This window comes from Crinia signifera, chromosome 12 (genome assembly GCF_055691185.1).
Source record: "Crinia signifera chromosome 12, ASM5569118v1, whole genome shotgun sequence".
NCBI classification, from domain to species: domain Eukaryota; kingdom Metazoa; phylum Chordata; class Amphibia; order Anura; family Myobatrachidae; genus Crinia; species Crinia signifera.
In genome coordinates this window covers 48965321-49109499 of record NC_139228.1, presented here as the reverse complement: position 1 = coordinate 49109499, position 144179 = coordinate 48965321, and positions in this window count along the sequence as shown.

Below are 144179 nucleotides of genomic sequence, written 5' to 3'. Positions count from 1 at the left end.
GTGTATAAGGGAGCGGTTTCAAAGTGGGCGAAACTGGGCGTAAATCTGGGTGTATACGTGGGAGTGCACGAACAGTGGTAGGCGTGCATTCGGACCAGACACCGAGTGCAAGCGAACCAACACAGAAGAAATCTTCGGATAAAACAAGCAGCTTTCACATCTCGGAGGGCAATGGTTCATGCGCTACACATTCGGATCGCCCAATTAGTGTGCCTGCACCTAAAATACTCCCAGCTGAGCACAATACAATCCAGTCCTCTGGTAATTTGTTATTAATTAAACACATTCCACAGGTTCAATTGGAAGCAGTAAGTCATTGCAGGGTAAATGGGTGAAAAAAAAATAGATGTAAAAATGGTGCAAAGAACTCTATTTTATTGTTGGTATCTGGCTCACATTTACACTGCACTAAATGGACATAGGCCTTTATTCAGATCTAAATTTGTTTGGAAAATGGGCAAAACCATGTGCACTGCAGGTGGGGCAGATGTAACATGAGCAGAAAGAGTTAGATTTGTGTGAGTTATTTTGTTTCTGTGCAGGGTAAATACTGGCTGCATTATTTTTACACTGCAATTTAGATTTCAGTTTCAACACACCCCACCCAAATTTAACTCTCTCTGCGCATGTTACATCTACCCCACCTGCAGTGCACATGGTTTTGCCCATTTTGCAAACAAATTTGCACTGCAATCAGATCTGAATAAGGGCAATACTGTAACTGTGTTAGACAAATCTATGCTAAAATCTGCATTGAAAATTAATTTGAAACAGCACACACTTTGGAAAATAATATCTTTTATTTTGAAAAAAATTTGTCCATGTTATTTTGCACATGAAAACATATGTAAAACAAAACATAAAATGCAAAGGAACAAATAAATACAGCCAAAGCAGAATTATTAGGAACACAACAGATTTTTCACACCATCAGCCAGTATTTCAACCAGACAGGGACAACAGGGGAACAAAACAAAATATTCCAAGAGAAGGGACCTGAAATGTGGGGACCCTTTGCACGGAATTGGATCTACATTGCACACCCGAAGCTGACACACACAACAAAAGAAAAAACGTGGGATTACATAATGGCGGAGAATAATACGGATGCCACAAGTGCATTATTTTCGGCCATGTTTGACCTTGGTAGGGGCCTTGCCACCTGCAGCAGCTCTTCTGGCACGTTGTGCTGGTGGGTTGGGGGGATCAGCTGCTGTGGAAGGGGGTGTGGCTTTTCCCCTTCCGGCAGCAGAGAGTGCTGATGTTGGGTTAGCAGCAGAAGCCACAGACATTAGGGCCCTATTGCTGGAAATTAGCTCCACCACAAGCACATTGTGGCGGAGGAGGAGGTCATTCTGCCGGGCCAACAGGTCATTTTGCCGAACAGCTTGCTCAGCTATGACCTGCTAACTGGCAGCTATTGCCTGCTGACTGGCGACAATAGCTTTAATGACCTGCTTGGTCCTAGTCTGCCGGCTCTACTGCTGCCTCTCCCTGCTGCAGCATGGCATTCAGCAGAATCCCCCCCACAGCATCATGAATGTGTGCATGAGACTGCTGCACTGGTGGCCTGGATGATGGCTCCTCTGCTTGTGGCGAAGTCTCGCACGGTGGACATGCATCATCTTCTAAAAAATCAAAATAGCAATTAAATCACATTCAAGGACAAGTAAAAATATCTTGTTATGTCACGCAAACAATTTACCTTTAAGTTCAGCCGCAAACACATCCACTGGGGCCTCACTTTCCATATTACTCACTCTCCGGATCTCCTCGATAGCCACACAATCCTCTGCAAGGAGTTCCAGGGAGGACAGTGCAAGATTTCTTGGCATCCTGCCAGACCCAGTGGTCTGGTGTGCTTCCACCGTGCAGTAAGTTTTTATTTAAGGTTACATTTAAAATCATGCCACCTGTAAAAAACAAACAGCAATTATTACATAATATAGCACGTGATGAGATGTGGTTGATCCATTGTTATATGCTAGTTATTTTTGATTAATCATTAAACATAACTCCCATTTTTATTTTTTTGTCCTATGTTGACATGTTTTACACGTGCAATGTTGCTATTGTTCAACATTCACAGTTCCCCTCCTATGTATTGGAAGATGATACATGACAATCATGTTGGTTGCCCATAGCAACCTGACATGTCCTTTTTAGATAACATCTACCTTTCTAGCAACACATTACCATTATTGCACAAGTGATGTTGTTTGGTTTAGACAATAGCAGACTGGAATACATTACAGAGTATAAGTAACAACAATATTAATTTTGGACACGTAAAATGGTGCAATGTCCAAACCACCCAACGATAAGACTTCTGAACGATGCTCATAACATCCAAATATGCACTTCTCACCTTCATTGATTTTATTTAGTTTGAAATGTTGGTCATTGTGTGGATCCCACAACAAACTGTTTTAGTACACTGGATTGCTAATTCTCACCTTGCATATTGACCCTCATAGAAAAGTGGTATGCTTCTTTAAAGGAATCTGCACTAAAATCAACTATTCCACCACATATACATTTGTCTGCTATCACATTTTGATGTATTTGTTATATGTACACCTAACAGTGTTAAATAAATTTAACTTGCCTTTTCTTTACATGATCCACCTCACTCACTTGTGGTGCAACCGCATTAATCTCCGCTGTTATGTCATCCCAAATCTTCTGCTTCATTGTGGGTGTCAACCAGGGCATAAAATGGTCATGCAGAGGTGGGGGAACTCATTTCCCTATGCCACCTAATTACACCCCTCACCGCCCCCCAATAGGCAGAGACAGGTCTAGTTGTAGGGTTTTTGGCTTCCCCTTGCAAACTAGAATGCTTTTCTGTGAGAATTACTGTGCAGGGTCAATGTTGAGGTTAAAATGTTCCACCTAACCATTAGAGGTGGTGGAACTCAGTTCCACCCAGTTCCCCCTCACTTTAACCCCTGGTGTCAACCTCTTGTGTGTCAACTCGATCCAATCCCGTGCTCGGGGTACCAATATTTCAAGTTCCTCCTCTTGGAATGCTTTGTTCTTTTTGGACAATTCTCCTGTTGTCCTCCTCCCGCCACGCTTACTAGTTGATGACCTTGCAGTGCTGGCCTGGCTTATCTCTTGGGAAGCCACCTGCTGTGTTCCCAATGATTCTGCTGAAGCTGTAGATGGTCCTGCCTCAGCGGTGCTCATTTGTTGCCCATTTCTGAGTGAGACATTGGGCCTCTGCCTCACATTGGCAGTAATAGACGTCAGTTTTGCCTGGATAAGAGCAGGGTCTGAAATCCCAGTGTCTGACTCTGACCCAGACATGTTAGCAGCAAGTATCCTTACGGTACCACCTCTATAAATACCCATGTTCCTAATTTGCCGACATCCCCCCACGCAGCAACCAGTACGGCAATGTATTGTACGGCAGCGTTCCGTACGGCAGCGTTAAGCATTTGGAGTTTGCGGCGCAAAGGCCACACACATAAAAAAAATTTAAATAAAAAACGGTGTAAATTCCTAAGTATATTTTCCATAAGTATCCTATGAATGTACGCACGCATACAATTTATTCATTGCACACTTGCACATTTCACCGTTACTACATACAATATGTGAATGCCGAAATGTATTTCCCCATTGTGCAACCCTTGTATTATAGTAACCATTCCAGATTATTACTCATTTCACACCACATCACATACTATTTACTAATTTGATCCAAATCACATGTGATTGCCCTATATATAGTGGCTTGGTGCTATGTAGTTGTGAAGCTATATCTGCAGTGTCTAGTGGTGCAAAGTAAGGTTATACATGATTTCTTTGGATACCTGTACAAAGTTTACTTTATGATTCAGAATTTGTGCTAAAGGTGTTTACATAATTACACACATTTTTTGTGTTAACACATTTTTGGCATAAATCAACCATGTTACCTGCCCACCCTTTAGCATATTTAATGTGTTATATTGTTAAATCACCCTCCTCCATGTGAATGAATATATTGTTGTAGTAACTACATCTTTACACTATATTAGCTAAATAGTGGCAATGTATTACATGTGTCTTAGAAATATATATAGCACTTGTGTGTGAGGTGCAATGTTGTTTCCATATTTTCAGAACATTATGGATATTCTTGAGCTAACCGGACGACCCTCACCTGTACGTATGGTTTCATATGTATTTTGTAAAGTTTATTGCGTACCTTTCTTTGCTTTGGTGTAGCAGGTTTTTTTAATTTGATTTAGGTTGCGGAAGCAGCAATGGTGTATGTGGTCCATGGGCAGAGGGCACTTGCGGCTCCACCCACTCAGTGCCCAAGGAGGTCAGGACGTGCAAGAATCTTTCGCTCATGGGTGACACTCTTTGGGATGCCCGATGATGAGGTACTTACTAGGTACATTCTATAAACACTCTCTTTAATCGAGAGTGATCTGGAACCTCATCATCGTCTCAAGATGGCAATACCGCCTCTCACCCAGCTGTTGGTGGTGTTGTATTTCTGAGCCTCAGGATCGTACGCCTAAACATGGCAGACATCACACGCCTCAGGTTTCTGCAGAAAGCAGGCTGGGATATCCCAGCAAGTACTGCCACTACTTGTTGGGATATCCCAGCCTGCTTTCTGCAGAATCCTGAGGTGTGTGATGTCTGCCATGTTTAGGCATAAGGGGCACTTTATGTCTTCTGCCCAAGAGACCCTTCACAGGAGCCAGCAGGCATTCCATCTACTTGCTGGCTTTCCTAATGTGATAGGGGCTGTGGATGGGACCCATGTACCATTCGTGCTGAAATCACGGAGCGAGAAAATCTACCGGAACCGCAAAATGTTCCACTCGCTCAACGTGATGGGGGTATGTGGCCCATCCATGGAAATTCTCGCCTTCAACTCGAAGTTTCCCAGAAGTGCCCATGACTCTTATGTTATCCGACAAACCGGGAATTGGCAAAGACTCCAAGAGCTTAAAGGCCGTGATGCGTGGGTTCTGGGTGACTCCGGTTACCCATGCATGCCCTAGCTGCTTACGCTGTACAGCTCCCCAACATCGGGTCCACAGGAGGCATACAATAGGGCACATGTTGCCACCAGGCAAGTGGTGAAGCGCACAATTGGCATATTAAAGGCCTGTTTTCAAGTGCTCCACCAGACTTGCAGTACTCCTCCGAATCGGTGTTGAGGATTGTGGGGGTGTGTTGCTTTTGGCACAATATAGCTGTGCTGTGTAATGTACCTTTTAAAGAGTGGGAAGGAAGTAACAACATCTGAGCCGCACGAGGGTGCCCTGCCCCCATCCCGCAGCCCGGAAAACATCAGGGGATACGAAGTGCGGGACTCTGTGGTTACACGTTTCTTCAGGTATATGTTTGAATGTTGCAAAGACAATGCACTATTTAGTCAGAGTAAAAGCATTTAAAATGACATATGCCAAAAAAATGTGGGTTCACAAGGTCACAAAATGCACAATGACATATTTTTCCCCAATACAAGTGCACTGTCTTTAATGTTTGTGGTGTATTGTTGTGGGTGACCAATGTTGTTGGCACAATGCATACATTTTTTTTTGTTTTTTTACTTGATGTTTTGACTGATGTTAGGTGAGTATATTATTATGTTATTTGTTTGGGCCTGTAAGCTTTTTATGTGTTGGTTATGGTGGTTTATTTAGCAATGATCCATTACATTTTTTTAAATATATATTGGAAGTAATAGGTGATTAAGGCAGGCAGTTAAGGTCAGGAATGTGACAGAAATAATTGTGTAGGCAGGAGAGCTGCACATATGTTTATATGTATATTTTTTTAAATATACGCATATACATAAATGCATACAGTAAGTAATGCGCAGCCTAGCTATGCGATGCCAAGCGATGGCATGCATTGCTCGGCGATGCGATGGTTTAGGCGAACATTTTGGCGCATACATACTGTTCATATAAATATTATAAATAAAGTTAATACCAAATAACACTTTTAACAACCAATCACAGGACATGATTTGTTTAATGCGCCATAGCAAAGATGGCTTCGCAGAGGGCAGCACCATTCACCACAGCGGAGCTGCTGGCCCTTGTCTCCATGATGGAGCGGAGGCTGGGCCGTGCGGGGTCCTTTATAACAAATAGGGAGAAGCGTTGGGCGTATGTTGCTGCCCAACGCAGAATATTCACCCGCATCCACGTGCGGAGGACCGTCGCCCAGCTGGAGAGGCGATGGTCTGACCTGAGGAGGCGGCAGCCAGAGCTCCTCCAGCATCTGAGGCGCCGTATTCAAAGATGTGAGTATTTCAGCATTAAACACATAATCACCTGCGTATGCACTTAATTGTCCATGATAGACAAAACTACAAGTGAAAGTATAAGTGGGTGTCAATGAGTGTAAGTTGGTGTCAATGAGTATAAGTGGGTGTCAATGTTTTTTTGAATTTAATATAACATCTGTGTGATACAGTCATGTGTATATAATACAAATTAGTATTTGGATACAAATGTTGTCCCTTTTTCCCCCCCTCATCCATTGCTCAATTGGATCATATATACACAGAACGTGAAAGAGCAGCACAGGCCTGTGAAAAAGGGGCCATTACAGAAGAGGCCCAGTCCCATACCCACCCCCAACCCCCTACCCCCTACCCACTCCCAACCCCCTACCCACTCCCAATCCCTGACCCACTCCTAGTCCCGGACCAAATCCCATACCCACTCCCAAACCTTTTTTTTTTTCATCTTTTTTTAAAAGTTTATAGAGCAACACATATCACATTTAGACAAAGACAGATACATATAATTCATACATTACATACATACATATATAAGTACATTTCATTTAGTGTATTTACCCAGCGTACATATTTAAGGCAATTCACGCTTCAAAAAAGAATAGCAGCCTGGACCAACCGCTGGCCAAGCACTTCTATCAAGAGAAACATAAACCATCTGACTTATGCCACATGGCCATCGACCACATCCCTCCATCCCTAAGGAAAGGGGATCGAGAGGGCAAACTGTTGAGACTAAATGGATCCATTGATTGCAATCCACGAAACCCAATGGACTAAATGATCGATTAGCCCTGGGGATATTCTTATAACTTGCTGGCCTATCAAAAATTGTCTGATTACATTTTTCAAACATCCATCCCAAGTCCTTACACTGAGCTCCCCATGGGGTAAAACAGTTACATCTCTGTTAGCCCCAGCAAAAAGTATATTAGTGAGCCCACCAGTTTATGTTGGCCTCTGACTACAGTTCTGGTCCCCCTTTCTTAGATAAAGAATTGTAGCATTTTTTTAGTGGTACACAGTAGATACAGTCCATTAACAGCCCTCTGTTACTGTCAATGATGTCACCAACCCTTCTCCATCCACTTTCTTCCCATCCTTCTACTCCCCCCCCCCCCCCCCCTCCCTCAGCACTGATGATAAAACTTAGGACTTGACCGTGCTACACTTAATGTGTGCATAATGACACCCATTTTTTTGATCAGAACATCTAGGAACACCCTTAAGATCCTTAGCAGTCATCTTTAGCCTGCCAACTGACATACAGGAGTTTCATGTTGGATGCCTTGCTTATACTGCTTTGATCACATTTTTATTAATTGTTTTACCATTCTTCATTATTAGATATATGCCCCTTTACTAAACTTGTTTACTATGGTTATGGTATCACTCCAGGGACACGCAAGACTCACCTTCACTAACCTGACTGTATAGGTAAGAATCATCGACCACTTTCACCTGCACCCTTATATCTAGTGTCCTGTGCAACGAGCATCATTTGAATGTGTCACATCACCATGCTCATAATTTACTACCACCATTATCAACATAGATGTGTTGCTGTAAAACAGTATTTTCTCATTAATGTATTGTTTGCACTTGTTATTGCATATTTACAACTGTCCACCATAATGTAAACACTTTCCATCCCCTCAGCCAATCACGCAGGTCCCGGGACCAGCGTCACCACCTGACAGATCAGGGTCACCCAGACGACTGTCCGGCTTGCATTTCAGATGCGTTCCATCAATAAGAACCAGCCGACAGTGACCACTTCCGCCCGTGGGTAGTTCCGGTTTTCAAGCAGGATGGCGTCCCAGGCAGCGTGCGCAGAGGGGATGATGGTGAGTGTACAGCCACCCAGTGCCAGACTAATAGAACAAAAAACAACAGCATGCAGCGCTCCAATTATGATGTTGAAAAAGTATTTCAATAAAAAAGCATTTAATTAAATACACAAAACACACATAAAAAACAATAATATAGATATAGCATAGGGACCTGAATAATGGGGCATGAATTGGGGTATAACCTGCTCAGGACAGTCAGATTCCCATATGGAGTCCAATTTGTAATCCTGAATGAGCCCGGATGGGCTGAATAGTTTTTTGTTCTATTGTTCAAGGGGTCTGACTAATCCCTACAGCAGCTGCTCATCTTGAGGAATCAGCTCTGACAAGCGCTCTGTACAGATTTGTCTGTTTTTCTCTTCAGTGCCAGATTAAGCCTTCGGGGGGCCGGGGCACTTTAGACAGGGGGGGCCCTTGCACTTGTCATTACTGGCCGCAAACTGCATGGGAGAATACATGTCAAAACACAGAGTAAAGGCAGGATAAACTTGGTCAATGGGTAACATACATACCGCATGAAAAGCCAGTGTTTGTCCCTCTGCACCTTACTCTGTAGGAGACCTCACAGTCCCAGTGCCGCCTCTGATTAAAAACCCTCCCATGACTAGGCTGCTTTTGCTGCTGTTGTTCTCCATGGGCCTGAGAAGCATGTAATGAGCAGAGCCAGATTAAGGTGTAAATGGGCCTGGAGCTGAAAATTATCAAGGGCCTATTATGCGCAATAATAGGGGTTGTGGCCAGCACTTAATAATGTGGGGGGCTTGACCAGTGTTCTGGTTGGGCGGTCTGCTCATGGGTCTCTATTTGTGTAAATACTTTCAACTAATTATATATGCCTGGAAAAGGCAGGGGGCTGGCATAAGAAAAATGTAGGAAGATATATTGGCGGGTGCCCTCCAAAAGGTGCACCCGCAGGATGCCGATGTCCTAAAATCCTAAGATACTTGCGGGGTGAGGCGGCACTCCAGTCATAAAAAGAATACTGAAAGACAAAACTTGATAGACAACATTTCAGCACCTTTTATGTGGTCACCTAAGTTTACCACACCATATAACGGGATGCGGTCAACATGCTGGTAGTCGGAATCCCAGCGGTCAAAATACCGATGCCAGAATCCCGACCACTGCAATGCACTTTGTCCCTTTATGGGTGTCCCCCGCAAGGAGGAGCGATCCACAGCCCCACTTGTCGGCATTGCAGAGGTCGGGATTCCGGCGTCGGTATTTTGACCGCCGGGATTCCGACCACCAACATATCATACAAATCATGCAACAAAAGAGTAACCCCTTTATATTGTACTTGCCTCTTAGACATTATGCCACACCGACTGAGCCAAAATTCACGTTATGCCACACAGATTAAGGCAAAATTTTGCCACATGGATTGAGCCAAAATACACACTATACCAAGCAGATTAAGCAATAATGCTTCATAAACGGGTATTGCGCGCCAAAGGTGCGCATTAAAAATTACACCATAATGCCCATTACATGTTAAGCCACACACCATAATGTCCATTAAGTATTATGCCAAACACCATAATGATTATTAAAAAATATGCTACATGAGTGCTGCTTACCTATATGCTCATTGCCAGGGGTTACATGCTCATTACCATGTGGGATTGCATGCTCATTGCCAAGGGGGAATACATGCTTGCGGTAACTGGGGGACAGCCGCCGCCGGGTAGAAATGACAGCCATTGACAGCCGGGCAGAGAGCAGGGGGCTGCCCCGCTGTATTCAGAGCAATGCAGGTCCCGGCTATTTGAAATAATCCCCCTTTCACACCAGAAAATGCAGGGATTTACCCGGGCTGGCCCCTATTACACCAGCCTAGTTCCTGCATTTTCTGGTGTGAGGAGAGAAAACTACCCCCCCCTTTAAACTTTAGGGGTAGTTAACCAGCATTATCTTCGGAACCAACTGACCCATTTACATGTGGGTTTCGAATGATTTTCAAATGATTTTGGTCCTGTGAAACTGGGCCATTTGGTTCCAGAGAAATCTGTCCTCAAACAACATGAACAGCCATGAAAGGACATTTCAAACATGAAAAAATCGGTTTACCCACAATATCTCTAGAACCAATGAACCCATATGGACCAACCTGGTATCAGATTGAAGGCCCAGCAATTTGAGTTAGACTGAGATCAACCTCGAGCTTTTGTGATGCCGTTGGAACCAGGTGGGGGTCGGAATTAGCAGGTCTCATGTTTTCCTATGGGGAAAACGTTCCAGTTTTGCCTGGCGGTATCTCCGGTTCCCGGGGGGCTAGCAACGCGGGGCCAGGCTTGTTGGAAAGCCTTGACCCTCAGCTATAAAATGGGCCTATTTAGAGAGTGGGCCTGGAGCTGTAGCTCCATCAGCCCCATTGTTAATCCGGCTCTGGTAATGAGCTCCACCAATCAGAGCTCAGCACAAACGTCTCAGCCTCTGCCCTCTAGTGCAAAGTGTCATGTGACTTAGTCAACTCCCAGTAATGCACTGCACACCTGTGCAATCAGTGTGCCTTGGCTCCCGATGCTCAGCACCATTAACCATTGTCACATTGGCAGATAGGTGAAGCTGCAGTACTACCCCACTCCCATGCACAAAATCTTTAGCTTAAAAACACAGGCTTTTCATGTGGTGTGTATATATGTGTATATATATATAATAAATATATATATATATATATATATACAGTGCTATTTTTGTAGGAAAATAGGTTCAGGAACTGTGGGCGGGGGCAGAAAGTGGGCAGCGATGTGGGAGGAGCTACAAAAGGGGCGGGGTATTACATTAAAAAATGAAAAAGAAAAACATAATTCCTCACTCCGTCACGCTTATAATACATATGCCACACACAGAGATTCGCATTATACATATGACACACACCGTGATGCCCATTATACATATGCCCCACACCGTGATGCCCATTATACATATGCCCCACACCGTGATGCCCATTATACATATGCCCCCCACTGTAACGCTTATTATACATATGCAGCACACAGAGATGCCCATTATACATATGCCGCACAGAGATGCCTGTTATACATAAGGCCCACACAGAGATGCCCATTATACATAAGGCCCACACAGAGATGCCTGTTATACATAAGGCCCACACAGAGATGCCCATTATACATAAGGCCCACAAAGAGATGCCCGATATACATAAGCCCCACACAGAGATGCCCGTTATACATAAGCCCCACACAGAGATGCCCATTATACATAAGCCCCACACAGAGATGCCCGTTATACATAAGCCCCACACAGAGATGCCCATTATACATATGCCGCACAGAGATGCCTGTTATACATAAGGCCCACACAGAGATGCCCGTTATACATAAGCCCCACACAGAGATGCCCATTATACATATGCCGCACAGAGATGCCTGTTATACATAAGGCCCACACAGAGATGCCCGTTATACATAAGCCCCACACAGAGATGCCCATTATACATATGCCGCACAGAGATGCCTGTTATACATAAGGCCCACACAGAGATGCCCGTTATACATAAGCCCCACACAGAGATGCCCATTATACATATGCCGCACAGAGATGCCTGTTATACATAAGGCCCACACAGAGATGCCCATTATACATATGCCGCACAGAGATGCCTGTTATACATAAGGCCCACACAGAGATGCCCGTTATACATAAGGCCCACACAGAGATGCCCGTTATACATAAGGCCCACACAGAGATGCCCGTTATACATAAGGCCCACACAGAGATTCCCGTTATACATAAGACCCACACAGAGATGCCCGTTATACATAAGGCCCACACAGAGATGCCCGTTATACATAAGGCCCACACAGAGATGCCCGTTATACATAAGGCCCACACAGAGATGCCTGTTATACATAAGGCCCACACAGAGATGCCCGTTATACATAAGGCCCACACAGAGATGCCCGTTATACATAAGGCCCACACAGAGATGCCCGTTATACATAAGGCCCACACAGAGATGCCCGTTATACATAAGACCCACACAGAGATGCCCGTTATACATAAGACCCACACAGAGATGCCCGTTATGCATAAGGCCCACACAGAGATGCCCGTTATACATAAGGCCCACACAGAGATGCCCGTTATACATAAGACCCACACAGAGATGCCCGTTATACATAAGGCCCACACAGAGATGCCCGTTATACATAAGGCCCACACAGAGATGCCCATTATACATAAGACCCACACAGAGATGCCCGTTATGCATAAGGCCCACACAGAGATGCCCGTTATACATAAGGCCCACACAGAGATGCCCGTTATACATAAGACCCACACAGAGATGCCCGTTATACATAAGGCCCACACAGAGATGCCCGTTATACATAAGGCCCACACAGAGATGCCCGTTATACATAAGACCCACACAGAGATGCCCGTTATGCATAAGGCCCACACAGAGATGCCCTTTATACATAAAGCCCACACAGAGATGCCCATTTAACATAAGGCCCACACAGAGATGCCCATCAAACATATGGCCCACACCAAGATGCCCATGCCGCACTGAGATATTTCAGACAGCAGTGATAAATATAAAATTGCATTAATGAGTGTTCAATAAATTACCAGACAATTGAGGCTGCTGCTCGGCTTGAGGGATCAGATGGGAGAGTAAGCACACTCAGGCAGGCAGGCAGAGGGAGAGTGAATCCTCAGGGTGCTCCAGACAGGCGGGTGGGAGAGAGCAGCAAGAGCGCCGGGCGGGCGGGCGGGACAGGGTGTCTCGGCGGGTGGCGGGCGCGGGAGTCACTTGGATGCGCAGTGACACTGACGTCAGGCCCATCCATGGAGTAGGAGGCCAAGGGGTGGTCGCAGGAAGTACATCTTCCCAGTGGTGTAGCTAGGTGCCACGATGCCCGGAGCAAGGGCATGTTTTGCACCCACTGATTTGTAGTAGACGGGCTCTTGCGCGGCCTAACATTAAACCACACACCATAATGGCCATTTCACGTTTTTGGGAACTTTGTAATACACATTATGTAGTGTTCATTCTAGCACCCCGCTATCTTTGAAAACCCATGCAGTTCCTCTTCCCTGACTGGGGTGTCGCTGTCTGCTGTGGTGTTTCTAGCACTGGTCTGGTTTGCATATCAGTGCTGATATACAGACCACACTGGGCTTGATGCACAACAGCAGAAAGCGACACCCCAGGCAAGGAAGAGGAACTGCATGGGTTTTCAAAGATAGCGGGTGCTAGAATGAACACTATTATACATAAGGCCACACATGATGCCCATTACATACTATATAACAAACTATAATGCCCATTACACATTTGACACATAAGTGCCACTTATCTACATGCTCGATGCAAAGGGTCTTCATGCTCGACGCCAAGGGGGACTGAAATTGCTCATTGCCAAGGGGGACTGAAATTGCTCGTTTGCCAGTGGGGACTTAAATTGCCTGTTACCAAGGGGGACTTTAATTGCTCGTTGCCAAGGGGAGAGTGAAATCCTACTGCCGGGCAGGCTGTCCACCGCTATTTTCAAGTCTCCAGCTACACCTCTAGCCAATAGGCGCTCGCAGTCCAGCAGCCACTAATGCTGCTCCTGATTGGCTGCTGGACCGCAAGTGCCTATTGGCTAGCAGTCCAACGGGAGACTTGAATTTGTGTCCTGATTTCTCCACCATCTGGCCGTTGCTCACCCAGCTGATATTGTGAGCCATGGCCGGGCGGCGCAGGAGTCCCTGATTGGGACCAATGTTATCTGTTCATTTGCTGCTAGGGGTGGGTAGGGTTAATACAGGTCTGTCCTGTATCAGCATGTTCTAGGAAGAGGTCAATAACATCTCAAGAATAGAGGTAGTTTATTTACATACTCCAGTAGTTATGTGTACTGCTTTATTGGGTCTGCCTTATTATACTGTATGCGGTTTGTGGAGGATTGGTGCCGCTTTGTGGGTTAATAAGGCTAATCAGCTCCACTGTTGATTATATTTTATGATGTTACTCCACACTGCTCAAGTAAATCTATTACGCACAGAAAGCTAGTGCCTTTATTACGAGGATCCTATATGCAGTATATTGTGTACTGCAGATAGTAGTGAGTGGCTTATATTGCGCTCTCTGTTTGATAGGGTTAATCAAATTGCTCTACTATTAATTGGGTTTTGTATTGTTATTGGACACCCTTAAAGCATGTATTATACACACAGAAGGCTAGTATCAACAGTATGCACCAGATAAAGCACACATTGACTGGTTGCTGAATCAGCCGGGTGAAGGTCTTAAAGTCACTGCACTCTGAGCTGTGCTCTGGTCATATAGCTCCGCTATCACTTAACCTTTATGGGGTCACTTCACATTTACTAGAGAGTATAAATCACGTACAGGAGGTTAGTATCATTTGCATAGGAATCCTCTATATAATATACTATGTATTGCGTGTATTGCTATCTAGCTAATGCTGTCTCACATAGCAATCGGAAAAAGTCACATTGTCAGTCTGCACTTTTACAGCATGCACAGTAGATCACACATAGGAGAAGCTGGTACCGGCGTCAGTATGAGACTTCTATATACAATAGTATATTGCAAGTGTTGGTAGATAGCATTTAGTAAATGCTATCTACCAACACTTGCAATATACTATTGTATATAGAAGCCGGTACCAGCTTCTCCTATGTGTGATTTGCCATTTACTGTTGTATACAGCCACTGACACCTTCTCCTCGGGTTACTTACTGCACCCGACGGCTGTCAGCATCTCCCGGCGTCTCCTGCTGCTGGCACCTTCTCCTGGGGTTACTGCACCCGGCGGCTGTCAGCTTCTCCCAGCGGCTCCTGCTGCTGGTACCTGCCCCTGCCGCTGTCACCTTCTCCTGGGCCTGTGCTGCGGCACGTGTGCAGCGGGATGGAGACCGGGTACATGATGGACCATGGAGGGAGTGTGTCCTGAGTCCTGACTGCTGCGGCACCCGGCCGTGACTCACACAGCCGATATTGTATGAGCCACGGCCGGGCGGCGCAGTAGTCAGGACACAGAACACAATGCAGCGGGCGGGCGGAGGCAGACAAGGCAGGGATGATCTTCCTTGCCGCCGCGGAAACAGAGATTGGAGATCTCTGTGCTGCAGCCTGCACCCGGCGTTGAACTTCCGGAACGCCGTTCCTGGTGAGGTAATTTTTCAACTGAACTTCAGGAACGGCGTTCCGGACCTTTCCGCCACAAATATAGCCCTGTATATATATATATATATATATATACAAGTATATATAATCTCCCCTGTAGTTACCCATTGACCAAGTTTATACTGCCTTTACTCTGTGTTTTGACAGTTTAATATTCTCCCATGCAGTTTGCGGGCAGTAGTGACAAGTGGAAGGGGCCCCCCTGTCTAAAGTGCTTCGGGCCTCCCGAAGGCTTTATCTGGCACTGAATGTACTAGTGATATATCGCATTTTTAGTTTAGGACTTGCAGTGAAATGGGGTCCCTTGGCGATGGGCTGCAAGCTTAAATGCATTGATCAATTCATGAACTAAAACCCCATTATTTATTTATTGATTATTTGAATGTTAAGGTGAGTTAGTTTGTTGTAGTGAGTGCTGGGCCCCCAGTGTTTGTATTTACTAGAGTGTGTGGTCACAGGCCACCGCACCCCACCCTGGGATGTGGGTGCTGTTTGCACCCCATTCCTAGGAATGGCGAGTGTGTTGGTACTTCTGTATCTATATATTTGGGTTGATTTTTAATTAACCTCTGTTACTGTGATCATAGCTTTCTCATGCACCCTAGATAAGCTCATTTACCTGAAACCTGTGACAGCTGCCCCTTTAATACTAATTCAGGTGCTGTGTTTGGGATTGTCTCACCTTATAAAAGCCATTAGTTACTTGGCAGTTGAGCATTAACCCAGGAAAAAAACACATGTTCATTTTAGCTATGATGTGTAAGCAGGTGCCAGGTTCCCAAGAAAACCAGTTTTTAGTGTAGGACTTGCAGTGAAATGGGGTCCCTTGGCGATGGGCTGCAAGCTTAAATGCATTGATCAATTCATGAACTAAAACCCCATTATTTATTTATTGATTATTTGAATGTTAAGGTGAGTTAGTTTGTTGTAGTGAGTGCTGGGCCCCCAGTGTTTGTATTTACTAGAGTGTGTGGTCACAGGCCACCGCACCCCACCCTGGGATGTGGGTGCTGTTTGCACCCCATTCCTAGGAATGGCGAGTGTGTTGGTACTTCTGTATCTATATATTTGGGTTGATTTTTAATTAACCTCTGTTACTGTGATCATAGCTTTCTCATGCACCCTAGATAAGCTCATTTACCTGAAACCTGTGACAGCTGCCCCTTTAATACTAATTCAGGTGCTGTGTTTGGGATTGTCTCACCTTATAAAAGCCATTAGTTACTTGGCAGTTGAGCATTAACCCAGGAAAAAAACACATGTTCATTTTAGCTATGATGTGTAAGCAGGTGCCAGGTTCCCAAGAAAACCAGTTTTTAGTGTAGGACTTGCAGTGGAATGGGGTCCCTTGGCGATGGGCTGCAAGCTTAACCCCTTCATGACAGAGCCAGTTTGTGCCTTCATGACAGAGCCCTTTTTTTCAAATCTGACATGTCTCACTTAAGTGGGGATAACTTTTTTTTGCTTTTACTTATCCCAGTGATTTTGAGATTGTTTTCTCGTGACACATTGTACTTCAAGTTAGTGGTAAATTTGGGTCGATACAGTCTGTGTTTTTTTTGTGAAAAATACCAAAATATCGTGAAAAAATGGAAAATTTAGCAATATGCAAAATGTCACATTTTCTGCTTGTGAGACAAATAATCATACCACTCAAAATAGTTAATAACTAACAAAGACCATATGTCTACTTTATGTTGCAATCATTATTTCAACTTCCTTTTAATTTTTTTGGACACTAGGAGGCTTCAAATATGACTAGCAAATTCTCAAATTTTCAAGAAAATTTCAAACACTGATTTTTTTAGGGACCAGTTCAGTTCTGATGTGACTTTGAGGGACTTGTATGTGAGACACCCCCATAAATGATGCCATTTCAAAAACTGCACCCCTCACAGTATTCAAAACAGCATTTTGGAAGTTTGTTAACCCTTTAGGTGTTTCACAGGAATTAAAACAAAGTGTAGGTGAAATTTCAAAATTTCATTTTTTTTTCGGATTTTCAATTTTAATACATTTTTCTAAGGAACACAGTACATTTTACTAGAGAAATGTGACTAAAAATTGATTCCCCCAATTCTTTGGTTTTCATAAATATCCTATATGTGGCCCTAGTGTGCACGGTGACCAAACCACAGGCTTCATAATAGAAGGAGCACCTACTTGATTTTGGAGACTCCTTTTTATGAGATTATTTTTTAGGCACCATGTAGGTTTCTAGGCACCATAAGATGCTAAAAGTTAGGAACCCCCCCACAAGTGACCCCATTTTGCAAACTACACCCCTCAGGGAATTCATCTAGGGGTATAGAGTACATTTCAAACCCCCAGGGGTTTCACCAATTGTGGTACAACTGGGCAGTGAAAATGAAAAAAAATAATTTTTCATTTTCACAGCTCAGTTGTATCAAAATTGGTGAAACCCCGGGGGGTTTGAAATGTACTCTATACCCCTAGATGAATTCCCTGAGGGGTGTAGTTTGCAAAATGGGGTCACTTGTGGGGGGGTTCCACTGTATGGGTGTTTCGGGGGTCATTCAACCAGAATCTGTGCTGCAAAATCCAAAAATCACTCCTTCCCTTCTGAGTCCTGCCATGCACCCAACTGGTATTTTTTGGTCACATGTGAGGCATTGCCGTACCCGGGAGAAATTGGGGCACAGATTTTGGGGTGCTTTGTCTCCTTCATTCCTTGTGAAAATGAAACATTTTGAGCCAGATCTGCATTTTTGTGTAAAAAAATTTAATTTTTTACACAAAAATGCAGTTCTGGCTCAAAATTTTTAATTTTCACAAGGAATGAAGGAGACAAAGCACCCCAAAATCTGTGCCCCAATTTCTCCCGGGTACGGCAATGCCTCACATGTGACCAAAAAATACCAGTTGGGTGCATGGCAGGACTCAGAAGGGAAGGAGTGATTTTTGGTGGTGGAATGAATGGCGGGTGCTATGTCGCATTAGCAAGACCCCCGAAGCACCAATACAGTGGAACCCCCCCACAAGTGACCCCATTTTGGTCACCAGCTTTGGGAGGGGGGCTGGCGCTGCGGCTGGCGGGGGGGTGGGAGGGGTGCTGGCGCTGCGGCAGCCGGGTGGGTGGGAGGGAGGGGGGCTGCCGGGTGGGAGGGGGGGGGGCTGGCGATCGGTGCGGTATACGCACACACACACACACACACACACACACACACACACACACACATATATATATATATATATATATATATATATATATATATATATATATATATATATATATATATATATATATATATATATATATGTGTGTGTATATATATATATATATATATATATATATATATATATATACATATATATACATATATATACACACACACACATATATATATATATATATATATATATATATATATATATATATATATATATATATATATATATGTGTGTGTGTGTATATATATATATATATATATATATATATATATATATATATATACACACATTTGCACATTATTTTTTATTTTATTTTATTTTTAACTTTTCCAGCAGCAGCATGATGCTGCTGCTGCTGCTGCTGCTGCTGCGGGGGGGAGGGGGGAGGAGGGGAGCGCAGCGTGCGCTCCGGACGTAGCGGTGGAGCCGGGGGAGCTGCTGCTGCTGCCGGGTGAGTGCCCGGCGGGTGGGAGGGGGGTGCTGCCGCTCGGTGGTGATCGGTGCTGCACCGATCACCACCGTTTTCTGTGTTACCGAGCGGCTTAGCCGCCGGTAACACAGGAAACGCTGTGATTGACTGTTCAGATTTGAACAGCCAATCACAGCGATCGCCGACCGGGGGGGGCACCCCTGCCCCCCCTGGGCGACGAGGGGGGATGTCTGCTGTCAGGGACAGCAGACATCTCCTAACTGTCACCGCGTCTATAGACGCAGTGACAGTTAGAATCCATGACGTACATGTACGTCAAATGTCGGGAAGTACTTCCCGACCATGACGTACATGTACGTCAAATGTCGTGAAGGGGTTAAATGCATTGATCAATTCATGAACTAAAACCCCATTATTTATTTATTGATTATTTGAATGTTAAGGTGAGTTAGTTTGTTGTAGTGAGTGCTGGGCCCCCAGTGTTTGTATTTACTAGAGTGTGTGGTCACAGGCCACCGCACCCCACCCTGGGATGTGGGTGCTGTTTGCACCCCATTCCTAGGAATGGCGAGTGTGTTGGTACTTCTGTATCTATATATTTGGGTTGATTTTTAATTAACCTCTGTTACTGTGATGATAGCTTTCTCATGCACCCTAGATAAGCTCATTTACCTGAAACCTGTGACAGCTGCCCCTTTAATACAAATTCAGGTGCTGTGTATGGGATTGTCTCACCTTATAAAAGCCATTAGTTACTTGGCAGTTGAGCATTAACCCAGGAAAAAAACACATGTTCATTTTAGCTATGATGTGTAAGCAGGTGCCAGGTTCCCAAGAAAACCAGTTTTTAGTGTAGGACTTGCAGTGAAATGGGGTCCCTTGGCGATGGGCTGCAAGCTTAAATGCATTGATCAATTCATGAACTAAAACCCCATTATTTATTTATTGATTATTTGAATGTTAAGGTGAGTTAGTTTGTTGTAGTGAGTGCTGGGCCCCCAGTGTTTGTATTTACTAGAGTGTGTGGTCACAGGCCACCGCACCCCACCCTGGGATGTGGGTGCTGTTTGCACCCCATTCCTAGGAATGGCGAGTGTGTTGGTACTTCTGTATCTATATATATATATATATATATATATATATATATATATATATATATATATATATATATACAAGTATATATAATCTCCCCTGTAGTTACCCATTGACCAAGTTTATACTGCCTTTACTCTGTGTTTTGACAGTTTAATATTCTCCCATGCAGTTTGCGGGCAGTAGTGACAAGTGGAAGGGGCCCCCCTGTCTAAAGTGCTTCGGGCCTCCCGAAGGCTTTATCTGGCACTGAATGTACTAGTGATATATCGCATTTTTAACCAATAAATATATTGTTGATTTGACAATACTACACTATTGGGCACCCCTTTTTCATCTTGTTTGTTGTAGATTGCAGTGGCGTTGTCTCACGGGGACGGAGACTGAAAAAGAGAGCTGCGGTTCAAAGATTTTTGGAACAAGTGTCTTTTTGGACTCAAATCCCCAGTATTTGGGGTATTCTAATTAACAGGTGTCAGCGCACCTTTTCCTGCCTGTGTTAGTTATATATATATATATATATATATTCTCTCCAAAAAAGCAGGCGTCACTCCAGGTCTTTAGGTGCAATAATCAGGTGAAGTTTATTACTTCCATGGAAGTAATAAACTTCACCTGATTATTGCACCTAAAGACCTGGAGTGACGCCTGCTTTTTTGGAGAATATATTTGTGGTCCCCATACCACTAGGAAGGCACCCGGGCAGCATTATTGTACCACCAGAGCGGGGAGTGCCGGACACCGACACGCAATATATATATATATAAATATATATATATATATATATATATATATACACACATTGGTGCCGATTCTGTGGGTGCTCAAGGGCCTGAGCACCCATGGAAATTGATGAGCACCCACAGGCCCGAGTCCCGCTGCTGGGCCACCATATTAACTTGCTAATTTGCGGCTGCAGCACCCACATCACCGGACCCGCCACCTGGGAAATAGTATGTATTCTGTCCACAGAGTACCTGCACTGTGGGGACATTTATGTACCTGCACTGTGGGGGCATTTATGTATGTAATTTGAATATTGGAGATAACTGTGCTCCATAATATAAATTGGTATTATTTTGTGTCCACACCCCTTTCCCATGAAGCCACTCCTCTATATTTTTGACTTGAGCACCCACCAGCAAAAACATAAATCGGCACCTATGTATATATATATATATATTTCGTCATGAAAACCGGGAGGAAAGAGGGGTCTTGGGGGGCAGTGGGAGGCTCCTGTAAAAACCGTGAGCCTCCCGCTAAAAGCGGGAGGGTAGGCAAGCCTGGTATAGTCTGCTGGTTCCACTTCCCAATGCCTGCCTCTGCTGTATATTCTGCTGGTGCCAGTCGTGCCACACACTGCACTCAGTACATAATCAAATTAATCATATTAATTATTAATCAGTAACACAGTCACTTGCAGTCTGCTGGGGCCTACCTGTGCTGTATAGTCCACTGGTGCCCACTGCCTACCTCTGCTGTATATTCAGCTGGTGCCAGTCATGCCACACACTGCACTCAGTGCATACTCAAATTAATCATATTATTATTAATCAGTAACACAGTCACTTGCAGTCTGCTGGGGCCTACCTGTGCTGTATAAACGGCTGGTGTCCACTGCCTTCCTCTGCTGTATAGTCCGCTGGTGCCCACTGTCTACCTCTGCTGTACATTCTGCTGGTGCCAGTCATGCCACACACTGCACTTAGTGCATAATCAAATGAATCATATTAAATATTAATCAGTAACACTTGCTGTCTGCTGGTGCCTACCTACTCTAACCAGGTTGAACCAGATGGACGCAAGTCTTTTTTCAGCCTTACCTACTATGTAACTATGTACTGATGTGTATAATACCAGTCTGCTAACGCCTACCTAGCCTACCGACGTATAATTCCTGTCTGCTGGGGCCTACCTTCCAATATATATAATTGCACTCCAGTGGTGCTGTCCTGTGGCATAACTGCACAAATATAAAGGATATCCAAAATATGGAGGATAAAAAATAGAGAAAGACGAGGAACTGTTTCCTCCTAGTTGTGAAGCTGCAGCCACTAGTCATGATGACATAGACAATGAAATGCCACCATGTCGTCTGCCAAGGCCAATGCCCAGGGTCAAAGTAGAGGGTATGTTATATCCAAAAAGCCAAAGTTCAATAAAAGAACTATAAAAAAATAAATGGAAATTGTTGGAGGAGAAACGTCAAGGAATGGTTAAGTTCAAGGCAAGGAGAGTCCAAGTGTTGGTGGTTGAGATGCCTGACCTTCCCATCACTGTATGGGAAGAGGTGGATCTTTCCATCATTTGCAGTATGCCCTCTGCATATGCTGGAAGGATCACTGACAGTCCAGTTCAAGATTTTTATAATGAAGGTGTCAATGTTGTACACCAGGAGGAGGATATTGATGTAGCTGGCGCTGAGGAGGAAGTTGACGAGGAGCATGCTGATGTGGTTTGCTTAAATGAGACACCAGGGGAGAAACAGTTGTTAACTGACCACAAGGAAAGAACAGTGTGTCAGGGTGTGGTGCACCTCTAGACAATTAATTGCGACAATAAGAAATAACCTTTATTATATATCTCTAAAACTGCAAAATATTAAAAACATACATATAATGACAAAACAAGTGAAAGTAGTCCGTGTTTAAAAACAGCACGTGCTATGGTATGGAAGTCCACCTCTGTAATTTATAATATTTCAAGTAGGTAAGTCAATTGGCAGCTATATGTAAGCCATCTGCTTAATCTATAAGTGGGAGACTGAGGGGTAGATTTATCAATTGTGCCCTAACGTTCCTTATGGGCGCAGGTTCGCTTCACCACTTTATCGTGGTGAAGCTCCCCTGCAATTCGCCCAAATTTATCATTAGAGTGAACTTCGTTATGGGAGTGCGTTATCGGGGATACGCTGCCTCCCATAACGTTTCCTGCGCTGCCGTCCGCCTGTTATCTGCGCATGCGCAGGATACTTTTTCTCACAAAACGTACCCGGCGCATGCGCAGATTTCCATGTTAGGTGCCGCTTGTTGGTCTCCGGCGGCTTCAAATTAAAATTGCGCATGCGCAGGGTAATGTTCCCAGGGGATGCTGGGATGCTGTGTATACCCAGCGCATGCGCAGTTTTAATTTGAAGCCGCCGGAGACCAACAAGCGGCACCTAACTTCTTACAGGAGATCCACAGCGCCAGAAAAACAAAGAAGACGGCCAGCTTCATAAATAAGGTATGAGCCTGGAGCTCAATGCACAGACGTTAGCCCTCCACCCCCATATGCCACACGATAATCACCCGCTTAACGGGTTTCATACATCAGGGGAAGCGCTATCCCCTGCTTTAGCGCAGGCGGATAGCGCATATGCCCCACTTCACCACATCATAAATCTACCCCTGAGGCTGTTAGTGTTTCAGCTGTCCATGTGGATACAAATGTTGCCAGAAGTGTGTTACTTAAGCCCACTGGTACCAACTCATTGATACTGTGCTAGGATAAATGTAACACCTATTTCAATATAACAGTATGGTAGAGGAAATGGGGGTGTTCTTTTATTAACTGGCAGTTAAAGGGTCACGTGTGTATCAACCGATCACTGTATTACAATAATATCGGTCAATGTCAGAATATACACACTAGTGCCGGGTATAAAACCTCTGACAGTAGTGGTTGTAGCTGGAATACCCACTTGGTGGTGCGGTATAACAGCTGATCGGAGGGACCCGTGGCGTGACAGTGCAACCCGTTGAGGAACGGCGAGAACACTGTCACGTCATAAGACAACAGACAAACAAAATACAATTGTAATCTATAACATTAGAGCTCTTAGAAGGGCTAGGTTTTATAGGCACTGAGGCTAATAGTGTAGCTGAAGGAGAAAGCACATACAGGAATGTACCCGCACGGCCGTGCTGCTGGCGCGCTCTTCGCTTCCTGCTTTTTCAAGGGAAGCCGCTCTGTCGTTTCAGAAGGATTTAAATAGCGTCATCTGAATACTGTGTCCAATCGTCTTTGCAGACTTTTTATTCGACCCACCCCCAGGCGGGCAGTGGGCGGACTAATTGAGGTGCAAGACTTACGTCTCTGGTTATGATTACATCAATAGTGAGTCCGATTATGTATATGTAGTCATTTCTGTGCTATCATGTACATGATTGACTAAAAGTGCGTATCTAATGCAATTGTGCTCATCATGGCAAGTGATGATATATTAAAGCTTGCATAACCACTGCTGTGTTGACATGATGTCGATCATGTGACATCCGTGTTGGAATATGTCAACCTCATGTTTGAAATTAGTTCTAATTTGAGTTATACATCTCAGTAGGCGTTGGAAAAGTTGAGGTAATACCTTGCATGTATTTGATTGATGCCGCGGGGGGTTAACTGCAATTAATATGACATTGTCATTGTCATATTACATTTCATGGATGCATCTCGTAAGAGGATAAGGATTGTTCTTGTATCATATGTAGATATTGTGGTTATACGTCTATTATCAATAGACCTCAAAGTAGCTTATGTGCAACAAAATGTACACTGGCTTTGGTGCTTTATTGTGCACTCAAAATATGTGTCCCATGTGGCTGGACAGATATATTGATAAGGGTCATGTTTTTGCATGAACAATTATTACTGCAATGCACGAGACACAGTTATATACGCCCCACAGGGGCATCTATATTGATTGATACTCAAAAAATGGGCGATAAATTATGCGCTTCAAAGAGAGAGATGTTCATTCAATATAGCGACCTGATATATAGGGTGACATTCTATGCTTTGAGATAAATGCGCATGTTTTTTTTAGCGCACCACATCGCCGCTATTCGCACTTTTTCAAATCGCACTTTTCAGTCAAAATTCGCATATTTAATGTGATGCGCATTGGAGGCTGAAAAGTGCGAAGAGGTGCGATTTGCGGCGAAGTGGTGCGATTTTAAGTAACAAAAAAGTGTGAGTTCTTCCGCCGGTCATGTGCGAGTTTTGGACCAACCGGAGTGCGATTTACAAAACTGTCTCCGCATGACTAAGAACCCCCCAACCTATTGGCCCATCTCTGTCCCCTCCATTATGCATCACACCCCCTATATAAAGGGGCATTGGCGCCATTTCACTCTTTAAAAGGAAGTAAGGAGCATGGAGAGGAGCAGTGGCAGTGTGATTAGAGGAAGAGGTGTTGATGGCAGAGTGAGGAGTGGCAGAGGGAGCAGTGGCAGAGTGAGGAGTGGCCGAGGGAGCAGTGGCAGAGGAAGCAGTGGCAGAGGAAGCAGTGGCAGCAGCCAGCCAAGTGGGAGAGGCAGCAGTGTGGCAGGCAGCATGGCCACAGAAAGGGCAGCCCCAGGCAATGCCCTGGGCGTCCAGCCTCAGCAGGAGGAGGTGGAGGATCCGCTGTCATCCCCATCCTACAGCCAGGACCTTGACCATACCCCACACCAGCTGCAGGAGGGCCACATGTCAGAGGTGGAGGAAGATGGTGGTGAGGAGGAGGAAGACACTGGCATGGAGGAGGAGGGCTACATGGTTGGAGTTGAAAATGAGGAGGAGGAGGAGGAGGAGGAGGAGGTGGAAGCTGGCCGCACAAAAAGTGGCCGAAAGTCCGCTTTTCATATGAGGAAAATGCAGCACTTGTCCGGGCTATCCTGCCAGTGTTTGAGCGTTTGCTTGGCAAATCTCACCACAAGACCACTGCACAGCGCAAAAGGGCTATGTGGAAGGACATCACCCAGGCGGTGAACGCTGTCAGTCAGCACAAGCGCCTGGTCCGCAATGTGAAAAAGAGATTTAACGACATCAAAAGGCAGTTGAAAAATAAAATGGCCATGGAGTTGGAGGAGGCCACCAAGACTGGAGGAGGAAGCCCCACCACTGTGTGCTACAATTCATATGAGGTGAAGCTGAAGCGCATCATACCCCCTGAGGTCCTGCCTGGCATGCACGTGGCGGATACCGATAGGCCGCAAACACCATCCAGAGCTGGTAAGTGTCACTCCATGCAATGTTAAACATACATGCCAATGTATTATAACTGTAATGTTCACTTGTATTGTTATGCTAAGTAAAGTGCTGCTGTGGAAATACATAGCCCAGCAAGGCCATGCACAAGAAATTGCCTGCTCCTACTTGTAAATTGCTGATAATGCTGGGCCTTGTAGTTCCACAACTGCTCATATTGATTAACACTGTAACATTCTTTCTAGCAGCCTAACATGTATGTGGGCAAAAACCCAGAGGTGTACTGGTGGTTTAGCTGCCATGACTACATACCACAGATTATCCAATAGTTGTCATGTGTACAATAGTTTAATAATAATCTTAAAAAAAAATTTGACTTTAAACCAAAAAAAAAGGTAGTGAAGAAATAATGCAGTCCTTATCCAAAGGGTATTGTCCATTATTGTCATTTCAATGCATGTTTGCAGAAAATGCTTAGCCATAGCAAGGTCCATAAAGCCTGCCCATCTTTCCTTGCACAGATTGTCCATCCCGAAGTGCTCACTCATCCAAGACCAGAAGGCCCGTTGCTGCAGAATCTGCGGAAGCAGGTAAATGATCCAAAAACACGCCATTACACATACAGTACACACACCCATGTCACATCAACAATATCTCACACTACATTCATCTCCTGCTGCTACATTGCAACGGAAATGAATGTCAGCTGAGCTAGGCATGTGACATATTATTAATGTCAATGTTACATGCTGTATCGGGGTACATGTGTAAGTACATAACACCCCTAGGTATGTGCGTCCAGCATCTCTAGCCCTATGTAAAACAGTATACACGACAGTGTGCCCAATATACAAATCAGTACTTACCTTTTCATCTGTATCCACAGGTGCTATACAACTAGGGTCCAACCAAACAGATTCTTCAATACTGGTCTTAGACGAAATGGACATCATTTTTGATCCGGTCGACACCTTTGCGGCAGAGGAAGAAATACAGACCTTGTCACAGAGTGATCTTCCCCCAAGTGGGGTGTCTCCCAACCCACCCCCACCCACCCACACACCCCATACAGCAGCTTCTGCTTCCCAAGTAGCTAACTCCTTGGTTAATTTCAAGGACAAACAGTTAGAATTCATGGCCTCCCAAAGCCTCCAAATAGGTAACATCCAGGGGTACATGCGTGACACCTTCCTTCAGTTACGCAAAATTGCACGTAGTGTACGGGTAGGGGTAGGCACTCATGTGCGCATTGCTAACAGCATTGACACCCGTTTTGCAGAACAAACTGCTGCTGTAAGGGAACAGAATAGGCATATTGGCAGCCTGGCGCAAAGTATCACAGCACTAACCCAATCATGCACAGCGCAGACCAATGCCTTACTAGCTATGCAGGCCCAAATACAGCAGCAGGAAGCCAATGTGGGAGGTGGCGCAGCATCAACCCTCAGCAGTATATCCAGCACCCCAATAAGTGGCTCCCCCACTTCCCCACCCCGTCGGAGTGTTAGGACCCGTGGTGGCCGTGGTGGGCTTGGTGCAGGGTCTAGAAGTGGTGTAGGGGTGCCTGATGCTGGGAGAAGGTAGCTGATATATATGTTTGTTTATTTTGTCAAATCCCAAACATCTTGTAACATGCCCCCAGAGTTGTTATTTTTCACCTGCCAAAATGCAGATTGCTTCTAAAAAAGAAGACCTAAGTAAAAATATCTGACCGCATACCATTGTGTTTGTGTCTTTTTCTAAAAACCAATTAATGTGTGAATTATAACATATTGTAATGGTGTATGACAATGGGATTGCAATAAAGTAGTGTGGGGTAACTCCTTGGCTGGCAAAAGTTGTGGATCTACATATTCCAGCAGGCTCTGACACTCATGGTTTGGACTTTAATGGTTGTAGTGTGTCAGGGCATGCTGGCACATGTAGTTCCACAACACCAGTGAGCCATGTTTGACTGCAAACTTCATTCATACATGTATGAAATGTACTTACAAGCTAGATACCAGCAAGGGATAGGTCAGCACCACCATGTGCATCCGTTGGGCACTGTGTATTAGGTTAAATGTGGGTGGAAACAGATGGTATTGGTCAATAATTTGTTTATGAGTACACTTGCACCACAGGTACATTTTGGAGTACAGGGCACATGTGCTTCCCAGAAAAGTAACGGCTGCTGATGTATGTCCGCCACAACTTCTTTATAGCAAGTAACACTTGAGTAAAATGCTTAGAGAAAGTGGCCTGTGATACCCCCAAGGCCCATGAGGTCACAGACTGAGTGGAGCCTGTGGCCAAATAGTAGAGGGCACACATTAATTTGTGCTGGCCAGACACTGCATAGTTGGCTCCCCCAAAAGGGTCCAAATCATCTCTCACCTGCTCATATAAGTCCAACAGGTTAATGGGGTTCAGCCTAAACATCCCCACAACCTGTTGATCCTAGAGGGAGTCCAGGTACAGGCGAGCACGATACATACGTGGGGTACGCAGTAGTCGGGGGGCTACCAGGATCTGTTGCGCAGCTTCCTCCCTCCTGCGCAGCTCCTCCAAATGGGCCACATCACAGATAAGCAACTTCAAAATAGTCTGCAAAATCTCCATGTCTCAAACCCTCACAAGTGTCCTTAATGATGTTGGGGTTTATGTAGGGGTGTTTGTGAGTGAAAATGAGGGCACCTGTGGTGAAATTAACCATGTGTGCACTTGACCAAAATGAGTTCTGGGACAAATCGCCAAACAGAACCTGGTCTGAAATAAGTGCGATAATTAGACACCTAAAAAGTGCGATTTGCAAATGCGCATTGCATTAAATAAGCGAGTTGTATACTTTTCTATACGAAAACATCTGGATGCGATAAAAATGCGAATTAATCTTGCACTTTTGGTCCGCATACCTTAACGCACATAATATGCGATTTCATCCCCTTAGCGCATCCCATTAAATTGGCGATTTGACGGGAAAATGCAATATCGCCATTTTGTTGTCTAATTAACGCCAAAAAAACGCAAATCGCATCCCATAGAATGTCACCCATCTGGCTCATATGGCTGGACAAATATATTGATAAGGGTCATGTTTTTGCATGAACAATGAATACTGCAATACACAATACAAAGTTATGTACGCCCCACAAGGGCATCCTTATTGATTGGTACTTACAGTAATAAATGAGCGATAAATTATGCGCTTCAATGAGTGCGCATGTATCGCTACTTTCAATGTAGCGGCCTGAGTGATGGGTTGTCATTGTCATATTACATTTCGTGGATGCATCTCGTAAGAGGATAAGGATTGTTCCTGTATCATATGTAGATATCAGGGTTATACGTCTATTATCAATAGACCTCAAAGTACAGGAAATCTTGTCTAGAGACGGACAGTGCCCTTGCTGAAGAAGTCAGGCCTCTTCAGAGTAGGTGACTTGTGTGGCAATCACTCAAAAGTCGGTATGTGTCTGAGATAATCCTACATTTGGGGCATTGTACTATCCTCCTTTGCATTGTGCTGTATGTTCTGAGTACGGATGTCTGATGTTATATTCCATGGAAAGTGCTTGTGTGCTAGAGAGAGCGATGCCCTGTTTATTGGTGACAAGTCTGAGAGTGACGGAAAGATAGACTTATATGTACGCCATGTACTGTGAATCAGGTATATATGATTTGCTATACCTCATAAATATAGTTAATAGCAGTGACGGAAGGGCAGATGTGTCCAGGTACTGGTGTGAAGTGTTGTTTAGTTTGTGTGAGTAAATGAATTAGTGCTCAAGTGTATGGACATGCTTCTCCCAAAACGTATCCGGGTGCATAGCTCCAGTTGGTGACATTAAGGTTAGTGTGCACATTGTGACAGATGTACAGTAAGTGTCCAGTGGTACTCAGTGAGACCACACTCTTTTCAAAAGGAGCATGGACACTGAGTGGAATGATAAATCCAATGTTTGCTTGCGTGCTGCTCACTGAATGACGACGTGATGGTCATGGAAGTGATGACAGTGAAAGATTACTGTTAATTAGTGTGAGGGACAAACATGAAGGTGCAAAACATAAGCGCAAAAAGGGAATGGTAAAAATCTAGTGAAAAATTGAACCGTGCAGATGGGAAGGGAGCGACTATATGCAATGACAAGTTGGTACATGATGTTCGTTATTTAATATGTGCATGGGTTTTATGTTAATGCTGTATGTATAAGTGCACACATTCACAATCCTGGTTGTGTTAGTAGCTTGACAGTTTATCAGTTAGTTTTGTATTTATTTATAAAAATGCTGAGAAGCTATTTTCCTCATTAAGGCCTGCGGGGACCATGGTGTTAATAAAGAAAATGAGTCTGGTCTCCTGTCGGAGTAACTCTTTATCTTTATTCCCCTGTCTGATGCCCATGTCGACCTTAAGCATTCCGAAGGCTTGTAGGCCTCCACATTTGCTCTAATGGAATTTCAAGAAATGCTTCGAAATGGGTGTAAGTGTCTTCATGTTTTGTTTAACTCTGGAGGTATTTCTGATACTGGCAAGATGCTCCAGTATCCGTTGCTTCAGAGGTCTTTTTGTCTTCCCTATATATGACAAATTATAGGGCCATCTTAAATTGTCACATGTTATGTAATCCTTGATATTCCAATTTTTCCATACTTGTCCTGAAAAGCTGTTGTGCTGATCATAGTGGAGCATGCCTTGCAGCTGCCACACTTGAAGGACCCTTTCTTGCGAATCAAAGGAGGTTTGACTTTACCCAGATGGCTGTGCACCAGCATATCTTTTAGGTTGCTGCTTCGCCTCCAGCTAATCTGTATGTGATCCTCCAAGATGTTATTGAGATCCCTGTCAGTTTTCAGAACTCCCACATGTTCGTTGAGAATGTCTCGGATGTCCCTCCATTCCCGGCAGTAAGTGCCGATATCGCGCTGCACTTTTATCCCCTTCTGAATATTTCACACGTGGAATGAGCAGGTCTTCACGATGGTAATCTCTGGCTTCTTTGGAGGCTCTCTTGACATGTCGTTCACTGTATCCTCTGTCGATCAGTCTCTTCCCTAGTTGTTTGACCCTTAAATCATATGTGCCTGCTTGGGAGCAATTTCTTTTGATTCTGAGAAATTCTCCTATCGGCAGGCCGTTCGTGGGAAATGAGAACTGTCGTGATGTAATATACAGTTGATGGCTGTCTTCTTCCGAAAGATATCTGTTGATATGTGGCCATCATTTTCTACTGTTAATCTCAGATCCAGAAAGGTTATCGTTCCTTGGCTCATGTCTGTTATCAATTTCAGATTGAGGTGGTTGATGTTCAGTACATTGATGAATTTAGTAAATAGATTTTCTCTCCCTCCCAAATGATTAGGAGGTCATCAATGTAGCGTATCCACATCCATATGTGTTCAGTGTACTTCTCGTTCTGAGCAGAAAATACAAATTTCCTTTCCCACCACCCCAGGTACAGGTTCGCGTAGGTGGGTGCACAAATGCTACCAATCACGGTTCCCTGTACCTGGAGGTAGAATTTTTGGTGAGTACAAAGTGTAACAGTCTCACAATGAAGTCATTAAATGGATCGTTGCGTTCCATGCTGAGGAAGTAATTGGTAGCCTCTATACCATATTTGTGTATTATGCTGGTATAGAGGCTCTTCACATCACACGTTATTAACCAGCAATTATCATTCAGGATGACATCTTGGATTTTGTTTAAGACATCCATTGTATCTCGGATATAGGATGGAAGTGTGAAGACATACCCTCTCAAGAAGTGATCAACGAATTTGCTGGCATTCTCTGTCAGACTTCCCACCCCTGAGACTACCGGTCCTCCGGGGGGGGGGGGGGGGGGTTCATTCTTGTGTATTTTAGGTAAAAAATACAGAGTTGACACTCTTGGTTCCTCCACTTTCAGGAATTTATGTTGTACTTTAGTAATGTTGTTATCCCTCAGGGCTCTCTGTTAGATGTTGTTGTATAATTCCAAGAAATTGTCCATCGGATTAAAGAGCAGTTTTTGATAACAGGAATGATCATTAAGTTGACGTTCTAAATACTGTACGTATCCTGAGCGGGGCCACAGAACTACATTACCCCCTTTGTTTGATGGCTTTATTACTGTATCGTCCCATTTTTTAATCTTATATAGAGCTGGTCTTTCTTCTCTAGTGAGATTATCAAAGGGAATCTAGCATGTTTGTGTCTCTCCGATTTATCCAGGTCACGGCTGACCAGGTCCACATACACTCTGATCTGTGGACATAGATTGATGCCCGGTAGAAATGTGACTTTTTCTTTGGGGTCTGTGACCTTGGGGTGTTTGTCACTGACTCCTCCATAGTGTCTGGGCTGTTGAAATTCCCAACAGAAAGTTCCTCCATCATTGAGATCACATTAAGTTCTTCAGTGGAAAAGAAGTGGGTGAGAGTAGTCTGTCCAGTACCATCTGAAAACAGACTGGCATCTTGGGTGAGGTGGCCCTGTGATGTGTCATCCCTTTTACGAAAGATCTTTTTGAGAAGGAGTTTTCTAGCAAAAAGATTGAGGTCTCTCTCACAATTAAAACGATTAAATGATTGCGACGGACTAAAAGATAGACCCTTACTTAGGACTTCATGTTGTGAGGGGGTGAGTTGATGGTCTGTTAAATTGATAACTCTCAGGGTGTCATGATTGTCTAGTGTCTGTGTTTCCTGTAGTCCCTGTTTTCCTCCCTCCAGTATCTTGTCTGTCTTTTTCTTCTTGCGCCCCCTCCTGATCTTTCGGGGAGCATTCCTATGCTGTCTCTGAGCTCCCTGGGGGTGACCCCTAAAAAATCCTGAGGGGTTCTTCTAGTTGGTGGGTGTTCATGTGATGACTCACTTCCTGAGTAATCAAAGTCTGATGTGCTGAGGTGTGTATTAGAGCTATTAGGTATTCTTTTTCTTGTATTGCTCCATCTATAGACATTTCCAGATGTGAAATCTTGTACATCTCTCTGGAGTCTGGATTTTTGCGGTTAATCAGTTCTTTTTCTATAACATCTATCTCTGATTTAAATCTATGGTACGTCTTCTGAAACTTATCTAGAACATCAATTGAGCAATTGGTCAAGGTTTGCTCCCATTTCAGCCTGAGATTCTCTGATGCTAAATCGAAAGATGGAACGACTCTCGGTCTTAGGCCCCTAGGGGTTACCCTTTGTTTGGTGTAACTATCAAAGGTTGCCTTGTTCCAAAAGGACTTTGTTTGCTTTATCAAATTGAATTTTTATGAATGCAGGTCACCAACCCAGTCATCTGTGACCTGTATCTGAGTAATGTCACTTGTGAGAAGACTATCCATGCTGTTCTTGAGTTTAAGCTGTCTCTCACAAGGTGTCGTGTATAATTTAAGATGTCCCTGTAATTTGTCATTTAGAGGGAAGACAAAAAGACCTCTGAAGCAACGGATACTGGAGCATATTGCCAGTATCAGAAATGCCTCCAGAGATAAAAAAAAAACATGAAGACACTTACACCCATTGCAAAGCATTTCTTGAAATTCCATCAGAGCAAATGTGGAGCCCTACAAGCCTTCGAAATGCTTAAGGTCGACATGGGCATCAGACAGGGGAAAAAAGATAAAGAGTAACTCCGACAGGAGACCAGACTCATTTTCCTTATGAACACCAGGGTCCCCCCAGGCCTAATGAGGAAAATAGCTTATCTGCATTTTTGTAAATAAATACAAAACTAACTGATAAACTGTCAAGCTACTAACACAACCAGGATTGTGAATGTGTGCACTTATACATACAGCATTAACATAAAACCCATGCACATATTAAATAACGAACATCATGTACCAACTTGTCATTGCACATAGTCACCCCCTTCCCATCTGCACGGTTCAATATTTCACTAGATTTTCACCATTCCTTTTTTGCGCTTATGTTTTGCACCTTCACGTTTGTCCCTCATACTAATTAACAGTAATCTTTCACTGTCATCACTTCCATGACCATCACGTCGTCATTCAGTGAGCAGCACGCAAGCAAACATTGGATTTATCATTCCACTCAGTGTCCATGCTCCTTTTGAAAAGAGTGTGGTCTCACTGAGTACCACTGGACACTTACTGTACATCTGTCACAATGTGCACACTAACCCTAATGTCACCAACTGGAGCTATGCACCCGGATACGTTTTGGGAGAAGCATGTCCATACACTTGAGCACTAATTCATTTACTCACACAAACTAAACAACACTTCACACCAGTACCTGGACACATCTGCCCTTCCGTCACTGCTATTAACTATATTTATGAGGTATAGCAAATCATATATACCTGATTCACAGTACATGGCGTACATATAAGTTTATCTTTCCATCACTCTCAGACTTGTCACCAATAAACAGGGCATCGCTCTCTCTAGCACACAAGCACTTTCCATGGAATATAACATCAGACATCCGTACACAGAACATACAGCATGATGCAAAGGAGGATAGTACAATGCCCCAAATGTAGGATTATCTCAGACACATACCAACTTTTGAATGATTGCCACACAAGTCACCTACTCTGAAGAGGCCTGACTTCTTCAGCAAGGGCACTGTCCGTCTCTAGACAAGATTTCCTGTACTTTGAGGTCTATTGATAATAGACGTATAACCCTGATATCTACATATGATACAAGAACAATCCTTATCCTCTTACGAGATGCATCCACGAAATGTAATATGACAACCCATGCAGTGGGCATCATCACTCAGGCCGCTACATTGAATGTAGCGATACATGCGCTCTCATTGAAGTGCATAATTTATTGCTCATTTATTACTGTAAGTACTAATCAATAAGGATGCCCTTGTTGGGCATACATAACTTTGGATTGTGTATTGCAGTATTCATTGTTCATGCAAAAACATGACTCTTATCAATATATTTGTCCAGCCATATGAGACACTATGGGGGACATTTACCAAAATGGATTCGTAGAAAAAAGGTGTATTCGTAGGCAGAAATACCTTTTTTTTACGAATTTGTATTTTCGGGTTTTACAATCCCGAAAATACAACATTTCGTATTCCTAAAGATGGAACATCAAAAGAATGGTGGTTCCTGATGTACTAAGCAGCCGTACTGATAATACGGCTGCTAAGTGGTGTAAAACACCCTCGCAAATACGACAGGAAAATACACCTTGCTTTCCCTGTCGTATTTCCCGAATGCCGCTATTGGCCGCCTTGCGGCCTAGCGGCTCCTGATTGGCCGCTAGGCCGCAAGGCGGCCAATAGCGGCATTCGGGAGGCGGAGCCGCACGATGTACACAAACACCGTGCGGCTCCTACTGTCCGGCTGGTTTCGGGTGTCGGTTTGTTTTTTTGCCAAGACCCTTACCTGGACTACGTCGCCCCGGGACAGGTGAGTATGGTTTCCTTCCACAGCTTCCATATGGATTTCGTCGGATCCGGACGCCATCGCCGACAGCGACGTCGACTTGAAGAAGGACGTCGACGGATCCAGAAGACCGCTGACACAGGACCAGAAGACGACACAGGACCAGGGCTACCTACGGAAAGAAGATAGGTAAGTATTAGTATGTGTGGGCTTTGTATGTATTAAAGTTTTATTTTAAGTGTGTGTCAGTGTGTTTTATTGTACTATTTTAATACTTGTGGTTCTCCAAGTCCCAGCTTGCGGGGGAGGCTTGCTGGGACTCATAGTGCCCCAGTATTAGACAATAGTTTAATCTTTTTTTTTTACACCGCTATCAGCTCGATGCCCACCGCCCAGGGGCATCGAGGACAGCACCAGGCTTCAGCCTGGTCAGGTAAGTCCTGGAGGGGGGGGACCCCTTCATTGGGGGGGTCCCCACTCCCCCAGGACCCCTGGCCAGGCTGACTGGTCGGTAGGGTTAATGTTTTGGCCGCGGGACCTTATATCATAATTGTCCCCCGGCTGTGACATTACCCTGCTGGCTGGTTTGGCCTGGGGCTGGTTCTTAAAATACGGGGGACCCCTAGTCATTTTGTCCCCCGTATTTTGGGAACCAGCCCCGGACCTGGAGCCTGGGGCTGGTTGTTAAAAATCGGGGAACCCCTATTTGTTGGGTTCCCTGATTTTTAATTACCGGCCCCGGCTCCTTCAGCCTGGTGCTGATTACAGCTGTGGGGGGGACCCCACGCCGTTTTTTTTTATTATTTATTTAATTTTTCTATTTTTTTACACACTGCAGCCTGCACGGATCTGACTGATCCGTGCAGACTGCCTGTACGAATTCGTATTAGCGGCCGTATATATGTGCCTCTAATACGAATGGTTACACCATCGTAGGGTTGCAAAGTAGTCGTATCTGACTGCTTTGTAATTTCCCCTCCGGAACACGACTTTGCATACGACTAAAACAGTCGTATGCAGCCGTAGGGGAAATACCAATACGAAAAACTAGGTTTTTCATATTGGTAAATTTCCCCCTATATATCAGGCCGCTATATTGAATGAACATCTCTCTCTTTGAAGCGCATAATTTATCGCCCATTTTTTGAGTATCAATCAATATAGATGCCCCTGTGGGGCGTATATAACTGTGTCTCGTGCATTGCAGTAATAATCGTTCATGCAAAAACATGACCCTTATCAATATATCTGTCCAGCCACATGGGACACATATTTTGAGTGCACAATAAAGACCCAAAGCCAGTGTACATTTTGTTGCACATAAGCTACTTTGAGGTCTATTGATAATAGACGTATAACCACAATATCTACATATGATACAAGAACAATCCTTATCCTCTTACGAGATGCATCCACGAAATGTAATATGACATTGACAATGTCATATTAATTGCAGTTAACCCCCCGCGGCATCAATCATATACAAGCAAGGTATTACCTCAACTGTTCCGACGCCTACTGAGATGTTTAACTCAAATTAGAACTAATTTCAAACATGAGGTTGACATATTCCAACACGGATGTCACATGATCGACATAATTTCAACACAGCAGTGGTTATGCAAGCTTTAATATATCATCACTTGCCATGATGAGCACAATTGCACTAGATACGCACTTTTAGTCAATCATGTACATGATAGCACAGAAATGAATGGGCTCTAATGTGATAGATTACAATTGTATTATGATTGTCGGTTGTCTTATGATGTGACAGTGTTCTCGCCGTTCCTCAACGGGTTGCACTGTCACGCCACGGGTCCCTCCGATCAGCTGTTATACCGCACCACCAAGTGGGTATTCCGGCTACAACCACTACTGTCAGAGGTTTTATACCCGGCACTAGTGTGTATATTCTGAGATTGACCAGCATTATTGTAATAGTGTGATCGGTTGATACACACATGTGACCCTTTAATTGGCAGTTAATAAAAGAACGCCCCCATTTCCGCTACCATACTGTTATATTGAAATAGGTGTTACATTTATCCTAGCACAGTATCAATGAGTTGGTACCAGTGCAGTGAGGTGTGAGGTATTCTCAATAGACTGGAAATGAGTGGTCAATAATAGCATAGGAGCAAGAAAAAAACAAAATTCTGTGATTTTAGCAGTATTACGCTTTAAAAAAAAAAACCTTGAGGGGGTGTTTTGGCAAGATCCATTAGAACACACAAACCCGATGGTTTTTAGAAATGCGAAAAGTGGCCGGTGCACATCCCTAGTTTAATGCCACATATGCTTGTGGTTCTCCAAGTCCCTGCATGCAGTGCTGGCTTGCTGGTACTTGTAGTTCCGCAACAATTCACAATAGTTGAATCTATATTTAACCACTTATCAGCCCGATGCCTAAAGCCCAAGGGGAATCGGGGACAGCCCCGGGCTTCAGCCTGGGCAGGTAAATACTGGAGTGGGGGGACCCCTTCATGGGGGGGTCCCCACTTCTCCATGAACCCTGCCGATCAAGGGGGGGGGGGTTTCTTGTGCTGATTCTTGAAATACGGGGGATCCCTACTCATTTTGTCCCCCGTATTTTGGGAACCAGGACCATCCTTTGAGCCTGGTGCTGGTTTTAAAAAAATCAAGGGGGGCCCTTATTTTTTGTCCTGTGATTTTTATAAACCAGGACTGGCTCTTTGAGTCCAGGGCTGGTTATGCTCAGGAGGGTGGACACCATGCCATTTTTTATTTTATCTTTTAAACATTTTTTAAGAAAGAACCATGCAAAGATCTCAATGATCTGTGCATGATTCTGTTAAATTCGCCAGTCAGAACCTGGTCTATTTTTTGCGACTTTTTGTAACGTTTACCAAACATCGCACTTTCTTAAATTTGCAAGTTATTTACTTTATAAAGGTCAAACATCTGGATGCGAATTGAAGTGTTAGGGAAAAAAATCAACAGGTCAAAATGTGCAAAAAGTGAGATTTTTTTCACAATTTGCAGCCTATTAAATGTGCGTTTTTTGCAAAATGTGCAAACTCAGACATTTTTTGTGAAAAAATCGCAACAGTCTAAAAATCTAATAAATCTCGCCCACAGTGTCTAAAGTTACACAAGCTAAATGCCCCATGAAAAGGTCATGGAAATGTAAGCTCATTTTTCATTTGAGAAACATGGGACACGCAGCTTCCAGCCACCGGCGCTTACACACACTGACATGAGCCGGTGCTGTCAGTGTATCTAAGTAGCGGCCAGAAGCTGCGTGTCCCGGCAGACCGTCCACAGGCTGCTCACGCAGCAGCCACGAGCTGCGTGTCCTGGCGAATGTCCCCAGGCAGCCCCCATGTACTTCTCGAGAAAAGAAAACAGTACTCACTTTTTTGGGGGGGCACTGCTTTTTAGAAAAATAAGTTTAAAACTTAACTTTTAATATTTCATAAAGGTTTTTACTGAGTAAAATGTACACACAAAGACACTGACAACACAAAAAACGCAAAAAAATACATATAATGGTAGAAATTCCTTTGGTGTGGAAATTTTTACCCAAAGCTACCTTTCAGAAATATATAAATGGTTAGTTTGGTGTGCACAAATATTCAATAAGCACACTTCTATTGCTGACAAGGTAGGTTGGCACACGTAGGTTGATAGTAATTTAATATCCTAGATGCATGGCAATATAATATGCACTTTTCAATTTTATGGCAAGATTAGATTATGGATAATCTAGGATATCATTTGGCAACCACTTGCGAAATATTTAACACAGATTCCCTGATTGGCTAAACAATAATCCTTATATAGCCAAGTGAGAAAAAATAGTTAGAATCCAAACAAAGATAGTGTTAATTTTAGGAAAGCAAATGTTTAAGCAGTAAATTCATATTTCAGTAGCATAGTAAACTGATTTGAGACAAATTATCAAAGTAGACACTGTTTCAGAGTTGAATGTTCAGCAAAAACAATTTTAGCAAAATATGTACCACTGTTGCTATATTTCGTGAACAAATACCATAACTCTATTAGCACAAATAATAGTTTACTTTCAAATGGTCTTGAAGATTTACTGTGGATAGACTGCACTCTAGTATGAGTTGCTTTGCCGTAGTGTAATATTTCGGGCAAATAGTTTGAGGATAATTGCTTCGTAAAACTGGCTCATATGTTTGTGAGACTATAATTCCCCAGGAAAGATTTGCATGAAGAGGAGAGTAGAAAAAGAATAGAGTAAGGAAGAAAGGAAAAGGGAGGTGATAAAGTGGTGAGAGATAAACCCACTGTTACCAGGACCGCTGCTTCTTGCAACGAACATGGGGCTTTGCGATTGCAAGTGAGCGAATCCTTGGGTAACAGTTATTGGGCGAAGGGAAAGGTGCAACTGCTGTCCCGGGCTATGCCAACCAGGCCCCTGTTGGTAAACCAGCGCAGGGACTGCTTGCACACCCTTTTTTGTTGTCATTGTCTTTGTGTGTACATTATATTCTGTAAAAACATTTATGACATATTAAAAGTTAAGTTTTAAACTTATTTTTCTAAAAAGCAGTGCCCCCAAAAAAAGAGAGTACTTTTTTTCTTTTCTCTACTAGTACACTTTCATACTCTCGGGGGAGCACCTCCACAAGCTATATATACCGAGGCATCCCATTATAACATTTAGGATTTTCCTATTGCCCTGATTATTTGCTGTCAAGTGCTTGTGCACCAGTACCTTCCCAACTCCCCTTTCCTGTAAACAAACCCATGTACTTCTCTGCAGGCTCATTTCTGTCTCAGCGGCACCACGGCCACGCAAATTTTTCTTAAGGGAGGGGGAACAATAAGTGTTGAATTCAGAGTATGAGTGGCCCGGTGTCCAAGCGGGGGCTGAATCTGTACCCTTTGACCCCCCCTGTCGCCGGGCCTGGCCCCCGTGTACTTCTCTACAGGCTCATTTCTGTCTCAGCGGCTCCAGGGAGCTCCCACAATAGAAGTCGGGCAGTTGCCCATTCTACCCCTAGGCAACAAACATGTAAATTCCCCCTGGCAATGAACATTTAACATCCCATGGCAACTAGCATGTTATCCCCTGCATGGCGTTTAATATCCCATGGCAACTAACCTGTCCCCTGTGAACAAACATTTAACCCCCTGGCAACAAGTATGTTATCACCCTGGCCAATGAGAATTTAACTTCCCTGGCAACAAGCATGTTATCCTCCCTGGCATTGAGCAGGTAATCCCCACTGGGCAACAAACTTGTACTCCCCCCGTGGCAAAGGAGCATACAACCCTGGCAAGGAGCATGTAACCCCCTGGCAAGGAGCATGTAACCCCCTGGCACCAAGCATGTAACCCCTGACATTGAACAAGAAACCTCTGGCAATCACCATGTAACCCCTGGCAAAGAGCATGTAGGTAAGTGGCATTTATGTGGCATAACATATAATGGGCATTATGGCATGTGGCCTAATGGGTCATGGGCATTATGGTGTGTGGCATAATATGTAACATATGGGATATGCGGTCACCACACAGACAGAAGTTGTGGAAGCAGAAGCCCTACCAGCAAACCTATCAGCACAGGCAGCTGAGCTTGTGGCACTTACAAAAGCATTGATTTATGATGAAGGAATCACAGCCACCATATACACAGACTCCAGATATGTTTGAGCTCGGCTTTGGTCTACAGCCATATTTGGAAAAATAGAGACTTTAAGACTGTAACAGGAAAATTAATTCAGCATGCCAACTTAATATGAAGTTTGTTTAGGGCCCTGGAAGGCCCAAACAAAGTGGTGATCATCAAGATGCAGGTCCACACCAAGAACAAAACCTCAGAAACTAAAGGAAATGATTTGGCAAAGAAAGCAGCAAAAGAAGCAATAAAGACCGTTGCATAAATAGCGCAAACTCAAGAGAAAGAAGAAGCAAAGATGCCAAATCTACAGACATTAAAGAAATTTCAGGAACAAGCTGGAATGGAAGATAAAGCCTCTTGGAAAAGGAAATTAGCAACACAAGACAGAGATACAGGCCTATGGCAGGCTGAAGGGAAATTGTATTTACCAAGTAGCCTCTTTCTAGTATTGTGCCAGGTAGCAAATGGACAGACATGCCAGAAAAGACCAGATGAGGAATCTAGTAGCAGAAAGATGGATTGCTCCAGGCTTCTATGGACAAGCCTGTTGGATATGTGGCATATCAAAATCCAGGAAAAGGGACAATCCCAAGGAGCATCTGTCCAGAGACTACAAATAGTCTATAGACTACAGCTACCAAAACCAGGAGGCTATGAATACATCTTAGTCTGCACATATATATATATATATATATATATATTTAGCAGTTAAATCTGTTTAGAATGAGAGCCACCCCAAACAGGAAGACAGGGTTGTCTCCATATGAAGTATTATTTGGTAGCATGCCTAGATTAGGATGTAACTATCCAGAAGAGTTACAGCTTACGTATAGTGATTTAACTGCTTACATGAAGTCACTGATCACCAGACTAACACGTGTATCTTTTTAGCTTTCTTTTCCATCTCAGAATCACAAGCAGACCTCAATTCATATGGTATTCAGCCAGGTGATTGAGTCTATGTGAAAAGACTAGTAAGTAGTAAGTAGAGTAATTAAAACCCCTTCCAATTTTGTTTAACGGTCCCAACAGATTAAGTTAGGTTACTTGGATGGGTCCCCTATGAAACCCATCCCCTGTAGGTTGGGCCAAGTAAAGTGTGTACACACTCAACTCAACTTTATGACAATTCCCCTTGAATGGTCACAAAAGGACAATAGTGGCTTTAATGTGCATCCATGTGATCGAAATAAACAGGGTAGAGCATACCCTTATGTGACACTACAGGTAGACTGGTCACACCTAAAAATAGACCAAAGGTTTAATAACTTGAATAAATGTAATGAACACCCAGAGCTATTATTACTAACTTATACCAAACCAGGAACCAGGCATTTTAAATTGTATACAGTATAGCGGTAGCCAGACCCTACCTGTTGTATGATGATGTTTATTTTATATGTGATAGAAGAGCATTTAAGTGGATCCCTTATGGAGGATATGGGGTCTGCACTATAGGCAAACTTATACCAGCCATTACATCTGCACCTGATATAGTGGATAGGGAAATAGAATGGTCCAATGGGCCCCATCATATAAATAAGAGAAGTATTGGGAAACCTAGTCAACCCAAAGGGTATGACTCCTGGTTTGATACTGATTTTGGAACTATGTTAGGAGTAATCCTGTGGAATGTAACTTCTCTGGGAACCACAGGTACTCCTTGTAATGATAGGCAGATATCGGACCTGGCCAAATTATTGAATAATATTACCAGAATTGATGGTCAAGCTTTTGACTTGGTAGTAGATGATTTGAAAATGATAAAAAGGGATAGATTGTTGGAATTTTGATGACTTTATTGAAGATTGTTGATAAAGCAATATTATCTTTGTGTTTAAATTTTTTTTTTACTGTTTTTCAGTGTGTAATAAAAAAGGTTAAAACATCTCTGGAGTCCTCCAAATATACAAGTTTGAAGAAAAGTATGGCAAGAAAAAGCCGTATGCAGTCTACTGTGATGGAAATGAGTCAACAGTCATTAGCCCTCCCACCGACAGAGTGAAAGCACCATTGCTGGGGGACATAGTTATTAGCTCTATTATGTTAGATTGTTTGCTTAGCTTGATAGGCAGAGATATTGTAATGCCAATACTTTTCTATTAAGTGTCAGATTATTTTAAAAAGGAGGGGCTGAAAGAGACAACAATATAATAATCATGAAAAAGACATTTTGTCTCTTCTTTTAGGAGTTATAATAGATGCTGACACTCTGTATTCTAGTCCTGAACCAGTAAAGTTATAGACCCCCACCCCCCACTTTACGATCAAGATAACAGGAAGAAAGTCTCAGAGCATAGGAATGTCTTGGTACCAACAGACACCAAAAGAGGAGGGGGCGGGAGGGTGAGCAGGACCCTGAAACAAAGAATCAGTCTCTCTCGTGTATTGCTTATCTAAATATGACGTATGGAAACTGTATATGCATGTATATATCCCTGGACAAAATAAACAAGAAAGCAGACGTGTGATCGCAACTTGTGTGTGCGCACTTCATTCGTCTCTCAATCGATTGATATGTCTTACAGATCTATGAAGGACCTTGATTAAAAGTAAAGTTTATCTTCAACAGGTTGATAAATAAAATGGAGGACCTGGGATTAGGGGCAAATATCTGTAGATGGGTAGGGAACTGGCTGTGTAATTGAGAACAAAGAGTGGTTGTGAACAGTGCCGTATCAAATATGACACCAGTACTAAGTGGGGTGCCTCAGGGCTCGGTTCTAGGGCCCATTTTATTTAAAAATGTTATTAATGATATTGAGATGGGGTTACTCAGCAATGTATCCATCTTTGCAGAGGATAAAAACTGAGCAGAGTTATGAAATCATCAGAAGATGTCACCACGCTCACAATGATCTTGACAATCTAGATTACTGGGCAAAAAAATGGAAGATGAGGTTCAATGTGGACAAATGCATGGTCATGCACCTTGGGAGACATAACCAGTGTGCTAGTTATAACCTAAGCGGGCATGAATTGGGTAATTCAGTACTCGTAAAGGATCTAGGAGTCCAAATAGACAACAAACTAGGGTGTAGTGCTCAATTTAATATAGTAACAAAAAAGATCAACAAAACTCTAGCATGTATTAAAAGGGGCATGGAAACTAGGGATTCAAAAGTAATTATGCCTCTGTACAAATCATTGGTTGAACCGCACCTCAAATACGGAGTACAATTCTGGGCCCCACACTATAAAAGGGACATCACAGAATTAGAAAAAATCCAAAGAAGAGCAACAAAGCTTATTAGGGGGGATGGAGAATTTAAGCTACGAGGAGAGATTAAGCAATCTGGGACTATTTACACTAGAGAAGATACGTTTAAGGGGGGACATGCTCAATATGTATAAATACATTATGGGCCAATATAAGAAACTGTCAAACACCCTTTTTCTGCTAGACAGGAATCTAGGATGAGAGGGCACGAGTTTAGATTAGAAGAAAAAAGATTTTGTTCATCTAGAAAAAAAAAATTCTTTACAGTCAGAACAGTTAAACTTTGGAACTCTCTTCCTGAAGAAGTGGTGTCGGCAGACACTATAAATATGTTTAAATTAAGGTTGGATAGACATTTATTGGTTAAAAACATCCATTGGTATGAATAAGTAACATAATCTATCCTTAAAATATGGGAACATACTATACAACAAGGGATAAACTATTATAAACATAGGTTAAACTAGATGGATGCAAGTCTTTATTCAGCCTCACCTACTATGTAACTATGTAAATGTCGCATGTGTCATCTACCACCAGCCAAAGACAGCATTAGAGGAGAATTGTGCAAACTAGGCTGAATCAGGCCGAATTAGATAGGACCTGATACAATGGGCTGTGTAATCACTCATAGAAGGCCAGTTTTATATTTCTTCAGTCTCTAACTAAAGCTAGGTCACACTGGGCAATATATCTTTAATATGAGTGATATTGAAAATGTGTGTATATTGTCCTTTGTGCAGTCAATATTGTTCATGATGTGCACGGCCAAAGGTCATTATGCCCCCCCTCATCTGTACATGCATCTCCATAAGACATTATTATCAGCGACTGCATGTACAGAGCTGGTGTTGTGTGACGTCACTGACCGATATAGTGCACAATATCGGCCATTGATTGTCTAGTGTCCCCAGCATTAGATAAAGTCTGGCAAGGAACATATGCAGTGAACGTGTCCTCTGGTTACATGCATAAGTGTGCGTAGTTCATTACATGTGTGCACCTCTAGAAAAATATTTCTATTTGTGCGTGGGGGTGTCTAGAACCAGTCAGGGTGTGATTCTAGCATTACCTTAGTGGTTCCCAAACTGTGTGGCGCAGCTTCCTGGGGTGCCGTGGCGCTGTCACAGGGGTGCTGCCACCACAGCCTAGAGGGAGCAGAGCAGGTGGCCGGGTAGTGTGTATGGAGCTAGCCGGATCACAGGGGGTGGGGTGTGCGTGCATGCTTGCAGGGAGAGGCTGGTAGGGTAGTGTGTTCTGTGCTAGCCAGCACCCGGGGGGGGGGGGGGGGGTGTCTGTGTGTGAGGTGAGTGGAGGGAGCAGAGTGGCTGGTCATAGTGTGTACTGCACATACTGCGCTTGCCAGCACAGGGGGGGAGCGTGAGTGAATGAATGGAGGGAGCAGAGCAGCTCACAGTAACCTGCTGGGGCCCAGGACGGACAAAATAGGTATACAATATTACAGTGTTGTGTCAGTCACCCCTCACATTTACAGTATTGTGCTATGCTGTGCTAGTTGCCCCAGAGATGTAGCCGGGTTGACCTGGATCGGTGTGCAGTGTGAAAGGGCCATGTTGAATATCCCGGTCCAGCAACCTAGTAATTTGGCCCTGAGTATAAGCAGTGTTATTCCAGGGTTGAATGTGGGTTGCTGGGCAGGTCTGAAAGGATAACTCAGGTCCATTTTATGGAAGAGGCAACAGCGTCACCTCAGTGCTGTCTCCTCGCCCGCCTGACATTCTGCCCATCCCAGCAATAAGCCAGGTCACTGTGAGCACCAAATATTGCAAATGCTGGGTCGCTCCCAGGACAGACCTGTGTCCAGATTCTAGGTGCGACCCAGCATTTGCGATGTAAAAGGGGTAGATGTGACTTATACCACTTTCACTCGTTGCAGCAAATTACTGGGTTTGTGGGAAAGGGGCGTGGTTGCATAATAGTCCCAATTCACATAGCACTACACAATTTTGTCCGTTATTCACCTACACCACACAATAATGCCACTTCTTATACAGATTGCTCCAGCTAGAGCTCCTAAGGCACAATGAGCCAGGTAAAGCCCCTTGGACACCCTGCACCAGGAATACAAACAATAACATCCATTACCCATTATGCAGCAAATTGTAATGCGCATTACCCATTATGCAGCACACTGTAATGCGCATTACACATTATGCTGCACACTGTAATGTCTATTACATATTATACCGCACACCATAATGCTTATTACATATTATATCACACTGGCAACATAAGTGCCGCTTACCTATATGCAGGGCAGCCGAGAGAGGGGGAGAGCGGGTACTAAATACCCGGGCCCAGGCTTGCTGGAGGGGCCCTGGTCCAACCCCTCCCTTCCCCCTCCATCCCACCCAGGTAGCAACAGCAGCACACACTTCTACAGCATGTGCTGTGCTGACAGCAGGCTCAGCATGAGCATCTCACTGACAGCGTGTGAGCTCATGCTGAGCCTAATGTCAGCACAACACATGCTGTAAATGTGTGCTCCTGCTGAGTTTATAGTTTTTAGAGTTTTTCTCTCACCCTACTCTAAACAGATTGGGGCATGGCCTATATGCGGGAGGTGGCCTAAGTGCGGGAGGTGGCCACACCTCCCACACTTAGGCCACTCCTCCCCAATTTTACCGGGGCCCGGCGTTCCTCTCGGCTGCCCTGCCTATATGCTCATTGCCAGGGCTTTCTTACTCAATTCCAGGGGTTTCTTGCTCATTGCCACAGGGGGTTACATGTTCAATGCCAAGGGGGTTGCATGTTCTTTGCCACAGAAGGTGGGTGTTATATGTTTATTACCACAGGAGAGCTACATCCTCATTGCCAAGGGGAATTACATGCGGCTCCTTCACATCAGTTGTGGGCAGGCGTGCAGTATGACGTGATGCCGCCTGCAGCACCCACTTGCAGTGGGGAGCTGTGATAAACCAGGACGGATGTGCTGGCGGCCAGCAAGCGTGAGGGGGGTGCGGACATTAGGTTTTGCCTGTGCAAACCCAGCACACCCTTCTGTGCATGCTTATGGTTACATGGAGATTGTGCTATTCATCTGTTTTACTTCAATTTGCTGTTATTATGGATTACCAAGCATTATATACAAGAATGCTGTATTGTAATATGTTCGAAATAAAACACAAAATCCTATGTCAATACATTTCTTTTGCTGATTATTATATGACAATAATTGACATTACATGAGGAATAATTCTGTCTATAATTTGCATTGTACACACTCATTAAATATTAGAAGATTTTTCTCTTATAAAAAGGAAAAACACTAGTAGAATAATCACTGGAATCTAGAATAGCGAAATATATATTTTACTTTTATTCTTTAAATTTAAAAAAACTGATCAGAAATTTAAAATAATTACAATTTTCTGTACTATGTCACAAGGCCTCATCTGGAATACTGGGCCAAATGTAATAGGGTGAGAGTTTCAGAAAGTGAGAGATTTTGGGAGAGTTTTCCCATGTTTTTTAAAGCAGCAATCAATTACACTGCAAAACCAGCTTGATTTTGCCATGTAATTCATTGCTGCTTTAAAAAACATGGGAAAACTCTCCCAAAATCTCTCACTTTCTGAAACTCTCACCCTATTACATTTGGCCCAGTATTGTGTCCAGTTTTGGAGACCATATCTTCAGAAGGATATAAATACATTGGAGAGTGTACAAAGAAGGGCAACTAAAATGGTGCATGGCCTGCATCACAAAACTTACCTGGATAGACTAAAAGATCTTAACATGTATAGTTTGGAGCAGAGAAGGGAAAGGGGGGACATGATAGAAATCTTCAAATATAACAAGGGTTTTAACATAGTACAGGAGGGAAATTTTCTTCAAAGGAAAAGAAGTAATAAAACACGAGGACATGAACTGAAACTGGAGGGAGGTAGGTTCAGGGGAAATGTTAGAAAGAATTACTTCACAGAAAGGGTAGTGGATAAGTGGAATAGCCTCCCATCAGAGGTGGTAGAGGCTAAGACAGTAGAACAATTTAAACATGCTTGGGATACCCTTACAAAGAAATAAGGATCAAAAAGGGTTGAGATTACCTGAAGGGTAAAAAAAGGGGCAGATTAGATGGGCCAAATGGTTCTTATCTGCCGTCAAATTCTATGTTTTTATGTTTCTAAGTGTCACACGCGATGGCAGCATAATGCAAATGCCACAGCACAACCTAGTGCTCAAATGAGGAATTACAGACTGAAACTTAAACTTTTTTAATGTTTAAAAAAACTAACAGCAAAATGTCTGTGAAGGTTTGTCATACATATTAGAATCATATGTTTTCTTTTGTAAGTTCAATAAAAAAATCAGAAACTAATAAATCTATTTAATTTTCTTCTCTCTTCATGGGCCCAATATCTGGCCTGTAAAAACTACATTGAGGTTCTTCCAATGCTTGCGTCATTTATCCAAATCGTGTTCCACATCCCTGACTTCCCATTTATATACAAAGAATGGTAACAGAATGCAGCTGACACAGCACAAAGAGTAACACCAGAAAATATAGATGTTGTTCTTATTGGTGCTTATTAGCAAGATTCATTAACATTTCATACAGTATGTAAAATATTATTTATTGAAATTAGTATTAAAGATGGGAAAAAAAACAAATAAGCCAAATGTATAAATGTGACATGATGGGGACTGTGGTATGTGTATGTCAGACTCAACTGCGGTTTTCAAAATGTAACCTGTCACGAGCAGGGCCCTCTCACCTCACGAGTTGTTTTTAGAATATATCTCTGTGTGGCCTGGACGCTGAGGAGAGAAGACGTGGATTACTGTGGCTCCCCTTCTCTAAGCCCTCAATCTGTGCCCAGCGCTTATTTTACTGCACTGACAGCAGCTACTAGACTGCCCAGGACCCCCTCTGTCAGGGGAGCTGAGCCGCAGAGCCGGGGGACCTCTCTGGAGTCCCCACGGGTTGCGGCCTACTGACTGGGAGAAGCCGGGGTCTCGATTTTTACCTTTACCCGTGGTGCGGTTCCAGAGTCGAACGCCGTGGGAGCGCAGCAGAGGCTTCCCAACATACCCACAGCACCCCCGGAGTGTCTGGAGACCAGCGGCAGCGGTGATCCGACTGCAGGAGGCGGCTGGGAGCACCAGGGAGCCGCTACAAGCAGGGAGCTCTTCTGCTTCATAGAAGCGGTGGCCACCTTGGATCGGGGCACTGCAGATCCCAGCTACACGCTGTAGCCCCCTGTATACGGCGCCCCAGCTGGCCCCACCAAACAGCAGTAGGTGAAGTTGTGGGACACCCTCTATACCCCTCTGACCTGCACCCCCAGCTACCCCTTACATTACTGGGGTTTACTGCATCCCAGCACTGATACTATTCCAACAACAGACAGTGGATCCCCTGCCCTATGGTGTAAGCCTTGAAGGTACCTGGGGCTACAGTGTTAAACAAAAGACCCTGTACAGTGTGTTACCCACCAATCAACCTACTGTCTCCAGGGCTGGTGCCTTAAGGACAACCTGCATAGGCATCACCTGTTATGCAGCACCACAATGGACAGTACAGGGTCCAGTTAAGTACTTCATCGCCAGAGGTGCCGCAGTTCTCCTGGGTTAACCCTAGTGGACCTCACATGCACGCTTAATGCATCATTTGCCCCTTCCCGCACCCAAGAAGCTAAATGTGTTGATACAGTACACTTGCTACCCGTGGAGCCACCCCATACTGACCCTTCCCTTTGCTGAGGTGTCTCTCTTTTCCTCTTCTCTACAAACTCACAATGCCACCCAAAAGACCCAAGGCAGATAAATCTGCCCCCCCAGTAACCTTCTTTAAGCCCTCTCCCCAAGCCTCTAAATCAAAACCGAACAGCAGCCCAGCAATGGGCCCTTCCACTTCGACCCATACGTACAAGCCTGATCCCCGATCTGTCGCCCAGGAAGCCCCCTTACAGGACACTTTGGGCGATTCCGAGGCCCTCACAGTGGGGTCAATGAAACTCCTGTTACAGCAGTTTAAATCACAAGTAGCAGCGGAATTTCGCTCCACGCTTCAATCCTTCCAACAAACAATAGATGACATCGGGGGATGAACAGACCACTTAGAGAACAAAATGGGTGAAGTGGTGAGCTCCCATAATGGCTTGATTTCCAACCACGACACGTTAAAGGCTGAGGTGGAGCTCCTGAGAGACAAAGTTGCAGACTTGGAAGATAGATCGAGATGACAAAATATTAAACTCAGAGGGATCCCTGATAATGTTTCAAACCCCAGTCTTAAAGACTATGCAGTCGATCTATTCAAGAAGCTCCTCCCAACAACGAATGCTGCGGACCAACTGATTGATCGAATACATAGACTGCCTAGGGCCAGAAATGTGCAGGAAGATACCTCTGGAGACGTACTGCTGCATATGCACTATTACCATATTAAAGAGGCCATTTTGAAAGCTGCCAGACCCTCGGAAGACACCCACACCTCTCTTGGCCCTATTCAAGTATTTGGAGACCTATCCCAATCTACTCTTGCTAAGAGACGTTCCTTTTTCCCTATCACGTCGACCCTAACAAAGGAGAACATCCAGTACAGATGGGGCTTCCCCACTAAACTGCTGATCACTCGAGATGGCTCCACGACAGCGTTTACGAATTTGGAAGATGGCCTACAACTCATCTCTAAATGTAACATCGCTGGGCCCTCACCCACGGCTACTTCCCCTGATCGCGGCTTCCAGCAGGACTGGGCCGTGGTTGGCTCCAAGAACTGAACATCCACTCCCAGCAATGTATCTATATCTCATCATATGGACATCTTCCCTGTTCTGCCGTAAATATTACAGTTTTTTTTTCTTAATGTTATAAGTTGCAGGCTACATTCAGCATTGGGTATAGTGACTTTATAATCCTTTGACACTGTTTCTATGTTAGGGTTGAAAGTTTATGTTCTAGATTTACAGAAAGGTTACATTTTTTTATGTGTTTCCTCATATCTCACCTCAGACAGAGACGCTGTTCTAATTCCCAACAGAGGTAGGCGCCATAAGCCAACTGGGTAGACATCTGTTGTAGATATCAGGAGGCGAGAAGGTGGCTTTTCCTTTTCCCCCGACCACCACCCCGTTAGGTTCGCCATGGTATGGCACCTCATTGTGCCCCCAAGAGGGGGCATTTCAGTTTCCCCATATTCTCTTTCCTTAATGTTTTTGTTTTCTCTGGTTAACTATCCCCCCCTATCCCTACTGTTATCATAGTAGAAGCCAGATATTTGTGAATACTTATTGTATAAAGTGCTCTAAGTTCCGACTAATCATCACCATGTACTTTGATTATGGTTAACATCATTTCGATGAACGTGAAGGGACTAAATTCCTCTCACAAGCGAAAAGTGGCTTTGAAATACTTTTCCAAGTTAAAAGCGCATGTATCGGCACCACCGCTTTTTACCAACGCAAAATTTCCTCACTGCTATATGTCATGTGGCCCGGTCAAAAAAGCGGAAGTTGCTATTATTCTATCCCAAGGCTGCACATTCTCTCTGACAAAACAAATTACAGACCCAGAAGGTCGCTATTTAATTCTAGTGGGTCTATCAGATAACGTGGAGGTCACACTGGCCACATGCTATGCACCTAATTCCAAACAATTAGCGTTTTGTCGTAAGGTACTGGAAGTTATTCAAATACATGTCAGAGGGGCCTTGTTGCTGCTTGGTGATTTCAATACGGTTATAGACCCAGCTGTAGATAGAACTAGAAAACCAGTTATATAACCTAATCCTCCCCAACTGGAATCTAACAAAAACCTTAAATCACTCCTAGCAGAATATGATCTTTATGACGTGTGGCGGACTAAGCACCCGTCAGTTTGGGATTACACTTACTACTCACATGTACATTCTACCTACTCTTGTATAGATCTAGCTATCTCAGATAAATGGTCTTTGCCTTCATTTAGTAAAGTGGAAATCCTCCCTCTAACGTGGTCAGACCACTCCCCCATTTTTATCACGTGGGACATCACTGGGAGGAGTACCCTCCCCGGGCGATGGAGGTTAGGTAAACAGACACTAACTAACCCAAGGGCACTTCAAGAGATCAGCAGTTCAATTCAGAACTACCTAAGTGAAAATTCCCCAGGAGATACCTCAACATTCAACCACTGGTGCGCTCCTAAATCTGTAGTTAGAGGTTCTGCAATACAGGTGGCGGCGAAACTAAAAAGAGAATATAGGCAGCAATTTGTTGAGGCAGAGGCAGAAGTAATAAGACTTGAGGGACTACATAAATCTAACCCTACGGACGGTCTCTTACTAAAATCCCTGAAGAATGCACGTGAGGAATTAAATAAATTCTCCCTAGCTGAAGTCCAGAAGAATATTACAAGACTTAATCAACAATACTATATTCTAGGAAATAGAGCAGGCCGGATGCTGGCACGTAAGTTGAGGGGTAGAAGAGCTAAAGAAAGAATTCAGAGCATAACCTCAGAGCAAGGACAGAAGGTTACGGACCCGGTTGGCATAGCTAATGCTTTTGCCACATACTACTCTAACTTGTACAACCTTAAGAATGACCCTTCAACACCCCAGCCAAAAATAGATCTAATTGAAGAATTCCTTAAGGATCTGAAGTTGCCCAAACTGTCCTGTGATGCTTGTAGTTCCCTCAACGAGCCCTGGTCCCTAGAAGAAGTCTCCCTGGCTATAGACTCCATGCCCCGTGATAAGGCTCCAGGCCCAGACGGATATCCGGCTAACTTCTATAAAGTTTTCAAAACAGAATTAGCCCCAGTCCTTACGACAGTCTTTAATGAAGCTTCTGACCTAAACTCTTTTCCCAAAGAAATGTTAGCAGCACAGATTATAACTATTCTCAAACCAGGGAAATCCCCCTTCATAGTGCAGAACTACAGGCCGATTGCCTTACTCAATATTGACATAAAGCTGTATGCAAAGATAGTAGCCAACAGACTTTGCCCATTACTGCCAACACTCATTGACCCTGACCAGGTTGGATTTGTGCTCGGCAGACAAGCCCCCGACAATACATGTAGAATGTTTAATGTGCTAGAGCTCTGCTCCAGGGCGAGGGAGCCGTTGCTCCTCCTGTCCCTGGACGCAGAAAAGGCCTTCGACAGGTTGCATTGGGGCTACCTCAGAGCTGTTTTACACCAGTTCGGCTTCACGGGTAGAATCTTGGATTCCATTCTGGCCTTGGAGTACACTTTTGCTGAGGGGGATGAATACAACGGGTGTCTATCCTCGAGCTTCCCCATTACTAATGCCACTAGACAGGGGCGCCCACTCTCCCCTCTTATCTTTGCTCTAGCGATTGAGCCACTGGTGGCGAAAATAAGGGGATCAAATTCAACATCCGGTCCGGAGCTAGGAGACCTATCACACAAGATCTGCTTATTTGCAGATGACATCTTATTATGTATTTTAAACCCAATAACCTACCTTCCAGCATTACATACTATCCTGACACAGTTCTCCTTCGTCTCCTAAGTTGAACACAAGTAAAACAGAAGCCCTCCCATTTTTTACCCCCCCCCCCCCCCCCCCGAAACACTGACTAGACTCAAAGATGAATATAGGTATGCCTGGCAGACGAGATCTTTAAAATATCTAGGGATTCATCTAACCAGCAAGGAAGACGTCTTAGAATGCAATTATGGCCCCCTCCTAAAGGCTTTTGAGGGTCTAACCAGAGACTGAATGATGCAAGAAGTCTCTTGGCTGGGGCGGGTGGCAGCAATAAAGATGGTATTGCTTCCAAAACTACTGTACTTAATCAGGGCAATCCCTAGACTACTCCCAAAAACTATGTACAACAAGATCGACAGGTCTCTCACTAAGTATGTATGGAAAGGCCTAAAACCAAAGATAGCCAAACACGTATTAATACGTTCTAAACCAGCCGGGGGAGTTGCATTCCCAGATATAGAAAAATACCACCAAGCGTGTCTCCTTTCCCAGACAAAGGAGTGGCTTACTCAGGACCCCCCGAAACCCCGGGTGTGTCTGGAGCAGGCGGAGGCCTCGCCATGTAGTCTGGCTGATCTACTCTGGATGCCATCCCCTTCCTTCCGCTCACTGCATATTAAAAACTTATCTATAGGGGCGACAGTGAGGACCTGGCACGATAGTCTGTCAGGAAGCAAGGATACTACTCTGCCTGCCCCCCTACTGACCCTGCAGTCAATGATGTCTCTGATACCAAACTTACAACTGTCAAATTGGACATCAAGCGGCCTGACTAAGTTGGGCGACATGTTTATTGATGGCCACTTAGAACCCTTTAACTATCTACAAGAAACATACAATATCCCTAGGGGCGACTTCTTTAAATACCTACAGTTGAGAAGTTGGTTATCAAAATACCTCCTTCCCCCGAATACTACCCCACGCATTGCCCCAATGACCCATAATTTACTTAGCAACCCACACCAGAAGGGAGCAATCTCTAAGTGGTATAACTACCTGGTCGCTGAGAACAGCTCAACTAAACTTAAAACTCAGGTTCTATGGGAAAAAGATCTCCAAAGAACCCTGCAAGAGGAGGAATGGGACCTAATATTTAAGTCGTGTTTCAGAGTGTCTAGGTGCATCAACCATGCTGAGATGTTTTTTAAATTAATACACAGGGCATACTATACACCGGACCGACAGCATAAAATATGGCCTAATATCTCAAAATCATGCTGGAGAAATTGCGGGGGAATAGGTACCATTTTTCATATATTCTGGGACTGCCCTGTACTGAAGCCACTATGGTCGTCAATATTCTGCTTGATTAGTAAAATAATTGGTGAACCGATTGAACCTAACCCTGAAACGGCTCTCCTTCACCTCTATGGAGGCCACCTAACCAAAGGCGAAACTTATATTCTGGGACACATTCTGATCGCTACAAAAGCAGCTATCGCTCAATTGTGGAGATCAGAGAGGATTCCTAGTGTTGACTCGATATGTGACAAAATCCAGAAACACTACAGTTTTGAGACAGCGGGAGCACAGTATTCTTCCTCCTCTAACTCTATACATTTGTGGTGGCTGGGGTGGTCTATGTTTAGAGAAGAGACGGGACGTATAACTAAGAATACTACCTCTGTTGATACTAACCTTCTAAATTCCCCAGATTCTGAGTGTTAAGGAAGGGGACCGGCATGATTACTCTTTGTAAACTTCATATAGAAGGTATAGGCAAAGTTAATATCTTGGATACTCCTCCTGCTACGCACTACCACTATTTATACGTCTAAAACAAGTTGTTTGAGCACCATCTAAGTACGCTTCTGGCTCTCTAAATGAGTGACGAGTTAACGTTTAATATATACTATTTACCATTTGTGATCTATGTATGTAACTACTATGTATAATGCACCCCCCTCCTTTTATTTTATTTTCTGTACCCCCCCCCCCCCCCCTGTTTGTTTGCAGATAAAACTCAATAAACATATTGTTAAAAAAAAAGAATATATCTCTGCCACCCTGATAATTGCGTCAGTGTCCTATCCCCTGATGGAACTCTCCTTATTTACCATGTACTTGTCCTAATTTGCATTGTACTATAATTCGTTATTTTCTTGTTTTCACTCTTCTATGTATGCCAGGTGCTGCAGAACCCCTGTGGTGCCATAAATAAACAATAATATATAAATATATATATATATATATATATATATATATATATATATCTCGTGGGGGGTTAGGCGGCACTCCAATTGGCACAGGTCCCAGCAGGGAAAGAAGCTGTATATAATATAGATGGCAGTGCCCTCCAAACTTGTAATCCAGCAGGGGAGACAAGTGAATGCAGTGTAGAGGGACGGCGGCACTCGCAGCAAATAAACACACGGTCAGGCTAGAATAACCAATGTTTCATAGCGCTGTGTTGCCACTTTATCAAGGTGCCAAAGAACCTTTGGCACCTTGATAAAGTGGCAACACAGCGCCACGAAACGTTGGTTATTCTAGCCTGACCGTGTGTTTATTTGCTGCGAGTGCTGACGTCCCTCTACACTATATATATATATCCGGCACTCCACTAAAGAGATAGTCAGGCACCTTGCTCCGGTGCCCTCCCAGAACCAGTCAGGTCCATAAACAGTTAGAAAGCAAAGGTGTCACTCAGAGACTTCAATATCCTTAAACTGCTTTATTGCATAACAGGTGTGACCGACACCAGTGTTTCGAGTGCAATGTGTACCCTGAGGATGAGCATTGGGCTCAAAACACTGGTGTCAGTCACACCTGTTATGCAATAAAGCAGTTTGAGGATATTGAAGTCGCTCAGTGACGCCTTTGCTTTCTACCTATATATATATATACATAGGTACCTATATATAGAAACATAGAAACATAGAATTTGACGGCAGATAAGAACCACTTGGCCCATCTAGTCTGCCCCTTTTTTTAAACATGTTACCTCAAACCATATTTGATCCTTATTTTTTTGTAAGGATATCAATATGCTTATCCCAAGCATGTTTAAATTGTACTACTGTATTTGCGTCTACCACCTCTGTTGGGAGGCTATTCCACTTATCTACTACTCTTTCTGTGAAAAAATTCTTCCTCGCATTTCCCCTGAATCTTCCTCCCTCTAGTTTCAGTGCATGTCCTCGTGTTCTGTTGCTCCTCTTCCTCTCCCACCTGTACCTTGTTAAAGCCCTTGATATATTTGAAAGTTTCAATCATGTCCCCCCTTTCCCTTCTCTGCTCTAAAGTATACATATTAAGATCTTTTAGTCTTTCCTGGTACGTTTTGTGATGTAGGCCATGCACCATTTTAGTTGCTCTTCTTTGTACAGTCTCTAATGTATTTATATCCTTCTGGAGATACGGCCTCCAGAACTGAACACAATACTCTAGGTGAGGTCGTACCAATGACCTATACAGTGGCATTATTACTTCTTTCTTTCTACTGCTGATACCTCTCCCTATGCAACCAAGCATCTGACTTGCCTTCTTCATTGCTTTGTTACATTGCCTACCTGCTTTTAAGTCCCCTGAAATAGTGACACCTAGATCCCTCTCTTCCTCAGTAGTTTCCATTATAGTGCCATTTATACTATATTGAGCCTTTGGATTTCTGAGACCCAAGTGCATGATTTTGCATTTTTTGGCATTAAACTGTAGTTGCCATTCTCTTGACCATTTCTCTAATCTGCCTAGATCCTCAATCATTTGTTTTACCCCTCCTGGTGTGTCTACCCTGTGCATACCTTTGTGTCATCTGCAAAAAGGCACATTTTACCCTCAATTCCATTTGCAATATCACCAATAAAGATATTAAAAAGCACAGGTCCAAGTACAGATCCCTGGGGTACTCCACTTGTAACCTTTCCCTCCTTTGACTGTACTCCGTTTACTACAACTCTCTGTTTTCTGTCCTGCAACCACGCTCTTATCCATTCAACTATCTTAGAATCCAATCCAAGCTTTCAAGTTTATTTAACAGTCTGCGATGTGGGACAGTGTCAAAAGCTTTACTAAAGTCTAGATAAGCTACATCTACAGCCCCACCTTGATCTATTACTTTAGTCACCCAGTCAAAAAAGTCAATAAGATTTGTTTGACATGATCTTCCCCCAGTAAACCCATGCTGTTTTGGATCCTGTAAATTGCTGGTTTTGAGATATTCTACAACTCTTTGTTTTAAGAGTGTTTCCATCAATTTCCCTACTACTGATGTAAGGCTCACTGGTCGATAGTTGCTTACCTCTTCCTTGCTTCCACTTTTGTGCAGTGGGACTACATTCGCTGTTTTCCAGTCCTCTGGGATTACTCTAGTAGCTAGTGACTGGTTGAATAATTCTGTTATTGGTTTTACCAGCTCCACTTTAAGCTCTTTTAGTATCCTTGGATGTATCCCATCTGGCCCCATTGATTTATCCACTTTCAGTTTTGAGAGTATATATGTATATATATATATATATATATATATATATATATGTTGTTCCCATATATATATATATATATATATATATATATATATATACTTGGAAGAAAAACAGCGTCACTCCAAGGGGACTTGGTAGAAGTATTTATATAGCAATAAACGACATAACCATCACGACCATCACGGCTATTATGTATTGTAACCTGTCACCACACACCACACCTTGAGGAAAATGTCTTCGGACATTGAAACGTCGGTGGATTGGTCGTGATGGTTATGTCATTTATTGCTATATAAATACTTCTACCAAGTCCCCTTGGAGTGACGCTGTTTTTCTTCCAAGTACCTTATCCTCATCAGAAGGCACCCGGGGCCATTATTACCTACAGCAGCAGAGTGCTGGCTCAAAACCCACGTCTACCTACAAGGGTCTACCCAGTGGGGAGACTCGCCCGGAGCAAGGCACCGCATAGCAGATTTCTGCTAGCTTTAACTATTCCACCACCTATATATACCACGGAGGACGATATGGAGACACAAACCAACACTGGATGCCCCACTATGCCGTCCACGAAAGGTGTTTTACATGGCTATAATGAGGCTGAAGCCCAACGTATACTCTTGCAGTACACAGATGATGAACTAGCTATGGAAACATCCATTGAAGATTTGGCACATCAAATGCTACAATTAAGGAAACGGGAGGTCGACTACCTCCTTCACGGGTCGTCACTATCAAAGTATTACCGTGAACAGATGATCCCTCGCGGGTTCCGGATCCGCAACATGCCGACCATCGGCCGATTCAACCCAGAATTCTGCACCAAATGGGTGGGAATCCTAAATAAGTGCAGTAGTGATTTAATGTTATTGGTAATCGAGGAGTCATCAAGAGAATCACGCATCACCAAAGAGAAAATCGCCACCCTAGAAAGTACCTATGATATTCCTCAAATACAAAACGACAATCCCGAATGGCTAAGTAATTTAACAACTAAAGTGGAAATATATAGAAAAGAGCTACAGAAGTTTAAAGCCAACAAATATTCCATTGTCACTCGCGATTATGAGGATAATAAGGTCTACAGGTGGCTGATGGGCGGTGAACCCACTACGCAATTCCCCAACCGTAAAGGTGGTAACTATCGACGTAGAAGGGAAAACCAGACTAGAGAAATCGCCACATCAAATTCGAATAGCGATTTTAGAACCCGTGACTCTGATGATACCCAGCCCAGTGGGGCAGTCCCTTTAGAGGGGGCAACGCTCGCAAATCAAAAAAGAGGCAGAGGACGCCCGCCCGTAGGGGGCGCCAGAACGAGAGGGCAGCGCGAGCTAAAAGCGCTGATGCGAACATAATCTACAACCTCTCTACCCACCAACTAACCCCAGCTGAAACATCGGTGCTCAACAAGGGTTTATCCTTCATCCCCACAAACCTACATAATGAATTGCAGTGGCAAGTAGATCGTCATCGATTTGACCGGAATCTCCGCCTCCGTGAATTTTTCCAATTCAATCCCAGTGATCTAAGTGAATCCCCATTTCAAGACTTCATTAGATCCAGAACAAAGTCCAATTTTGACCCTTCCTCTACAAATACCTCCTTACCTACTTTTTCAAGGCTAATTAATGAAGCTGTTAATAAATACAATACAGCAGCACCTCCGGCGCATTACAATCTATCTAAAGAAGAACGTCAGGCGCTAAGTTCTCTAGCCAATTACCGACATATCATCATAAGGCCGGCGGATAAAGGAGGGGCTATAGTGGTCCAAGATCTATCGGCCTACATGGAAGAACTGGAGGGCCAATTAGGAGATGTTCACACATACACAAGACTGACCAATGACCCAACTTGGGCATATAAAAGAGAATTGGACCATATACTGCAAACAGCGGTCTCGTCTAAACTTTTAGACCCAGCTCTGGCAAGAGCGTTAAGCCAAGACCACCCAGTAACCCCTATAATTTACACAGTGCCCAAGATACACAAGAACATTTCTAAACCCCCAGGTCGCCCCATCATCAGCGCCAATAAATCTTTATACCAGCCAATTTCCAAATTCTTGGACATTGTTCTACAGCCATGGGTCCAAAAACAACAAACCTTCATCAAGGACACAACGGCCTTCCTGCTACGATTACAATCCTTAACATCGATTCCAGTCGACACAGTACTGGTAACATTAGACGTCAACAGCCTGTATACCTCCATTCCTCAGGCGGCAGGTGTAGCAGCAGTAGCGCAGTTCATGAGAGATTGCAGTATCCGTGATGTTGACCATGACCTTTTCTTACAATTACTACGGCTGACCCTGGAAAGGAATTATTTCCTGTATAATGGCATATACTACCAGCAGAACAATGGGTGCGCCATGGGTAGCCCAGTGGCTCCGAGCCTGGCGAACATTTTTATGTTCGCAGAAGAAAAAGAGAAATTCTTGTGTAACCAACAGATTAAACACCATATAGTTTTCTTTGTAAGATTCATCGATGACTTATTCTGTCTGTGGTCGGGCCCTATCAAAGTGTTGGAAGAACATATAGCGGCTATTAATCTCAGCGATAGCCCTATTAAATACACGTACAACATACAGCCACATAGGATCAACTATCTGGATGTGCAGGTAAACCTGAATGATGGCCGGATCTCGACACAAGTATATTCGAAAGAGACTGACCGCAACAACCTATTATTGGCTTCCAGCCATCACCCAAAACCGTTAAAGAAAGGTCTCCCCAAATCACAGCTGATGCGGGTAGCGAGGATAGCAAGCACCCAGGAAGGAGCCATTGAGGGGACAAATCAGGTTGTACAGCGCTTCACAGAAAGAGGCTATAATTTAAGAACTTTACGCACCCAGCAGCAAGAGGTTTTGTCCACCCCACGACAAATTCTATTAACCACCAAAGAGCGAGTGAACAAAAACATCGTTCCATGGAAACAGCAATTTTCAAGGTCCAGTCCTATCGTTCAGAGAGCCACCAAGGCATTGTGGCCAATTGTCAAATCCGACCACACACTACCATGCTTCAAGTCTATACGTCCAATGTCGTGTTATACACGTGGACGCAATATCAAAGACCAAGTGGTCCATACTGATATAACTGGTTCTGACAGAGAGGATAGGACCAATATGTCTTTTTTAACAAAACCTCCGGGATGCTATCGATGCCTCAATTGCACGACATGTAAAAATCTGGTCGTGTGCCGATCTTTCAAACATCCCCATACTGAGTCCATCATCCACATCAAACAGGTCCTGACGTGTCAACTGACTCATGTGATTTATCTCCTTTTTTGCCCCTGCCAACTGTTCTATGTCGGCAAAACTATTCGCACGATAAGAGACAGAATGGCACTTCACAGGTCGGCAATTAACCTAGCAATTTGCTCGGGTAAAGCCGACCAACCAGTAGCCAGACACTTTCTGGACAAGGGACATACGGTGTCAGATATTAAATTTATACTTATAGATCACATCCCCCCTTACCGCCGCGGAGGCGATAGAGATGGATCGCTGTTAAAATTGGAGGCCAGATGGATCCATAGACTACAGACTGTGAGAGCTCAAGGTCTGAATGAGCGATTCAACTGGAGTATTCTTTATTAATCATTTGTCATATCACCGGTGGACTTTCAGTGCGTTATCCAGAGTTCCCTTAACACTAGACGCATTTATTATTGATGATTTATATGCACCTTATTACTGGCTTTTGCGTATTTGTGTTTTGGCGTTGTTTATATGTATATTGATTAGTACCTGTGTTTCCCATAGGTATGTGTGTGTCCACACATCGTACTCCGCTTGGTGGATTGTGATTGGCGGCTGGGGACAGTGCCTCTGGTCTGACGCGTATCCTAGCAACGGACACTCAGAGGAAGCTGTCAGCGCCTCTCATGCCTCACTTCCGGGGGTGTGTGACCGGCGCACCCGGCCGCCGGTCAGAATCATCAGGAATGGTGAGTACTTATAAAGCCACGCTATTATGTATTGTAACCTGTCACCACACACCACACCTTGAGGAAAATGTCTTCGGACATTGAAACGTCGGTGGATTGGTCGTGATGGTTATGTCGTTTATTGCTATATAAATACTTCTACCAAGTCCCCTTGGAGTGACGCTGTTTTTCTTCCAAGTACCTTATCCTCATCAGAAGGCACCCGGGGCCATTATTACCTACAGCAGCAGAGTGCCGGCTCAAAACCCACGTCTGTCTATATATATATATATATATATATATATATATATATATATATATATATATATATAGGAACAACAAGAAAAAAAGGTGCTCGACATGGTGCAGGTAAAAGATTTTAATATGGAGACATGCAGGTGAACTCCAATAGGTTTCTAAAAGCCAGTGCTCGTACCATAAACAAACACACTGTGGGCTGGATACCACATGAGATGTAATAAATACCACGGGCAAGCTGCTCCAATCAGGACCTCCAATTTGCCAAATCCACAGGAAACACAGACATGGCTATGTGAACACCCGGGATAATTTAAATAGGAAAAAACAGCCAATTGGATGTTTCATTCCGGCGTTAAAATTAAGCAAATATAACAAGCCATAATATAATAGGCAACCTCGCTGGGTTACGCCATATAAACACCGAAGACCGGGACGGGGGCACAAAGTGCGGAGAGACGCCGGGACTAGTGTAGACGCGGGTTTCACAAGCCATGCTCTAACGCGTTTCGTCAGAGACTTCATCAGAGGGCATGACTATGTGAACACCCGGGATAGTTGAAATAGAAAAAAAACAGCCAATAGGATGTTTCATTCCGGCGTTAAAATTAAGCAAATATAACAAGCCATAATATAATAGGCAACCTCGTTGGGTTGCGCCGTATAAACACCGAAGACCGGGACGGGGGCACACAGTGCAGAGAGACACCGGGACCAGTGTAGACGCGGGTGTCACAAGCAACGCCCTAACCCGTTTCGTCAGAGACTTCATCAGAGGACGTGGCTATGTGAACACCCGGGATAGTTTAAATAGAAAAAAACAGCCAATAGGATGTTTCATTCCGGCGTTAAATTAAGCATATATAACAAGCCATAATATAATAGGCATCGCCACACAGAGATTAAATCTGTACATGGTCGCAGCATGTGCTGAATTATTAAAATTACATAATAACCTATAACAAAGTATAACTAACACGATGTACATATCATTATTACAAATCAATCAAGCAATATAAGTCTGTTACAACTTGATAAATAGATTTCATAATATATTGCCAAACACATATGTATATCACAAACAGAACAAATGTATATAAAGCGCCTATTGGATTATTGAGATTGACCTTTGCCTTAACATAAATCTGATTACCCCTAGAAATAACTCACACGGACACCTTATACTAAAAATAAACACGCGGACAACAACTGCATAAGTTTAAAGGTCAACAGTATTTATTGTTGGTACTGTATGACCCTATTGAAAGGGATGGCCAGGAGAGCGCTTGGAGACCAGCTAAGTCACAAACGTTACCAATGGCAGTGATTACAACGCCCCAACTTGTAACCAGGGCGATGAACCGCCCCCATTGAATTCAAGGCACAGCCTACAATATGACGGTCTTACCAGCCATCCTATTGGTGAGGACAGTTCAAGGAAGTGGCCATTGTCCCCCCTTGGGGGCAGGACTCACAAGCCGTCCTGGAACATGGTGGCAATACTGCACAGTGACCTCCTGCACCTCAAACTTGACCGCTGGTCGAGAGCACCCTCTCGCCAATTAAAATTAATTTTTGTGAAGCCAAATTGAGTGAAGGCCGAAAGGCCGGGTGGTGATTGAAGCAAGCAAGGGAGGGAGGGTGGGAATCCGGACTCAAAGAGGAAGTAGGAAACCCTGACTACCCTTTATATACCCTGCCTAAGCTACCACCCATTCTACACCTGATTGGCTACACCTGACTGCCGTGGATTCTGGGGTAAGAAACTTCATCAACTTTATTTAACAATCACAAAATCCTCAGGCTCTTAAATGCCCTCATGCCTATGCAACCCTCGCTTAATCTAAGGCGCCTATTGGATTATTGAGATTGACTTTTGCCTTAACATAAATCTGATTACCCCTAGAAATAACTCACACGGACACCTTATACTAAAAATAAACACGCGGACAACAACTGCATAAGTTTAAAGGTCAACAGTATTTATTGTTGGTATGACCCTATTGAAAGGGATGGCCAGGAGAGCACTTGGAGACCAGCTAAGTCACAAACGTTACCAATGGCAGTGACTACAATGCCCCAACTTGTAACCAGGGCGATGAACCGCCCCCCATTGAATTCAAGGCACAGCCCGCACTGTGACGGTCTTACCTGCCCTCCTATTGCATGGTGAGGACAGTTCAAGGAAGTGGCCATCATCCTCTCTCGGGGGCAGGACTCACCAGCCATCCTGGCAGAGTGACCTCCTGCACCTCAAACTTGACCGCTGGTCGAGAGCGCCCTCCCGCCACAGCTAGGTTCAAAAATTGCCACTAAAGGCATTTACTATAGAACCGCCGCCCGCCAACCCTAACAATAGCCTATGCTTAGAACCTAAAATTGGACAAAACCCCCTAACTGAAAACCCTGAACAGGTCCTGGAGAAGAACCGTCATGCCTGAGTCTGTTAAATGCACTCCATCCCTCCTGTATAAAGATGGGGACTCCCGGACTAAAGAGGGGTGCCTGACAGCGATGCCGCCCAATGAAGATACAACTTTGGAGACCGCAAAATTCACCTTACACCTGATCTTTTCCAATGCCTTGGGATCCCAGCAACCTCTCCAATTAAATCGGGGCACAATGTCAGACCAAATAATCCGTAACTTGGGCCAACGGCTGACTAATGACCTGAGATCTGCCTCGATCCTCAAGATGAGGCCAATGCTGATACCCTGGCCCAAATTGTTACCTCCCAGGTGAATCACTAACACCTTCGGGGCGGCCCCACTTGCATTCCTTCTCGCTGAGCCAAGACTACAAACCATCCCAACTGAGTCCCCTAACACCAAACCAATGCACGGACTTAGCCCTCAACACTGCTTGGGCCCTAGCCACTAACTGATGCTTGGACGCCCAGAAAATGTAGGAATGCCCAACGAACCAGACAGTGGCATGAGTCATTGAGGGATGGGAGGGGGCTGAAAGAGAAAACCTAACCTGTTAGCATCAAAATGTAAAGTGTAATGTAACACAACTCAAGGTTAGGACATGAATACACAACTTAAATTAGTACACTAGGACCCAAGTGAAGGTGAAAACCTTATAAAACCTCCGGTGAACTTGGGGGGGGGGGGGGGGGAGCCAATTGAAATCAGTCCACTATTGGAGGAAAAGGTAAAAAATTTCCTTTCACACCCTCGATTGCGGAACACTGCTGTTCCAAAACCGAGTGCAAACTGCGTTTTTGGATCCTGCCGAACAGGCGCGTGCTAAATCTGATCTAAACGAATGTAAGATTTATAGGCGAAGGACTTCCAGTGGCCGGAAGTCCTGCCTCTGCTGCGCTGGTGGCCACACCAATATGGAACAAATGCATCCCATAATCGGCAACCTCCAAACCCAGCACAGCCACACAACGCTTAAACACAGCAGTGAACTGGAAACGTGTTAACGGCGATGCATCCGCATGCAAAAGGAATTGGGCCGGCCCTCTGGACCTTTGTGGCAAATAAGCCCTAGCCAGTCAGATGGGACATATCTCCCCTTCCGGCTGAGACTTTAGGGTCACCCAGCGGCCCCTGCCTAACTGATCGGTTTTAGACCAGCGGAGCTTACAGAGGACGAGGCCGTCCTGGAAGACCATGTCTTCATACCGCAAACCAGAATCAGTGGCGCTCTTGCTGGCTGCCACCAGGTCGCTGACCCTAAAAGCCCCAAAGAATGCGAAAGAGAATGCCACTCGAAAGAGTGACGTCTCCTCGGCGCTCTCCACTACGCCCTGCACACAGGCTATCAACCTGCGCAGCATCTGCCGGTCGACCGGCTTGCGAGAATCTGCAGCCTCTGGCTGCTCTTTTGCCCACCCATGCAAAGCCTTTGCAAGGACAAAGGATTTGGTGGGATCCCGTTGACCGTTCAGCCTCGCATGGAATGCTATCCCTGCCAAGGCCGCCGCCATGGCAGCTTTCGACCGGTAAGCGCTATAGTGTCCCCACACAAATGCCAGCAAACAGTCATCGACCGACTTACCGCTGTTCCCATGGGACTCCTGAAATGCCACCCAGTCCTGTTGTGCTGCAGCATATGCCCTCTGTGTGGAAGGGGCCAGAGATTGCAAGGCTAGTCCCATCATGTCTGCTCTACGATCTGCTTTACAGAACATGGACAAGTGATCCCCAGGGGCGAAGCGTTCGGTACCAACTCACGAAATTTCGTGAAGTTGAAACGCGATAGAGCATCAGCGATGCTGTTTTCAACCCCTGGAACATGCCGTGCCATGAAATGTATGTTATGCTGCAAGCAATGCTGTACCAAATGCCTGAGCAAATGCAGGACAGGGGGCGAAGAGGTGGGCTGGTTGTTAATAGTGTGAACTACTCCTAGATTGTCGCACCAGAATAGTATGGTCTGGCTTGCCAATCTATGAGCCCATAACTCCACCGCTACAATGATGGGGAACAGCTCCAATAGCAATAAATTGTCAGTGAAACCCCTCTCTACCCATGACTGTGGCCACTGGGCAGCGCACCAGTCACCTTGGAAGAAGGCCCCAAAACCTGTGGATTTTTAAACAGCTGAAGCCTAGCGTTGGGGGCGGGTTCGGAGGGCCAATAAGTTCCCTGTTAAAATTCACTAGGAAAGAGGACCAGGTATCTCCCGAGACAGCCTAACAAGGTGATGGGGGTCCCGCACCCCCGCCGTAGCCCGTTCTAACTTACGACAAAAGACCCTGCCCATGGGGATGACCCGGCAAGCGAAGTTAAGGGATCCCAGTAAGGACTGTACTTGGCGTAGCCTGGCTTTTTTCCTGGGGGTGCAGTCCTGTATGAGGGCCAACAATTTGCCGACTTTGTCGGCCGGTAGGCGCCAGCAGCCGTGTCAATCTCTATACCCAGGTAAGATATCACACAAGTGGGACCCTCAGTCTTGACGCCGGCAATGGGCACCCCTAGGCCCTGAAATACTTTGATTGCCGAGGACAAGACTCATGAACAAGTGCTGCTGTCTCCTGGCCCCACAAAAAGAAAGTCATCCAGTTAGTGTGCTACGCCATGGCAACCCGTGGCGTCCTGAACGCACCAGTGTAGGAACGTGCTAAACCTTCCAAAATAGGAGCAGGAGACAGAGCAACCCATGGGTAAACATTTGTCGAAGAAAATACCCCCATCTAAACGGAACCCCATGAAATGAAATGGGGTGTAGAGGGAGGAGGCAGAAAGCGGACTCGATGTCCAACATAGCCATAAGTGCCCCCTGCCCAAAACTGCAGACCAAACAGAGTACCTCATCAAACAGCTGATAACGTACGCTGCAGACTTTATCAGGAATGGCATCGTTGACGGACGCCCTGTGGGGGTAAGACAGGTGTTAAATTAGCCGGTATTTACCCGGCGCCTTCTTGGGGACCACCCTTAAGGGCGAAAAGCACATGTTTGGTAAAGGCTCCGAAACAAAGGGGCCAACCATCCTGCCGAGCTCAACCTCGGCTTGTACTTTCTGTCTGACCACCTCGGGAAAGTCCACTGCCGATTTCAAATTCATGTTGGAGACTACTATGACTGAATCCGGGATGGGCAGACTAAACCCGTAACTAAAACTGTTAAGTAATAAAAAAGCCCCGTCCCTATCGGGGTAGGAACACAACAGGCGTTCCAGCTCAGGTAGAACAATGGGGGAGGGGGCCTTACTTAGGGCCGGAGTTGTTATCTCCGGGGACAGTGGCCTTACAAGTTTTGGCTGGGTGAATGGCTCCGCAGTTGTGACACTCATGGCGAAAGCGACATTTCGCCCCACTGTCGCACTTTGAGTCATTAAAAGTGAAGCATTAGCCCTTAGCGGGGGGTTTGGCACCCTTCTTGCTTGCAAGAAATGGCTTCTTAGACTGGCCTTTGGCAGAAGCATGGCTCTTGCCGATGACCTCTAGCCAAATCTCCACATGCTTAAGCCCCATGGGTATGACGCGGACACCATCGTGGGTACGACAAAATTTCTCGTCGTAGTCCCGCCACGCTGTGCCCTTGTAAGCGAGAAACGTCTCGTTCACGAGGTAGATATATCGAAGAATGTTATGATGTTCCTCGGGCCTGGTGTCCAAATAGCAAGAAGCGAAAGTGAGAAACCCCCTGAACCAATGGTGGAAACTCCTGTACGAGTTTTCGCCTGAGCCAGGCGCTTTCTTAGCTTTGTCAAACTCTGATTTAGTGTCGCTCGTCAACGTGAACACGTCCACAAACTTACCCTTATCTATTTTTCCCTTAATGCCCTCATGTAGCCCCCTGGACACTGCCGTATTACTGCAATGAACCATATCTGAGGAGGGCTGGGACTCTGCTGAGGATTTGGACTTGCTAACCCGCTTGCCACCACCCACCTGCTTCGCTAAGGCATGCGCTACTAGCTTGGCAAACTTGCGGGGGCGCCTCCTGGTCCCTTACTCAGTGCTGCTAGCTGAGGAATGACTCGAGGAAGAATCAGAGGTGTTATCATCGTCAATATCCTGCTCACCATCACCCGGAAGGTTGACTTCCTCTGTAGAGCCGACGTCTTGGGCTGTCCCTGCAATGGCTGACCCGACCCTGGTGTTCTCGGTGCCTGTTGAAGCGGCCCCCCCACATCCCCACCTGCTCGGACCTCCGCACTGTTCTCTCCTGATCCTCGGGAGAAACATGCATGGTGGTTAGTGGAGCACACTGTGATCTTGACAACCCAACCCCACCGCGAGGCCCAGCAGGGGTGGAAGTAACAGTGCCTGCGAATTGAAAACCTGCGGGAAGCATGGCCCGGCGCCTGGGTAGTAAACCGATCCGTGGTCCCTAAGTGGGATGACATCCCTTTGGGGGGCCTAGGGAGAACCTGACCCTGCCGTGGGCCACTGAGGAGGCTAGTGATGAGCCCCCCCCCCCCAGCGGTGGGGATGGGATACCCCGGGTGTGATTGCCCCTGAAACAACCCCCCAAAAGAGAGGCTAAAAGGGGCATGGTGGAGTGACCCCGTGGTTAATGCACCAGCAGAGGGCATTACAGGGCCTTGCAGGGGGTTCAGGAAACCCCTGTAATGGGGCATCCTGGATCCTCCCTGAATTACAATAATGTCAGCCTCCCCAGGCATGGACGCCCTGGGGGGCTGAACATGCGCCGGAGTTGGGGTGCTTGCAGGCCCGACTGTCTGTGTGGGGGGTCCGCTAGCCACCGCCTGGGTAGTCCCACCATCGGCTGCAGCACGGCTGGTGGGGGGGCTGGGTGGCGGAGGAAGCTGGGCCAAGGTGCCGGGAGAGGCGCGCAGTGTCAAATAGGCTGGCGACGCAGCCTGTATGTGGAACGCCCTCCCCCGGCCCCCGCCGCGATGCGTGCAGACAAGTCCAGAGGGGAGCGCGACAATGACGCGGCTGACCTGGATGACACCGCGGATGGTGAAACGTCCGCAGCGGTAATCACGCCGGCAGTGGGAAGTACAGGCCAGGAAAATAGAGGAACTCAGGCGGCACGCCTACCACCCCCTCGCGCTGCCGCAGCAGACAGAGGCCGGTCGGATTCAGCGAGCCACCTGGGGGGGAGCAGTGCAGGCAGAGCGTTGCATGCTGTGATATTAGAGCAGGGGCAACTATTATAGCAGCGCACACTTAACTTTCTGATGTCTCCACAGCCAGCAAGTGTCTCCCAGAATCGGCGAAATCCGGACCCAAAGAGGAAGTAGGAAACCCTGACTACTCTTTATATACTCTGCCTAAGCTACCACCCATTCTACACCTGATTGGCCACAAACCAAGCTTCACCACCTGTGGGTTCCATCGGGCCATTTACAGTTCACAGTCTGGTACTACCATCCCCAACTGGCTCGATTTGGATTACAAATTTTAGCAGGAAGGTAGAGGTTGAGGGCCACATCCCGCTTCAATACATCTAGCGGAGAGAGTCGGCAAATCGTGTCAGCTTGAGCCACTCCTTATATTTACATCTGGTCCTCCCTCCCGACTGCCCCATTTTGGGTCTACCATCTCACCTCCATACAGGACGCTCCATTGTCTTAGCCCTATACAGGACTCTTGGGACTTTCCGGGCTATACACACCCCCCAGTTTGGTCTGGTGAGATATGAATTTTTATATGTACTGCATTTTAAGAATATAATTGTATTTTGGCTATATGCTAATTTTAGATAATAAATCCTTTTGTACTAGATCAACCAATCTATCATTTTTTACTTCATCCTAATTTACAGGATTTTACATACTGAGTTGTATCCACATTTTTCACCAAGCGCAGCTCACAACCCTACATCCCTCTCTTTTTGTTTATTCAGTACAGGACTAACTATCCTGTCACAGAGCAGCAGCTAGGGAAACACAGCTCTAGCCAGGCGCACCTGCACCCAGACCCACCTAGTGTGGTCGGGGTTACCTCCACACCTGATTGGCTACACCTGACTGCCGTGGATTCTGGGGTAAGAAACGTCATTAACTAACTTTATTTAACAATCACAAAATCCTCAGGCTCTTAAATGCCCTCATGCCTATGCAGCCCTCACTTAATCTTATAATCACATAAAAAAAAAAATAATAATACAAATAACAGCAATTAAAAATACGTACTTAAAATATCAATAACCATAATCAGCAATTGATAAATGGAGTTATTTTGTAACCCTCGTTTAACCCGTATGGAGTTACAGTATTTAGTTTTAATATCCAAAACGTCTCATGGCGTATCAGCAACACCTAATCGGTGGAGGGACATGTTCTATCGCCCTAATTGTAAGACTACTTGGATAACAGTTATGAATGGTTTTAAAGTGACAGGGTACACTGTGATTGATTAAACCATTTTTTTTTATATTGCGCAGGTGTTCCAAAGCCCTGATTTTGAACACCCTTTTAGTCTTACCTACGTAGAGTAAGTTACAACTGCATGATAATTCGTATACTACATATACAACATCCAACATCCCACAGGAGCTGCTGTGCATATTCTACACCGCCATCGTGGAGTCTGTCTTATGTTCCTCGATCACAATCTGGTACGGTGGCGCAAGCGAGAACGACAAACAAAGACTGCAGAGGGTAGTGAAGACTGCGGAAAGGATCATAGGGACCGACCTCCCCCCGATAAGGGATCTGTTCTCATCCAGGGTAAGGAAACGTGCTGAGAAGATCGCAAACGACAAGCTGCATCCTGGTCACAACCTGTTCGACATCCTACCATCCAGAAGACGGTTCAGGTCCATCCCTGTCAAAACGTCCAGATCAGCAAGAAGCTTCTTTCCGTTAGCCGTCCATCACTTGAACAATCAAAGCGAATGCAATCCCAATATCAACAGCCAAACAACGTGTCCCTACTTGGCGACCTGACCACCATAGTCGTAGCTAGAAATAAATGCTTGTAATGTCTTTATGTAATATATGTAATGTCTCCCTCCCCCCTTTTCATCCCTGCTTGATGCTGCACTGTAATCCACAAAAAATTCCTAGTGTGCGCAAGCACACATGGCCAATAAAGTTGATTCTATTCTATTCTATTCTATTCTATACTGAATTACAGTGCATGAAATGACAATATTTAATTAATGACAGCTTAGAATTTGACATAGCTCTATTTTTACCAATATATTTACACATTTTACAGCTGTTACACGGAAAGCAATCTTTGATGTTTAAAAAAGTATCATACGGACCCGTTATGAATGGCTCTAAACAGCTTTTAGCAATCATATTTTTTACGGTCCTTGCTTTTTTTTAAACTATCTTAGGTCTATCATAAATCACCTCACTGAGAATTGGATCCAATTTAAGTACTGTATGTGCCAATATTCATTTAATCTCTTTATCCTTGATGTTAAACTTTTTGATAAAAGAACAATCAGCTTTTTCTGTTGCTAAACTTGGGCACAATGATGATTTATATTCCAGTAAATTGTTACGTTCAAGATTCATAGCTCTATCGTATTAATCTTGCAACAGTGCTGATAGGATAACCTCTTTCTGTGAACCGATTAGTATAAATATCGGTTTGGACATCAAACATAGAAAGACCCCAAATGACAGCTCTCGTATTGTAAGTAGCTGTTACAGTCAACCTTCTTAAAAAATGTGGAAGTCTCTATCTCTTTAACAAGAAGAAAAGAGTGGTGGAGCGCTAATAAAAATTGAATTTGACCAATTGGGTATTACAATTTATTATACTGTATCATGAGAAATATATAAAAAACACAAATAAAACACAAATAAAACACAATTAGGAATAAAATTCAGTATGACAATATTCACCCCTACATGGGACCTGTATGGAAAATGGAATTGGGGATAAGTCTCACTTGTTCCTGGTGGTGCTCTCCTGTTAGATGAATGAATGAGCTGGATGGTGGGTGTCCATGAACCTGACTTGGAGCCGATGGTGCTGTTCTCCCCTCGTGAGGAAAGGTGGTACACGTCTCATGGAATGGAGGGCCTCGCAAGAAAATTATCAGGTGGTGGTGTCCCTTTGTTGGCAATGTCCAGTATTAATTGGAGACAGGAGAGCTGGTTCAAGTTGAGAAGAAATGAATTGCAATCCACAGGGTCCAGTAGAGGGTGAGCGCCTAACGCGTTTCGTCATCCACAGATCCAAAGGCTTTCATAAAGTCATCTGTGGATGACGAAACGCGTTAGTCCACAAATTCAGAAAGCCGGGAGGTCAGAGAACCTACTCAGGCTATGATTGGGCGGGACGCCCCGGGACGGAGGACATTCACGATTTTTGTGGAGTTTTGGGAGATGATAGAAGGTGGTTAAATTGGGTGTCGAATTATACAAATAACGGAACTCGTCAAGGTTGATACTCTTTTCACTCAATCCTTTTTTTAATAGTACCTCGAGCTCAACAATATAAGCCAAAGTAGGATCTTTGTCCAATTTTTTATAGGAAATATTATCCATCAACAAATTGTAAGCCTCTATAATATATTAGTCTCCGCCAATAATTGCTATACCACCACCTTTATCCGCATTTTTTATTACGATTGCAGAATCGCTCATAAGATCCTTGAGAGCGTTCCTCTCCTTAAATGTTAAATTGGATGCGCATGTTCTTTTAACATCCAATTTATCAATATCTCTTTGCACTAATTCTTGGAACATATCCAGATAGGGACCCCTTGACTCCACCGGATAAAAGGTTGTTCCCAGTGGAACTATTGTATCGGAAGTTTAGTGAGAATCAGGGACACCTCAATACAGTTTAACAATTATTTATTTACAAAATCATTAACAAACAACAAATTATACTTATACCACGTTCCTCAAAGGCAGTTACAAGAGATATCCAGGGTCCAAACATAGTGTGTATTTCCAGGGCGCCTCCTCTTACTGTGTAATCCTGGATCTGTGGTCAGTCACAAGCACCCTGTCCTCAATCTTAGGTCCAATGGAAGCTCAAATCAGTCTGTAGTGACCCTGTATTTAAACTAGAATCCTGGGTGGTGGTCAAGGGATCATATCCACATATACATTAATTTGGAGACCTTGATTAGTGAATGCATATTGACAAACCCATTGTTGTATAGAATTCTAATTTAGGTCAAATATCCTGTGTATTTAGAATTGTGGTGAATCTTGTCAAATGCTTTGGTATAAGTCAACACGGTTACAAAAGTGGATTTCAATTTGAGGCCAGAAGAATGATCATTTAAAGGTAACGGCTCTTTCGGGGTACAGGTATTATCCTTACAAACATATTGAGATCCAGCTGCAAATCAACTTTATTAGGTACAGAGGTTGGAGCGAAGGAAAATCCCTTTGCAAGCAAGGATTTTTAAAAAGGAGTGAGCACTTTTTTTGATAAATTATAAATCCCCTTTGTTTCAAGATCAATTAAAGATTCAATCGGAAAGTCATTTAGACCATCCTGATTTTTGAGACTCTTACGGGCAATTTCTGATCCCCTACATCCCCTAGTCTTCTTTTTTGACTTACTGGGGTTCTCACTGGGGTTTTCTGTATATGATGTTTTGGATGGGGTACTTGGTCTAAAAAATGACTTTCACTATTTTCAACTCTTGGGCGCAATCGCTCAAATCGATTGTTATGAACAAACCCACGAGGTTCATCATAAACAGGGCGGTCCCAATATTTTTTAGGGTCACGTGTGTTATTCTTTCTAAATTTCGGACGCACCTCTACATTGGGGTGTATAGTGTCTGGATTCTACATGCCATTGACCTCATCTCTTTCACTTCTCATATTAGGCCCTTGACCATTTTCAGCTCCAGGCCTATAAATCCCTTAATCCGACCCTGCCTGACTGTATATACCAGGGCTGGGCAACACCGGCCCTCCAGATATTAATGAACTACACATCCCAGGATGCTTTGCATTAGTTTTGCTATGTGGCCATGCTGAAACCAATGCAAAGCATCCTGGGATGTGTAGTTCATTAACATCTGGAGGGCCGGTGTTGCCCAGCCCTGGTATATACTATAGTGTACATAAACATGCAGACCCCCATAGTTCCATAATGTGCTACACCAGTGGTTCCCAAACTGTGTGCTACGACTCCCTGGGGTGCCGCGGCGCTGTCACAAGGGTGCCGCCAACACAGCCTGGCCGTCGCCTGTCTTTTTTTTCCCATGCAAGCTGGGCAGTGTTTGCGGAGGTAGCCGGCGTGGGGAATGGGTGAGTGCAGTGCTGAGCGACTGCCTGTGCCGAGTCAGCAGGCAGGGCAGCGTGTACAGTACGTCGGCGCCAGGGAACTGAGGCTTAGTGCAGGGAGTTGAGCTGCTGCCCGTGCCGAGTCAGCAGGCCGTACAGCGGGTGTAAGGGGGGGATGGAGTACAGGGAGCCGAGCGGCTAGCTTGCGGCAGTGACCTGTGCCGAGTCAGTCAGCAGCTCATGTGCAGGGGGGTGGGATGGGGGATGTGCTTGAGATGGTGCAGTGGCAGGTGGTGGTCCATTTGACTGGAATCAGCTGGCGGCAGGGGGCCCTGGGGTAGGTGGGGGTGCTCAGAACTGGGCAGGGGGTGTAGCCGGCAGGTGCGAGCAGGCTGAATTATGCTGGAGAGACCAAGGAGTGCACTGGACAAGGGTCCTGGTGGCTAATTAAAATTCCGGCTGAGAAAGTGAGTAAAAAAATTAATGTTATACTGTATGGAAGATGCTGCATAGGGAAATCGATAGGAATGGGGTGCCTACTATAAGTGACTTATACCTCTTTCACACCAAGCAGCAAATTACCCGGTTAAACAATTCAATCCAGTAATTTGCCAAATAATGGGGCCTACACACATAGTGATATACAGGCATTTTCCACGTGATCTCACTAGTTCACTTAGAAAATGCCCCTATGTCACTCTGTGTGTAGGAGCGATAGCATCACCTGGCGATTAATATGCAGCATGCTTTCTGGTGAGAACACTGGTCCTGACAGATCCCTCTGCACACAGCACTGACACATTGCTCTGTGCTGAGCGATTGTGCTCAAGCATTCGGAGTAATCTATTAGGTACTCCGGGTCCATCGGGTCCCATCGCATACCTTAACTTAAGGTATGCGATGGGACCGGACGGACCTGATTCAGGCTTTTTTTGAGGTTTCCCGACAAATGTAAAATCGGGTCCATCGCATGCCATTATAATGGCATGCGATGCGACCGACGCGACCGACCTGATTTTACATTGTAAGCATTGTATGTAATGTTAAATTCCTACAGTATGTAAAATCTGGCATACAATGCGACCAATGTGATGGACCCAATTTTACATAGGAAGCAATGTTAAATGGCCCCCCATACCCAAGTTTTGATTGTATACCCACCCTGATGGGTAATTTCTATGTCAAATGCACCTCCATTGTTAACGCCACCCCACGATGAACGCCAACCCGACGCGTGGCGAGCGCAGCGAGCCCACGAGGGGTAGCAGTACGTGTCCTCCGACCTTTTCATACCCCCACTATCCACGTCGGCATGGAGTTGATTTTATATAGTGTGGCGAGCGCAGCAAGCCACCGAGCCCGAAGCATGGCGAGCGCAGCGAGCCCCGCGTGGGGACGCGTAATACGTCTGAAGTTATGCGTGGCCCCTCGCGGGGCTCGCTGCGTTTGTCACGCTTCGGGCTCGGTGGTTCGCTGCGATCGCCACACTATATAAAATCAACTCCACGCCGACGTGGATAGTGGGGGTTTGAAAAGGTCGGAGGACACGTACCGCAGAGCTCGCCACGCTTCGGGTTCACGTTGATCGTGGCGTGGCGTTAACGATATGGGGGGGGGGCATACAATAAAAAATGGGGTCTGGGGGGCATTTAACATTGGGGCCAATGTAAAATCTGGTCTCAGGGACCATTTAACATTGGTTCCAATGTAAAAAAATCGGGTCGGTCGGGTCATTCGCATTGCATGCAATTTGGTTGCATGCGATGCGATTGACCTGGTATTTACAAACCCGATTGCATACAATTAAAATCGGTGGCGCCGTGCTAGGAAACAAGTACCATCTATTATTGTCCAGAACACTTCAGCATCGCTACATGTCTAGGCTCCTTAACACAGATATTTATTTGGTGTTAAAGGGTCAACCCGGGTCTTAAATCCCAAGTCACCGAACCTGCTCTTCTCCAGGGTCAGCGACTCGGAATTAAGACCTGGGTTGACCCTTTTACACCAAAGAAATACCTGTGTTATTCAGCAAATTTGCCGCACGTTTTGAAAGGGGGTCAGAATGCACCCTGAAAAATTATGCTTGGTAATTACCAGGTCGCAGGTCTGAAAGGGGTATTATACAACGTTATACAGTAGATAAGAGAGAGGACAAGCTGGTAAGCAGCTGGGGGGAGGGGATTGGTCTTGGTGCATGGATGCACAGGAACCTTTTTAAATTAATTTATTTGACTGCAAAAAAAACCTGTTATTTTATACAAAGCCTGTTTTTTTTTTTTTTTTTTTTTTTTTTTAATGGATGCAGATGCAGGTGACCAGTATTGCACTGCAAAAATGACATAGTGGAGTATTTATGTTCGCTATGTAAAATAAATTGCTACTTATCACTATACATCGCATTGGTTTGATGCCGGTGAGTCCCTATTTACATGAAGAGGTCCTGGGACACTGCAGAGGGAGCACTCAGGGAGCAATCAGCTGGATCCAGCTGAGGATGCCACCGAGTTTAAGGAGGCGGAGAAACGCGTCTTTGGAGCCCGCTGTAGCCCGGTATTACCAGTCACCTGCATTTGGTTGTCTCTCTGGATCTTATAAATATTACCGACACATACACCTGGAGCCTGGTTCCCATACAGGGGAGAGGATTGTACCACCTAAGGAGGAATCTTTACAGAGCTCAGATAAAGGAGATGGTGCCCATATGAACTTCCACAAAAGAGGACTGGTAACTATTGCATACCTCCCAACTTCTTGGGAGCCAAATGAGGGACAGGGGACTGCGTGCCGTAGGCGCGTCGTAAAATGTTGGGGGGCGTGGCCTATACTCGCATCTCCCCCGTGAGGCCACACCCCGTTTTGAAGCTATAAGGACATGACCCAGAGGCTCTGTGAGCCTCTAGCCATGCCCCCAGCCCCCTGGCTGCGGGAATAGACACTGTGCGCACAGCATTTATTTCCTGCTACTCACCAGCCGACAGAGGGGACTCCCAAAAGCCCCACCCTCGCCGGGGACACCGCCGGAGGGATGCTGGAATGTCCCCGAAAACTGGTCCATGCCTTCTTGTATGTTATGTGTTGTATGTCTTGTGTGTCTTATTTGAGTGTAATTGTATATGAATTGTATTTTACTGTGCTGATTTTTATTAAAAGAAGGATTTATACAGTTTTCCTTAATTAAAATGACTCACTATAATTTATTTTAATTGAGTATAGCAGCGCCATCTGGTGGCAGTAGTAATATTACAATTGCCACATCGTCTGTTTCAATTTACAGATGTACACATTCCCTCTGTCTAGTGCAGTGGTAGCCAACTCCAGTCCTCGAGAGCTACCAACAGCTCACATTTTCCAGACAACCTAGCTGCTGCAAAGGTGTATTCATTAATTGCTGACACATTTTCAAAGATCCACAGGTGGAGCTAATTACTTCACTTGTGAATCTGTGAGGATATCTGGAAAACATTAACTGTTGGTAGCTCTCGAGGACTGGAGTTGGCTAACCCAGGTCTAGTGGCTGCAGCTTAACTCAATTAATAAATGTAATCTGATCCCTCAGTGCTACTGTGTGTCCATACAGGTTGAACTGGATGGATGTAGGGATGGCCATTGACCATCGATGATTCGAAATCATCGATGGTTCATGGCCGATGTTGAATACTTTGGCCATCGATAGGGGAGAACCAGATGGTTTCCCTCAATCGATGGAACAGCAAAACAATGTTTTGCTTTTTTTTAATTTGAAAGTGCCGGGAACATAGCTCCGCCCCCGACACCCATGAAGCCCTGCCCCTGTGTTTTTATTGGCCCACGGGCCAGTCAATCAAACTCAATGGATGACAATCGATATATAAAAATATTGATGGACATCCATTGCATAGTTTAGCACTATCGATGGCCAGTTGCAGAATTGCCACCGATGGCAACCATCGATGGCAATGGCAACGATGGCCATCCCTAGATGGAGGCAAGTCTTTTTTCAACCTTACCTACTATGTAACTATGTAACTTAGTCACTTTCTCTTTGTGTTCTTTGAAAGAAATCAAAGAAATATAATTTTTTTCTTGGATTTCTGTTCATGATTTTTACATACAAATTAATAAATCAATTTTTCCTGATCTAAAGACTGATAGCATTGTTTTAACCCATCTACTTTACAAAAAAGTGACAGTTCGGTAATATTTTGGCTTAAGGGTGCCTTGAAAAAGTCATGGAGACCCAAAGGGTGCCTTGGACTGAAAAAGTTTGGGAATAACTGTGCTACACAATGAGCTCATGCACATAATACAGATCCCAACACGCCATTATATTATGTATTATGTATATCACTGGATCTCACAATACTACATCAGCCACACAACAGCTGGGGACCTATGCACCATCCTCCCGTGTACATGAGCAGCTGTGTCTGCAGGGGCAATCAGCAGAACTTGACCACTAAGGTCACATACCAGACATACTGGCGACGATTTCCCAAAATTCTACAAAGCATTTACCATAATCTTTGGCAGGTTTGAAAAAAAAATGGGATTCTAAATTAATCACTTGCATTTCTCCCAATCATTAGTCATTGCTAGACCCTGTACTTCACACTGCCAATTGTCCAGGTCACATAGCTGGCCTCCTAACCCCTCGTCACACAGCCGGCCTCCTGATCCCTCGCCTCAAAGCCAGGCTATTGAACTTCTCTGCACATATTCTGCCCCACCTGCAGAGCAAGCTGGTTTTGCCTGTTTTGAGAACAAATTTAATCTACCATCAATTCTGAATTGGGCCCAAAATATAAAGTATATTTCCATTGACCTATGCAGTCATTGTCTACTACACATCTCATCCTGCTTACAGCATCACTCAGGAGTTCTGTACATTATCCTCAGCTCAATGGTAAATCTCCCCCACTAGCTAACATTTCAGCAATGATACAATGGACCCTGTGGCTCTTCTTAGTCTTATTAGGAAGTGAATATTAGGTAAGACAACTGTGTGTATGGGAGAGATGGGAGCATGAATAGATTAACAATGGGGCAGATCCAGCCCTCCACATAAGAATTGGCCCATTGTTATGACATCAGATACCAGCTGGTCATTCATAAGCCCCAGGATTTTATGGAATTAATGTTCTTTTCTATATTTAGAGAGACACTGGGGTGTATAGTGTCTGGGTTCTACAACCCTATCTGGCATTACCATTACACCATCCATGCTGCTCTTAGTTCGGCCCTGGGTGGAAGGCCAGTGGTGTAGCTAGGTGCCAAGGTGCCCGGAGCAAGGGCATGTTTAGCACCCCCCTCCCCTCCCCTCCTTATGATTTTTAGCATGCGGGGCCCTTCCACACTACAAAAAGAGGGTGTGGTCTAATAGAAAGTAGGCATGGCATCACACATTATACCACACAACGCAATACCCATTACAAATAAGGCCACACATGATGCCCATTACATACTATATAACAAACCGTAATGCCTACTACATACTATATAACAAACTGTAATGCCCATTAAACATTGTGCCACACATCGTGATGCCCATTAACCCCTTCCCGACATTTGACGTACATTTACGTCATGGTCGGGAAGTACTTCCCGACACATGGCATAAATGTACGTCATGCCATTTAACTGCCACCGCGTCTATAGACGCGGTGACAGTTTAAACATGTCTGCTGTCCCTGACAGCAGACATGTCCCTGCATGCCCAGGGGGGGCTGCGATGCCCCCCCCCCGTCGGCGATCGCTGTGATTGGCTGTTCAGTGTGAACAGCCATTCACAGCGTTTTCTGTGTCACCGGCGAATAACGTTCGCCGGTGACACAGGGATCGGAGGTGATTGGTGCTGTAAAGTACAGCACCAATCACCGCGGGGTGTAAGGGTGACACTGGTGTCACCCCACCTCACCCCGCCCGCCCCCAAAGGCCGTGATTGGTTCGTCGGACCGACGAACCAATCACAGCCATGGAGGGGGGTTTAAACTAACGGTGACTGCACTGCAGACGCCATTCCGGTCTGGAATTGCGTGCAGTGCGGTCACCGTGCCTAGCTGCCGCAGTATACTGACCTGAACCTTGCAAAATACTTACCTGATCACTGCCTGGATCTTGCTACTTCTTGTGACTTCCTGTGCTGTGTTGTGCTGTGTTGTGCTGCTGCAGTGTCATCGAGTTATAGATAGAGAGAGAGATAGAGAGAGATAGAGAGGGCTAGTGACAGAGAGTGCTATATTTTGTGCTGCTGCAGTGTGATAGAGTTATAGATAGAGAGATAGAGAGAGATAGAGAGAGATAGAGAGAGATAGAGAGATAGTGACAGATTGTGCTATATATTTTTTATATAACTGACTGCTGCCCCCCCTTTTGTGCTGATCAGTATAAATTAACTGATCAGCAACTTTTTGGGGGCGCAGGTTTTTTTTTATATATATATACCTGTCAGTGCTGCTGCTGCAGTGTCATAGAGTGATAGATAGTGAGAGATAGAGAGATAGAGAGATAGAGAGAGATAGTGACAGAGAGTGATAGAGACTGCTATATTTTGTGTCTGCTGCCCCCCTTTTGTGCACCCCCAGCAACTTTTTGGGGGTGCAGGGGTTATTTTTCATATATATAACTGTCAGTGCTGCTGCTGCAGTGTCATAGAGTGATAGATAGTGAGAGATAGAGAGATAGAGAGAGATAGTGACAGAGAGTGATAGAGAGTGCTATATTTTGTGTCTGCTGCCCCCACCTTTTGTGCTGATCACTATATCTGAGGTGATCAGCAACTTTTTGGGGTGCAGAGGTTTTTTTTTTTTATATATACCTGTCAGTTGCTGCCAGTTGCACTGTCAGTTGCACCAAAGGTTGTGCACCTGCTGCCCCTCACTGGTAATCAGTGTCGCATCACTGATCACCTTTTTTTTTTTTTGAGGGTGCTGTGGGGTCTTTTTTTAATTTTTTTTTTACACACACTGTGATTTTGTGGGTGTCCTGTGGCCACTGTGCGCTGATCAGTGACGTACATCACTGATCAGCTTTTTCGGCACAGGGTTGATCTATTTTTTTTTTTTTTTTATCAAATTCCTGTTGCCTTTGAGCGCTGTTCAGTGACGGACGTTACTGACCAACATCTGTGCTCAATTTTTGGCGCAGGACCTTTTTTTTTTTTTTTAACCCCTTCAATTTTTATTTTTTTAACCCCTTCAATTTTTTTTTTTTTTTATTGGGATCAAATTCCTGTATAAAGTATTTTTTTTTTTCTGCACTACATACACACTACACACTACATACCCCCCGGGTTGAAATAAAGCTTGTACCCCCCCCCTACACTATACACGTGTTGAAACATTTCACTACCAGTAACACAAAAATAAAAATGGCATCCCAAATGTCATCCCAAATGTCATCCCAGTCATCCAGAAGAATGTATTCAGCGGAGGAGGCATATGCCATGCTTGCCTCTGACTCTGACACAGCCAGTGAGGCAAGCGGGGAATTTGAAGGATTCGTCTTAAGCTCCTCTTCCTCCTCTGGTGATGAGGGACCCCCTCAAAGACGCCCCCGTAGAGCAGCTGAGACCCCCCCCCAATAATTGATCTCGTATGGACCCCACCACCAGACAATTTTGAGCCCCAGGTTCCTGAGTTTTTGGCCATCCCAGGAATCCAATTTGATTCCACAGGTCTCAGAGAAATTGACTTTTTCAAATTATTTTTCTCTGATGATTTTATAAATTTAATGGTGGACCAAACTAATTTATATGCCCAGCAGTTTATTGCTCAAAACCCCACGTCATCATTTGCTAGGTGGACCCCTGTAGATGCAGTAGAGATGATGACGTTTTGGGGTCTGGTGTTTCATATGGGCATAGTAAAAAAGCCAGAAATTAGGCAATATTGGAGTACAGATGTTCTGTACAGCACCCCATTTTACCGTATGGCCATGACTCGGGCTCGTTTTGAGATGATCCTTAAATTTTTGCATTACAACGATAATGCACAGTGCCCACCCAGAGATGATCCCACCTTTGACCGGCTATTCAAAGTCAGGCCGGTCATTGATCATTTCAGTGCCAAATTTGCAGAGATGTACATCCCTGAAAAATTTATTTGTATTGACGAGTCCCTTATACATTTTAAAGGAAGGGTTAAATTCCGCCAGTACCTTCCCAGTAAGAGGGCAAGGTATGGCATAAAAATGTATAAGCTGTGTGAAAGCACCTCAGGGTACACCCACATGTTTAGGGTATATGAAGGGAAGGATTCAAGAATTGAACCGCAAGAATGCCCCCCCTCCCTCGTAGGTGTTAGTGGAAAAATTGTCTGGGATTTAGTGCACCCCTTCCTGGATAAAGGTTATCACCTCTATGTGGATAACTTTTACACTAGCATCCCCCTGTTTAAGGCCCTTGGTTCAAGAGGTACAGCAGCTTGCGGTACTGTGCGCAAGAACCAAAGAGGCCTCCCAAAATGCACATTGCCCAAGTAATGAGAAGGGGTGAAAGCAGGGGAATATGCACCGAAAATATGTTGTTGGTCAAATATAAGGACAAGAGGGATGTCCTTATACTGACAACAATTCACGGAGACAGTACCACCTCCGTCCCTGTACGAGGTACCAGTACCCACACCTCAAAACCTAATTGTATCCTGGATTACAATAGGTACATGGGCGGAGTGGATCTTTCAGATCAGGTACTGAAGCCGTACAGTGCCCTGCGGAAAACAAAAATCTGGTACAAGAAGCTGGCCGTGTATATCATCCAGATGGCACTGTATAACGCTTACGTGCTATTCCGTTCTACCGGCCAGAGGGGGACATTTATGCACTTTCAAGAGGAAGTCATAAAGGGCCTAATATTTGGGAACCAGCAGGCAGAGGGCCCCAGTACTTCTAGTACTGGCCCCCGTATTGTACCAGGGCAGCATTTTCCTGATGAAATCCCCTCCACTGGAAAAAAGGGCAGGACACAAAAAAGGTGCAAAGTTTGCTATAAAAAGGGAATAAGAAAGCAAACTATTTTCCAGTGTGACACTTGCCCCGACAAACCCGGCCTATGTATAAAGGAGTGTTTTAAAATATACCACACATCTATGGATTATTAGGTTCATAATTTCACCGTGCTTCGGGGGTCTTGCTAATGCCACATAGCACCCACCATTCATTCCACCAGAATCTGAGCCGCAAAATCCAAAAATCACTCCTTCCCTTCTGAGTCCTGCCATGCACCCAACTGGTATTTTCTGGTCACATGTGAGGCATTGCCGTACTCGGGAGAAATTGGGGCACAGATTTTGGGGTGTTTTTTCTCCTTCATACCTTCTGAAAATGAAAAATTTTGAGCCAGAACTGCATTTTTGTGTAAAAAAATGTAATTTTTCATTTTCACTGCCCAGTTGTATCAAAATTGGTGAAACCCCTGGGGGTTTGAAATGTACACTATACCCCTAGATGAATTCCCTGAGGGGTGTAGTTTGCAAAATGGGGTCACTTGTGGGGGGGTTCCACTGTATTGGTGCTTTGGGGGTCTTGCTAATGCGACATAGCACCCACCAACATTCCACCAGAATTTGTGCTGCAAAATCCAAATATCACTCCTTCCCTTCTGAGTCCTGCCACTTTTTGGTCACACATGAGGCATTGCCGTACTCGGGAGAAATTGGGGCACAGATTTTGGGGTGCTTTGTCTCCTTCATTCCTTGTGAAAATGAAAAATTTTGAGCCAGAACTGCATTTTTGTGTAAAAAATGTAATTTTTCATTTGCACAGCCCAGTTGTATCAAAATTGGTGAAACCCCTGGGGGTATGAAATGTACACTATACCCCTAGATGAATTCCCTGAGGGGTGTAGTGTGCAAAATGGGGTCACTTGTGGGGGGGTTCCACTGTATTGGTGCTTGGGGGGTCTTGCTAATGCGACATAGCACCCACCAACATTCCACCAGAATCTGAGCTGCAAAATCCCAAAATCACTCCTTCCCTTCTGAGTCCTGCCATGCACCCAAATGGTATTTTTTGGTCACATGTGAGGCATTGCCGTACTCGGGAGAAATTGGGGCACAGATTTTGGGGTGCTTTGTCTCCTTCATTCCTTGTGAAAATGAAAAATTTTGAGCCAGAACTGCATTTTTGTGTAAAAAATTTAATTTTTCATTTTCACTGCCCAGTTGTACCACAATTGGTGAAACCCCTGGGGGTTTGAAATGTACACTATACCCCTAGATGAATTCCCTGAGGGGTGTAGTTTGCAAAATGGGGTCACTTGTGGGGGGGTTCCTAAATTTTAGCATCTTATGGTGCCTAGAAACCTACATGGTGCCTAAAAAATAATCTCATAAAAAGGAGGCTCCAAAATCAAGAAAGGTGCTCCTTCTATTATAAAGCCTGTAGTTTGGTCAACGTGCACACTAGGGCCACATATAGGATATTTATGAAAACAAAAGAATTGGGGGAATCAATTTTTAGTCACATTTCTCTAGTAAAATCTACGGTGTTCCTTAGAAAAATGTATTAAAATTACAAAACTGCAAAAAAAAAGAAATTTTAAAATTTCACCTACACAAATGAAAATTAAAAATTTTGAGCCAGAACTGCATTTTTGTGTAAAAAATGTAATTTTTCATTTGCACAGCCCAGTTGTATCAAAATTGGTGAAACCCCTGGGGGTATGAAATGTACACTATACCCCTAGATGAATTCCCTGAGGGGTGTAGTTTGCAAAATGGGGTCACTTGTGGGGGGGTACCACTGTATTGGTGCTTGGGGGGTCTTGCTAATGCGACATAGCACCCACCAACATTCCACCAGAATCTGAGCTGCAAAATCCCAAAATCACTCCTTCCCTTCTGAGTCCTGCCATGCACCCAAATGGTATTTTTTGGTCACATGTGAGGCATTGCCGTACTCGGGAGAAATTGGGGCACAGATTTTGAGGTGCTTTGTCTCCTTCATTCCTTGTGAAAATGAAAAATTTTGAGCCAGAACTGCATTTTTGTGTAAAAAATGTAATTTTTCATTTGCACAGCCCAGTTGTATCAAAATTGGTGAAACCCCTGGGGGTATGAAATGTACACTATACCCCTAGATGAATTCCCTGAGGGGTGTAGTTTGCAAAATGGGGTCACTTGTGGGGGGGTTCCACTGTATTGGTGCTTGGGGGGTCTTGCTAATGCGACATAGCACCCACCAACATTCCACCAGAATCTGAGCTGCAAAATCCCAAAATCACTCCTTCCCTTCTGAGTCCTGCCATGCACCCAAATGGTATTTTTTGGTCACATGTGAGGCATTGCCGTACTCGGGAGAAATTGGGGCACAGATTTTGAGGTGCTTTGTCTCCTTCATTCCTTGTGAAAATGAAAAATTTTGAGCCAGAACTGCATTTTTGTGTAAAAAATGTAATTTTTCATTTGCACAGCCCAGTTGTATCAAAATTGGTGAAACCCCTGGGGGTATGAAATGTACACTATACCCCTAGATGAATTCCCTGAGGGGTGTAGTTTGCAAAATGGGGTCACTTGTGGGGGGGTTCCACTGTATTGGTGCTTGGGGGGTCTTGCTAATGCGACATAGCACCCACCAACATTCCAAGAGAATCTGAGCTGCAAAATCCCAAAATCACTCCTTCCCTTCTGAGTCCTGCCATGCACCCAAATGGTATTTTCTGGTCACATGTGAGGCATTGCCGTACTCGGGAGAAATTGGGGCACAGATTTTGAGGTGCTTTGTCTCCTTCATTCCTTGTGAAAATGAAAAATTTTGAGCCAGAACTGCATTTTTGTGTAAAAAATGTAATTTTTCATTTGCACAGCCCAGTTGTATCAAAATTGGTGAAACCCCTGGGGGTATGAAATGTACACTATACCCCTAGATGAATTCCCTGAGGGGTGTAGTTTGCAAAATGGGGTCACTTGTGGGGGGGTTCCACTGTATTGGTGCTTGGGGGGTCTTGCTAATGCGACATAGCACCCACCAACATTCCACCAGAATCTGAGCTGCAAAATCCCAAAATCACTCCTTCCCTTCTGAGTCCTGCCATGCACCCAAATGGTATTTTTTGGTCACATGTGAGGCATTGCCGTACTCGGGAGAAATTGGGGCACAGATTTTGGGGTGCTTTGTCTCCTTCATTCCTTGTGAAAATGAAAAATTTTGAGCCAGAACTGCATTTTTGTGTAAAAAATTTAATTTTTCATTTTCACTGCCCAGTTGTACCACAATTGGTGAAACCCCTGGGGGTTTGAAATGTACACTATACCCCTAGATGAATTCCCTGAGGGGTGTAGTTTGCAAAATGGGGTCACTTGTGGGGGGGTTCCTAAATTTTAGCATCTTATGGTGCCTAGAAACCTACATGGTGCCTAAAAAATAATCTCATAAAAAGGAGGCTCCAAAATCAAGTAGGTGCTCCTTCTATTATGAAGCCTGTAGTTTGGTCAACGTGCACACTAGGGCCACATATAGGATATTTATGAAAACAAAAGAATTGGGGGAATCAATTTTTAGTCACATTTCTCTAGTAAAATCTACGGTGTTCCTTAGAAAAATGTATTAAAATTGCAAATCTGCAAAAAAAAAGAAATTTTGAAATTTCACCTACACTTTGTTTTAATTCCTGTGAAACACCTAAAGGGTTAACAAACTTCCAAAATGCTGTTTTGAATACTGTGAGGGGTGCAGTTTTTGAAATGGCATCATTTATGGGGGTGTCTCACATACAAGTCCCTCAAAGTCACATCAGAACTGAACTGGTCCCTAAAAAAATCAGTGTTTGAAATTTTCTTGAAAATTTGAGAATTTGCTATTCATATTGTAAGCCTCCTAGTGTCCAAAAAAATTAAAAGGAAGTTGAAATAATGATGGAAACATAAAGTAGACATATGGTCTATGTTAGTTATTAACTATTTTGAGTGGTATGATTATTTGTCTCACAAGCAGAAAATTTAACATTTTGCAAATTGCTAAATTTTCCATTTTTTTACGACATTTTGGTATTTTTCACAAAAAAACACAGACTGTATCGACCCAAATTTACCACTAATTTGAAGTACAATGTGTCACGAGAAAACAATCTCAAAATCACTGGGATTAGTAAAAGCAAAAAAAAGTTATCCCCACTTAAGTGATACATGTCAGATTTGAAAAAAAGGGCTCTGTCAGGAAGGCAAAAACATGCTGTGTCAGGAAGGGGTTAAATACGATATAACATATCGTAATGCCCATTACATATTTGACACAAAAGTGCCACTTACCATCATGCTCTTTTGCTAGGGGCTTCATGCTCGATGCCAAGGGGGCTTCATGCTTGATGCCATGGGGGCTTAATGCTCGATGCCATGTGAGCTTCATGCTCGATGCCAAGGGGGACTGAAATTGCTCATTGCCAAGGGGGACTGAAATAGCTTGTTGCCAAGAGGGACTGAAATAGCTTGTTGCCAAGAGGGATTGAAATAGCTTGTTGCCAAGGGGGACTGAAATAGCTCATTGCCAAGGGGAACTGAAATTGCTCATTGCCAAGGGGGACTGAAATTGTTTGTTGCCAAGGGGAGGGTGAAATGCTGCCGCGGCCCGCTCCGACAGCCGGATAGAGAGATCGGTGCACTGTCCGGCTGTTTAGTCAAACCGTCAAAGCAGGACTTTACGCCGCTATTTTCAAGTCTCCCACTGGGCCGCGAGCCAATAGGAGGTTGTGGTCCAGCATCCACCAATGGCGCTCCTGATTCTGATTGGCTACTGGACCGCAAGATCCTATTGACTCGCGGTCCAGCGGGAGACTTGAAAATAGCGGACAGACCTGCTTTGTGTCCTGACTCCTGCGCCACCTGGCCATGGCTCACACAGTTCACACAGCCGATAATGGGGCAGATGTATGAAGAGTCGTTATGTGCTTTATGCACATAGCACAACTTAATTCCTGTTATTACCACTTCCTTCTAATGTATGAAGCTGATTTTATCAAGTACAGATTCGGTGTGCTTTGTATAACGAAGATGCGCTAAAGTATACAGTATGCTTTTTTTCCCCTTACCCAAATGTATTATCCGTCTTTTGGATGATATCGCTGCTCTATTTGGCTGCTCAGTGCTGGTGTTATAGATGTTTTTTTGTTTTGTCTGTCCTTTGATTTGATTTTAACCCCTTCCCGACATTTGACGTACATTTACGTCATGGTCGGGAAGCACTTCCCGACACATGGCGTAAATGTACGTCATGGATTTAAACTGTCACCGCGTCTATAGACGCGGTGACAGTTTCAACATGTCTGCTGTCCCTGACAGCAGACATGTCCGTGCATGCCCCGGGGGGGCTGCGATGCCGCCCCCCCGTCGGCGATCGCTGTGATTGGCTGTTCAGTGTGAACAGCCATTCACAGCGTTTTCCTGTGTCACCGGCGAATAACGTTCGCCGGTGACACGGGATCAGAGGTGATTGGTGCTGTAAAGTACAGCACCAATCACCGCGGGGTGTAAGGGTGACACTGGTGTCACCCCACCTCACCCCGCCCGCCCCCAAAGGCCGTGATTGGTCCGTCGGACCGACGGACCAATCACAGCCAAGGAGGGAGATTTAAACTAACGGTGACTGCACTGCAGACGCCATTCCGGTCTGGAAAGCGTGCAGTGCGGTCACCGTACCCCCCTGCCGCCATACTGACCAGAAATACTTGCTGCAATACTTACCTGATCGCTGCTGATTGCTTCCTGGATCCTGTGCAATAATTGTGCCATACTGTGATATTGTGCTGCTGCACTGTATTAGTATTAGCTAGATAGATAGAGAGATAGATAGAGATAGATAGAGAGAGATAGATAGAGATAGATAGAGAGAGATAGAGAGAGATAGAGAGAGATAGAGAGAGAGATAGTGTCAGAGAGTGCTATATTTTGTGCTGCTGCAGTGTGATATAGTTATAGATAGAGAGAGAGAGATAGAGAGAGAGAGATAGAGAGAGAGGCCTACTGACAGAGTGCTATATTTTGTGCTGCTGCAGTGTGATAGTTATAGAGAGATAGAGAGAGATAGAGAGAGAGAGATAGAGAGAGATAGTGACAGATTGTGCTATATATTTTTTATATAACTGACTGCTGCCCCCTCCTTTTGTGCTGATCAGTATAAATTAACTGATCAGTAACTTTTTGGGGGCGCAGGTTTTTTTTTATATATAGATATACCTGTGAGTGCTGCTGCTGCAGTGTCATAGAGTGTTAGATAGTGTTAGATAGTGAGAGATAGAGAGATAGAGAGAGATAGTGATAGAGAGTGCTAAATTTTGTGTCTGCTGTCCCCGCCTTTTGTGCTGATCACTATATCTGAGGTGATCAGCAACTTTTTTGGGGGTACAGAGGTTTTTTTTTTTTTATATATACCTGTCAGTTGCACCAAAGGTTGTGCACCTGCTGCACCTCACTGGTAATCAGTGTCGCATCACTGATCACCTTTTTTTTTTGTGTGTGTGCTGTGGGGTATTTTTTTAATTTTTTTTTTTACACACACTGTGATTTTGTGGGTGTCCTGTGGCCGCTGTGCGCTGATCAGTGACGTACATCACTGATCATCTTTTTCGGCATAGGGTTGATCTATTTTTTTTTTTTTTTGATCAAATTCCTGTTGCCTTTGAGCGCTGTTCAGTGACAGACGTTACTGACCAACATCTGTGCTCAATTTTTGGCGCAGGACCTTTTTTTTTTTTAACCCCTTCCTTTTTTTTTTTTTTAACCCCTTCATTTTTTTTTTTTTTTAACCCCTTCATTTTTTTTTTTTTTATTGGTATAAAGCATTTTTTTTTTTTTCTGCACCACATACACACTACACACTACATACCCCCCGGATTGAAATAAAGTTTGTGCCCCCCCCTACACTATACACGTGTTGAAACATTTCACTACCGGTAACACAAAAATAAAAATGGCATCCCAAATGTCCTCCCAAATGTCCTCCCAAATGTCCTCCCAATCATCCAGGAGAATGTATTCAGTGGAGGAGGCATATGCCATGCTTGCTTCTGACTCTGACACAGGCAGTGATGCAAGCGGGGAATTTGAAGGATTTGCCTTAAGCTCCTCTTCCTCCTCTGCTGATGAGGGACCCCCTCAAAGACGCCCCCGTAGATCAGCTGAGATTCCCCCCCCAATAATTGATCTAGTATGGACCCCACCACCAGACAATTTTGAGCCCCAGGTTCCTGAGTTTTTGGGCATGCCAGGAATCCAATTTGATTCCACAGGTCTCAGAGAAATTGACTTTTTCAAATTATTTTTCTCTGATGATTTTATAAATTTAATGGTGGACCAAACTAATTTATATGCCCAGCAGTTTATTGCTCAAAACCCCACGTCATCATTTGCTAGGTGGACCCCTGTAGATGCAGTAGAGATGATGACGTTTTGGGGTCTGGTGTTTCATATGGGCATAGTAAAAAAGCCAGAAATTAGGCAATATTGGAGTACAGATGTTCTGTACAGTACTCCATTTTACCGTATGGCCATGCCCCGGACTCGATTTGAGACAATTCTTAAATTCATACATTACACCGATAATGCACAGTGCCCACCCAGAGATGATCCCACCTTTGACCGGCTATTCAAAGTCAGGCCGGTCATTGATCATTTCAGTGCCAAATTTGAAGAGGTGTACATCCCTGAAAAATTTATTTGTATCGACGAGTCCCTTATACATTTTAAAGGAAGGGTTAAATTCCGCCAGTACCTTCCCAGTAAGAGGGCAAGGTATGGCATAAAAATGTATAAGCTGTGTGAAAGCACCTCAGGGTACACCCACAGGTTTAGGGTTTATGAAGGGAAGGATTCAAGAATTCAACCGCCAGAATGCCCCCCCTCCCTCGTAGGTGTTAGTGGGAAAATTGTCTGGGATTTAGTGCACCCCTTCCTGGATAAAGGTTATCACCTCTATGTGGATAACTTTTACACTAGCATCCCCCTGTTTAAGGCCCTTGGTTCAAGAGGTACAGCAGCTTGCGGTACTGTGCGCAAGAACCAAAGAGGCCTCCCAAAAACGCACATTGCCCAAGTAATGAGAAGGGGTGAAAGCAGGGGAATATGCACCGAAAATATGTTGTTGGTCAAATATAAGGACAAGAGGGATGTCCTTATACTGACAACAATTCACGGAGACAGTACCACCTCCGTCCCTGTACGAGGTACCAGTACCCACACCTCAAAACCTAATTGTATCCTGGATTACAATAGGTACATGGGCGGAGTGGATCTTTCAGATCAGGTACTGAAGCCGTACAGTGCCCTGCGGAAAACAAAAATCTGGTACAAGAAGGTGGCCGTGTATATCATCCAGATGGCACTGTATAACGCTTACGTGCTATTCCGTTCTACCGGCCAGAGGGGGACATTTATGCACTTTCAAGAGGAAGTCATAAAGGGCCTAATATTTGGGAACCAGCAGGCAGAGGGCCCCAGTACTTCTAGTACTGGCCCCCGTATTGTACCAGGGCAGCATTTTCCTGATGAAATCCCCTCCACTGGAAAAAAGGGCAGGACACAAAAAAGGTGCAAAGTTTGCTATAAAAAGGGAATAAGAAAGCAAACTATTTTCCAGTGTGACACTTGCCCCGACAAACCCGGCCTATGTATAAAGGAGTGTTTTAAATTATACCACACATCTATGGAATATTAGGTTCATAATTTCACCGTGCTTCGGGGGTCTTGCTAATGCCACATAGCACCCACCATTCATTCCACCAGAATCTGAGCCGCAAAATCCAAAAATCACTCCTTCCCTTCTGAGTCCTGCCATGCACCCAACTGGTATTTTTTGGTCACATGTGAGGCATTGCCGTACTCGGGAGATATTGGGGCACAGATTTTGGGGTGCTTTTTCTCCTTCATACCTTCTGAAAATGAAAAATTTTGAGCCAGAACTGCATTTTTGTGTAAAAAATGTAATTTTTCTTTTTCACTGCCCACTTGTATCAAAATTGGTGAAACCCCTGGGGGTTTTAAATGTACACTATACCCCTAGATGAATTCCCTGAGGGGTGTAGTTTTCAAAATGGGGTGACTTGTGGGGGGGTTCCACTGTATTGGTGCTTGGGGGGTCTTGCTAATGCGACATAGCACCCACCAAAATTCCACCAGAATTTGTGCTGCAAACTCCAAATATCACTCCTTCCCTTCTGAGTCCTGCCACTTTTTGGTCACACATGAGGCATTGCCGTACTCGGGAGAAATTGGGGCACAGATTTTGGGGTGCTTTGTCTCCTTCATTCCTTGTGAAAATGAAATATTTTGAGCCAGAACTGCATTTTTGTGTAAAAAAATGTAATTTTTCATTTTCACTGCCCACTTGTATCAAAATTGGTGAAACCCCTGGGGGTTTGAAATGTACACTATACCCCTAGATGAATTCCCTGAGGGGTGTAGTTTGCAAAATGGGGTGACTTGTGGGGGGGTTCCACTGTATTGGTGCAACATAGCACCCACCATTCATTCCACCAGAATCTGTGCTGCAAAATCCAAAAATCACTCCTTCCCTTCTGAGTCCTGCCATGCACCCAACTGGTATTTTTTGGTCACATGTGAGGCATTGCCGTACTCGGGAGAAATTGGGGCACAGATTTTGGGGTGCTTTTTCTCCTTCATACCTTCTGAAAATGAAAAATTTTGAGCCAGAACTGCATTTTTGTGTAAAAAATGTAATTTTTCTTTTTCACTGCCCACTTGTATCAAAATTGGTGAAACCCCTGGGGGTTTTAAATGTACACTATACCCCTAGATGAATTCCCTGAGGGGTGTAGTTTGCAAAATGGGGTCACTTGTGGGGGGGTTCTACTGTATTGGTGCTTGGGGGGTCTTGCTAATGCGACATAGCACCCACCAAAATTCCACCAGAATCTGAGCTGCAAAATCCAAAAATCACTCCTTCCCTTTTGAGTCCTGCCATGCACCCAACTGGTATTTTTTGGTCACATGTGAGGCATTGCCGTACTCGGGAGAAATTGGGGCACAGATTTTGGGGTGCTTTTTCTCCTTCATACCTTCTGAAAATGAAAAATTTTGAGCCAGAACTGCATTTTTGTGTAAAAAATGTAATTTTTCATGTTCACTGCCCACTTGTATCAAAATTGGTGAAACCCCTGGGGGTTTGAAATGTACACTATACCCCTAGATGAATTCCCTGAGGGGTGTAGTTTGCAAAATGGGGTGACTTGTGGGGGGGTTCCACTGTATTGGTGCTTGGGGGGTCTTGCTAATGCGACATAGCACCCACCAAAATTCCACCAGAATCTGAGCCACAAAATCCAAAAATCACTCCTTCCGTTCTGAGTCCTGCCATGCACCCAACTGGTATTTTTTGGTCACATGTGAGGCATTGCCGTACTCGGAAGAAATTGGGGCACATATTTTGGGGTGCTTTTTCTCCTTCATACCTTCTGAAAATGAAAAATTGTGAGCCAGAACTGCATTTTTGTGTAAAAAAATGTAATTTTTCATTTTCACTGCCCACTTGTATCAAAATTGGTGAAACCCCTGGGGGTTTGAAATGTACACTATACCCCTAGATGAATTCCCTGAGGGGTGTACTTTGCAAAATGGGGTGACTTGTGGGGGGGTTCCACTGTATTGGTGCAACATAGCACCCACCATTCATTCCACCAGAATGTGTGCTGCAAAATCCAAAAATCACTCCTTCCGTTCTGAGTCCTGCCATGCACCCAACTGGTATTTTTTGGTCACATGTGAGGCATTGCCGTACTCGGGAGATATTGGGGCACAGATTTTGGGGTGCTTTTTCTCCTTCATACCTTCTGAAAATGAAAAATTTTGAGCCAGAACTGCATTTTTGTGTAAAAAAATGTAATTTTTCATTTTCACTGCCCACTTGTATCAAAATTGGTGAAACCCCTGGGGGTTTGAAATGTACACTATACCCCTAGATGAATTCCCTGAGGGGTGTAGTTTTCAAAATGGGGTGACTTGTGGGGGGGTTCCACTGTATTGGTGCTTGGGGGGTCTTGCTAATGCGACATAGCACCCACCAAAATTCCACCAGAATCTGAGCTGCAAAATCCAAAAATCACTCCTTCCCTTCTGAGTCCTGCCATGCACCCAACTGGTATTTTTTGGTCACATGTGAGGCATTGCCGTACTCGGGAGAAATTGGGGCACAGATTTTGGGGTGCTTTTTCTCCTTCATACCTTCTGAAAATGAAAAATTTTGAGCCAGAACTGCATTTTTGTGTAAAAAATGTAATTTTTCTTTTTCACTGCCCACTTGTATCAAAATTGGTGAAACCCCTGGGGGTTTTAAATGTACACTATACCCCTAGATGAATTCCCTGAGGGGTGTAGTTTTCAAAATGGGGTGACTTGTGGGGGGGTTCCACTGTATTGGTGCTTGGGGGGTCTTGCTAATGCGACATAGCACCCACCAAAATTCCACCAGAATCTGAGCCGCAAAATCCAAAAATCACTCCTTCCGTTCTGAGTCCTGCCATGCACCCAACTGGTATTTTTTGGTCACATGTGAGGCATTGCCGTACTCGGAAGAAATTGGGGCACATATTTTGGGGTGCTTTTTCTCCTTCATACCTTCTGAAAATGAAAAATTGTGAGCCAGAACTGCATTTTTGTGTAAAAAAATGTAATTTTTCATTTTCACTGCCCACTTGTATCAAAATTGGTGAAACCCCTGGGGGTTTGAAATGTACACTATACCCCTAGATGAATTCCCTGAGGGGTGTACTTTGCAAAATGGGGTGACTTGTGGGGGGGTTCCACTGTATTGGTGCAACATAGCACCCACCATTCATTCCACCAGAATCTGTGCTGCAAAATCCAAAAATCACTCCTTCCCTTCTGAGTCCTGCCATGCACCCAACTGGTATTTTTTGGTCACATGTGAGGCATTGCCGTACTCGGGAGAAATTGGGGCACAGATTTTGGGGTGATTTTTCTCCTTCATACCTTCTGAAAATGAAAAATTTTGAGCCAGAACTGCATTTTTGTGTAAAAAAATATAATTTTTCATTTTCACTGCCCACTTGTATCAAAATTGGTGAAACCCCTGGGGGTTTGAAATGTACACTATACCCCTAGATGAATTCCCTGAGGGGTGTAGTTTTCAAAATGGGGTGACTTGTGGGGGGGTTCCACTGTATTGGTGCTTGGGGGGTCTTGCTAATGCGACATAGCACCCACCAAAATTCCACCAGAATCTGAGCTGCAAAATCCAAAAATCACTCCTTCCCTTTTGAGTCCTGCCATGCACCCAACTGGTATTTTTTGGTCACATGTGAGGCATTGCTGTACTCGGGAGAAATTGGGGCACAGATTTTGGGGTGCTTTTTCTCCTTCATACCTTCTGAAAATGACAAATTTGGAGCCAGAACTGCATTTTTGTGTAAAAAAAATAATTTTTCATTTTCACTGCCCAGTTGTACCACAATTGGTGAAACCCCTGCGGGTTTGAAATGTACACTATACCCCTAGCTGAATTCCCTGAGGGGTGTAGTTTGCAAAATGGGGTCACTTGTGGGGGGGTTCCTAACTTTTAGCATGTTATGGTGCCTAGAAACCTACATGGTGCCTAAAAAATAATCTCATAAAAAGGAGGCTCCAAAATCAAGTAGGTGCTCCTTCTATTATGAAGCCTGTGGTTTGGTCACCGTGCACACTAGGGCCACATATAGGATATTTATGAAAACAAAAGAATTGGGGGAATCAATTTTTAGTCACATTTCTCTAGTAAAATGTACTGTGTTCCTTAGAAAAATGTATTAAAATTGCAAATCTGCAAAAAAAAAGAAATTTTGAAATTTCACCTACACTTTGTTTTAATTCCTGTGAAACACCTAAAGGGTTAACAAACTTCCAAAATGCTGTTTTGAATACTGTGAGGGGTGCAGTTTTTGAAATGGCATCATTTATGGGGGTGTCTCACATACAAGTCCCTCAAAGTCACATCAGAACTGAACTGGTCCCTAAAAAAATCAGTGTTTGAAATTTTCTTGAAAATTTGAGAATTTGCTATTCATATTGTAAGCCTCCTAGTGTCCCAAAAAATTAAAAGGAAGTTGAAATAATGATGTCAACATAAAGTAGACATATGGTCTATGTTAGTTATTCACTATTTTGAGTGGTAAGATTATTTGTCTCACAAGCAGAAAATTTAACATTTTGCAAATCGCTAAATTTTCCATTTTTTCACGATATTTTGGTATTTTTCACAAAAAAACACAGACTGTATCGACGAAAATTTACCACTAACTTGAAGTACAATGTGTCACGAAAAAACAATCTCAAAATCACTGGGATAAGTAAAAGCAAAAAAAAGTTATCCCCACTTAAGTGAGACATGTCAGAATTGAAAAAAAGGGCTCTGTCAGGAAGGCAAAAACAGGCTCTGTCAGGAAGGGGTTAATAAAGTTGTATTTCTTTTAACAGTTCCTCACCATCTTCATTGAGGTGAGAGTGTGTCTGTGAAAGGATTCTTTGTTAATGTTTAATTTTGGGGCAGATGTATGATGGTGCATTATGGAGGACAAGGGGAATCAGCGCACGTTATGTGCACTGACAGTGTCGGACTGGCCCGGCGGTGAGCCGGGGAAATCCCCGGTGGGCCCTGCCGATTTGTAGCCACTCCCTCTTTGGCATGTGGGCGTGGCTACCCAGTCCCTCACTGTCCGCCGCTGTCGCCGCTTCAGAGGGGAGGGAAGGAGAGCGCTCAGCACAGGGCGTAACTTGTGTAAGGCAGCCACCAAGCGGCAGCGGTGACTGGGTGGGCGCCGGGCACCGGCAGCTACCCGGCGTACGGACAGTCTGACTGTGACTGACATGCTGCCGCAGTTCCGCCTGCCGCTAATACTTGCTGCGCTATGCCTGTCACACTGACAGCGCAGCGCTGGAGACAGATTGAAGTGCGGCTCCCCTCATGTTAATGGCGCCATCAGTGCTGTACGCCCGCACCGTCCAGGACCAGTGAACATCAGTCTCTCTTCCCCCCACTTCCTGCAATGGTGAGTTGCTGATTGGAATATCTGGCACTGTGGGGCATATGTGTCTCTGGCACTGTGGGGGATTATCTGGCATTGTGGGGGTATATGTGTCTCTGGCACTATGGGGGCATATCTGGCACTGTGGGGGCATATGTGTCTCTGGCACTGTGGGGGCATATGTGTCTCTGGCACTGTGGGGGCATATGTGTATCTGGCACTGTGGGGGGATATCTGGCACTGTGGGGGCATATGTGTATCTGGCACTGTGGGGGCATATCTGGCATTGTGGGGGCATATGTGTATCTGGCACTGTGGGGGCATATGTGTCTCTGGCACTGTGGGGGCATATGTGTATCTGGCACTGTGGGGGGATATCTGGCACTGGGGACATCATTGTGCAGTGTAATGGGCATCATGGTATGGGGCGTAATGGGCATTACGGTGTGGGGAGCATTGGGTAATTGCCATTACAGTGTGGGGTGTAATGGGCATCAAGGTGTGCGACATAATGTGTAACTAGCATCACAGTGTGAAGGTGTATTGAGTAATTAGCATTGCGGTGTTGGGCGTAATGTGTAACTAGCATCGCGGTGTGCAGCATAATGTTTAATTGGCATTACGGCATGTGGCTTTATGTGTAATGGGTATTACAAAGTTTGCTAAAATGTGCAATCTGCAGGTATGTAATACAATCATGGTACAGGCCACGCCCCATTATGATAGACCACACCCCTAAATTTTCGACGCGCCTCCGGCGCGCACAAGCATTACGTCTTCTGGATGGTTAGGGAGGGTGTGTGTGTTTGGGCCTTATTCTAGTTCACTCTTTCTGACAAAATCCTTCTTAGATGGACAAAACCATGTGCACTGCAGGTGGGGCAGATGTAACATGTGCAGAGAAATTTAGATTTGTTTGAGTTATATTGTTTCTGTGCAGGGTAAATACTGACTGCTTTATTTTTACACTGCAATATAGATCTCACTTTGAAGTAAAACCCAGCCCAAATCTAATTCTCTCTGCACAAGTTACATCTGCCCCACCTGCAGTGCACATGGTTTTGTCCATATAAGAAGGATTTTGTCATAAAGAGTTAACTAGGATAAGGCCCTGTGTGTGTGACACTGCGAATTCCTACACCGAGTGACACCAACCCTAGTGACGCCACTGCTCACATTGATGACCACACCTACCAGTGGCTGACCACACCCCTTCAGTGGGCCCCTGCGGCTATATTTCCCTGGTGGGCCCTAAATGCCCCAGTCCGACACTGTGCACTGATACCGTTTCTCCCCATGTATGAAGCAGCCAGTGTGGGGTAAATGACAGGGGTGCTAAATGATAACAGTCTGATATGCACGGCGAATGTATGAATGGTCTGACCGGTCTGCCCGCTGTTGCTATCGGCTTCGCCAGCAAGGACAGTGCTGGAGATCTTCCGTGAGTAGCAAGATCCCACGCATGCCCAGTCAAGCCGGCGGGGGGATTTTTGAAAATACACATGTGCAGGCCTAAGGAGACGCAGATAAGGAGAGCTAATAATGCTGGGCATAACGGCTCTCGTGGGGGGTTAATAAGGTCTTGACCATAGGGGGTTAATACATCCAGCTGCTATGGGTGCCTGCTTTTCCTCATTATGCAGGAGAAGCGGGACACGATATTTAACAAACAAAAGGGGATTTTTAATACATCTGCCCCATTGTGATCCATGGCCGGGCAGCACAGGAGACAGAACACAGAAGACAGTGGGCAGACGGCACACGGGGCAGAGTTTGCCCTGTGAAGTTTCGGCACCTGGAGGTCGTGCTCTGCTGGCTCCACCCTCGCTATGCCCAGGAAGGCACATGGCAATCCTGTCTGGAGACAGCTGTCTCCTCAGATAAAGGACTACAGCCCTCATGTACTAATATGGGGAAAGGACAATTCCTTGTCTATAGTACAGGTACTCCGGTTGCTCACACCAGTGACGTGCGATGGTGGCTGTGAACGGAGAGGCACTGTCACAGCCACCACCGTACCGCTGCCCCCCCCCCCCCACACTCCTGGCTGCTGCCGACACCTGCTGCCCCCTTCCCCTAGCAGCAGCCAGCATCCGTCACCTGCCGCAAACATCCGTCCCCGCCCGCTGCCCCCCCCCCCAGTTACCTGGCCACTGACACCTGCGCAGGCAGCAGCTAGCAACCATCCCCTGCAGCCACCTCCATCCCCGCCCTTTTGACCCCCCCCCCCCCCCCTGAAAAAGATGATACTCACTGGGCAGGGGAGAGGGGAGCAGCAGTCACACAGTAACCTGGACTCGGAAGCTGGGAGCCGAGGCACAGGTCCCAGCATGGGGAGCAGGGGAGAAGGGAGCAAACGCGGCACTGTCAGAAGCTTACATGACAGGGTCAATCACAGCAGCCCCTGTCAATTAGGCACTTCTAGAAGTGCCGCTTTTGGTGTTATATTTAATGAGCCGCTCCCCGCTTCATCCCATTGCAGTTCTGTGTGGGAGGCACGCTTATCGGTGCCTCCCAAACTAGGTTAAATAATTCAAACCAGTAAAATAATATAAAGAAAATACTAGGTATATTATTTTAAAACAAAATGACAGGGGAAGCACTGCCTCCCCTGACTGCACGTCCCTGGCTCACACACTTCTGTATTATTAATATTTTCTCTACTTACACTGTGTTGTAGATTGAGGTTAATATTTTACAGTTACAGCTTTAGAGGTTAATGCTCTGCCTTTGTATAAATGGCCAAGAATAGTCCGGCTATCTGACAGAAATAACCCTTCGGCCGCTTACATGTTTGTCAGGGAAATAAGTATTTTCATGAATTGTGTGAAGGGAAATGGCCATTGGGATCCGATTATCCCAGTCCCATTGTGCATGAAGGGGCTTTGGAGCTTAAAGTTGCATTTTCCAAAATAGCTAATTAATTGGGTATTTTTAGCAAAATAAGACCGGCTCTATTTTTAGCTCCTTTAGTAATACAAGGCTTGGATATTGTATAGATTCCCTTCTGTTCCCATTTACAGCAGACAATTAGTCTGATGTAATCGCCATTTAGCTGCTGGTTTATGCTAATGTCTAGTGTCTGGGAACGGACTGTGGGTCTCATAGATGTTGGCAAAGATTCCTTAAGGGGCCTACACACATGGAGATGTCCTGAGCGATGCTAGATTGCTGAGACCGCTCACCAAGATCGCTCAGCACACAGCGATGCGTCAGCCCTGTCTGTTGAGCGATCTGTCAGGGCCAGTGTTCTCCAATGTTCTCCATACTATATAACAAACCGTAATGCCCATTACATGCTATATAACAAACCATAATGCCCATGTCACAATTGCCCTTACCTACATGCTTGATGCCAAGGGGCTTCATGCTCAATGCAAGGGGCTTCATGCTCAATGCCAAGAGGGACTGATATTGCTCATTGCCAAGGGGAGAGTAAAATCATAATGCAGCCAGCTCCGACAACCGGGCAGAGAGTTGCTACTTTCAAGTCTCCCGCTGGACCGCTAGCCAATAGGCGCTCGCAGTCCAGCAGCCACCAATGCTGCTTCTGATTGGCTGCTGGCCCGCAAGCGCCTTTCTGCTAGCGAATTTGTGTCCTGACTTCTCTGCCGCCCGGCCGTGGCTCACACAGCTGATGTGCTCCACTGGCTCTGCCCTCCCTATGCCCCTGGGTGCCAGGCCAGGTGGACAGCAGCAGCAGCCAATCCGACAGTCAGATTTGGCTGCACAATTGAATAGGTACTGTATTGTCGAATCCGACAAATGCATGTTGATATGAATCAGACTTTAATTGAATAGACCCCTATGCATGATATAGTACACTATGACATTATACAGCACACCATGCATGGCCAAAATGTGGCCCTCCAGCTGTTGTGAAACTACACATCCCAGCATGCTTTGGCATAGTTTTAGCATTCCCTAATAGCAAGCCTGTGAAAAGGCATGATGGGACTTGTAGTTTCACAACAGCAAAATGACAAGGGGGCACCATGCGGATGGGGGTGTTACTTCTGAGTGCGACAAAGCTGGGCATGCTTTTGGGAAACTGAGTGTGGCCTTGTAACAAGGGGCATGGTTTCACAGAGAATGCCATACAAATTAGGGATGTGCACCGGCCACTTTTCGTGTTTTGGGTTCTAATGGGTTTTGCCAAAACACCCCCTAAACATTTTGTGATTGGATTTTTGGGTTTTGGGTTCTGATTTTTTTTTTAACCTCAGTAGCATTCATCTCCACTCATTTTCAGTCTTTTCTGAACACCTCACACCTCACAATATTGTTTTTAGGCCAAAAGGTTGCACAGAAGTAGTTGGATAACTATGATAAGCGACACAAGTGGGCGGCACAAACACTAGACTGAGACCGCACACTAAATAGCACCCCTGGACTGATATGGCACACTTAGCATCACCCCTGGACTAATACAGCACACTTGGCAGCACCCCATGAATTTTACGGCAGACTTGGCTTACCCCATGAATTATACGGCAGACTTGGCTTACCCCAGGAATTATACGGCACAGATGGTGGCACCCCTGACCTGATACAGCACACATGATTGCACACATGGTATTATACGGCATTTATGGTAGAACCCCTGGACTGACACAGCACAAATGGAATTATACATCACACATAGGAGGTTATTCTGGTTGGTGCGTAAATTTCCGAATTCTTTCAGAGCGGTCCGCACGCCACGCTGTACGAAGAGACGCCCACCGGTCCTCCGCATTCGGACGGACTCACACTTTCATAAGAGGGCGTGTTTACCGCGTCAGAACGGACGGGAACCTGCCCGTACGCACCGATGCGGTGTATTAACGCAAAACATACTACTATCATCGGAACTCATACATCACACACATGACACACTTATGCAATTAGGCAACCTCATTAAAAAGGGATTGATTTTAATGGTCATCTATTATTTGTCAAATAGATAATTAAACACTTTACTGCCACTTTAGATTAACCCTTACATCATGCAAAGGTCAAAACATTCTTTCTTTACCCTTTGTTATATATGCAAATTACATCACTAATTATTCGTCAAATCCAAACACACACACACATACACATCAACACACTATGTACATCTTTACATTACCCTTCACTTTCAAGCACTTGTATGCTATAAACCCATCTATATACTGTATATACCTTTTGCACCTTACATAAATATACATCACTATTTATACCTATACTGTAAAATAATACAATAACACACAGACCACTTCTAACTTTCAACACAAAATTTATTTAAATACAAAAAAAATTAAAATAAAAAACTCAAAGCAGCAGGTCACATAGGTCCTGCACATCCGCAGCCAGGATCAGCAGGTGATGGCGCAGCCTTAGGAGGGCCCCTCTCACACCCTCGCCTTCTTCCCTCTGGTCATCTGTGGGCATGTTAAAGGGGGTTCAACATTAATTATGCTATTCAGGTTGACATTGTACATTCAATCCTAAGTACCTACAGCATGATAAATCATACATACAAACAATTACATAGGCAATAGTGTTTCAAAGTAAAAAAAAAACTAGGATGGTGCCACACACACACACAGTTGCTTACACTACAGAATATGTGACTGATAAAATTGCCAATGTATGTATAAAATTCACAACAACACTTGAACCTCATTTACACTTCTCCTGCCTTAACACTCACCAATGTACTAGAAAGCTACATTCACTAGAACTTGTCACATTTTGCCATACATATAAACCTGCTGCTCAATGCTAAACTGCAAGAGAGATAGATAGATAGATACCACATTAAAAGCCTTGGCTAGTCCCTCTACCCCTTAATTCATGAATCATTGTCACATTGCCAGATAGCTGAAGGTGCAGCACTAATCCTCTTCCATGCACCAAAAGTTTCCTAAGCAAAATCCATCCTACATAATTTCTTTCTACCATACATGGCAACAACACGGGCCTACTGGCTAGAGGGGGGCCCAGGGGAACTGGCCACTTGTGACTCCATTATAAATCAGGCCTGTCCATACTCCATTTATGTTGTAATGGTGCTTGTATAGAAAGACCCTTCATAAATAAACACTCATCACCTACATGAGCCTCCAGATTGAACGTTTGCACCATGGCCCTATAACCCTAAAGTGTGTCTGTTGTTATCCATTTGTTTTGACTAGTCTTTAGTATATTAAAGCAAAATGTAACCAGCAGTGCAACATAAAAACCTGTACGTAAATTAGTCAGTAATGAGGCATTACGTCTACTTACCACTGCCTGCCAGCTCCACAACATCATCATCCTCCATGTTGGGAGGTGGTGTGAAATTTGGGAGGGGTAGGGCTAGCTCCTCCTGACCATGGACGGGTGGGGAAGGAAGGGAGAATGAGGAGGTTGGTGAGTGGCTAGGGGGAGGGGTGTGTGTAGGGGGAGTGGAGGTGAAGTTTTCCGCCTCATGGCGGCCCTCATCCTCCTCCTCCTCCATCTCCACCTGTCCCGCCTCCTCCACCTCCTGTACCTCCACCTCCTGGGCCACCTCCGGGGCCTCCTCCTGGGCCACCTCCTGGGCCTCCTCTTGGCCCTCCTCCTGGCCCTCCTCCAGGGCCTCCTCACGGCCCTCTTCACGGGCCTGTCTGGCTCTCTCCAGCGCTGTGGGTTAAAGAAACAAAAGGGTTGAGTGTCATTTGACATTCAAATTACTATTACAATTACATATCATATCCACATTAATGCATGTGATAGAGGAAGTATCACACATATAGTATATGCCATTTCTCAATCATCAACACCCACTTTACCTCATGTTAATAAACGTGTTACTAATGTGAAAATAAAAGGATTCAGTGTTACTGATGTATGAATAGCGAAAAAACTTACACCGTTCTATACGGCGCTTCAACCGCTGAAGTAATTCAGGCTGCCACCTCCGCAGGTCGGACTATCGCCTCTCCAGCTGGGCGACGGTCCTCCGCACGTGTGTGCAGGCGAGTATCCTGCGCTGGGCAGCATGGTACGCCCAGCGCTTGTCTCTGTTACTTATGAATGGGCCTGCACGCCCCAGCCTCCGCTCCATGACGGCAACAAGTACCAGCAGCTCCGCGGTGGAAAAAGGTCCTGCCCGTCGGTAAGAAGCCATTTTAGCTATGGCGCATGATAAATACTGCTGTCCTGTGATTGGTTGTTAAGTTTACTATTTGGTATTGACTTTATTATCCATATTGACATGAACATTGTGTATGCGCCCAACAATCGGCGAAAACATTGCACCGCCAAGCAACGCGTGCTATAGCTTGGCATCGCATAGCAGTACTTCGCTTTACTTACTGTATGCATTTATGTGTATGCGTACATTTATATAAAAAAACACATACACATACGTACACCATTAGATTGGACACATTATACACCTACGCTGGCTGCCTGCCTGGCTCCTACTTCAAATATATTTAAAAAAATATATAAAAATAATATATATATATAGATGTGAAAATAAATAATAAAGCAACAAAATAAATAATCACCAACAAATACCGAACATACATGGTGAAAAAAGTATGACAATCAATCTACTCACCAGACATGGATGATAACCTCAGCTACAATATTGGAAACATAAAAAACATGTTAAAATCTATGAACAAGGTATAAGTGTGACCTGCAATATTGGTCTAAAACCAATACCCCTCAAACATAATACGTAGTGCAATTGAATTTGGCATTAAGAGGCCATGGTGGCTGATTGTTAATTTCCAGGACACAACATTAACATAATTTTCCACCTTGATGGGTGTAATTGATCACAAATTGGCCTGGTCTGTGCAACATTCTAAAATGTACCTGAAGAATTTTTGGGCAACAGAGTCCCGCAGCTGGTATCCCTGACGGCTTTCCGGGGAGCCGGATGGGCGCATTGGAGCATCTTGCGGCTCAGATGGGACATCCCACTCATCAAAGGGTATCTCACGCCGCACAGCTATGTTGTGAAAGAATGCACACAAGCCCACAATCCTCAACACCATTTCAGGCGCATACTGTAAGTCACCACCAGTCCGGTGGAGCACTCTAAATCGACCCTTTAACAGGCCAATTGAGCACTCCACCACTTGCCTGGTGGCAACATGCGCCCTATTGAATGCCTCCTGTGGGCCTGGTGCTGGGGAGCTGTACGGCGTAAGCAGCCATGGCGTATATGGGTTACCGGGTATATGAGTCACCCAGAACCCACGCATCACGGCCTTCAAGCTCTTGGAGTCTCTGCCAAATCCCGGTTTGTCGGATAACATGAGAGTCATGGGCACTTCCGGAAAACTTCGAGTTGAAGGCGAGAAGTTCCATGGATGGGCCATATACCACCATCACGTTGAGTGAGTGGAACAATTTTTGGTTCCTATAGATCTTCTCACTTCGTGATGGAGGCACAAATGGTACATGGGTGCCATCCACAGCCCCTATCACATTAGGGAAGCCAGCAATTTGATGGAATGCCTGCTGGCTTCTGTGAAGGGTTCCTTGGGCAAAAGACATGGCCATGAAGTGTCCCTTGCGCCTAAACATGGCTGACGTCACACGCCTCAGGATTCTGCTGAAAGCAGGGTGGGATATTCCAGCAAGTACTGCCACTACTTGTTGGAATGATCCTGAGGCGCAGAAATGCAACACCGCCAGCAGCTGAGTGTGAGGCGGAATGGCCGTTGTGAGCCCATGACAAGGTTCTAGATCACTCTCAATTAAAGAGAGTATATCTAGAATGACATGTCGGGGTAACCGGTACCTAGTAAGTACCTCATCATCGGGCATCCCAAAGAGTGTCACCCGTGTGCGAAAGATTCTTGCACGTCCTGGCCTCCTTTGGCGACGAGTGGGATGAGCCGCAAGTGCCCTTAGCCCATTAGCCACAAAATCCATCATTGCTTCAGCAACCTACAGATGGCGCCGGTCTTGTCTTTGCTGGGGATGGCGGAGGACTCGCCACCCGCCATCCCCCGCCCCGCGCCATCTGTATGTCGGAAGGGGACGCGCGTGCACGAGGTGCACGCGCGTCCCGTTCCGACGGTGCTTTTCCCCGGGTCCCCGCCGGCTTCCCCGGGTCCCCGCCGGTCCACACCGCCCCCCCGCAGCCCCCCGCAGCCCTGCCCGTCTCCCTGAAGCTGGAGACGGGCAGGACTGCACCCGCCGCGCCGCCTCGCCGCCCGGCTATTGAGACGCTCGTGCGTGGGAAACGCACGAGCGTCTCATTCAGCCAGAGCGCCAGATTGCTGGCGGATCGCCAGGGACACGGTCCTGGCGCTCCGCCAGCAATAATAAGGCCGGCGCTATCTGTACAATGAAATGATCAAATGAAATGGAACACCTATGCAAAGAATGCTCCTCCAAAAAATTGAGTATAAACATATGAATCCATACGTACAATAGACGGCCGCCCAGTCAAGTCCTGAATATCCATAATGATCTACAATGATGTAAAAATAATATAACCTCACCACACAACTATTTTAACACAAATATGTATCTTACATTTAACACCTAAACACTAATTAAGTATTATATCTAATAACAATTGATCATGAATTCATATAGTCAGACACATGAAGGAAAAATGGAAACAAATATGTTAGGTGGAAATGCATGGGACATCAGAGTGTGCGCCTTGCGATGGTGTGAAAGGGAATGTTGTAACATGAATGAATACCCTCCATTGTGATCTGTAACTGCATGGAACACATTTCAGCTATTGATGGGACGTGTAGTTCACCAATATATGGTGGCCCACTTGTTTAACACCTGTGTGTTAAATGGTGCCCAGGTAACATGATTCAGTAATGCTAACAAGCGTTTGCAGATCAAAAAGTGTTTGATATGTTAACAAATGTTGCATACACTATTACCCTTACATTGTTAATGTATATCATCTCTACAATGACCATGGGAAATCTTACCTTAGACCTGGCCACAATACAGATCTGGAGACAAATGAATCTAGCATCAAACCACTATTTATAGGCCTATCACGTGTTGCGCATGACATCAGTGATGACTATTGCATGACTTGTGGGGTGGATTTCAAAATGGATTGGGTTACTTAAATTTGTTGTACATTCACAACAATAGCACAGTACTAATGAACATTCACAGATAGCATTTATGTTTTTATAACGTAGTAGGTGGTCATTATAGGAAATATTACAACATTTCACCTAAATTAGACTTTGAAGGTACGCCAGGTTTTGTGAAATCGAATTGCCGCTACTATGGGCGTGGCCTATGCGCCGCACAAACAGCACGGCGTACGCAGCCGTACGGAACGCTGCCGCAAAAAACACAGGGTGGGGCTGAAGTACGCCACTGACAGAAATAGTATATAAAGGTGTGCTAGAACCACAAAATGGTGTTTCAAACATGGCTGGCTCTCATTCTGAGGGAGAGCAAGAGTTCCAACACATCATGGCTCGTCTGGACTCCAGCACCTCCTATGTGCCCCTCCACTCACAACAGGCATTTGGAGGAGAGCAGGCAGCTGGCCTATCCACATCAGGCCAAAGCACAGATGACCAATCAGCAGCTGGCCCATCTTCTGCCTCAGCAGAATCATTGGGAACACAGCAGGTGGCTTCCCAAGATAGTAGCATGGCCAGCACTTCAGGTACAGCGACAGGTGGCCATGGTCAAAAGAGCCCAACAGAGGATCCAGACACCAGGAATATGGCATTCGAACCGCAGGAGCTTGCCATTCTGGTACCCCGTGCAAGGGATTTGATTGAGTATCCACAGGAGAAGCTGACACACACCAGGAAATGGAAGATTTGGGATGACATAACCGCGGAGATTAATGTGGTAGATCCACAAGTTCGTGAGAGGGACCATGTGAAGAAGAGGCAAGTTAAAGTGAGTTACATTTGTGCAGAAGTAGACCAGTAATGTTTGTATTATATGTTAGATGGAGTTGGTGAACGGTCGGTCACGTTGCTAGGAGCAACAGACATGATTGGCATGTCTCTTATTCTATATTTATTGTAGGCTGAGTGTGAATGTTTGTTCAAAGTGTTGTTTTTATAGTTTAACATAATGTAGAATGAAGCACGCGTTGAAATCTGTAGCAGATTACAATGCATGCTACATCAAACGTCAGGGGTGACATGTATTAATATGAGAACTTTGCTTGCAGGTGGCACGACTTCAAAACCAACCTGAAGAAGAAGCTGACCAAATGGCGGGACCACAGCCAAACCTCTGGGGCTGGCCCCATGCCAAGAAAACTCAAGCTCACCCCCCTGGAGGAGAAGGCTGCTGGCTGCATAGCCATTGAGGAGATCCGGGGGGTGAGCAACATGGATAGCGAGGCCCCAGTGGAAGTCTTTGCTGCTTATTTAGAAGGTAATTGTTTGGCATGGCATAAGTAGTTTGTACTAATTTTCAAGGAATGTGTTGTAATTGTAATTTTCTCTTTCACCAGCATCCCCGCCGTTTGGTCATGTAAGTCTTCAGGAGGTGGAGGAGTCTGTGCCACCTGCCACCACTGCCAGCCATGTGCAGCAGCAGCAGCCACCGGCCACACAGGATGTGGACAGGTGGGTGGAGATGCTTGGCCAGATTCACCAGCAGGGAGAGCTATCATCAGAGCGGCTGCGTAGGATGAAGGAGGTCATGAAGGGTCTTGTCAGCACCCAGCAGTCCGTAGCTTCCAGCCTACAGGTGCTGGCAGATCAATCCTGCCGGATGAATGACCTCCTCCAAGACCTAGTTAACACCAATAGGGCCCTATTGGCAGCCGTCTCTGGTGCTTTCCCACCACCAACACTCTCTGCTGGCAGAAGGGGAAGAGCATCCACCCCTTCACCATCATCTGCCCCACCTGCCCCACCATCCCAACGTGGCCGTGGGCGAGGAGCTGCTGCTGCACGTGGCAAGGGCCCTTCCAAGGCCAAAAAGCCCCGCACATGAACTTGTGACCACATTAATCTCCACCCTTATGTCTTCCCAAATCTTTCATTTTGCTGTGTGTGTGTGTCAGCCTCCTGTGTGCAAAACAATCCCCTGCACAGGGTACCCACATTTGCCCTCGGTTCGAATGCTGTGTTTGGTTCCTCTGTTGGCCTCTTTTGGCTACCATTACTGTCTGCTGTACTTGAAGTGTTGGTGCTATACTTTTCTTGTGAAGCCACCTGATGTGTTCCTAATGATTCTGCTGTGGCTATGTATGTAAATGATACATTTGTAACTTTTTTTTTAATTTCCAAAATTCCTGGTATGGTACCTTTAATTTGTGGCATGTGGCAAAAAACATGCTCTTTCAATTTAATGTTTGACCTTAGTCTAATAAATTTATATTTTTACCCCCAAATGTGTGCTGTTATTGGTAAATGTAAAAGTGACATGTATATTTATATTAGTGAAAGCAAGTTCTGTCCATTGCTTGCAGTGTAAATGTGTGTAACAAATGCAGCCGTGCTTTCAGCATAGATTTGTGTGTTTAGTAATGGTCCATTTAAGCTGCAAGGTTTCCAATTGAAGCAATGAAAAGAGTGTAATTAATGAGTAATGAGTAGAGGAGTGGATTGTATTGTGTTCAGGTGACATTGGTTCACGTGCGGGAGTACTAATTGGGCGATCCGAATTCCTAGCGCATGACCGAGTGGTGTCCGCAAAGAAATACTTGCTTATGGACACCTCATATTTCTTGCCTTTTGGTTCGTTTGCAGTCGGTGTTCTGTCCGAATGCACACCTACCAGAATTAGTGCACTCCCTCGTGTACGCCCATGTTTACGCCCAGTTTAGCCCACTTTGAAACTACGCCCCTGTGTACTTCCGAATGACGCCCATAATATGCCCATATCTCCCGAGTGAATGCGGTGCACATTTCTGTACGGTATTAGTGAGAACAAGTACGGAGACCTTGCGTGGCACATGCGCATAGCGTTGCCTACGCATGCGCAGATGGCTAAAAAACGCCATCCGAAAGAATTCGGAAATTTACGCATCGACCAGAATAAGGCCCCTGGTGACACTCCTGCAGTAAAAAGTTATTCTTTTAATAAAAAAAATGGCAGCACCCCTGGATTGATACAGCAGACTTAGCAGCACCCCATAAATTATACAGCACACTTGGCTCACCCCTGGACTGATACAGCACACTTAGCATCACCCCTGGACTGTGACGGCACACTTAGCAGCACCCCATGAATTATACAGCAGACTTTGCAGCAACCCATGACTTATATGACAGTATATGGCTGACCCCAGGAATTATGCGTCACACATGCGGGCATCCCTAACCTGATTATACGGCACAGATGGCGGCACCCCTGGACTGATACGGCACACATGGCGGCAGGCATGGAATTATACGGCAGACAAATTCCTGCAGTAAAAAAAAAAATATATATTATTTTAATTATAAAAGAGAACAGCACACCTGGAATTATACGGCAGATTTAGCAACACCCCATGAATTATACAGCACTCTTGGCTCACCCCTAGCAGTAAAGGGACATTACAACACTTGCCTGCTTAAGGTCTGAAAGATATATAGTATATACTACACAGTAAAAGAGACACTGCAGTAAAGACTGTGATTGACAGTAAAGAGACCCTTTTTCCTCTCCCACAACAAGAGAGACAAACAGACAGATTACTATTAACAGCCTGGATAAATATATGTTTATTATACAGGAGAGAACACTGGACACCTTGGTTAACATTAACCCCCTCTGCAAAGAGGACTGCAATATAGTTATAAGCCTTATCTAACACAGCCTGCGTGCAAAGCAAACTGTCTGTACCATAAGGCGCCTAATGAATTATGTTGCTGTTAACCTATACCATTTCTTAACTCTTATGCCTAGAAATAACTGACACGAACACCTTATCTAAAAATAACGTTATCTAAAAATAAGGACACGGACACCAACTGTGTAAGTTAAAAAGGTCATAATTGTTTATTTAAGTGGTATGACCCCTATTTGTATAAGGGATGGCAAAGAAAGCACTTGAGACCAGCACCAGTCCCGGGTGTTGCCATGGTAGCGACCGGAGCACCCCAATCTGACAACACCCCTTCTTGTGGGTACAGCCTGCACTGTGACGGACATACCGCCCCCTTCTATTGCATGATGTGGACCTCCCAGGAAGCGTCCAACGTCCCCAGCCGGAGCATGGGGACTCGCCCCCCTTCTTGGCAAAGGGGGAGCAATACCGCACAGAGACCACCTGACACCCCACCTGACTGCTGGTCGAGAGCGCCTTCTCGCTGATTGTTAACTAAAGCTATGGAATAGAAAAATCCAAATTTGGTGAAATGGCATCAGGCCAGGTAGCACAGAGGAAAAGGGTAGGGAGGGTGGGGATCCAGACTCAAAGAGGCTCACTTCCTGGCCCTGATCACTGATATAACCTTCTCTGGCTGACTCCCCCTTGCTACCTGATTGGCAGGACTGACTGCCACTCAACTGCTATTTCCATAGGGCTTTACACTGATGCTTCTGCTATATTTGCTTGTGGACAACAAATTCACCCGCTCTTAAATTCCCTCCAGCCTATGTGGCCCTCGCTCTGTCTAAGGTGCCTAATGAATTATGTTGCTGTTAACCTATACCATAACTTAACTCTTATGCCTAGAAATAACTGGCACGAACGCCTTATCTAAAAATAATGACACGAACACCAACTGCGTAAGTTAAAAAGGTCATAATTGTTTATTTAAGTGGTATGACCCCTATTTGTATAAGGGATGGCAAAGAAAGCACTTGAGACCAGCACCAGTCCCGGGTGTTGCCATGGTAGCGACCGGAGCGCCCCAATCTGACAACACCCCTTCTTGTGGGTACAGCCTGCGCTGTGACGGACATACCGCCCCCTTCTATTGCATGACGTGGACCTTCCAGGTAGGGTCCAACGCCCCCAGCCGGAGCATGGGGACTCGCCCGCCTTCTTGGCAAAGGGGGAGCAATACCGCACAGAGACCACCTGACACCCCACCTGACTGCTGGTCGGGAGCGCCTTCTTGCCTCAGCCTGTGTTACAAAGACCCCGCAGGGTCACCACGCGTAACCAGGCCCCGCCATCCTAACAAATATCACCTATGCTAAAACTAACCTAAACTAGAAAAAATGTCTTCCAAAAACACTGCCATGCCTGAGTCAGAAAGATGGACACTATCCGGCCTATACATTCCCGTGGAACCTTTTATGATGGTGGGATGTCTAACAGCTGCGCCGCCCTGAGCCACAACATGCCTAGAAACCGCATGGTTCAACTTCCTCCTGGCCCTCTCAATTGCTATCACGTTCCGGCAGCCCCGCCAGTTAATGCGGGGAACTATGTTGGACCAAACAATCTTCACACCGGGCCGGAGGTCCGCCAGACGTACCAAGTCTGTCTCAATCTGGATAGTAAGCTCAATGCCCGTCCTCTTGGCCAGGTCATTGCCACCTAAGTGAATAACTATAACATCGGGGTGGCCCCACTTATGGGCTTTGGGGGATAAAAGCTCCCATAGACCATCCCAGCGGAGGCCCCTGACTCCAAACCACTGAACATCAAGTGCCCTCTCCAGAACAGGAGCCCTGGAGGCTAGTGGGTCCCTAGCAGCCCAAAAAATAAAATAGTGCCCTACGAACCAAACCCTACCCAGAGTCAAATTGGAAGGGGGAGGGGCTGAAAAAAGAAAAAACCTAATGGTTAACATCATTATATACTTTAAACACAATGAAAATGCATGAACTACGGCCCAAGTGAAGGTGAAAAACTTAAAAAACCTCCTGTGAACTTTAGGGGACAGCCAATTGAATTAGTCCACAATAGAAGGAAAAACTAAAAAATTCCCTTCACACCGTCGATTCCAGAACGCTAACCGTTCCAGAACCGATTGCAAACAATTGTTTTTGGGCCGGCACAACAGGCCCTTAATCTAAAACTTATCTAACTTATCCAATCTTACGTAACTCTTATAAGCTGAGGATTTCCACCTGCCAACCACCTGAATGGCGGAAGGTGGAAGCCCTGCTGCTGCTGCGCAAGTAGCAGCCCCTATTCGGAAAGAGTGCGTTCCGAAATCTTGCTCCCGCAGACCCAACTCTACCAGACATCGCCGAAACACAGCCGAAAACTGGAATCGGGTCAGCGGTAGCCCATCACTATGCGCCAAGATTTGTAAGGCAGCCCCTGGTCTGCGGGAGCTATATTCCTTAGCCAAGGAAACTGGACATACAGCCGCGTTAGCCTGTGCATTTAGGGTAACCCAATGGCCCCTACCCATCTGATCTGTTTTGGACCTCTTGATCTTGCATAACACTTGCCCTTCTCGGAACACTATGTCTTCCCCGAGAATGCCAGTGTGGGAGAGCTTGCTGGCTGCTACCAGCTCGCTTATGCGAAATGAGCCATGAAACGCGAATGTGAATGCAACTCTAAATAAGGACACCTCGTATGCGCTCTCAGCAACTCTAGCCAAACAACCTATCAGCTCCCCTAGCATATGTTCTTCTATGGGTTTGCGTGAATCCGGGGGCACCGGATGCACCCTCGCCCAACCTTTCATGGCTTTGGACAGTACAAAAGACCGAGTGGGGTCAGGATCGCCGCGCAAGCGCGAATGGAGGGCGATGCCGGCCAAAGCAGCCGCCATAGCCGACTTTGACCTGCCCCGCCTATGGTGACCCCAAACAAAAGCAAGTAACCGGTCCTCGACCGACTTACCGCTGGCTTCGGGGGAGCCCTGAAATTTCACCCAGTCCTGCCATGCAGGCCCATAAGTCCTACGGGTGGAAGGGGCCAAGGACAATAAAGCCAGGTCCGTCATGCCTGCTCTATGATCTGCCACACAAAAGGGAGACAATTAAGCCCCAGTGGCTAAGCCTCGGGAGCCAACTCGTGAAACCTCGCAAACTGAAACCTCGAAATGTCATCAGCTATGTTGTTATCCACCCCCGGGACATGCCTGGTCTGAACTGAATGTTGTGCCGTAAGCAGAGCAAAACTAAATGCCATAGAAGATGTAAAGCCTCGGGAGAGGCCGCCCGCTGATTGTTAATGGCATGCACTACTCCAAGGTTGTCACACCAAAACACTATGTTCTGGTTAGCCAACCGGGAGCACCACAGCTCTGCTGAAACTATAATAGGGAACAGTTCAAGGAGCAGCAGGTTGACTGTGAAACCACGGTCAACCCACGACTGAGGCCACTTCGAGGTGCACCATTCCCCATGGAAGTATGCCCCGAAACCCGTGGATCCCGCTGGGTCCGTGAACAACTGCAGTTCCATGTTGGAGGCGGGGTCAGAAGGCCAGATGAGCTCCCTATTAAACTGCTCAAGAAAAGTGGACCAAACCAACAGGTCATCCCGCATCTCTCGACACAATCTAACAGTGTGGTGGGGGTGCCTAACTCCCGCTGTGGACCTCTCTAGCTTACGGCAAAACACCCTACCCATAGGGATAATGCGACATGCGAAATGAAAAGATCCTAACAATGATTATATGAGCCGTAACCGGACCCTCTTCTTCTGCCTGCATACATCAATGAGTGACTGCAGCTTGCACACCTTGTCCGTTGGGAGCCGGCAGCAACCTGCGGCCATATCTATCTCAATACCCCAAGATAAGACAGAACCCTGGCAGGGCCCTCCATCTTATCTGCGGTAATCGTAACCCCTAGCGACGCCATGGCGGATGCTAGGATGTTTGCGCATGTGTCCCGCCCACCTGGTCCCGCAAAGAGAAAATCGTCCAAGTAGTGTGCTACGCCACGACAGCCTGTGACGTCCTGAAAAATGAACTGAATTTCTCAAAGTAAGAGCAGGAGACCGAGCACCCCATGGGCAAACACTTATCAATAAATATGCCCCCATCTATATGGAAACCCATGAACCTGAAAGACTCTGGGTGTAGGGGGAGGAGACGAAAAGCTGACTCTATGTCCAATTTTGCCATAAGGGCCCCACTGCCAAAATCCCGGACCATGCAGAGAACCTCATCAAACAGTTGATAGTGCACGCTTCAATATTGTTCGGGGATGGCGCCCCGTGGGGGTAAGACAGGTTCTGAATAAGCCTATACTTGCCCGGGGCCTTCTTTGGAACCACTCCCAGAGGGGAGAAACACATTCCGGGGAGCGGGTCAGTGTGAAACAGCCCTGCCATCTGGCCTAGCCGGACTTCGGCTAGCACCTTGCATCTTACCACCTCGGGGAAATCCCTCGCTGACTTAAGGTTCCTATGGGACATAACTGAGACAGAGTGGGGTATAGGCAGACGAAAACCGTGGGTGAAACCGTGGCCCAAAAATATAGCGTCGGCTCTGTTTGGGTAGCCAGCTAGTCAGCGTACCAACTCGGGAACCACGATGGGGGACGGTGCCTTACTTACTGCTAGTGCTGGGCTCACTCTGTTCAGTGTGGCGACCGGGTGCACGGCAGGACTTTCCTGGGTGGCCTGCCCCGCAATAACGGCACTCGTGACGGAAGCGGCATTTTGCGCCTCGGTCACATTTGTCGTCGTTAAACGCAAAACACATCCCTTTGCCGCCGGATTTGGCTCCGGGTTTGCCCCCTGGAAAGGACTTCTTGTTTGCGGGATCTGCGGGGGGCTGACCCTTACCTATAACCTCCAACCAAATCTCCACATGTTTACACCCTATCGGCATGATCTTGGACCCGTCATGATTTAGACGAAACTTTTCGTCGTAGTCACGCCAAGCAGTGCCCTTGTAGGAAACGAACGTCTCGTTAACTAAGAACAGGTAACAAAGTACATTCAAATGTTCCGCCGGCCTGGTGCTAAGTTAACACGAGGCAAAAACCAGGAACCCCTTCAGCCAATTGTGGAAGCCCTTAAATGCGAGCTCCCCATTGCCTGCGACCTTTTTGGCTTTGTCTAAGTCCTTTTTCATGTCGGTGGTAAGGGAGAAAAGGTCGACGAACTTGCCTTTCCTAATCTTGTCCTTAATCCCCTTGCGCATACCGCGCGACACTGCTGTATTGGAGCAATGAACCATGTCCCAAGAGGGGGGAACTTCGCCCTGGGCGCTGTCTTTTCTGGTTTGCTTCTTACCCCTAACCTTCTTGGCTACTGTTCGGGCCACCAGTTTAGCAAACTTGCGCGGGCGCTTGGGGGACCCAGACTCATCGCTACTAGCAGAAGAGTGACCAGATGATGAATCACATTCAGAGGAATCTCTATGCTCACCACCCGCTGACGTGTCTCCCTGGTCGGCCGGAGCTGAGACTGGAGGCGCAGGATCGTCAGCCCTGGAGGTCGATGCCAGCAGGGGTGTACTGTGATGCTCACCCGTGGCAGAACTCGAGGAGCCCCGGCGGCTGACCGTTGCCGAGACTGTTGGTGTTGTCGGCCTAGGCGTCTGCATCGCGTCCCTAACGGTCACCTGTTCACCGCTGTGGGCGGACCCCCCGGGTCCAGAAGCATGACCAGCACCTGCGTTAGGCTCGGGAGACAAAGGCAGAGTGTTTACTACTGAACAAAAAAGGGAGGAGTCCCGCGCGTCACCCCTGTGAAAATGCCCTCCCGCCCCGCTGCTAGCGGAGGAAAACTGGGGCTGTGGGTGAACAAATTGCTGCAGCTGCGCGTAAGGATGTGAATAAGGGCCCCCCACCTGAGCCTGCTGTTGACCGGACGGGCAGTACTGCGCAGGGTGTGGGGGGTAACCGTAGCCATGGGGACCGTAGGGCCCCCCAGCTGATGACCCGGCCCCTGGAAACTGTCACGGGGGCCATATCGACCCCTGTACCCGGGAACCAGGGTTGGTGCTGGGGAAAACCGGTAGCTGGCAGCTGTGTGGGTGCTGGGGCACTAGGGAGCCCCCCCGCGCATCACGGGTCACCCGCACAACCAGGGTGGCGGTGGGGAAACCGCTGGCAGCCAAACTCCCCCTGATGGCGCTGGCATCCCCCCACCCCCATGGATGGTAATAACAGGACCCTGTCTACGTGGGGCGTAGACGAGCGGGGCGACCCCCGGACACCTGACTGAAGCGGGGCCACCATGGGGGAACCTGGAGCTGTGTAAAGGAGATACGGGCCTGGTACCGGGACGCCCTGGAGGCTGGGGGCCTGTAGGCCAGACCCAGCCTGTTGCTGGCTGGCGGAGGGTTGCGCAGCTGCGGCAGGGTCCACTCAGACCGCCATCGGGCTGCTTGGCATCCCCCTCTGAGGTGAGGCGCTCCCCTCACTCCCGGCCGCGTGACTTGCAGCCGGGAGCGGGATGGACGCGCCGGAGGCAGCGAGACGCTGCGTGCCGGGCACACCGGGGGAGACTGATGTGCCTGCCCCTGGCGATGATGTGCCGGACAGCACGTGAGACCCGGGAGAGGAAGGGGCCGCGGTGTAGCTGCGACCGCCGGGCGTCCGCCCGCTGACGCGCGATGCGGCGTTAGCGAGCAGACGTCCGGCATCTGCCAACCACCGTGTGTTTGCTGATACTAGGTTTAGATCAGTGCTCATAAGAAATATATATATTTTTCTTACATCTTTCTTAATGACACAGTGATACAGCTATAGTCCTTATAGAATCACTGCATTGTGCCTGAAGTTACCTAAGGTAGTAAACATATCTTCTTCTTTCATATTTTCTTATACAGTCTTTCAACTGACCACAGAGGGCACAATATTACAGTACCCAAGGCGGTGCATCCTCTTCTTTGTAAACTTTATCATTATCCTAGGATTTGATTGTGTAGAGTATACACGGCCAAGAGTGTGACCTCCAGTGTAGGTAAACCGTGACATGATGATGCTTTGAGGATAATTGACATACTGTACTCTGTCTCTTTGATGCAAAACTGCATAAATCATATTTTGGCTACCAGAGGCCATATGGAAGATTCTTTCAGTGTCATAAATAAATCTTTAGACGTATAGAATTTTCTGTCATGCATCAGTCCAGCTGTATCCACACTGGTGCTACTTACCTCTCTGTGAAGATAAGAGTGAAGAAACGACTGGTAAAAGAACTGGTAAGGCACACTCAAACATTTTATCTTACAGAGTGCCACATATTAATATTGGCTTCAACGAACAGGATCGAAAGCATGTCGGAACCCAGCACTCCGCCACCATCCCATCCATGACGTCTCCCGACACCACCAGAAGACACAGAAAAGCCAAGGGCAATGCTGGCGCCAATCACAATGCCCTACTACTTCAGAGCCGCGCGGCTACTTACGTACTCTGGAGACATGCGGACCTAGGGTACAAGCACCTTTAAGGCATTTAAAGACCAAATGGACTCAACATTCAATCTAGATCAATTGAATGAGGAACAAAAGAAAGAAATACTACTGGCGCAATCAAAAGGCCCCGCCCTGAGGGAAGTGAAGGCTTGGGCAGAAAGCGACAAGACAACAGCGAACAAGATACTTTGGAAACTGGCACAAATATTCGACTCTAAGACAAAACCCTTATTAAAAAGCAGATTATACGCTAGAAAACAGAGACACAGAGGATCACTGCGCGAGTTCACGCTGGGCTTGCAGGAAGCCATGAAAGCAGTACAGGCCATGGACCCTATAGAGATGCAGCAGGCGGATGAGATTCTGATAGACCTCTTCGTCGAAGGAGCACGGAAGGAAACCACACGCACTCAACTCCATATGTGGATACGGCAGGAAGAAGGTTGCACATTTTCTGAATTTAAAGAGTCAGTACTGCAAAAATTAGGGCATGATTTTGAAGAAGATGCAACAGCTGAGGAAGATGATACAGAAGGCCACCACAAAGGCAAACATTATGGATCTGTTGCGAAGAAAGGAGCAGTTCTTCAAGAAACACAAACTCCTGCAGGGCAAGACCCTTTGAGCACTATCAACAGCAAACTGTTGGAATTAGCCCTAGACATTGCCCGAATGGGGCAAGGACTAGAACAAAGTGAAGCCAGACACAGGGACTGGCACCCACAAAGAGAGAGAGAGGAGATCGACCCCAGTGGGCCCCGCCAAGGGAGTCCGGAAGTGGCAGAAGAAATACAGACAAATTTGATTTCTTAGGTCATATTGAAAGAAACGGCAGATTACAGGAGCCTATAAACTCCAATGCCCCGAGGTTGGAGGGCGAACCTCAGGGGGAATTAATTAGCATAAACTCCATCAAGACAGGACAGCAGCCCCACTATGTCAGACAATGTCATATAGGCAGTGATGGGACAACCGCCATAGTAGCCCCTCAATCTCAAAGGGTTACAAGAAACTTGTTGGGTACAGTTGTCTGGTTCCATGCAAGGAAAGGGTATGGGTTCATTACCTGTGAAGACATAAAACAAGATGTCTTCGTACATTACACTGGTACCGACAAGCAACTCCAGAGAATATCATAGCCTGGAGAATGGAGAAAGAGTGGAGTTTGATATGGTTGAAGGAGCAAGAGGACTAAAAGCCATAAATGTCACTGGTCCTGGTGGCATGTCAGTCCAGGGCAGTAGTTATGCTATAAAACACAGGTGTCTTTGGCACTCTTACAACTGCAGGGACCCTCCCCATTATTACCAGCAAAACCACCGATACAGTGAAGTTGGGACAGAGCAAATACAACACTGTAGTAAGTTCGACCAACATTGGGAAACTTCCAAGATCATCGAAACCCTGTGCCCAGAAAGCGATGCATCCAGAATTGGAAGTCTTGAAAGAAAAAAATCAATAGATGTTCACCGTGACCAGTTAAAGAAGCATCGACCTGGCCGTCCAGTGGTTAGAGAACCACAGCTTACAAAGGCAGAGAGATTAAGAACACCCAAGCCGTGGTGTAAAGATGACCCTTTGTCTGTATCAGTAAGTGATTGTGATAATGAGGTAAATAAGTCTTCCAGAGTATCATGTTCCAGTTCCTGATGAGGTAGAGGCAAGAGATCAGGAGGAAGTAGTTGATCAACCAGAGGTGGTCAGTCCTCTCTACCCATGGGCAAATGTAAGCCCATTATAGAGACTAATGTGTCTTGTTTAACTGACTGTTTATCCTTTTTGAGTTTCCAGGCATGAGGACATGCCTCTTTCCAGTGGGTAAGCATGTGGCACCCCAGAGCAGGGACTATCCTAGATGCCACTTTTGAACAGTGTAAACCAGTGCAGACTGAGCTGCTACAGCTTTGACCTGGATACTAAGCAACAGGCTGGGTACAAACTGGAGGACTCTTAGACCCAGGATCACTGCTGCTGCCTGGAAAGTGCTGGAAGTCAAAAACTGCTAGGATTGGCTGCTAGGATTGGCTGACAAGCACCATGTGATATCAGATGCTAGAGAGAGCTACAGTGTGATTTACAGTGTGCTGCAGAGAGCTCAGAGGAGTCTGAGTAGAGAACAGAGTGCAGAAGTTGGGAGCAGTGCTTGACCTGACCTCATGCTGACAAAAGGTCAGGGACAGAGAAGCAGGGAGTCCCCATTTTGGTCCAGCAGACCTCCGGTGGATGATTGTGGCAACGCAGTGGCGCCCACACTAGTGCGCAGGGAGGAAAGAGTCTGAGAGCAGCCTGTGAGCATCTGACAGAAACCGGTGAGTGATAGTGACTGGCAGGAGCCAGTGACAGAAGCTGAAGACCGGTATTTGGGTGAACGTCTAAACACGTGCATGCGCCCTGTACACAGACAGAGGCCCACTGAGATTCCTCCATCACCCCTAGCATTAAAGGGACATTACAACACTTGCCTGCTTAAGGTCTGAGACGCAAGTCTGAAAGATATATATACAACACAGTCATGCCCCTTTCCCACTGCAGGTCTAAAACGGTAAATTGCAGTTCTGAGTTGGAGTGGCAGGACCACAAGTTGGCTTTCTATAGACTCTCAGCATTCCCTCACGTGCTGGGAGCTATAGACTGCACACACATTGGGATTAGGGCACCGCACGTGCGGGGCCACGTCTACGTCAATAGGCGTTGGCGGCACTCCCTGAACGTGCAGGTTGTTTCCAATGCTCACCTCAAAATCCCGAGTGTTGTTGCAGGCTTTCCTGGGAACTGCCATGACGCCTATATTCTGAGACACTCAGCCCTCTGGAACCGATCCACCAAATGCCAGAGGGCTGGCTACTAGGTAAGTACCTTTTTACATATTACCCTGTCTGTCCTTATTTGTACCTGCTCTAATGTGTGTGTTTCCTGTTTCACAAGCATATTGTTCTTCTAACAGTGTGTCCTGTTTGAAAAAAACACATACCTTACCATATAAGGCAATCACTTCCTATCTGTGTTTTAGGTGACTCAGGATATGGGTGTGTTTCCTGGCTCATGACACCTTTGCGCTCCCCAGAGGGCCCTGCACAGCACCGGTATAATGAAGCCCATATTGCAACACGCAATGTGGTGGAGCGCACATCTGGCGTTTTGAAGAGTCGATTCCGGTGTTTGGACCGGTCATCGGGTACGCTGCTTTACAACCCTGCCAAAGTAGTGATGATCATCCAGGCTTGCTGCATGTTGCACAACATAGCCCTGTCCCAACCTGCCTATGTGGAGGAGGAACATGCAGCAGTCGTGCAGGAAGCCCAACCTACCACACCTCGGGTAGTGAGGGGTACGCATAGGGGGAATCTGGTGCGCACACACATCATCAGCCGTTACTTTTCTGGTAAGCACATGTGCCCTGTATTCCAACATGTACCTTTGCTGTAAGTGTACTCATAAACAAATTATTTACCAATACCATCTGTTTCCACCCACATTTAGCCTAATACACAGAGCCCAACGGATGCAGCTGGTGGTGCTGACCTATCCCTTGCTGGTATCAAGCTTGTAAGTACATTTGATACATGTATGAATTAAGTTTGCTGTAAAACATGGCTCACTGGTGTTGTGGAACTACACGTGCCAGCATGCCCTGACACACTATAACCATTATAGTCCAAACCATGAGTGTCAGAGCTTGCTGGAATATGTAGTTCCACAACCTTTGACGGGGCAGGAGTTACCCAACACTACTTCTAGCAATCCCATTGTCATATACCATTACACTATGTCATAATTCACACAACAATTGGTTCATAAATAATACACAGACACAATGGTATGCGGTTAGACATTTTTACTGCAGTATACTATGTCATAAGCAATCTGCATTTTTGTCACTAAAACATTAAAACTGTCGGGGGATGTAACAAGATGTATTGCATATTAGATGCAAATTACAAAAGTATCAAAAATATGACCTATCTTCTCCCACCATCAGGCCACCCTATACCACTTCTTGAACCTGCACCCAGGCCACCACGGGTCCTAATACTCCGACGGGGTGGGGAAGTGGGGGAGCCACTTATTGGGGTGCTTATCGGAGCCGCTGCAGCCAATCACAGCTCAGATACGGCCACCGTGTCCCGTCCCCAGCCGCAGGCAGCCAATAGGAAGGGGACCCCTTGCCGCGTGACGTCAGCGCGACGCACGCAGGCCCGCAAAGCAGCACTGGGAACGGGTGCGTGCGTCCTGTTCGCTTCCCTCTTCCAGGACAGTGGCGGGGGTTGGGCCCCCCTGGCTCAGGGGCCCGGTCGCATCTGCGACCGCTGCGACCCCTGTAGCTACGCCACTGCCTAGGGGTATTATGTACTTACACATGTACCCCGATACAGCATGTAACATTGACATTTATAATAAGTGAGATGGCTTGGTCAGATTACATTCATTTCCGCTGCAATGTAGCAGCAGGAGATGAATGTAGTGTGAGATATTGTTGATGTGACATGGGTGTGTGTACTGTATGTGTAATGGCCTGTTTTTTGTTTATTTACCTGCTTCCACAGATTCTGCAGCAACGGGCCTTCTTTTCTTGGATGCGTGAGCACTTCGGGATGGACAATCTGTGAAAGGAAAGATGGGCAGCCATTATGTACCTTGCAATGGATAAGCATTTTCGGCAAACATGCATTGAAATGACATTAATGGACAATACTTCCTTTGGTTAAGGACTACATTATTTAGTCCCCACATTATTTGACATCTGTTTTTCACCTGATTATTTTGTTAGATTATTATTAAACTATTGGACACATTACAACTGGTAGATAATCTGTGGTATGTAGGCATGCCAGCTAAACCACCAGTACACCAATGTGTTTTTGGCCACATACATGTTAGGCTGCTAGAAAGAATGTTACAGTGTTGATCAATATCAGCAGTTGTGTAACTATAAGGCCCAGCATTATGATCAATTTGAAATTAGGAGCAGGCAATTTATTGTGCTTGACCTTGCTGGGCTATGTAGTTCCACAGCAGCACTTTACTTAGCATAACAATACATGTGAACATTACAGTTTGAAAACATTGGCATGTATGTTTAAGATTGCATGTGGTCACACTTACCAGCTCTGGATGGCGTTTGCGGCCTATCGGTATCCGCGACGTGCATGCCAGGCAGGACCTCAGGGGGTATGATTCGCTTTAACTTGACCTCATAGGATGTGTAGCAGACAGTGGTGGGGCTTCCTCCGCCAGTCTTGGTGGCCTCCTCCAACTCCATGGCCATTTTACTTTTGAGCTGTCTCTTGATGTCATTGAACCTCTTCTTGACATTTCTGACCAGGCGCTTGTGCTGACTTACAGCGTTCACCGCCTGGGTGATGTCCTTCCACATAGCCCTTTTGCGCTGTGCAGTGGTCTTGTGGTGAGTTTTCCCAAGTAACCGGTCAAACACAGGTATGATTGCCCGGACAAGCGCAGCATTTTCCTCGTAGGAGAATCTGACCTTTCGGCCACTTTTTGTGCGGCCAGCTTCTACCTTCTCCTCCTCCTCCTCATTTTCTACTCCAGCCATGTACCCCTCCTCCTCCATGCCAGTGTCTTCCTCCTCCTCACCTCCATCTTCCTCCACCTCTGACATGTGGCCCTCCTGCAGCTGCTGTGGGGTATGGTCAAGGTCCTGGCTATAGGATGGGGATGCCAGCGGATCCTCCACCTCCTCCTGCTGGGGCTGGTCGGCCAGGGCCTGGTCTGGGGCTGGCCTTGCTGTGGCCATGCTGCCTGCCACACTGCTGCCTCTCCCACTTGGCTGGCTGCTGCCACTGCTCCCTCTGCCACTTCTCCCTCTGCCACTGCTCCCTCTGCCACTGCTCCCTCTGCCACTCCTCACTCTGCCACTGCTCCCTCTGCCACTCCTCACTCTGACACCAACACCTCTTCCTCTACTCACATTGCCACTGCTCCTCTCCATGCTCCTTACTTCCTATCAAAGAGTGAAATGGCGCCAGTGCCCCTTTATATAGGGGGTGTGATGCATAATGGAGGGGACAAAGGTGGGCCAATAGGTTGGGGGGTTCTTAGTCATGCGGAGACAGTTTTGTAAATCGCACTCCGGTTGGTCCAAAACTCGCACATGACCGGCGGAATAAATCGCACTTTTTTGTGACTTAAATTCACACCACTTCGCACTTTTCAACATCCAAATCGCATCCCATTAAATATGTGATTTATTACCCAAAAATGCGATTTCAAAAAGGGCGAATACCAGCGATGTGGTGCGAGATAAAAAAATGCGCATTTATCTCATCCCATAGAATGTCACCCTCTATTTTTTTTCTCTCAATCTTTTATTTTTAAACAGTCCTATTTTAAGTTGAAGGATTTTTAAGGGATGGTATCCAGGAATATTTAGATCATCACCGTCTACTCAGTACTAACCAACATGGGTTCGTGAAAAATCGTTCATGCCAAACTAATCTACTAGGGTTCTATGAAGAGGTTAGCAAAAACCTTGATAATGGAAATGCTGTAGATGTGATTTTCCTAGATTTCGCTAAAGCATTTGATACTGTCCAACACAAGAGATTGATTAATAAAATGGAGAACCTAGGATTGGGTGAAAATATCTGCAGATGGGTAGGGAATTAGCTATGTAATAGAGAACAAAGAGTGGTTGTGAATGGTGCTGTATCAGATATGATACCGGTACTAAGTGGAGTGCCCCAGGGTTCGGTTTTGGGGCCCATTTTGTTTAACATTTTTATTAACGATATTGGGATAGGGTTACTCAGCAATGTATCCATCTTTGCGGACGATACAAAACTTAGCAAAGTCATCAAATCATCAGAAGATGTCACCATGCTTCAAAATGATCTTGCAATTCTAGATGAGTGGGCAAAAAAATGGAAGATGAGGTTCAATGTAGATAAATGTAAGGTTATGCACCTTGGGAGACACAACCAGTGTGCAAGTTACAACCTTAGCGGAGAGGAACTGGGTAATTCCATACTTGAAAAGGATCTAGGAGTCCAAATAGACAGCAAACTAGGATGTAGTGCCCATTGTAATGTAGCTACAAAAAAGGCCAACAAAATTCTGGCATGTATTAAGAGGGGAATGGAAACTAGGGACTCAAGGGTAATTATGCCACTATATAAAGCATTGGTGAGACCTCACCTAGAGTACGGAGTACAGTTCTGGGCCCCACACTATAAAAAGGACATCATAGAATTAGAAAAAGTCCAAATGCGAGCAACAAAGCTTATTAGGGGAATGGAGAATTTAAGCTACGGGGAGAGATTAAACAATTTTGGACTATTTACATTAGAAAAGAGACGTTTAAGGGGGGACATGCTTAACATGTACAAGTATATCAAGGGCCAATATAAGGAACTGTCACACACCATCTTTTCTACTAGAAAGGAATCTAGGACGCAAGGGCATGAGTATAGATTAGAAGAAAAAAGATTTCATTCAGCTAGTAGAAAGAATTTCTTTACGGTCAGAACAGTCAAACTCTGGAACTCTCTTCCCAGAGAGGTGGTAATGGCTGGCTCATTAAATGCGTTCAAGGCAAAGTTGGACAAACATTTACTGGAGAAAAACATCCATGGGTACAAATAAGAAATATAATTTGTCTGTAAAATACCAGAACCTACCAAATCAGCAATGGATATCTATACCAGGTTGAACTAGATGGACGCAAGTCTTTTTTCAGCCTTACCTACTATGTAACTATGTAACTATGTAACTAAGTCCCGCCCTTTTTCCTTATTAAACCTGGATCTATTCTAGGAGTGTTAGTCTCATTTGGTACATATCTCCCGTTATTTCTTACAGATGCCCTCTTATTTTTAAAGGGTATTTATATTTTTATTTTTATTCTGACTATTATTACCCATCTTCCTAACATATGGTGTATTATTTCTTCTTCTCCTTTTTTACTACTATCAGGGAGTTCTGGTTGCTTACTACTATTCATGGGTAGTTCTCGTTTTCCCTTTTTATTTGAGACTAGGGGTGACATTTAATAGAGTCCGATTTTGTGTTTTTGGCGATAATTAGTAAAAAAAATGGTGTTATCGCATTTTTTCCTAAAATCGTCCATTTAATAGGGTGCGCAGAGTCCCGTAAATCGCATTTTTTCAGAAAAATCGCACTTTTTCAATGTGCGGGGGAAATTAGCATTTTTATCGCATCCAGATGTTTTCGCACAGAAAAGTATACAAAACGCATATTTAATGATATGTGCAAACGGAAATCGCACTTTTGAAGTGTCTATAAATCGCACTTTTTTCAGACCAGGTTCTGATGGGTGAATTGGTCTGAGACATGCACAGATCATTGTGATCTATACATGTTTCTGGTGTAAAAATAGAGTTAAATAAAAAAACATGGCATGGGGTTCCCCCTCCTGAGCATAACCAGCCCCGGTCCTGGTTTCATAAAATCACGGGGCAAACCAAATAGGGGTCCCATGGATTTTATAAAACCAGCACCAGGCTCAAGGGCTGGTCCTGGTTCCCAAAATACGGGGGACAAAATGAGTAATATAACAGAGGTATGTATGGATGAATGGGCTACGTATGAAATAAAGTTTTACTGTAAGTGTGTATTTTTTTTACTATTTGTACTGCTGGGGCACTACTAGTCCCAGCGGGCCCTTTATCGCCCCGCATGCTGGGACGTGTGGTTCTCCAAGTCCCTGCATGTGGTGCAGGCTTGCTGGGACTTGTAGTGCCACAGCAATACATAATAGTTTTTCTAATTTTTACACCAAATATCAGCTCGATGCCCACAGCCCAGGGGCATCGAGGACAGCCCCGGGCATCAGCCTGGGCAGGTAAGTTCTGGAGGGGGGGGACCCCTTCTTTGGGGGGGTCCCCACTTCCACAGGACCCCTGCCCATGCTGACCGGTCAGGGGGATGAATGCTTTGGCCGGGGGGACTTGTATAAAAAGTCTCCCCCCGGCTGTGGGGATTCAGTATTGAATCCCGGCGGTCGGGATCCCGGTGTTCAGAATCCCGCCGCCGGAATCCCGACAGCCGAAATGCCAACAAGGGGGGACGTGGATCGCCCCCCCTTGCGGGCTCGCCACGCAGCGTAACTGCATCCCGGCTGTGGCATTACCCTGCTGGCTGGTTGGGCCCGGTGCTGGTTCTTGAAATACGGGGGACCCCTACTCATTTTGCCCCCCGTATTTTGGTAACCAAGACCGTCCCTTGAACCTGGTAATGGTTTTATAAAATCCAGGGGACCCCCATTTGGTTTGCCCCGTGATTTTATGAAACCAGGACTCCATTTCACCTGGTTTTAAACTGCCACAGAACCTGTGTAATTAATATGTGTCCTGGATTAAAGGGATGAGTTGGTCACCCATCAAGTGTATAATACCTCTATTTCGTGTTCAACTGATTTTTTGTTTTTCTAGGACAATAAGTTCCATTAGTGTAATTGAACAGGTATCCAAAATTTTATACCACTCTGTTTTAAATGATTCTGATTCCATTAGGAATGACAGGGTTTTATCGATTTTTAATCCTCTGGGGATGAGTTTATCTTTAAGATATTGTTCTAGTCCTAATGCTGTATTTGTTTAATGTCATATACTTGCTTGATGTCATATACTGGTTGTCTTCCTATATTTTATTAGTCTAAATTAATTTTATTCATTTTAATTATACTTGTGAAAACATGTGAAGTAGAGGGTTAACAGCTGATTAAGTGGAGCCGGGCATAGGTGAAAGTCTGTATTATCTGATTATTATGTGTATATTTCTCACTCAATGTGCAATTGGGATACAAAATGTTTTTTTTCCTAACCAGATTTACCCCTCCCTTTTGGCACCTGAGTGACATCACAATCTGATTGAGCAGCTTGACAACAAATGTGTTGTAAAGGTGAAAGTCTATAGGCCAACGGACTCCACATGACCAACTCAGCTACCCTTGAAATAGTCTACAAGTGAATAAGCGGCACATCTTGAAAAAGGATACAGATGTTATCCGAAAGGCGTTGATATACAAGTGAGTAGTGAGGAGACCGGCACCCTATCTACACGGACTACTGATGGACACAGGCACGCATGCTCCTTTCTGGTTATGTCAGCTGTCCGCCCCCTGCACGTGCGTTAAAACCTCATTACCATATGTATGCACAGTGTTTTCTTGGGAACGCCCATGCAATGGTGGGCGTACGCATATGCAGGGAATGTGCATTCGGCAAACAGATTAAGCACTGAGTTTGCACGCTCCTATCGTATGCACATGCACAGAAATGCAGCTGCGCATGCACAAAACATTGGTTCCCCTTGCAAATTCACGCAAGAGTGAGTCAATCAGAATAAGGGCCAATGTATGATACAGTACACTATGGCAATATACCGTACACAATAACATTATACAGTACACAATTTATGATACAGTACACTGACATTATACAGTACACAATGTATGATACAGGACACAGTTACCACCCCCAAACGGCCACAGAGAGTCAATCGCAGAGCAAGTAACCAGCCACTGGTTGTCTTCATACAGACTGCTTGCACATGCACACAGTGCACCATGCTTATGGGCCGCCATTAGTAACCAATCTTGAACACTACATGATAATAGAATTCAGAGATATTGGTTACATATACCAACTATTATCATGTAGTGTTCAAGATTGGTTACTAATGCCATTCAGTGAGCTGATTGAAACAATGGCCCTTATTCTGATCGGTGCGGCCGGATCCGATTATGCGGCCAGGACCGTGCGTGCGAAACCCCGCCTTCCATACGGATCGCCAACTCCGTCCGTACGCGGTAAGAAGCTGGCCGAACGGACCGCACGTGTATTTTTCATGGAATACGCCTCCTCCATCTAAGGGAACCTCCCCCATCATTCGATGGTCGCAGACCATCGAATGCAGGACCGAGTGCTACACCAGCTCCCGCAACCTCAGACCACACGGACATTTTTCCGTGCAAAAGCAGGGATCTGGGCGGGCAGCTGACATCCGGCGATGTCATATGTCCGCCCCCTACACGTGCGTCACGGCCGCATTACCATACGTACGCCCAGCGTTTGCATGGGAACACCCATGAAACGCGGGGCGTATGCATATGGTAATGAGCCCAAATAGCCCTTCACGCCCCTCTCCACCCCCTGTTCGGAGTGTTCACATATCATGCGGGATTTGGCCGTACGCCCCGCTCGCACATGCGCAGAGACGCCTCTGCACATGCGCAGATACAAAACATCGGCGGCCCGAACGCACGCGGATATATCCGCACCGACCAGAATAAGGGCTAATGTCTTTTTTTACTTACTAAGCTTCTGTGATCCGCTGCTGCGTCATTGCGCACATAGCTACTAGATGCCTCTAGCAAGCTTCTGTGATACGCTGCTGCGTCATTGCACGCCTTGTGTTACTAGTTGCCTTTGACACACTTCTGTGAGCCGCTGCCGTGTCTTTGCATGCCTTGTATTACTAGAAACCTCTTGCACGCTTCTGTGATCCATTGCTGCTGCATTTCTAAATTTTACTACTTTAATCCTGGAAGTTGGGGAGAAATATGAAAAAACGTGTAGCCCAAAATGCGAACAAATACAATCACATTTAGATGACCAAGATCATACTAACATGATCACTTACTGTGAACCATATTATTGAGCAAATTCTGCACAACGGCAATAAAAAATATTGTGAGTTTTTATTATGGCATTTGAAGAAAATGTTGCCCATTGCTAATGCTGTGTGGTCCGGTTGGGACGGTGCAGCAGCTGTACGATATATGCAGTAATCTGCAGGGATGTGTGACTCCTCCGTTACCATCTGGTCTGGTGATAAGACCATTGTACAGTAAATAAGCTGAGTCACTCAGTAACCAGAATGTGACCGGAGATATTAGGCACCAATTAGAGACTTCTGCGGTTTTTTCATGATCTTTACCAGTAACTTTCTTTTCGGGAATCAGATGACGTAAGAATAACTTGGCACAAGCATTAAGGAACAGAGGCAGCGTCATCCATGAGAATGATAGTTCCCCTGACAATGTTTGGGGGAGGGTAAAGAAAGCACTCAGTGTAACAACGTAGCCTCACTTATTAAGCGTTTCTTCACATTGTACTCGTTATACCTCCTCTGGGATCACAGATCTCATAAGTCTCTGTGGATAAGGACAGCTGCTAAATGTTATACACAGTAAATACTACTCAAACCTACTGCTCAATATCCAACAAAAGAGAGATATAGATATATACAGTATATATAGTGCAGACTCGGATTCCAGAGATCCGAGCCCCCACGGACGTCATCATTCCGAGCCCGATTCTGAGCAGCGCTCGGAGATTCCAGCCTGACTCGGGTCCGTCCGCGTGATTAGAATGTCATCTCCCGGCGCCGGATTTCGCAAGGCTTTAAAAGAAGCTGCCGCACCCGCCATCTTCACTCCAGTCAAGTAGTGGGTTGGGAGAGGGTGTGTTGGTGCTGCTGCTAGGGCTTAAACTTGAGCTTGACCTTGAGCTTGAGCGCAATATTTTTCAATCGCTGGTGCTGTCTCTCAGTGCTGCTGTGTAGTCTAACTGTGTACTTGTAGTACTACTGTCTCCTCTGTGCGGTCTACCTCTGGTGTGCTGTGCTGTAATTAATTATTTTATTCGCTGGGGCTGTCTCCCTCAGTGCTGCTGTGTACTCTGTTCTCCTCTCTGCTTAGGAGAACAGTCTAACTGTGTACCTGTAGTACTACTGTCTACTCTGTGCTGGGGCCTACCTCTGGTGCTGTGCCTGTAATATTATAATTATATATTATTAATTTTAATTAATTATATTATATATATAGTCCACTGGTGCTGCCTGCACTGAATCTGCCAGTATTATTTAGTTACTCAGTCAACTGTTGCCACTGACAGTGCTACTGCCTACCTAGTGTACCTACCTAGTACATACTAGGCTGCTACAGGTATATCTAATTTAATTAAAAAATAATACTTGTGCTGTGTGGGACTGTAAAAAATAATTCCATGCTGCTGGTGCACTGACGTGTGCCACTGAGTGCCACTGCCAAGCAGTACCGTCCTAATAATAAAATTATTATATAAATTCTGCTGGTGCACTGCATAAAGCTACTGGTGGTGTGTAATATTAATAATAACTACCTTTTGTGGTGACCACTGGCAGTGCTACTGCCTGCCTGCCTACCTACCTAGTACCTATTAGTTTATTTTCTCTACCTACTAGGCTGCTATATTATTCCTAATTAATTTAATTGAATTATATATAGTCCACTGGTGCTGCCTGCCTGCACTGAATACTGTGAATAGGGGTTGCCAGTATTATTTTCTCAGTCCACTATTGCCACTGGCAGTGTTACTGCCTAAGTGTACCTACCTAGTAGTACAAGTACACTACATACTAGGCTGCTATATCTAATTTAATGAAAACAAAAATAATATTTGTGCTGTGTGGGACTGTAAAAAATAATTCCATGCTGCTTGTGAACTGACGTGTGCCACTGAGTGCCACTGCCAAGCAGTACCTAATAATAAAATTAATTATTATAAATTCTGCTGGTGCACAATACTAGTATTGCTGACGTATCTACCTGTCTTGTGCCTAGTACTACTGTCTTATCTACCTGTCTGGTGCCTAGTATTGCCATATCTGCCGTCTGGTCTGGGGCTTACTTCCTAATACTGGCGTACCTGTGTGGTCTGGGGCTCTCTGCCTAATACTGCCATACCTGTCTGGTCTGGGGCTCACTGCCTAATACTGCCGCACCTGTCTGGTCTGGGGCTCACTGCCTAATACTGCCGTATCTACCTGTCTGGTCTGGGGCTCACTGCCTAATACTGCCGTACCTGTCTGGGGCTCACTGCCTAATACTGCCGTACCTGTGTGGTCTGGGGCTCACTGCCTAATACTGCCGTACCTGTCTGGTCTGGGGCTCACTGCCTAATACTGCCGTACCTGTCTGGTCTGGGGCTCACTGCCTAATACTGCCGTACCTGTCTGGTCTGGGGCTCACTGCCTAATACTGCCGTATCTACCTGTCTGGTCTGGGGCTCAGTGCCAAATACTGCTGTACCTGTCTGGGGCTCACTGCCTAATACTGCCGTACCTGTGTGGTCTGGGGCTCTCTGCCTAATACTGCCGTACCTGTCTGGTCTAGGGCTCACTGCCTAATACTGCCGTACCTGTGTGGTCTGGGGCTCTCTGCCTAATACTGCCGTAGTTACCGTCTGGTCTGGGGCTCACTGCCTAATACTGCCATACCCGTCTGGTCTGGGGCTCACTGCCTAATACTGCCGAAAGTGTCTGGTCTAGGGCTCACTGCCTAATACTGCCGTACATGTCTGGTCTGGGGCTCACTGCCTAATACTGCCGTATCTACCTGTCTGGTCTGGGGCTCACTGCCTCATACTGCCGTACCTGTCTGGGGCTCACTGCCTAATACTGCCGTACCTGTGTGGTCTGGGGCTCACTGCCTAATACTGCCGTACCTGTGTGGTCTGGGGCTCACTGCCTAATACTGCCGTATCTACCTGTCTGGTCTGGGGCTCACTGTCTCATACTGCCGTACCTGTCTGGGGCTCACTGCCTAATACTGCCGTACCTGTGTGGTCTGGGGCTCACTGCCTAATACTGCCGTACCTGTGTGGTCTGGGGCTCTCTGCCTAATACTGCCGTACCTGTCTGGTCTGGGGCTCACTGCCTAATACTGCCGTACCTGTCTGGGGCTCACTGCCTAATACTGCCATACCTGTGTGGTCTGGGGCTCACTGCCTAATACTGCCGTACCTGTGTGGTCTGGGGCTCACTGCCTAATACTGCCGTACCTGTGTGGTCTGGGGCTCTCTGCCTAATACTGCCGTACCTGTCTGGTCTGGGGCTCACTGCCTAATACTGCCGTACCTGTCTGGTCTGGGGCTCACTCCCTAATACTGCCATATCTACCTGTCTGGTCCGGGGCTCACTGCCTAATACTGCCGTATCTACCTGTCTGGTCTGGGGCTCACTGCCTAATACTGCCGTACCTGTGTGGTCTGGGGCTCACTGCCTAATACTGCCGTACCTGTCTGGTCTGGGGCTCACTGCCTAATACTGCCGTACCTGTCTGGTCTGGGGCTCACTGCCTAATACTGCCGTACCTGTCTGGTCTGGGGCTCACTGCCTAATACTGCCGTATCTACCTGTCTGGTCTGGGGCTCAGTGCCAAATACTGCTGTACCTGTCTGGGGCTCACTGCCTAATACTGCCGTACCTGTGTGGTCTGGGGCTCTCTGCCTAATACTGCCGTACCTGTCTGGTCTAGGGCTCACTGCCTAATACTGCCGTACCTGTGTGGTCTGGGGCTCTCTGCCTAATACTGCCGTAGTTACCGTCTGGTCTGGGGCTCACTGCCTAATACTGCCATACCCGTCTGGTCTGGGGCTCACTGCCTAATACTGCCGAAAGTGTCTGGTCTAGGGCTCACTGCCTAATACTGCCGTACATGTCTGGTCTGGGGCTCACTGCCTAATACTGCCGTATCTACCTGTCTGGTCTAGGGCTCACTGCCTCATACTGCCGTACCTGTCTGGGGCTCACTGCCTAATACTGCCGTACCTGTGTGGTCTGGGGCTCACTGCCTAATACTGCCGTACCTGTGTGGTCTGGGGCTCACTGCCTAATACTGCCGTATCTACCTGTCTGGTCTGGGGCTCACTGTCTCATACTGCCGTACCTGTCTGGGGCTCACTGCCTAATACTGCCGTACCTGTGTGGTCTGGGGCTCACTGCCTAATACTGCCGTACCTGTGTGGTCTGGGGCTCTCTGCCTAATACTGCCGTACCTGTCTGGTCTGGGGCTCACTGCCTAATACTGCCGTACCTGTCTGGGGCTCACTGCCTAATACTGCCATACCTGTGTGGTCTGGGGCTCACTGCCTAATACTGCCGTACCTGTGTGGTCTGGGGCTCACTGCCTAATACTGCCGTACCTGTGTGGTCTGGGGCTCTCTGCCTAATACTGCCGTACCTGTCTGGTCTGGGGCTCACTGCCTAATACTGCCGTACCTGTCTGGTCTGGGGCTCACTCCCTAATACTGCCATATCTACCTGTCTGGTCCGGGGCTCACTGCCTAATACTGCCGTATCTACCTGTCTGGTCTGGGGCTCACTGCCTAATACTGCCGTACCTGTCTGGGGCTCACTGCCTAATACTGCCATACCTGTGTGGTCTGGGGCTCACTGCCTAATACTGCCGTACCTGTGTGGTCTGGGGCTCTCTGCCTAATACTGCCGTACCTGTCTGGTCTGGGGTTCACTGCCTAATACTGCCGTACCTGTCTGGTCTGGGGCTCACTGCCTAATACTGCCGTACCTGTGTGGTCTGGGACTCTCTGCCTAATACTGCCGTATCTACCGTCTGATCTGGGGCTCACTGCCTAATACTGCCGTATCTACCTGTCTGGTCTGGGGCTCTCTGCCTAATACTGCCGTACCTGTCTGGTCTGGGGCTCACTGCCTAATACTGCCATACCCTTCTGGTCTGGGGCTCACTGCCTAATACTGCCATACCCTTCTGGTCTGGGGCTCACTGCCTAATACTGCCGTATCTACCTGTCTGGTCTGGGGCTCACTGCCTAATACTGCCGTACCTCTCTGGGGCTCACATAGACGATGAAATGCCAACAGCGTCGTCTGCCACAGCCGATGCCCAGTGTTAAAGCAGAGGGCATGTACAATCGAAACCAAACTTCCGCAAAAGGAATAAAAATATGAAATGTAAATTTTTGGAAGAGAAACTTAAATTTGGCAATATGCCATTTACGACACGGAGTGGCAAGGAACGGCTAAGGCCATGGCCTAACTTCATGACTAGTGGTGCAGCTTCAGATGACGAGGAGAGTCCTCCTCCTCCTCTCTCCCCACCCAATAGGAAATTAAAGAGAGTTAGGCTGACACCGACTCAAAAAAGTCTGAAAAAATTTCAGAAAAAAAACCCGATAAAAATTCGGAAAATAAATCTGAAAAAAACTCAGCCTTCTAAAGACATCCCAAATCCCCACGGAGAGTCCTAGGGTGGCAGTGGTTGTGATGCCGGACCTTCCCATCACTGTACGTGAAGAGGTGGCTCCTTCCACCATTTGCAGTACGCCCTATGCATATGCTGGAAGGATCACCCACAGTCTAGTTCCAGATTTTATTAGTGAAGGTGATGTTGTACACCAGGAGGAGGATATTGATGCAGCTGGCACTTAGGAGGAAGTTGTCGAGGAGGATGGAGAGATGGTTTGCTTAAATGACGCACCAGGGGAGAATGAGGCACCTGTGGGGGAAAAAGTTGTTGTCCATGGGATGAAACAGCCCATCGTCATGCCTGGACAAAGGACCAATAAATCCACCTCTGCGGTCTGGAATTTTTTTTATCCGCATCCAGACAACAAAAGTATTGCCATTTGTAGCTTATGTAAAACTCCAATAAGCAGGGGTAAGGATCTTGCCCACCTAGGGACAACCTCCCTTCAACGTCACCTAAAGAAGCGTCATGGTTCAGTGTTTAGTCCAGAAAGTGCGGCTAGCAGTCCAGCGACACCTAAATCACTTGTGCCTCCTTTTGGAGCCAAGTGCCTGAAAAGCACACCACCAACTCCCTCCTCGACAAATTTCTCCTCAATCCCGATAGGGGGGAGTCCTGCAGTCCTTCTCACCTGCATGAATGACTCCATAGATTCCTGCGGAGGATCCTACTACTACTGCCGCTGCTGCTCCTGGAAGTCAGTCATCATCCCAGAGGGGAAGTCGTAAGACCGCTGCGTCTTTCACTAAGCAATTGACCGTCCAACAGTCGTTTTCCATGAGGATGAAATACGACAGCAGTCATCCTATGGCAAAGCGGATAACTGCGGCCTTGACAGCCATGTTGGTGTTAGACGTGCGTCCGGTGTCCGCCATCAATGGAGTGGGATTTAAATGGTTGATGCAGGTATTGTGTCCCCGGTACCAAATCCCGTCTAGATTCCACTTCACTAGGCAGGCGATACCCGCGATGTACAGGGACGTCAGAAAAAGTGTCCTCAGTGCCCTGAAAAACGCGGCTGTACCCACTGTACACTTAACTACAGACATGTGGACAAGTGGATCAGGGCAAACTAAGGACTATATGACTGTGACAGCCCACTGGGTAGATGCATCGCCTTCCGCAGCAGCAGCATCTCCTGCACGCCAGCTCCTTCCAAGGCAGGCTATGCTGTGTATCACCGGTTTCAAGAAGAGGCACAACGCCGACAACCTCTTAGAGAAACTGAGGGAAATCATCTCCCTGTGGCTTACCCCCCTTAGACTCTCCTGGTCTCCCATGTGAGCGCATCCTACGTCCCCCGGCGTAATCCACAGCAGCGCGGTAGCTGTGATGTCATCCGACCCCGCTCGCTTCCTTTGTCTGCGCTTGTTGCCATGGGGACGCGGCAATGCTATCAAGAAAAAGAATAAAAGTTATAAATAGAAAAGTCTTTAAACTAACACCTCCTTGTGCAGCCTCAGAAGCAACGTGCTAGAAACATGTTGAAATACCTGAAAAGGGGGAACATGAGAGAACGACTGTATGCATAACATGACAAGCAAAATCACATCCACTGGATACAAAACAACTAAATCCAATGAGACATATCAATCACATACGGATGGAAAGGATAAATTGAGCAGATTGATATAAAATACTACAACCAAGGGGTCAGGTCTCAGCATTTGGCTGAATAAGACAAATTAGGATAATCAAAGGAAGCAATTCAATGAAAGATATTCATTCAGCCCATATGGGTGAATGGTGTTCAAATTAAAAATCCATCTAGCTTCCAGTTGTAGCAATTGCTTGCCTCTATCTTCGCCACATATGCTCAAAGGAGCTTGGTCGATCATTTTATACTTGAGTGTAGGGAGAGGATGTTTACAATCCCAAAAATGTCGGGCGACAGGTTGATCCGAAGCAGCGCCCTCTAGTGCTGCCTTAATGGATGATCTATGGGCCGCCATAAGTTCTTCGAACGTTCTGGTCGTCTTCCCCACATAAAGCAGCCCACATGGGCATTTGATGATGTAGATAATATATGGACTTCAACATGTAAAAACATGTTTGATTTTGTAACGCTGTCAGAATGAGGATACACAAAAGAGTCTCCTGGTTCCAGGTACCCGCAGGTGACACAACCTGTGCACCTATAGTTGCCCGGTTTTCTCGATAAGAAGTGTTTATTGACTGCCTTGCCAAGATTGGTCACATCGGTTTTTATGACATGATCACGTACATTTCTGCCCCTTTTGTAGCAGGGCATCACTTTCATATTCTTCAATGCTGATAGATCCAGATCTTTGTTTACCATCAGCCAGAATCTTTTCAAGACTCTCATAGATGAGGGACTGAACGTGGGATAGGTGTTAATAAATGGCCTAACCTACTATGTAACTATGTAACTGAACACAGTATTCCAAGTGTGGTCTCACCAATTCCTTGTAAAGAGGCACTATCACATTGACATCCCTTGAATCCATTCCCCTTTTAATGCATGCCAATGTCTGGTTTGCTTTTTCTGCTGCACTTGAGCAGTGTACACTATTACCCAATTTTTAACCTATGATGAGCCCCAAGTCCTCCTCTACAGCAGAATTTCCTATAATAACTCCATTAATCCTATAAGTAGCTTATTTTTGTTCCCATAATGAATTTATTTACATTTATCAAGGCTGAACTGCATTTTCCACCTTTCCACTACCATTCTAGTTTAAATAAATCACTTTGTAGAGTATTCAGATCCTCTCCTGAGTTAATTTCTTTCCATGTCGTCTGCAAATATTGCAATTTTACTCACTATGTCACTTCCTATATCAATCATTAATGAATATATTAAACAAGGTGGGTCCCAATATCGAACCTTGCAGGACTCTGCTTTGGACCTTACCCCAGCTGGAATGTATGCCACTCTCTGTCCCCGATTGTGCAACCAGTTTTTAATCCATATTGTTTATATTTTATATCAGTTTTTAATCCACTTAGTTTTATTAGTGCCTCCAGTACACAGTGCCTCCAGTACCCAGTAACATGCCACACTTTAAACCCCCCAGTCATTTATATGAGTATATTATATACAACATATTAAGTAGTCTTAAGGCCTGTCGGAAAGAGGGGCAAAAGTTTATGATTATGCAATTCTCAAAAGGTTTGTAAAGTGAAAATGTTTTTCGTTTAATGGACCCTTATAGGCCTTTAACCCCTTTGGTGGTATATGCGCTGTAGGAGCGGGATCTCCAGAGAAAGGGTGAACCACTGGTGCACCACCATCAGTACAGCCTATCTCCCCCGCTCAGCACATGCTGCTCCGTGCCGTGTGCTGAGCAGGAGAGAGAGAGGCAGCCCCTGCACAATTTTTTTTTACAGGGACGTGGTCATGCCCCTTCTTGTTACCACGCCTCTTTTTACTGTGGCCCGGTGGCGCTTTCAGCACTCTGGTTGTATTTAGAAAGTTATAAGCCTGGGGCAAATGCAGGATTTTCAGAAGGGGGTTTCCAGAGGGGCGGAGCAAAGCACGGATATGGACGCTTAGGTGACCCAGTATATGCTGGGTTAGTTAAAGTATTATAGATAGACCAAATGTATATAAATAACAATAATAATAATAACAATATATATATATATATATATATATATATATATATATATATATATATATAAAACAACCAGTAGCGGCGGCATTCATAAATAACCGACAGGAAAAGCAGATTCTTTTCCTGTCGGTTATTTCTGAGTGACACCGCTACGGGATGTTGTATGGAGATCCCGGTCCGGGATCTTATTCGGAAGGCACCAGCTATTTACACTCATTGTACTGGTGTGCTGTTCCTAATTGATATCTATCTATCTATCTATCTATCTATCTATCTATATATATATATATATACATACATACAGGGGCGTCAACAGCAGTGTAGACCCCTGGGCATAGCAATGTATTGTGGCCCTGACCGATCCTCCAGTGGTAGGGGTGGGGGAAGCTTTGATGTCCCACGGGTGGTAGGGGGTATTATATCAAATGCTCAGCATGCAGGGCCTGGATCATTATTTTCCAATAATTACCCCTTTACTGCACAGAAGGTGGGAGATGGGGTTGGAGAAGGGGGTATTGGGCTGAATGGGGGAGGACAGCTTGCTTGACTGCAGATATCTCCAGGTCCCAGAAATAGATTTCTTAGATTTTAATAGAATTAAAAACTAGGGAATCCCACCTACCAAAGTGTATTGGGGACTAGGGGATCAGAGTTCAGGAGGCAGAGCAATCTGCCAATGAGGATATAAAACGGCATACCAGGCGTGTGGAGCTGGAGCAGTAACCAGCTGCTGGAAGGCTGATATCTCTGGTATCTGTGAACAGTAGAGAAAAGCTACTACTGTTCATCAAAGGGGACCCAGCTTTTGGAATATACCCTAAGTCAGACAGAACCTAAAATATATGACTGGGAAGAGCAATTAACAGGCTTGGATGGGGACCACTGCTTTGAAGTCAAATATCTCCGGTTCCCAAGGGACAATTTTTAATTTTCTTGTATCCTGGGAAAGAGGGGATCCTCAGCTTTCAGGCTAGGACACTTATGCTGCTTTCCTACTGCCTACACAGGTAATGACCCATTTTTTTAAACAGGTCTTTAAGACCCTTTCCCACTGCAGCTTTTAAACGGTAAATTACCGTTTAAAAGCTGTTTTTGTCACATTCACACTTACCCGTTTTAAAACCCTTTTAAGCAGTGTAAAGATGGGGGGGAGGATTTAAAAAAAATCTGAAAGGCTGAAAGAGCAGGGGCTGGTAATAAAAAATCAGGAAACCCGGCAAATAGGTGTTCCCTGATTTTTTAAAACCAGCCCCAGGCTCCAGGTCCAGGGCTGGTTCCCAAAATACAGGGGACAAAATGAGTAGGGGTCCCCCGTATTTTAAGAACCAGCCCCAGGCCAAACCAGCCAGAAGGGTAATGCCACAGCCGGGGGATACTTATGATATAAGTTCCCGCGGCCAAAGCATCACCCTACTGACCAGTCTATGAGTCCTGACACACGTGAAAAATAAAAGTTTAATACATCCACAGCGCACACATACTGATACTTACCTATCTTGAGCCATTTATATGCCGCAATCCGCAGGTGTCAGGGGAGGGGGCGGAGCTAAAACTGCACAATCGTGTCATTTTAGCCCCGCCCCCTCCATCAATATCAGTTGTTTCGGCTATTTGCCGTAATGGGGGTGGGGTTTAATGACGTCACTTAAGCCCCGCCCCCAAAACTTGTAATGCAAGATTCCTCTCCGGGCTTCTTCCGGAGAGGATTTTTTGAAAGTCGGCAACCCTGCTATAATTTATGTTTTATCCTATTTGTTAAACTGTTTCTACAATAAATGCTAATTAAATGTTGATTTCTAAAATGTCCACTTGGTGGCAGCATTTCAGCAGAAATAATAATGTGTTTGTGATCCTTATTGAATTTCAATAAAATCAAGTTGTGCTGGGAGTTTATGTTAGAGATGATCGGTTCGGATTCCACGGAATCTGAACTGCTCTGAACATAGCCGGCACTTGCTAGTTTCCAGCTTTGTTCGGAAACCCGAAAGCGGGAATCTGGCGTCGGATTCTCGGGAGGTGCCTAGTCTATAAAAGCTCTGTGTCCCGAGAATTTGGTGCCATTTCACCCTCACACTTCCAGCTGCGCACAGCTCTGCTAGTTGTGCTGTGTTCAGGAGCCTGGGTGAACTTGAATCAACAATCACTTGTTGTCAGTCACATCAATCTATTGTGCAGAGGGGTGTTGTGCAGAGGGGTGCAGTGCATTTAGAGTACAGACAGAGGGGTGTTGTGCAGTGCAGACTGCAGAGGGTTTTGTGCTGTGCAGAATCAGAGGGGTGTTGTGCAGTGCAGACTAGAGGGGTTTTGTGCAATGATGAGGGTTTTTTGGCAGTGCAGTCAGTGCAGACTTAGCAGATGGGGTTTGTGCAGTGCAGATGGGTTTGTGCTGTGCAGACTGCAGAGGGATTTGTGCAGAGCTGAATTTCCCATTAGGCCGCCTAGGAGCGGCACATGTTTGGGGGCGGCACTTGGATGGCTCTGATAGTACTTTCAGCCCAAAATGTACTAATAACTGCAAAATATCCACTGTACTGTACTATATTCCATCTTAAATAGAGTGTAAATGGATAGGACATGCAGATACTGCCTCTGTATACTGTCCTACTGATACCCCATTCACACCAGAAATGCAGGGACAAACCCAGGAATTCAGTTCCCGGGACAAGCAGGGACATTCCCGGGTTTGGACCCATTCACACCAGAAATGTCCCTGCATTTTCTGGTGTGAGAAGGGGGCGGGAAGGAGGCCGGCAGGAGGCGGGATGGCGGCGGAGGTGGGGAGAATACTCACCCCGGTTGCTGGTCCTCCGTGCAGGCCAGGGATCCACACAGGCGGCGGCGCAAATGACGGGACAGGCTGCGGATGAAGATGACGCAGCTCTCCGGCGTCCTCACTGCCGCCGGAGAGCTGCGTCATCATCATCCACCGCCTGTCCCGTCATTTGCGCCCGCCGCCTGCGTGGATTCCCGTCCAGACAGCACACCGAGGACACGGCAACCCGGGTAAGTATACCCTGTACCTTTCACACCAGCCAGGTCCCCGGGTTGAACCCGGGAACAACTATGGTACCTAGCCGGGTTGAAATTTGCCTGGGATTTTGTCCCGGGAACCTTTCACACCAGCGCTAGTACCGGGTTGTTCCCGGACTCAACCCGGGAATTTAGGCTGGTGTGAATGGGGTATGAGTAAATATGAATACATAATAAAAGAACATGTCACAGTTAGTGGCTTTTTTATAAATCCATTATATTGGTTATTATCAAATGAGGGCTTATAAGTAATCAATAAAAATAATACAATTAGGTGGGGGAGGGGTGCAAACATAATTGTTGTGCCTAGGGGCACGCTCATCCCTAAATCCACCCTGGATTTGTGTGCTGTGTTATATATACTTAACTTAATTATATTGATTGTACTGGTCGTGTGTTAGGCAGGCAGGCTGTCAGTGTAGTGGGGTACAGTAGTATACAGACAGGCTGTCAGCTTTTGTTATATATTTTTTTTCATTGTGTTATGGGGTCACTGTCACATAGGCATATACTACTGTCAGAAGCAACACTGCATGTGTGATTATTCTGCAGCCATGGTCCACGCAGTGTTATCAAAGGCCCATCCATAAAAATAAATTGCTGTTGTTTATTTTTTGGCTGTATACTGCACCCCAATAGGTATGCGCCGCAAATTGGGTGTGTGATTGTTCTGCGTCCAAGCAGCGTTATACAAGCTGTGCATTAAAAACAAATTAAATTTAAAAAATTCTAATCGATTTTTCTCATCTTTAATTATGCATTCTTTGTATGTAGTGCACCCATAGTATATACAGTCAGAAGGTGGGTGTGTGATTGTTCTGGCAACCAAGCAGCGTTATACAAGCTGCACATTAAAAACAAATTACATTTAAAAATTCCTAATCAATTTTTCTCGTCTTTCTTCATTCTTTGTGGGTAGTGCACCCATAGTATAACATGATCAAGCAAGATAGGGGTCTAATTGGGTGTTAAACTGATGCTTTTTGGGGCCTAGTTTTTCAAACTGTCATCCTGTCTGCCGCTGCAGTGCCACTCCTAGATGAGCCACGTGTTTGTGCTGCACACTTGTATGGCTTAGCATAGTTATCCAGCTACCTAGGTGCAACCTTTTGCCCTAAAAACAATATTGTGAGGTTTAAGGTACTCAAAATTGGCTGGAAAGGGCTGGAAATTAATGTTATTGAGGTTAGTATTACTCTAGGGACAAAAAAAATGAAAAAATTACGTGATTTGGGCATATTTTGGCAATTTTTCATAAAAATCCAAATCCAAAGCTTTTCACCGCCACGCGACAAAGCCATATCCAAATCTCTGCGACGAATCCAAGTACAAATCTTCGGCCCCAGCGCTCATCCCTAGTTTATGTCTTGGGAATGATTTACCCTCCGTTACAGGCAACTTATTACTGAGCTGAATTTCCCCCATCCTGTGCACCAGGTAATAACATTGCAAATTATTTATTTCCTTGTATTGTCTTAAGTTATCTGCATGTGGCAGTGTGCACCTCTGCGTGTGCCTGTGTGCATTGGCGCCGATTATGTGGGCTTGAGCACCCATGAAAATTCAGGAACCCCCACTAGCCGCCCCCCCCCCCCCCCCGAGTCCTGATGGCCGCTGCTGGTCTGCCAT